At 39.8% G+C, this 144,179-nt stretch overlaps 1 protein-coding gene across 2 annotated transcripts; it reads right to left on the bottom strand.

Moving 5' to 3' along the window:
• Window positions 1-30,285: 30,285 nt before the first annotated feature.
• On the bottom strand, window positions 30,286-120,246 carry USP25 (ubiquitin specific peptidase 25). Of its 2 annotated transcripts, XM_082279257.1 has the most exons (26): window positions 120,074-120,246; window positions 99,666-99,743; window positions 98,444-98,588; window positions 89,260-89,383; window positions 83,101-83,263; window positions 70,291-70,377; window positions 65,564-65,701; window positions 64,637-64,713; window positions 63,846-63,919; window positions 62,233-62,381; window positions 59,884-60,011; window positions 59,022-59,117; window positions 58,553-58,714; window positions 55,928-56,136; window positions 55,638-55,708; window positions 51,926-52,154; window positions 50,483-50,680; window positions 48,877-49,016; window positions 46,020-46,133; window positions 44,067-44,162; window positions 40,575-40,753; window positions 39,741-39,819; window positions 38,099-38,178; window positions 32,211-32,334; window positions 31,329-31,524; window positions 30,286-30,882 (listed from the first exon to the last, which is right to left on the bottom strand). In XM_082279257.1, exons 1-26 carry the CDS (start codon window positions 120,116-120,118, stop codon window positions 30,710-30,712), a joined length of 3,354 nt encoding a protein of 1,117 aa, XP_082135383.1. In that variant the 5' UTR covers window positions 120,119-120,246; the 3' UTR covers window positions 30,286-30,709. The 2 variants fall into 2 exon arrangements, with proteins under 2 accessions (XP_082135383.1, XP_082135384.1); XM_082279258.1 differs by lacking the exons at window positions 65,564-65,701; window positions 70,291-70,377; window positions 83,101-83,263; ... (2 more) ...; window positions 99,666-99,743; window positions 120,074-120,246 and having other exon boundaries at window positions 62,233-62,379; window positions 63,843-63,919; window positions 64,637-64,689.
• Between the last annotated feature and the right edge of the window lie 23,933 nt (window positions 120,247-144,179).

Here is a 144,179-nt window from a genome sequence, read left to right as displayed (position 1 = left end):
TTATGTCTTAGAGTGGTCCTCTACCAGTAGGTGTCCCAAACTGAACAAATATTTTCCAACAATCCAGTGATCATGGCATAGATTTAAACTACATGGAAAACCAAGGGGACACAGAGAAGAGATGCTTTGAACTACACACTGAAACTCAGGTTTTTCCCACCTCTGCCAAAGATTTCTTATGTAACCTTTATTAGATCAACTACAAGCATATATCCCAATACCCAAAACTTAAAATCCTCAGCCGGCATCATCAAATTTGTCCATCAATTATTAGATGATTGAAATACAGAGAAGATACATATAGGTAGCCCACTGCCATGGGGACACTTAAGTATGACTGTTCAGAACCTGAAATTGTAAAATTTTAAACATCTAAACTCCTTGTGTTGAGGCAATGAAAATTTCCTCTCTGTGTGTTTGGTTTTTGTTTTTTTTTTCTGAGTTTCATTCTACTCTCTCTGCAAAACAAGCAATACTATTTTTTTCTAATCTCAGAGTCTTGTGTAACGAGACTTTAAGAAGATCAAGTTTTGCCTCTTTCCACACACAAAGTGAGAGAGCAGAACCATAATTGTGGGTGGAGTTTTCAAGCACAACTACAATAAAAATACCACTCTAGTCCTTTCTGTTCATTACTTTTTCTTAAGGGTCACTAGGCTTGAAGGAAATCATATAAGGCATGCAGTAAAACAGAATGTTTTGACAGTGGACACTGACAAATTGTTTCAGTCTCAGCACAAAAGATGAATAATTTGTAACTGGTTACAGAATATATGCTTTAGACAACATGTTGTCTGTACACTGAACTGCCTTGCAGAGGGGAACAAAAGGCTTTCTAAATACAGCTGAACTTGGGTGTAGGTCCCAGGACAGAGCCTGTGATAAGCTATAAGAACATTCAAGGCAAGCACAAAGTGGTCCTGAGAGCAAATCTGTGGGCAACACAACACTGACAGTGCTCGAATTGTTTCAAGTGGACAGTCTTGCCAATTATTTCTATGTAATGCTATTACACATAAAATAGTCATCCTTCCCTGATGTATTGTATTTAAACATGTGCTACTGTATTTACAGCATCTGTTCCCTCCTCGGGAGCAATTAGCATAGGCTGCTTCTAATGAAATTGACTAAAGGAAAATTATCCAAATGGTCTAATTTTTCCACAAAAATTTAAAAGAGAAGAAAATCATATGCAAAATCATAGTCATACCTTACACCAAGTTATGCAACTCTAGAAAAATGAAACAAACAAAAAACCCCAACAAAAAGACCCAAAATCAGGTGCACCATTACCAGATTTTTTTTCCTTTTTTTCCCCTTAAGCCAGCATCTCCTCCTCACAACTTCCTACATATATCTGTAGGATCATTTTTGCTTCATCATTATTCTTCTTCCTTTTGCTCTCCTACAATAACTTAACTCAAGGAAATATCAATCAAAATACCACCTTTCAAAATATATTTTCATGTCTGAATTTGCATGTTCTGTAATATTCAGAAGTAGAGACCTGCCAAAAATGAATCCTCAATATGTACACATAAATCCAAGCAGGGAAACCATAATCAAATCTGAAATTGCAAGCCAGCTCTGGAAAAAAACAATCTCTCCCAAGCCTTTCTGAACGCTCAGGTGCGTGATTTTTTTGCAGACCATTCTGATCATCTTCCAGAAGTTCAGCACACTTTGGCTCACGAGTGTTACCAAGTGGGACCTAAAGGCATTTTCAGTGGGGTTCAAAGTACATGGGAAGCAAACAGATCAGAGAGCACTGTACAGAGAATGTTAAGGGTAAATTGCATTCATGTCACAAAGCATTTTCACTTTTTCAAGGAATCCAAGCTTCAGGCATTTTGCTGCCACTAAAATAAAAGATTTTTTCCTGAGCTTCACATTTGAAGAACAGGATGTTAAAAAAGCACATTACAAAACAGCATCAGCAGCCACTACAATTTTTTTTCAAACATGAGAGGAAGGGGTAAGGCTATCTACTACAGATCACATAAACCATATTAAAAAAACCCCACATCACCAGATATGGAGTTTATTCAATAGAATCCACATGTCCATGCTACAATATGTCTTTAAATTGTGTGGACCTGCAGAAACAAGGGTAGGTTTGGTGAATAAAAATTGGGTCTTTGCAGGTTGTGCTGGTCCCTCCTTTCCCACTCGTCCCTTCAGTCCCTGGACAAGTCAGCGAACTCATTTTATTTACAGCCTAAATTGTCCTCCTACTGAGAAGGACAACATTGCACCTCTCAGCAGAGAAAGCTCAGTATATTATATACAGTCCAACTTTAACTATTTAATTTTTCATAACTCACTAAGAAAAAAACTAACCAAAAATAAAGTTAATTGTCCTGATTTTTCCTTCTGTACACTTGGGAGGGAAATTCCCTGGGGTTTACTGTCTCAGGTATAAAAAAGTTAATGTTACCCCCAAACAGAAGAGGCTATCTGAAGAGTATGAAGTTATATCACTATGATACACAGTGCTCTCTGAACTGTTCAGGAAAAACTAAAACTCACTTCACCCAGCACCTACTCACTTCACACATGCACCTACTTCTTAGACAGACAATAATTTTTTTTACAGAGGCAGAGTTATGCAATCAGCTCTCTTGTGGAGAGACACCTCTTATGTAACTAAATCGAATCCTCAATCAATTGTCCACAAAAATAAATTAAGATCCCTTTTCCAAACTCTAGAAGAATATTCATTTTCTTCTGTTTTGTTTTTATGAGAGGACACGGTGTCTTATTGTTTAGAGAAGAGGAGTAACACTAACTCTGTTTTACACGTAATACATAAGCTCCAAAAAAAAAAAATCTATTGAAGCTTCCACCAAAATGTTTGTCTCAATCTTTGTGAAACAGCAATTTTAAAAAATATGAACAAAATACTGCTGAACAATACTTAAGAGAGCAAGGAAGTGCTAGAGAAGCTTCCAGTATATAATGGAAGAATCAAACAACTGACCAGTTTTTTTACATTTAAACCAGAATAACCTTCCCTTTCTTCTATGTCTCTGCTTCAGTTTAGTTTTAAAACTAAATGGAGTATTTTAAAACGACACTAAAACGCAACTGATTTATGAAACACTTTATAAACGACATCATCTTGAACAGGCCAGCACTAAAACATTTCATGGTGACTGGTTCGTGTCATTTACATTTTCCCCTCTGAGGGGAACAAAGATTTACAGGGCTTCGTTTGAGTACTAACTTTGAATACAGAGACAAAGTGGCTTAAGTACCTTATCCTGAATGGATGAAAATTGAAACCCTTTCAACACAGCAAAGGCTTGCAGTACATACAACATTTACAATTACTAATGACCAATTATCTGCTAATTAAACACAAGTGGCTCTGCACCCTAACCAATGGCTGCATTGGGATACCACAACATTTGTTTTTTCTAAATGGTAATTACTACAAAGCTTAATGTAAGGCTGAGGAGGCAAAGTTTGAATATTGGCATGTAACTACTTACAGCTGAGTAACAAGAAGTGCTGAGACTGAAGAAAGAACCCCATCTCTCCAATCTTACATCTCAACTGGACATTAGATATTTTAATCAGAATTTCAAGAAAGTATCTATATGCACTGGGGATCCAAAGCTGAAAAAGAAAAATTATGTCTGGAATTTTTTCTTGTGGCTTGAGAATTTCTGTCTGATTGGTCCTTTTAATAACTCATCTCTTATCACTTGCTTTTTTCCTTCTGATAAACTTGGAAATTTCCATAAAATTCACACTAAAACCAAGTTGCACCAGAGAGGAAGCCATGTTCTATAGTAAGGAGAGAGGTGGATTTGAAAATGCAAGGAAAGTTGTCAGATGTCTTGGCACAGTTTTACTGTCAAATTGGACATATATCTCAAAATATTTTGTTTTATTACTTTTTGGGCATAAATTGAAATCTTTGTAAGAACTTAATATTTCTCTGTCCTAAAGAGGTACACTGATAGCAGGCACTAGGAAAAGGGTTCAGGCACCTGTGCAGCCTTCGTTCCATCCTACATCATAACACGGCACAGGAATGTTGTCTTCATGAAGGGAAGGAATGGCAGGAGGCACCACCCAAGCAGGAAGTCTGGACATGGGAGGCAAAAAAAAAAGCATAAGGAAGAACAGTGAATAAACTTGTTAAACTCTTGCATAAAAATGGGAGTCTTTGATTAGAGAACACCGAGTGAAATAATTATTCTAATAATTCTCTTTCTGAGTGGTTCACATTGTAGTGAAGAAATAAATAAACAAACATTTCTCTCATTTCAAATAAAACATTTTGGTTTTTTCCCATGGCATGAAATGCCAAACCTTGATATAATATCCTGATCTTTTTTCTCATAACAGGGAAGTTATTCTCAGAAGAAGAAAGTGCTTCCCAAAGTCCTGGAGCTATTCTGACTGAACTCCTCCTTTATCTAGTTTCCCTCATATGAATTGTGAAAAGATCTCTCACCCATATGCACAACTTCATACCTTGATGGAGTTTTAAAGTAATTCCTAATTTCTTCTACACAAGAACAAATCACTTTAAAAATAATCATTCTTTGGCCAAAATCACATTAAAGCACAACATACTCAACTGTTTCTCTCATAAGTGATGGAAAAATTTACAAGAAAAGGCAGAGGGATAGAGAAATGAAATAGAATGAGATAAAAGAAAGATGTAAAGAAAAGTTTAAAGAAGGGGAAACCACAGTTTCCAAGGGGCACAGGAACAGTAAATGTGTATGTGTGTTTGTGTAAATAGCAGCAGCTATACAGGGAAAGAGTAATGTAAAAGAATAAAAAGGAGTCAGTTTGTTTTGCTTGTAAAATAGACACTGATTTCTTTCCAGAAATGATACTTCAGGCTCACCAGTAACTCTTTCTGAGTTTTATATGTTGCTTGCTTTTTTTTTTTACGAAGACAAAACAGTTAAAATGCCAAAGAAGTTCTGATTCAAACTGATATCCCAAGACCTTGTTAGCAGTCAGTACAGAGAATTCCTCTGTAACATGGAAAAATAAATATTTCTGTCCTTTTGTACCAAATCTGTTTTATGTCATGATATAGTTTAACTATTAACAGGACTCTGAGACGATTAATGCAACAGCAAGTCTCCTAACTCAGAAAATATCCTATATTTTACACTGGGGTTGCACAAAAACCCTCTTCTAAAACAGACACTGACAGAGATTAATAGTAGATGCTGTAACTTAATCTCAGAACCCCAATGATGTCAAACCTCTTGAGCATCATATACAGTTTATGGTAGGGTATTATCACAATCCTTCAATGGAATTACAGTTTTGTAACTAATCTCTCCCTATCAGTTACACTACACAGAAACTGTGAAGTCCAAATACAAAGAGACCATAGGTGTGAATGATTGCACTTGAGTCTTTTTCCCCAACCATATTTCTAAGCCCTAGAGTGATAAATGGCACAGCAGTTATAAATGGGCCATAGGGTCGGTGGAACTAAAAGCTGAGAGTTCAAAGAAAAGTCACAATTCTTCAGAGTTCAGCAAAAGGCCAGAGACTGATGTCACAATGCTTAATGATAAATGGCCAGGGTTGTTATGCTCCAATTAGAGAAGATAGGAGATTGGCAAACAACCGTGGCAATGGGAACACTACAGCCTCAGACCATTCACATCACCTTGCAGGTTTCTAAGTGTTATGGTTTTCCTGTATTAGTCCAAAATTCTTCATTGACAGAAGCTTAGTAGTCACAAATAAACCAGCCACAAGAGGTTGTGGTAATACAGAAATTAATCACACAAATTTAACATAAATTGGTCACATCTACAAGTGTTAACGGAACAACTCCAAAGTGTGAGGAGAGGGACTTTGTCATGAACAAGAGTTATCACAGCAGACTGAAGGCCAAATCTGACAATTTAGCTACCTAAAGGGAAAAAAAAAACCCAAAAAAACAGGAACTATAATTTAGGCACACACAAGTTCAAAAGGATGGTTCAGGAATAATCCTGTACCAACACCTGACTCTCTATCTGTGCCACTCAGAGAAATGGAAGCCAACAGCATCTCTCTTTTGTGGAAAGGGAATCGTGTTTAGACCACTTTTTAGGCATTGAAACAATTGGATTCCAGGCACACACACATCTTACAATAAACTCTTACAATCCAAGTGAACACCCTTCCCACCAGGAGTGTTTTCCATCCCACACTAGTGTGCAGTCAGGAGATGAAAACTGGTGGATCTGAAAGGTTTGCTGGCAGGAGGACCTGGCCTTTTGCCATTCCTGTGCAGGAAGGAAAGATAATTTAAACTCATTTAAACTCCAATATTACTTCTACTTTTTAGACACCAGACTAATGTATAAATAGTCACCATTGAAGTGAGGCCTGGAACAAATCTTCCTGCTATATAAGATCCAGATTCCAGATAGGCTAAGTTGGAAAGATCACCAGGCATCTCTAAAAAAGATTTCCTGGACTAACTTTCCAAGTGTTTGTTCAGAGTTGAAAGCACCAGATTCCCAGACTATTCTTACTATGATCTTTTATGGTTGAATTTTAAGGAGCATGGTCTAAAACTGGATCACAAAAGTGATCACTCACTGCAATATACAGAAAGACTTGCATTAGGAATTAAATTCCATGTATTTTCTACATCCTGCTCTCAAAAAAATCCCAAACTTAATCTTATTATTTTTTATTGTAGCTCTGCAATAGCAGTAATAACAACAAAGAAATAGTTCTGTGTTGAATATTTTTTACATAAAAGCTTGAACAGTATTGAACAAAAAGTAGATATCTATTTGGCAGAAGATTCTCAGAGACAGCACGCGGGGAAATTTTGCATGAAACAGCCTGAAAATATTCTCCAGAGATGTGTATCAGTGCCTATAATGAAATTGCATAAATGAAATAATTAGTCATCCTCACTTCTGTATTATTGGCTTACATGATGGATTAAATGTCCTAGTAATGTTAAACCAATTCATCTGTGAATGAATGACCAGGCCCCAAGATTTAAAAGAATTTGCTCACCTTTAAACACTAGAGTTGCAACAGGAATAGGAAACACCGTTCACAATATCCAGAACATTTCTTAATGGTTTTTTTTAAATATCACTCTGATTTTCCCTATCAAATCACTCGTTACCATGGGACTTCACCCTTGTTTTCAGAACTTCACTAAAAATAGTATAAATGTTCTTAAATAAAACTTTCATAAAGCAGGAAATGGGGAAATTAATTCCCCATCTCATTCGTATGTACAGACTGAACAGGGTTTCTTTATGTGCATATATAACATTTGCTAAATGAGTGTTCACTCCCTCATTACAAATACTCAATGTGTAGCTATTCAATTTTTCACTGCAGAGTCACTATCCTTGATTCAGAAAGTTCCTGAACTACAAATTGTTGAAGGTTAGGAAAATTATCCTGGGATAACTCCTGGGAAGTTTTACTGTTTGCTGATATGTTACACTTTCTTCCTTCAGCAGCCAGTGCTGGCAACTGCCAGGGATGGAATGCTGGGCTCTGTGGTTCCAGTAACCTTGGACTGGTTACAGTCCTGCAATCACACACACACTGCACATGCAGCGAACACTGCTGCCTTTATTCTCATGTGTCAGAGAACGGCATTTACTGCATTGAGGTTTTTTTCAATATGTTCTGGAATACATGCTCATCTGAGTGCAAGAAATATGTTTTCATCTAGGTGTATACTTTCACATTTTAAAATATTTAGAGGTAATTTTCCAAATAGGCCTGCCTTAGCAAGACTGCAAGCCTGACTGATCTAGAAATTCTCTGCAACTTAAAATGAAACAATTTCATTTAATTTTGTTCCTATCACTGGCTCCCCTTCTGAGGCATACCTGAACACACACCTGGGCACAGCATGGGCAAATCATGTTTAGTCTGATCTCATAGTTTGGGCTGGAAAGGACCTTAAAGCTCATCTTGCTTCAAGCCCCTGGCCAGGGACAGGGACACCTTTCACTAAATCAGAACCCCAACCTCAGAGCCCCATCCAACCTGGCCTTGTACACTTCCAGAGATGGGGCATCCACAAAGTCCCCTGGACAATCTGTTCCAGTGCCTCACCACTTACACAGCAAATAATTATTTCCTACTATCTGATCTAAACCTACTCTCTGTCAGTTTGAAGCCATTCCCCCTTGTGCTGTCACTACATACTCTTGTAAATAGTCCCCCATCCTTTCTGTAGGCTCCCTTCAGGTACCAGAAGGCTGAATTAGATCACCTCAGAGCCTTCCCAGACTGAACAATCCCAATTCACTCAGCATTTCTTCATAAGAGAGGCGCTGCATCCCTTTGATCAGCTTGGTGGCCCTTGACAGCAGTAGCATAGGCAGGACAGACAAGGAGGCAAGGAGCAGGTGGCAGCAGTTTGATAGGAGGGCTGGAGTGGACAGTGAGGGAATAAAGCAAGGAGGAGGCAATGAAGAAGACAAGAAAACAAGGCTAAAGTCACATGGATGTCTTGCAACAGACTGATCTATGGGACAGTGGGTCCCTGTCACTGAAATACCAATCAGCTCACAAAAGCTCACTGTCATGCAGTCATCCTCTATTTAGCCAGCCAATTTGTAGCTCACTTAGTGGGGACCACACTCATTTTAGACAGGAATTTTTAATTCACTGTTATGTGGGATAATATTTAAATTATCTGTACTTCTTTGCCTTCTTTTGCACTTCCCTCCTTTTGCAGTTCCCTCATTACCTCCACACCTTTCAGGCCAAAGTTGAGATCTCACAGACAGTCTAACTTGCTCCACAGCCCTGATTCACTCTTTGCAGGTGAAGGCAGCAATGCCTGGCATTTAGCAAGCATTCTGCAAGAGCTAGCAGGGAGGTAAGAGAGGTTCATATGGTCACACACCCATTTCACCTGGCCAGCAATACCCATGTGGTGTTATTACAGACTGCCCTACAAACTAACAGAGAAATCCTGTGGAAGGTCAACACTTAAACAACAAGAGTCTCATCAGGAGAGAAACCAAGGAGTTTCAAATTTTATTCACAATTATGGGCCCAGGTTCAGAACATCCTGGTTCTCAGGGCTCATCTGGCCTTCTGAGACAGAGACTCACACATCTGATTTGCTCAGAGTAGGATTTTACATGACAGAGAAACATTGTGTTCAAGCTGTTCCAGAAGTTAATTCGTCTCAGTGATTCAGAAAGGGGTTTTGAACTCTGATCTCCAAGATCCCAAAGCTGTAACCTGATCACCAGTTATTTCGGAGAAAGTTCCTCTGGCTCTGCTGGAGCTATGCCCCTTTGTATAAACAGCACAAGGAGACGCTGCCTGGACAGCTGGTGGCTGGGGAGCCCCTCCACTCATGCAGGCAAGACAGAAACCTCAACATGAACCTCAGCTTCCTGGCAGGAGTTTTCACAGTGGTGTTACTTGCTACATGGCCGCCCAACCTTTCTCTCTTCTCCTCTTCCACTCACCCACAGGGTGGTCAGGAAGATTTCTTATGAATCAGATCAGGTTTCTTTAACTAGAAAATTTCCCATCAGCTCCACTCGTACAAGGCAGAGCTGTGCAGGCATCCTGACAATTCCTACCTGGAAGCAGTCTGCTGAAATGAAAGCTAGAATTCAGCTTTAGGGGGGTCTGGCTTCTCCCTGACAATTTCAACCTCTGAGACAAAGTGAGTAATTTTGAGAGCAAAGATCAACCTCACTTGAGAGCCTGGACATCAGAAACAGGCAATTGTTGCAAGGCAAACACTGAACTTTGAAGTCCTGCTCTTTCATTTCATACAGCGAAAGTCCTTATCACTCAAACTTAAACCACAGTGACTTTCTTCCAAAGTGCACGTTGCACTGAAGCTCTCTTGCGAAAGACTCTGAACTTTTATCTTCCATTTTGAGAATACTGCTTGAAAAAATACAATTTGGCACTTCAAAAGAGACATTTGACTTGTCCTTGTCTCAAATGATTGCCCCTTATAGCCGTTGAGCAACTGCAGCTTTGGGAGCATTTCAAAGAGAAATGCTCTAGCATTTGGTATCAGAGAAAGCAGTTTGAGCTACTGTAATTCCCCATTATCATCTTCTTTGAAAATGTACTATTCCTTAGCGAGACACACAGCTTAATTTTCTCAGTCCTATTTTTAAGCTGTGGTACCTAACAAGGCTGATACTGAAGATGAAGAAAAGGTGGTTTAATGTATTTCTTTTCATTAAATCTGAAGAAAATAATAGCTGCATCCATTTGGGGTAGGAATAGATAAAAAACATCATTAAGTTCTTAAAGCTTGTGTTAAAATGCAATCTGTTATCCTTAAGAAAACAATCATTATCTTCCATCTCAATGAAATATAATGTGTGTACACTCATACATATGTATGCCAATGCACAAAACCACAGGTTTTTCTTTTTTAAATTTAAGTGACAGCATATGAAAACAAACACACTTTGATGTACATACTTATGCTCTAAAATCATTTACCATACTTGAAAGGCCAAAAATCCCAACAACAAAAATAAAATCCCAACCCCAAACCGAGAGTTACCAATATTTCTCTGCATTTCATTTAAAACACTTCATTATCTGTCCTGCTTTCTATTAGATTCTCAGATATGCTCCATCTGACTTAAAACCTTATAGCAAGGTTACCAAGAGGAACAGAATCAGGTCAGCACATTAAACTAGATTTTTCTTTTACAACAGCTTCCAGGCAAATCTTCAGATTTTCCATGTTATTTACAAGGACATTAAGAAGGTCTTGTGCTTTCTACCTCAGTGATTTATTCTTCCCATATGCAGATGTGGTAATTCTTTAGAAGCTGGTTAATTAAATGTTCTAGCAATAACAGTAGGATCTTGACAGACTAACTTTGATTTACCAACCTTATAAAAAGTCTGTCCTTACCTTTCAGAATCTGACTTTAGTGTGGGATGTGCTAAATGAGAATAATAATTCTTAAAATAAATTAGCTAAAAAAGTTAGCGTCTTACACCCCAAGATATGGCTGCAAACACAGTAAATGCTTTTACATAAGGATTTGACAATTTGTTTCAAAATATTTATGAAAAGTATTTGTAATATCAGGAGTATCAAAAGTTAAGCTATTATTAGAAATGACTTAGTGATAACAGATGCTGTTAAACAGACACCTACTGCTTTTGTCAAATACAATTTGCATAGCAGCAGTACATTCCTACGCAGTTTTGTTAGGAGATAAGGGAAAAAAAGATCTTCATTCAGATAGATTTCTTTCTTTTTTTTTAACTAGCATCTACTTTGCATTCAAATAGGTTTAGGTGGTTTTTCTAGACACCACTATACTTAACCCCAACTATGAGGAATCAGTATTAAGGTCCAAATGCCAAATTTTCTTCTATTCTGTTTTCACTGTGTGGGCTGTCTTAATAACCTTGATTTGATACAAAGCACAGAATGTCTGGAACCACACGTGTTTTCCTGACTTTCTTCATGCTGGATTTAAATATTCTTATTTTAACTGGCACACAGTACATAATGTAATACATTATTACCAATAGAAAAATCGTCAGAAACCATCTCCTGTGCATCCTGCCTGCCCTTTCCAATCTCTTTCCCCACATCCCCTCTGCTGCAAAAGACTGATTCACCAGGACTATTAAATGATGTAGTGCTGTATGGTGTGAACCACATGATGCCCCTCTTGCAGAGAGTTGTACAGTGGTTGCAAGAAAGTTTTCAATAACTACTGGGAGGTTTGTATCATAAGTAACTGATAAATCTGGAGTTACCGATTCTCACTCAGTTTATTGATAGAGACAATAGTGTTACGGCTTTAGATAGTGAATTCACACAAGAATTAATTGCTTGCAAAAGCTTTTAGACAAGAAGAATCCCTGTAGAAAAATACATCTGGGTAGCATCAGATGTACATGAGATAAAGAGCAAGTGGCAAATACACCAATGTGTTCTGAAAGATATTTAGGTAAAACTAGAGGCATCTTCTTCAAGAGGCTATTTCCTAGCAGTGTGATATTTCTGTATTTACATATTCCATCAGGCCCAGCAAAAAATTCAAACCTTATCTACACCGTAACAGCATATGCAATCAAGGAAAACATTCTATAGCAAAGATGCTAATATTTGTGTCCTTAAATGCAAATTGGAAAGCTGCAATTTTTCTCAGAAGATAATGTCACACCATCAGTCAGTCATACATACAATCACATTTTATCTATCAGCTTTATCACCAGACTGGCAGTAACCAGAATACAAGTACTGGAGTCCTGCAAATAATGATGACAAATAAATCCAACCACTCCTGCTGCTACCTAAACATGTTCAGCAGCTTCCACAACTGGACACTAACCACAAGACCAAACTGGGACAAAGTCTTCCCTGGGCTGCTTTTGTTTACTTTTAGGAAAAATACTGTTCTTCAGTTACTTTAAGTTATACAGCTCAACAAAAAAACTTACAAATATTCTTCCTACAAAACTTAATAGTATATGTATATCAAAGTCACCATTAGCTTGCCTGGAAAATCCCTTAAGTCTTACCTTATGTGGAGGAAACAAATTAAACCCAAGTTTGCAGTTTGAGACTTTCTTTTTTCTTCTAAGATGAATTTATCTCTTTTCAGTTCAGTACCTCTGTGCTCTCTTCTGACCTAATTTTGTCTGTGATAAATGCCAGAGTTGCAGTGGAGTCACTTGAGCTCCTGTAAGAAAAGAACTGAAGTAAAAAATGAACGCACTCAACATTCCTGCTCTGACAGATTGCTTGACAGGACACTAAAAGCCTTGCAAGGCTATAGGTGAGGTAAAGCCCCAGAACCACCATTCTTTTAGACAAAATTTCATTTTGGTTGTCTGCTAATTATTCTGTACTAACATAACGAAGTTAAAGCTCATTCAGACTAAGCAGGTCTACATTTTGTTTTATAAGATTAATTCCCAGGGTACTGCACGACCAGAAGACATTCAAATTAAATTTCAGCCTTAGTTTAGACAGGAGAAAGACAAAAAAATGCTTTCTACTGAGAGGCACTGCAAAGCACAGCTGACACAGAAGTTTCTCAATTTAACTGTTTTCTGTTCCTCCCCTACCCAAGCTTCTTGCAGGGAATCACTTGTTGATGGAGGGTCAGCAAATTGGACAGAAGAGTGAGCACAGGTGCACCTGCTCTTGCAGAAATGGGCAGAGAACAGCCACAGAAGGTGCGGGGAGGCTTCCCATCCCAGCCCTTCTGGGGGGATCCCAAGGTGTGTCAGAGGCCCTGCCACAAAAGTCCACATTCTAGGGTAAGGCAGGCAGGACAGCTCAGACCCCTCAGGTAACAACATTAAAAGGGCTCTGTTGGCCTGGGTCAAAAGTTCTTCCAGCCCCATATCCTGTCCCAAATGCTGTCCTAGGGGTAACACAGCCAAGCACACCATGATTTTTTGCTCTACTCTTTGCTCCCAGCTTCCAACCTGCAGCCTTGGGGCTTATAGAGCCAACAGGCATTTCTTTGCAGGCCTATAGCAGGGCTGAAGCCCTCCTGGACTTACAGGATTCATTTCTCTCCACCTCAATAAGAGAAAAGTCCCTCACAGAGCAAAGACTTCAGCTGGAGGGGAAAACTGAAGAAGTTAGATCAGATAATCTCATCACCACTCAACACATTTAGGAAGAGGAGTCTTTCTCTGGAAACTGAAGCAAAGCATGTGACACCTTATGAAGCAGTTGGTGGGAGGCCAACAATTAAACAATTGTGGCTATATGTTATACAATATGAAGCCTTAAGATGATGTAATAAAAACATTATTAAATGTTTGCTTATAGCAGAAACTTAACAAAGTTGGGCTATTTTAATACCATGATCAGGTTCACTGATTCACTGCAAATGCTCCAAAGTAATTTTAACTTCCCAGAAATCATGCAGGTATATTCTGAGGTCTCAGTTTGTTGAACAGGCAAATGTTTTGTTATGTAGGATCAAGGAATGCCCAATTCCATCTTCTATTAGCAAAAAACCCCATAAGATATTTTACCTGAAGCATATGAGAACAAAAACTGTCTGTTTACACTGCTAATGAACACCTGTTTCATATTAGATGAGCAAGAAAATATATTCATCAGAAGAGCAAATTTTCCTCTATTAAAACTGCTCCATTTTTCCTAGTGTCTCCTCAGTCTTCTGTGAAAAACAAACAAAAAAACTCAACACCAAACCCTTTTTAAGGAATAGGATTACCAGATTTTTGGACTACTAGTAAAACACAATATTTTAGACATATCAAGGGTACAGTGTTTCCCAAACCTATGTAATAAAATTCCTCAATGTCTGTAAACGATTGACTGAGGCTCTGAAAAGTCAATGTTTAAAAGCACATTTCAAGCCTGACTTTCAGATGCCCAAGTGAACAGTTGAAAAAAAATAAATATTTTGAACAGTACAGCCACAGTTCCTCTGCACTCCGTTATTGTTAGAAGATGGGTACATTCACATCAACACCATAAACCAGCACACCCACATTGTTTAGGTATTATAAAAACTTGCAGATCTACATAAGAGGAACAAATTTATGAAAGCATTATAGATTGCATTCTTGTTTTTAAAGGAAGAGCAGATGGTTTTCATACATCCTGTTGCTTAAACACTTCTTAATCTCCTACAAAATATTTGGATTTTCAAAGGTTTAAGGAAATTTAGTGTTGCTCCCCAATGTCAATGACACTAAGGTCTTTACTGAAGTAGTGTCTCTTTTGGAAGCTCATCTTAAATTCAAAAGAAAATGTGAAAGGCATAGACATAGATGTAGCAATCATTAGTACTCATTCTTCACCATCCTTATCCATCTTTTTCACAGTACTTAAATGCCTAAACCAAACAAAAGTAACCTCATCATGTAAAAATTTATACTTAGGAGACAGCTGTAAAAACCAAAAACCAAAACAAAATAAAACAAACAAACAAAAACAAACAAACCCCAAAAACATACAGAAAAACCCCCACCCAAACAAAACAAAAAAAAAAGGTGGGGTATGACTTGGGCACCCAAAATTATTTTGCAGCAATCAGAGATAAAAACCTCAGTGCATCAGTCATTTCTGATAGCATAGTAATAGCATTTATTTTCTAATGATTTTTTTTACAGCAAGAAATATAATCTTGTATGAGTAATAGTAATCAGAGTGCCAGCTATAGAAAACACAGCAGCAATATATCCATAGTCTCATACTGCTGCTGTTACACAGTTTCCTAGTTTTGGCACCCCTTTTACGAACACTTTTTAGCTTGTGGTTGAATTGTTCAGGCACTTATAACTTTTCCTCAAGGTGCTGAAAGAATTTTAGAAAAAGCAGTTGGGACTGCACCAGAGAAAGGAAAACAAAGTCATGTTTTACACATGTGTCTAATGTTGCTCTCTGCCTTCCATGATTTTAAAAAAGAACAGGATTTCCAAAACTAGGATTCAAAAACTGCATGTTTCTTCCACTTCCAAACCAAGCAGGGCATTTAGCTGGAGGAGGGATTTAAAGGAGTACACTCAGCACTGGTTTGCAAAGCAAAATGGTTACAACTTTTATCAATATTACTACTATTAGTTTACAAGGAGCACATGGCACCAAAAACTATCAGGGCTAAAGACTGCTAAGACCCATCTTCCTTACTTGTCAGTCCCACAGGAGTCCTGGTGGGGCAACGGGCCTTACTATTAATTACTTAATAAATTGCAATTACTATTACTATGATTGCACTACTGCTACCAGCAATTGTGCAGCACAGTGCTGAAGATTTTTTGCAAGGAAGCATGCACTGTGTGAAAGCATCTCCCGTGAGCCTCTCTGGTTTCTGCAGTACCATGCCATCAACTCTCGATTCAATTCTCTGTCCTCTCAGCTTCCCAGGGATCATGGGATGGGAGTTGTCTATTGTGGACTTCTTTATTCCACCTGCTCCCAAGAGGAGCTTGCACAGTGGTTTGATTTACTATGAGACCCTGATAGTAGCTCAGCTGGGCAGAGCACGGTGTTAATAACACCAAGGTTGTGGTTTTGATCCCTGCCCAGGCCATACACATAAGAGCTGGAGTTGATGATTGATTGTCGTGGGTCCCTTCCAACTGACAATATTCTGTGCAATCTGAAACAGGACAGAGAGGACTGGAAAGCAGCTCATTCTGACACGAGTGATGACAGAAAACCTCTTCCCCTCTTCTTCCCTCAGGAGAAGTACAACTAAATAAGGACTAAAAGCTGGATCCTAGGACGAGTTGCCACTAAATGGTCATTTGAGCAAGGGTGTTTTGCATTGGTATCCAAGCGGCTGCTGCTGTTTGTGCAAACAGTGATCCATGGTAGCCATGCAAAAAGCCACACACAAAACACTCGTGACCTCTGGAATCTTACAGTTCACTTGGAACACAAAGGCTTTAACAGAGAGGAAAAAAGGTACAAATGAGAAGCTGAAAATGACAGCTTAAGTCCACTTTTATCTTTAGCACTTACCTCCCAGAAATAGCTTTTTTTGAAGTTCCATTTAGCACAGAACTGGCTAATAGGTGAATAATTCCCCACAGTGCACTCTCTCCAATAGTTTTAATATCGGCATAATAAAGCTGAATTTTAATTGACTTTGACGTTAAAGTTACCCTAAAATGAGTCTTATTCTGCTTTCAACTAAGTCATAAGTAACATTTTCTTTATAAAGTGACAATATTATTCAAGACTTGTGATGTGAACATATCAGATACCCTGGGTAACTAATATGTTCGGGAGAGTGTTGGCTCCACACAGCACTCTAAAACCTGGACAATCACATTTGACCTATGATCTCTATAGATTTTTTCAGTTTCTTTTATGCTCTTTATATGGTTCATTACTTTGAAAGCGATTTTTAGACGTATTAATTTTTCAGAAGTCAAAATAAACAAAAAAACTTTAAGGTTATTTTAAGGTTGCATGTTTGCAGAGGTCTGAGTAGCTTTGAACTGAAATATTGATTATCAGCTTTCAAGGTGGAACTACCAAGCCCTTGCAAACAAATCTGCTTGAGTGGCAGCCTACAGACATCCAGAACTTGTTAAAACATGAGTCTGAAGGGTTTTGCCTTTTTTCTGAACATACAGCATATTCCCTTTTCTCCTTTGTGGAGGAAGAATCGTAATAAACACACAAACACATGTATACATATATGTCTATCCATACACACACATTTGTGCCAATCCCAGATTACAGGCAGCAACTGTTCTGTCTCATCTATAGGAGGAGCAGATGAAGACTGACTTGATAGAACATAATCAAGACTTTTTTTAAACATATTTTCAGTTTTCCTGAGTGGGAAAGGAGCATTCAACCAGCTTCACTAGAAGCTTGTGGTTCTAGAAGGAAGACTCACCCCCCCAAACAGAAATACAGACCTCAAACACAGGGCCCAACCTTACCCTTCTTTTATTTCTGCTCAACTTCCTTTCCACACATTGGGGAGGACACATCTTTCTCCACTCTGTCTTTTAAAATTAAAAGATGTTCAAGATCATTATTCACTTTTACCATCTCTGATTTTAGTATGCTAACAGAAGAACTTTTCTCTCAGCTGGGGTTTCAAGAACATATTCTAACACAAACCAGAAGGTGATGGTGAGACTACACATCCCCAAGTCTTGTGTCCCTCCCTGCCTTAAGTGAGTGTCAGGTCCAATTGCTGCAGGGCTGGGTTTGCTCTGGGGTACCTGCTCATAAACCACGACTTGGCTTCCAAAATTGAAACCACATTTCCAAGAAGCGTATAATCAATCTTTCAGAGGAGGAATAGGGCAGCAATCTATTTTTCATGCTTTTATAACCCCTCATGACAACGTACCACATTAAGATTTTTTCCAAGTGTGCGTCATTTCAGACTGTACAGGTCACAACTACATATCCCCAGTGAACATTTCCATTACAGCATAACCTCTGCTGAATGAACCACACAGAAGACTTACAAGCCTTGATATGTGGGGGGGGGATACCACTGCACTATGTTAGTTTTAACACACAGGACAACTAATCAGTTCAGAAATCTCTCGGTGTAATCTAGAAAGAGTTTACCAGCTGCAAGAACAAGGACTATCATGGCAAAAAAACAATTTACCGCATGCTTTGGTTCTACAACAAGGCACCAATACAGATGGAAATAATGTAAGGGCAGGCAAAGTACTGGGGATTTTGAGTTTATATTAAGGAAATTGCCCTTTCTATTTTGCTACTTCCACCACTGTAGGTGGTACTCCATTAAGAAAAATTCCTTACCTCAGTCTGAAATTCCATAGCTACAGGTTTCTCACTCGAAGTGGAACCTGGAAAATTTGCATGAATAAGGCATGAGCCTTATCACTGAGTACAACTGCTGCACATATTAACTCCATCCTTGACTTTTGGCAAAGCTTCTCTCTGAATATTTCACAACGAGTACGATGTGCAGCTGAAGAAAGGTCCTGATGCTTCTCAGCAAAGCATTTGGAAGTGGAACCATGGAAAAAGCTCAGCACCAGAAGCATGACATACTTCCTTCTGTTCTGAGCTAGAGACCAGGCTGGCAGCTGGGGACTGCTGTCAGCCCTGGAGCTCTGAGCAGTGACAGAAGTCCATCGTCACCAGGCTGGCAGCCCTGTGACATGCTGCCAGCAAGGCACGGTGTGACACGGCTGGGACAGTCAGGCTGAGCTCTCTGGAGCAGGTAGAGCATCAGCTTTGCTCCAGACAGCAGGAAGGGGAGCAGCAAGCACGGAGCAGCTGCTGTGTTAATTAAATCCATCAAATGGCAGCTCTTTAGCATGAACACAAATGGCTCAGTGCTGGCCTCAGGTTTCCAGCTCTCACAAGCCATGGAAAAGTAATTTTGATGGCTAGAAAGAAAAATGCAATGGGTCGTGAGAGTGGGGGGCTTTAAACTCCTCATTATATGAAAACTGAGTATCAGAGAGCATTTCTGCTGTACGTTGGTTTCTGTTTCATAGGGCAACTTTGTGTAAACACACATCTATCTTCTTTCTTGCCCATATGACCTCATACATTGCACATTCGGAAAAAAAGAAAATTTTGTAAGTCCTAAAGCACATTGGGTAAGAAGAAATGCCTGCAGGAAAGATCTTGTAGATATGTTACAGCAACACAAATTCATCCATCTCTATAACTTTGACCACAAGTCACGGTATCTAAACATCTCAGGTTATCTCTGACATGTTCATGTAGTGCTATTTTGGTCTTGCACACGTGGCACTGAGTGGCACAGAAGCACAAACACTGTACACCACTTTAATTCATCAAGAATTAAAAAGTCACCAACAGACCTGGTCCAAATATTTTAAAAGACTAATCATACCTTCCAATATGCCCAGAAAATAACATCATTCTATTTTTTAGCTTTTCATATACACACACCCCCCTCCAGTTTGTCCAGTCATTCTCAGTACTCTGTAATGTGCATCTCAGGGGGAACCCCTTCCAGTCTGTGGGATGAAGAAATGTAATATATGCCACAGGAGGGACAAAAACAAAGGCAAGACAGCATCAAAGGAGAAAAAAAAGCGCTTTGTGAGAGTTTTATTTCTTCTTTCAGCCTCCTGATAAAATCCCAGTTGGTTCCATAAGCAGGAAGTGATGGAGAAGACAAGGCAGCAGCTACTTGGGCATCCTGAGAACCTGCACCACCTTCCTCTCCAGTACCCCTGACATGGCAAAGCAGGGACACAGAGTTTTCCCTGCCCTCCTTTCCCCAAGGAGCAACTCAACCCTGCCTGCCCTCTGCTTGTCAGCCCTGCAAGTGGAACCAATAGCTGGCTGCACATTAGCTCAGAACATGCTGACATGCCACTCTGGAGAACCTATTTAAAAGGTTAATAACTTTTTAAATCCAATTAGAGGGCCTAATTAGCTAAAGCAATCTTTGGTCTGCCTACTGAATCTCAAACTAGGTGAGTACAATAAAGATTAATCTGTTCTTCATTCTTTTGCAGGTAGCAAAGGGGATGCTGGAGCCCCTGAATGCCTCAGTTTTCAGGTGGGCACCAGAATGACCTGATCAAGCTCAGGTTTGAACTTGCTCTGAAGTTCAAATCCAGCAGAAAAGCTCAAGCCACAAACTTTGTGTTCCACTGTCATGATATCATGATGCTGATACTTCAGTCCTGACAAGCACTGCTACACTTGCTATTTTTGCCATTCTTGGGCACAGGACGTCAAAATTATCTGATTTGCTAGGAAGAGTAGCAGTAAAAAAAAAATTGGCAATTTTATTTCTCACTCAGGTATCTCTGTGGAACTTTTCCTTTGTGACCTCAACTAAACTATCCTGAATTCTCTTGTTCACAGGCACACCTGAGTCTCAAAAAGCCCCACTGATTTTCCTAGGAATGCGTCCTGGGAGCTGGTACATCTTGCCACAGCCATGGCACTGGTACCAATGACAAAGTGAATTTCAGAGGAAAGGGACCAGTTGCTAAGAACACCACCCCAGGCTGTTTTAAATTCAGAAAGCAGATTAGTATGAATCTGCCACAGGAACTGCAGCCATTACAACAAACTACTGAAAGAAGCTGCCTGTCCTAAAATAGTCTCTAATCACTTCAGGCTTCCCCTGGTAAAATCTACATCTCATTTCCAGCCGAAGGGAAGAAAGGAATTGCTCAGATTCACGCGAACACGCAACTAAAAGTGTAAAATTACTTTTCCCTTGCTGCAGGTCTTAAGTGCCCTGAGAGGAAAAAAGGCTTCCACGGGACCTCTCCAGAGCCCTTCTGCTCGGCAGAGCGTTCACTGCGGGAAACTCCAAGTGCCTACGTTTATTTACACAGCCCCGCCCCGGGTCCCGACGGGCTCGCAGGGCTCTGGTGCTCCCGCAGAACCATCCCGGAGCTCGGCCCCTCACGGACCGCGGGATCCCGGCCTGCAGTGGAGGCCGCGGCCCGGCAGGTGCCGCTGCGGCCCCGCGGGAGGCCCCGCCATGCCCGCGCTGCCCGGGAGCGGGAGCGGCCTGGGCTGGCAGGGACATGGAACAGCGCCCAGCTCCATCCCGGCCACGGACAGGGAACGGGAGCGGCCTGGGCTGGCAGGGACATGGAACAGCGCCCAGCTCCATCCCGGCCACGGACAGGGAACGGGAGCGGCCGGGGCTGGCAGGGACATGGAACAGCGCCCAGCTCCATCCCGGCCACGGACAGGGAACGGGAGCGGCCTGGGCTGGCAGGGACATGGAACAGCACCCAGTTCCAACCCCGGCCACGGACAGGGACGCCTCCCACCGCACCAGGGTGCCCAGAGCCGCATCCAGCCTGGCTCTGAACGCTGCCAGCAATGGGGAGTGCACAAGCTGCCTGGGCAGCCCACAGTTCTCATCACCCAAATCCACACTGAGGTACTCTCAGTAAATATACATAGACGGAACAAATTCAGAGTATTCCAGAATCCTTTTACCCTAGAGGTCCCCACAGCCCTCCCAGATGGCAGCTGTGTCCATGGCTGAGGGCAGCGTTCACGTTTTTCATGGAGCACGGCAGAGATACACTTTATCCCTTGGCAGACCCTGTTCCCCGGGTCAGTGCAGCATCAGAGGCTCTGAAGGGATCACTGCCAGCATTAGGCTCTTCAGAAAACATAGAAAGGTATAAAGCAAACCAACTCCAGCCCAGAAAAACCCCAGGCTCTGTAAAGTCAGCAACATAAAAGCATTGTCAATAGCACACGTTCCATATATTTACAGGAGAAAAGCTGTCCAAATTAATGCATTCATTTAAAATCATTTCCTGTGCAGGTCAGAGAAAAAGCTCAACAAATTTGGAAAAAATAGATTAAAAAGTATGTACACTGCCACTAAGCACTCCACTGAAACTTTCCAGACTCTTTAAGGAGATAGGCCATATAAGAAATAGAAACTTTTAAAATATTGTAATACAGTAAGAGCTTGATCAAAACTGAACTTCAAGTATTTTAGCTGCATTCCTCATCGCTAGGCTGTCACCATGTAAGATTTTCAGACAGCAAAAGTTTCAGTTTCATCACATCCGTGTTCATTTGCAGTGTGTCTGATGTCATTTTAACATTTTTATCTTTCTCCGGTGTAGGAGGCCTGAATTGGTAGGACTGATGCTGAAATTTTTAACTCTGGGGCTTAACATGTAAAAGTAGATTCCCACATGCAATCCTGCTGCACATGCTGTTGGAACATTTGCTATCACTGCAGAGCTGTGAAGGCTGTTCAGTGAGAGCTGGTGCTGGTATCAAAGAAAGCCTAGTGCCAAGTCCAACTCTGCCGGGTGCTGCATGGAGCACCATCATTCCCTTCAGGGAGACCACTGATTACCAAAGGAGCTTTCCCATTACAATCTCATGTCTTTTAATGCAGTCTGAGATGGCCACAAGACCAAAATTTATGATTTATCGCAGAATCACAGACTGGTAAGTTTGGAAGGAACCACACTGGGTCATCAGGTCCCACCTCCCTGCTCAAGCAGGGTCATCCCAGAGCACATGGTACAGGATTGCATCCAGACACTTCTGGAATATCTCCAGTGAGGGCCTCCACACCCTCTCTGGGTGATCTGTTCCAGTGCTCGCTCACTGCACAGTGAATTTCTTCCTCACGTTCAGGTGGAATTTCCTGGGCATCCGTTTCTCCCATTGTCTCTTGTGCCATTGTTGGGCACCACTGAGCAGAGCCTGGTCCATGCTCTGACCCCTCCCTGCAGACACTGACAGACATGGATGGGGTCCCCTCTCAGTCATCTCTTCTCAAGGCTGAACAGCCCCAGTTTCCTCAGCCTTTCCTCATGAGAAATGCTCCATCCCTTCATCATCTCTGTAACCTCCACTGGAGCTGCTCCAGGAGCTCCATGTCTCTCCTGTGCTGAGGAGCCCAAAACTGGACACAGCACCCCAAATGTGCCTCATCAGGGCTGCGCAGAGGGGCAGGATCACTCTCTGACCTGCTGGCAATGCTCTTCCTAATGCACCCCCAGGGCACCATTTGCCTTCTTGGCCACAGGGCACACAGCTTTTTTGTTTATTCCATGGACAGTTTTGTGATGTCATGACAGGAGAGGTTTCTTCTTACTGGAAACTTCTTTCCAGAGGAAGCACTACTAGTGAAGGGAAGGAGTCACACACATCCTGCAAAAAGCTCTTCATCAGAGAGCAGAAATATAAGCAATGACTACAGAAATACGAAAATGCTGTAAAACCTGAAGGATACACTTTGCCATGAGTCAGTCAGTCAATCACAATGTAGCTGAGTACTCAGTAAGCTGGATTCAGTTGAGTGCAGGTTTAAAATAGGATAGTCCTCTTCACTGTTAGAAAGTAAGGCCATCCTTCCCTTATCCAACAGGGCTTGTACCCTAGAAAGGAGAGGCTCAGAAAGGACTTGAAGTGAAAATGAGCTCGCAGGTGTGACACTACGCAGGAGTATGGCAAAGCTGGCACTCAGCCGAGGAAGGAGACAGCTGAGAGACTCAGCTGGTGACAAGGAGGGGAACAGCCAGAGTGCAGACAGACTCTGGTGGAAAAGATGGGGCTTTGCCCAACTGTTTTCAGCTGTCCCTATTCCAAAAAAAAGCATGCCGGTCCCCCTAAGGTTCCTGTCCAAAATACACCTGTTTCCCCTCTTCTACAGTAGGGAGCCCCACTCCATCATTTCTCATGGACTAATCCAGCTTTGCCTACATTATTGAGAAGCACTGAGTCTCCTCTGGGCAAAGAGTCTGTTCAAACCCAGGAACAGGGAACGAAGCCACCTGCAGAAATCCTGATGAAAGATCTCTGTCTGCTCACACCTCTGAGCGTCTCTGTAGCTGACAACACCTGTCATGTCTTTTCTGAAGTCTGCAGGGACCAAACTCCACAATACTCTCTCTCTGGAAAGAGGTGTTAGAAGTACAGTACTTAAAAGCCCTCAACATTTACTCATTGTCCAGCACTTCCCTGTAGACACTGTTTGCACAGCACCCTTTTATAGATGGCTTGCGAATAGCATGTGCAACCACTCCAAATCATTCAGTCTTAATAGCAGAAATAACTCAGGACAGATTAGTTTAAACCTGACTGTAGTACTTGTGTCTCTTCCCCTCTTAGCCAGAGCTTACCAGTATTTGGTATCTATCTTAAACCTCTTGTAGCTCTCTTTGCCACACAACTCATCTTTTCCTTGAAAAAAACAAACAAAGGAAAAAAAATAAACAACCAAGCAATCAAGAAAATGATAGTCTGCCCTGAGCCCACTACTTAGTTTCAGAAGTGCCTTGGCTGGGGACAGTAGGCAGTTAGCCAGGTAATAGCATAGACATTACTGAGGATAATTATTGCAAAGTTTCACAACTTTGCTGAACTGACAGAAAATTCTCATTGGAATGCACCGTTCTTTCTTGCTTAACACCAAGAACCAACATTAGACATTTACAAAACAAGCCTATCCAAAGAAAACATATAAAATTACTACAGAGCAGATAAAAATCCACCCTACATACTTTTAAATCAGTGTGCTTAGCTGTGTGCCTACTCCAGGAACAAAGACGAGAACAAACACACTATGCATGCAAGTGCCTTCCCGAAGGGATTATGACCAGTTTGAACACTTACCAGATCTTACCTAGAAACTTCTACTTTCTTAGAAAAGATACGCAGCTTTCCTAATCTTGTGAGGAACTGTGTTAAGGGAGAAATAATTTCATTTTACTTTGTTATTAAACAGAAAACAACATTATGGCTCTTCTCTGTCAGCTGCAACCAACAGGTAATTAACTCCATCACGTTCCATTTCAAACAAATTCACAGAGCACAAAGCACCATAAAATCTCGTAAGTCCAAGTAGCACAGGGATGTCACTGTCTCCAGTGGAGTAGAACAATGGTGAACAGAATCAGTGCAGTTTCACTTTCTCCCTACAAAGCATTTGAGTAACAGCCTTAAATTGAACCAAGATAAGGGGGGTGGGGAGTAAATTCCTAAAACACAGCAGTATAAACCTTTGTATGCAAAGAATGTTGAGGATTACATCCTACAGAAGGAAACTGAAGTGATAAATCATCTGTTCAAGCATCTTGCAACAACCACAAAACTAAAAATCACCATCAGCTGAGGGTGGAACAAGTGCCAGTGCCAAGTACAATGACAGGTTTTAATCTCACGTTGAAAAATAACGGAGATGACAAATTTTCCTTCAGAAATTCAAAGAGAAATTATATGCATTTCAAAACATAATGTACTTGTTCAAACAGACTGAGCAAGGGAGGGAGGAAATAAGTAGTTTTTTGGACATCCAAACTCAACTTGGACTTTGCAGAACAGTATTATCTTCCTGGAGGAATAGGGGGATTATTTGATTTTGTGGGGGCAGTTTGTTTTTTGTTGTTTTGGTTTTTTTTTTTTTTTTTTACTTTCCAGACAAAAGAGCTTCATAACCAGCTTACAAGAATGTACTTTACCTTGAACTATTAAAACTTACAAGTTTTTTGGTTTCACCAATCAAGGTTCCTTACCAAAGACAATCACTCCAACATCTTCCCTAAGAACACAGGAGGCTTTCTTCAAATTGCATTATATAACACTGACTTCTTTGCTTAAAACTTACTTCAACAAATGTATTTTTTTCCTAATCCACATAAAAGTTTACTATGTTTACATAGCAATTCCCTCCAGCTCATGATCCTGTATTATTGATAGTTTTTAAGCAACCCCTCCCCAGACTCCCACAGGCTTCCCAAGCCCTTAGTCCACATTCAGCTGAAAGTTTTACTGTTACAGATAAAAGGTCACAGACAAAATGAACACTTTGTTTCTTGAACAGTATCTAGAGCAATTACTGCCCTTCCCCTATTGCCTGTATATCCACGAAGTGCAAATGGGTCCAGGGAACTTTAACACAGATAAAAAAGCAGATATGGTCCTGAACAGTGATAGGAAACACCCAGACACAGAACACAAACATGGGTAAGGACTGCAGTTACCAACTGAAATCAGCACAGCAGGAAAAGCTGCTTTTTACCAGAAGTTATGTTTGACTGCAGTTTTAATAATTCAAGACAAAGTATAAAGGTCAGGGTAAACTGAAGATTATTGCACATGAGGAACAGCCTCTACAACCTTCACAAACCAGGACTGTGCTGATACAGTACACAAGACACCCCTCACACTCCTAAAGTGCTCAGTTAAGTCAGGCTCCAACAAATTATTTCCCTTTTTCTTTTTTTTTTTAATTGATGTGCCAAGACACGGTACAGAAGAACTCTGCAGTTTAGTTAACTCTGGCTAACTATCCATAACTTCCCTCTTTCAGGCTCTCAAATGCTAAGCTGCCAGACAGTATACATGTGGATGGTGTTATTCAGCCCACAGATCCTGAACAAGCATTTCCAGGAAAAGCAAGACAAAACCTGAAGCCCACACTGATCAGATGGAAGCAGAGGAATCCTGGTTCTGTATCCTGGTGGTGAAGGCACAGTGGTTAGTTCAAGGTGATGGTGAATCAAAGACTTAACCAACTACAAAGCCTGGAAAATTAATATTCAGGTGACTTCACTGGGGAACAACAGGGGAGGGGGAAATAAAAAGTGAAAGAATGAACCATGGAGCCCAAACTTTAAGAGGTACGTCAGTTTAGATATGAAGAGAGTGATGAAGAATGACCATATCCTAATACTCATGATAAATCTATCCTGTGACCATCATCCTGAAAACAAGCCTTTCCCACTGTGCATTTCCCAGCCTGCGAGAAGGGGATTTGGGTTGATCCCAATCACTAGAAAGCAAGTCAAGCTGTTCTTTCAAAGTGCTACCTCAAGAAAGAGTTTTTGAGAGGCAAGAGTCCTTTCCTGCTACTTACAGCAAAGATCTGAATTTCATAATTGAGAACATTCCACGGCCAAGTCCAAGATTTTAAGGGCATGACAATAAAGCTGGAGCACATGTGTGTACAGCAGCAACAGACATGTCTGCAAAAGTTCGGGGGCTTTGCTCCCATATGGATCAGAACGGAAACAGAAATGCTGAACCAAGCAGGAATGTTCTGCTGGTTCTTGCCCATAAAAAAAGATGCTCTTTAGCAGTTAAAAGTGTTTTCAGTGAATAACTTATCCACCAAGATCAGGACTTCAAAAGATCTTCAAGGACACAGTACGTAAAGAAACACTGGCTTAAAATAACATGAAAAATAGTTGTTTCACTTGAATCACTCACTGCCCTTTGGAATTCCATCTACTGCATTTTGCTAGAAGACCTCTTTAGATGAGAGCATTTTCATATCTGTATTAATCTCCTCTCCAGAAACAAGAAATGGAAAGATGCAAACCACTTTCCTCTCACTGCCAAGACTGATACTCACTTTTTTTCGCATTCTTCTAGATTCAAACCTAGAATATGTATTTTTTTTAAAAATGCGTTTATGTTGAAAAATGCTGCACAGATGAGTGACTCACGGCAGACTTGGTGTATTGTTCCATCAAAATTCTTTACCTTGTGCTTATATAAGGCCTCCCACAGACATTTGGACTCACTGGAGCTTGAAAGAAGGAAACGTGACAAATGAAGAATATGGGCAGCAACCATTGTCTCCCTTTATGAACCTTTACATTTGTTGGACAGTATCCAGCTGTCTCTTGTGTGTTGGTGTCCAGGTCCTTTCTGGAGCTGCAATCTTCAAAGGAGTAGCCTAAAAGTAACCTGAAAGATACTTAATACAGACATTACAAAATTTTGGTATGTTAATGCTTGAACACGAAGCATGTGCTTTTGGCTCTGCTCATACTTCAGGTTTTCTAGAGCAAAGCTGTTCCTGCAGTAAAGCACAGACTGTCCACAAAGCTGATTCAATAGCGAAGGTCAAGTCTTGGTGTCTGGTGTGATTCCAAATACCACCACATCTTAGAAGTACAAAGTGACTCCTGCCATCCTCTCCATTTGTTCAGCTCAATTCTGCTGTTGCTCATAGCCTTCTGCTAGGCTGAGGCCAACAGACCTGCTATGGCAGCTTGAACTAGAAACAACAGCATTCTTGATACTACCAAAATATCACTTCAAGTACAGCAATAGGATTGGGAAGCTAAAATGAAGACACATGCTTGGGCAGGATAAAAAAAACCCAATTAACTAAAAAAGGACAACCTCAGGGTCTTTCTCAGCATAAAGCAACATCTGGAAAAAACACCATCTTTCACCTGATGGTGCAGGTGATTTTGTAAATGAATTTTGGTTAAGTTTCCTTAATCTTTTTGTGTTCTATTAATTAAAAAAGAAACCCTGATAAGGACCTTCACAATACCAAAGAGACCATATCTTCTTACATAATTCAGTCCCAGAGTATCAGGTAGCCAAATGGACTGTGTGTTTTACTACCTTGCAGTTACTCGTAGATGCTTTGTGCTGGGCATTGTGAATCCAAGCTATCAACTGCCTTACTGCAGTGAGAAAAGCAAGGCTTTTAAGACAAAATTAACAACTTTGCTGAAAGTTTAAACTCATATATTTAAAATATATAGAAATTGCAAAATACATATATATTTATTTCTGCTCTACTGCCTTCTCAATTCAACTCAAAACTTTGTCTTTGCAAGGGAATACACATTTATCTTCAGTACAATGAACTTCAATGGATTATTTTCATACTTTCAGAAACTGAAAACAAAAAAACTGAAACAAAGAACAAACCTCATCCTTCCTTGCTTCAATTAAAATATCTTAGGTATTCTTCCCAAATGAAATAATTTCTCTTTTTACCTTAGAAAGAGTGCCTTTTCCCGTGTGTTTGTCATGAAAGATTAACTAGATGAGGGTAACTGGCTCTTTCAGGGTAAGAGGGGAGCTTTCCTTAAAAGCTTCCACAAACACGCAAACTCAAAACCTGTTAGCCATAACAAAACAAAGTTGCTCTTTCACAACTAACTCCTTTTACTATTATTGAAAAAGTGGGAAGCGATCTGTTCAAAACCTTGTTCAAAAATACAGCGCTAAGTAGGCATATTCTTGAGTTTCAAATCAAAGTGGAACAGGTGCAAAATGTGAAAGCTTTTAAAATGTATTCTCTCCCATTTCATGGTAAGCATACCTTTTTTTCTTAAGAGGGATATTTCACACATCAACAGTCTCAGACCTAAAATAAGGCTCCTGTGCAGTATTTCACTTGTAAAAGGTCAATATCAATATTCTTTTTTAAAAAAAGAATTTGATAAAATAAATGGGTAGTTTGAAAAAGCATGAAGCACTGCAATACTGAAGAGAGGAGTGGAGAACAGCCCTGAACAGAGTCTGAATTGAAGGCCACATTCTACTCCCAGTACACTGTGATCCAGTGTCTCTCCAGAGTGAAAAACTTCTCAGACTGATACATGCCGAGATTGAACTCTGCTGCTTCTTGCATATGAGATGCCCACATTTCTGCCCACTGCATTTCTAGGTGGTCTGAACTTCATCACTCCTTCCCCTCCCTCTGTGGCATTTATTAACAGATATTCACACCACTTGAAAGCCTGGAAGGAAAAGTTGTGTTGCTCCAATAAAAACACAAATAAATATTCACATATTTTACTGATCTAACACAAAACGTTTTCTAAAAAGAGAAGGAATCAAAATAGTGTCAGGTAACAGGATTACTTAGGGATGCATTAAATCTCTTTTTCCACAAAATAATTAAGTTTCTTCATTAAAACCAGACAGTGTTTCAGTTCTACAAAACAAGCCAAATAGATATGTTCTTTTACTTCCAAAAGAAATTTAATTAAGACAGATAAAAGATTTCTGAGATATTTTGTTGCAACAATAGCAACCCATTTCAAGTAAAGAATTAACGCTAAGATTTTATTTCTGGTCAATTACATGACTAAAATACCAATTAAAAATGGATTAATCCTTAAGCCTCACAAATTCCGTTTTTTAAAACCTTTATTTTCTCTACCTAAATCAATTTTTAGAAGTTTTGCTCAGAGGGTGCAATATATTTATACTGAAAATACTTTTAATTTTTTTTACTTCCATTTTTTTCTAAGAATAGAAGGAAGGTGCCGTTATTGTTTTGCTTCAGAAGCCAGTCCCTACCATTAGAAAAGACTTGGCATGGCCATTCACATGCACACTAAAGTGCTCAGGTGCAGTATCATACAGACCAGTGAAGAATATACAAAACACCATTGTGTATAATACTGTGACAGTTTTTCAATATATTCACATACAGTAACCTCCGACTACCTGAAAGGAAACTAGCCATAAATCCTGAAGAACCTTGTCTATAAAATTGAGTAACCCATCAATATACTGTATCTCTTCTAAAAATACCCGTATTTTACAATAATATACAAGGTATCTGCTTGCAAACACAGAAGTAGCCATAAATAAAACTTTATTCTTTCTTTTCATTTACAAGCTACCAAGTACCATGTATTTACACAGCACTGGACACTTAAAGTAGTTGCAGTCACAAAATGATCCAGACAGCTGTTGATAAAGTAAAGGATCTTAAGATAAAAGCAAAGTAATACTGTAACAGATAAATGGCAAAAAAGCAGTTTTGCCATAATGATCAGACTTGCATGTTGCATCAATTCTGGTTGAAACGACTGAGCGCCATGCGATTCTCAGCTTTAATTGTTTGCAGTCTGGCTAAAGTTTGTACAGTCATTTCTCTTTTGCAGTTATTAAAATAAAAAAGTTAAAAACTATAGCAGCAACAAGCAAACCCTGTGACAGGAAGGCAAGGTTTAAGAACTAAAAAAGTTTATACAATGTGCTTAGGAAGGTCTGCAGAATTTATCTTCCATCGGCTGGAGTTCGACTGAGTGACAACATGATTCGGGCGTATCTTTCACACAGTTCATGTGTGGAGTAGGAGGGTAACTTTGGCGGGTCATTGAAACCTTTGATCTCTGTAGAACAATCTAGCAGTTTTGGCAGGAAATCTGTTAGTTTTTCTTGCAAGTTGGCTGCAAATCAAACCAGAAAAAAAACCATAAGCATTTATGTCTGCATGTGGAATTGTCCTTTTTCTGCCCAATGCTGACTTTTTTTTTTTATTAGTGGGTGGAAGAGGAGGAGTTTCACTTGGAATAATTCAGATTCTTTAGACCTACCAGCAATAACTAGGACATGTCAATTCCTAGTAACATATTGATATAAATATCCCTTTGGATGGTCTAACAACACCAATGCTTTTCCATTCAAAAAGCATGTCTCTTTTACAGCCTGATAGCCCAGTGCAAGACATGGAAAAACTTTTTATTTAAATGTGTACAGGATTATTCAAAAGTCAGGGTAGCTCAAAAAGCATTACCACGGTACCAAAGATACAGGTTTAATTCCAGATGTTGACAACATCATACTTATAAAAGAGGTGCACAAGGGCATTTTGCCTTAAGAATAAATGACTTACGTTCCATTTCTTGTCCAAGATAGGAACACCAACGGTTTCTCATATCTTCCACAGCAACAATATCTTTCTCTTCCATTTCATCCACCAGTAGTAATGGCAAACACGGGACAATAAGCTCGTTCATAATGATCAGGCCATTATTTACCTCCTGATCATCTCCCGACTCAAACAGTGCCGCAGCATGTTCATTTAGTTTCTTCAGAAACCACCACAAAAAAAGGAAAGCCTTTAAGTATGCAGCATTTCACATTCTACCATGCATTGTTATCAGTTTATTTTAAAGCACAGTCTTCCTACAGAATTACGTGGCAATTTGTATTAACCACAGCTGTTTTAACATTTACAGCATGATGCATATGTTCTACTAATGCACTTGAACTTGTGCTGTTCCTCAAGCCACTTCATTTCATACCTGCCAACTCCAATTTTGCAGCTGTTTTGTTAAGACTGAGATTCCATCACCTGCTTTCACTTTTTCACTATTGTTTAAAGTGACATAACAAGGAAAAAATCCCTTCTTTCAGGCACGGCATCATTACTGATGCCTTTCCCAATATTTGTCTGCCCATCAAACCACAGCAGCAGGGTGAGTCTGCTCACCAACATTGTCAGCCACTGCTCCTACCTAGCCCAGACATGATGGCAGTGAGCACACTATTTATAATCATAAAGAAAATGATTGGCTATTAAAAAAAGAAAGAGCGGGGAATAATGTTTTCTTTTTTACTTTTGCTTTTTTTTACAAGCCTTGGTATTAAACTGCTAATGGAGGGAGGTTTGGGGTTTGTTGTACGTGATGGCAACACTCTTTTACTAATTAATTTTATTAAAGCTACGCAGCAAACTTAACTTTTTGAGACATATACTTCCCCCTTCACTTACTAGCAAACACTCTCGTCTGTAGTGAGATATCAGCTCTTCATCGTGCCCTCTGTACGGGCCTTTGGACAAGAGTTCTTTGTTATTCTGGTAAGCATAGATAAGATAGAGCAAGGCTTCCATGTAGCTGAAGTGAAGAAACAAAAGTATTAGATGCAACATCCACGTACCACCTGCATCAAGGTAACAACTGTGTTCCTCAAAGAACAGGTAATTCCACTTGCTGGACAGCAAGTCCACCCCTCCCCACCAATCTCTTCATAATGTTTTTTTAAACCATACAGTTTTGTCTTTTACAGAGATTAGAACAAATGACTTTATTATTAGGTTAGATCATTGTACCTGAACTCTGATCCAAAGCTCACTGAAACCAATGAGTATCATTACACTCACTTCAAAACTAGCTTTAGATTGGCCTTGAGCATCCATGAAAACTTAGTTTTTCCTGAGTGCATTTGTTACATTGGGTTTGAGCTTCTGTTGCCATAATTATCTTGATACCGTTCTACACCTCAGCAAGTAAGATTTAAAGCGGTCACCTTATTTCTAAAACAAAAACTGTGAATTTTTAAGCTTCATTAACTCTAAGTTCTTCCAAGTTGCTTGAAATCTCATGTGATAGAAGAAGCCATCACAGCATTTCACAAGCAGAAGTGCTGTTAGACTGTTGATATGTCTGTCTTTAGTCCGAATGCAGTAGATAAATGCAAGGTGAATTGGTAGAAAAGGAGTAAGAGGGGACCCAAGAACCTATCAGTTAATCATTGACAGAGATCCTTTCACGCACAGATGAACAGTCTCCCCTCGTAATGCTGCCCACCATCCCCTGCAAACACCTGAAATGGTCAATTCTCTGATTTACAGAGACCCAGTTATGACAGACAAACACTGAAAGCAGTTCAGGTAGCTACCCTAAAAACAGGCAGTTTGATATCTCATTTTTATTCAAATGAAAAAAAAATATAGGACGAGAAATTTCCTAAGGGAGTGGTTAAAGGAACGTGATATTGTGCATGCACTCACACCTGATGAGAGTATGAGCTCATGGGTCAAGTTGAAACTACCAAAACCAAATTACCAAGCTACTGAAAAAGGCTAAAAATTATGTACGCACACAGAGCGTACCTCAATACATGTCAAGAGTTTTCCAAAGTAAAAAACTCAAGACTTGAGGTAATACCTCCCAATGAGACAATATAAAAATAAGGGAAAATTGAAATCTCAATGGTTCCTTAAAGCTTAATCCTCTAATACCCCTGTTTAGAAGAACAAGATGAATCCCAACATTACAATTTCAGAATCTACTGGAAGTTATGTTTTCCACCATGAGATCTGCTCATAGTTCCTGCAATCAGAAATGAGATCTGCTCATAGTTCCTGCAATCAGAAATATTTATTGCTTAAGTAGTAGAAGTAGAGTTACAGTTCACCAACATTTTGTCCTAAAAATAAAAAACTATGCTTTCATTTAAAAAGTAGTCCTATTACCCCCTCCTCAAGTCCATTTTTCCTACCCATGAAAGTTCTTCATACCACTGGTCACCAATGAAACTGATCAAACAGTTGAAAATTTAATGTAGGAGGAGGAAAGGGGAAGAAAAGATGATTACAAGAACTGAAACTGCTGGTTATAAAGCCAGAGAAGGAGGACCTTTTCTTCCATTCTTAGTTCAGTTATTTGTGAAACTGCAGGATGAAGCTAGTGTCAACAGCTCTGTTGATGCAAATTAAAACTCAGTGGTGGCAGTGGCCTTATTTCCAGTCGCTCTCTTCTTGCTTCTCCCCTCACTTGTGTGTGACCCTTTCCTGAAACAACTGTGGTGCCATGTAACAGCAAGGCAAATTATTTTAGATTATCATGATTGTACATCCAAGCTCAGACTCCTTATATATCTTGGGTCTGAGGAATGGGACTACAGCGTAAATTAGCAAACAGATCCATAGAATCATAGCGTGGCCTGGGTTGGAAAGGGACCTCGAGGGTCATTTTTTTCCAACCCCTGTGCCATGGACAGGGACACCTTCCACTATACCAGGTTGCTCAGAGCCCCATCCAACCTGGCTGTGAACACTTCCAGGGATGGAGCCTCCACTGCTTCTCTGGGCAACCTGTGCCAGTGCCTCACTACCCTCGCTGTAAAGAATTTCTTCCTGATAACTAACCCAAACCTCCTCTCTGCCAGTTTGAAGCCATTCCCTCTTGCCCTGTCACTCCATGTTCTTGTAAAAAGTTTCTCTCCATCTTTCTTGTAGGCTCCTTTCAGATACTCAGTCAAAGGCTGCCTTCAAGTTTCCACACAACCTTCTCTTCCTTCAGTCTGAACAGCCCCAACCTTCTCATCCTGTCTTAATCAGGCAGGTGCTCCATCCCTCTGATCACCTTGGTGCCTCCTCTGGGCTGGCTCCAGCAGGTCCCTGTCCTTCCTGTGCTGGGACCCCAGAGCTGGATGCAGCACTGCAGGTGGGGTCTCAGCAGAGCGGGGCAGAGGGGCAGAATCCCCTCCCTGCCCTGCTGCCCACGGGGCTTTGGATGCAGCCCAGAACATGGCTGGCTTTCTGCCTTCTCACACCAGAACGGCACATAAGCTCAAGCCTGTGCAGCCTAAGCCTAAGATCACTGAAGCTGTTCACAAAATTCTGGAGCTCACTGGGTCAAGGCTTTGGAAAAAAGCAGAAAGCACAGAATGGAAAAATTTTAGCAATGCTTTGAAAAAGGCATTTTAGTCAAAACTGAAAAGCTGTATTGGCTTTCCAGGAATCTTAAAAGGCAACTGGTAAAACCTACAGTTTGTTCACTTTTAAGTTGCTGCCAGAAGAGTGACCTGCAGGCAAAACTCCTACCAAGGCTCATTATCTGGCTAGGTTCATCTCAGCCAGACTACATCTCACTCCAAACTACAGTCAGAGGAGATCTGCCTGAAAGACCCCTTAATCCTTCACCTGCAGTGAAAAGTGGCCCTTGTCACCCACCATCAGGGATCAGGAGTGACCACTGTAAGTAGGCATGAAAAAGGGGATAAACAGCTGTACTTAAGAAAGACAAAAACGGGGGTGGGGCGGGCCTGGCTACTTTTTTGTCTACACCTGGGTGTGGGGGCAGTTCGCTCTGAGCGTCCGGAGAGAGAAGCTGCAGAGAAAGGAGCTGCTGCTTCTTTCTTTTTGGCCGTTCTTCTCTTCCTGCTGGAAACAACGCCGGGACCCCAAAAGCCGCTTTCCCTGCCCTGCTGGAGGCCGAGCTGTGGCTGCCCTGCCCCGCTGCTGCTGCTTCGAGTTTTCGCTGCATTGTAGCCGTGCTCGCCCTGCCTGCCTGGGCATCCGTGGGGTTCTCCCATCTGGATACATCTCGCCTGCCACCCGGGATTTGCATTCGTCCCTGCCGCTCCAGCCTGCCGTTCCAGCCTGCTGTTCCTGAGAGTCCGGGATCGGCTGCCCAGCGGTTTGTGAAGCCTTTGTTCCATCCCTTCCCGGGATCCCAGGGCACGGGTGCCGCGTGTTTCCCGAGCTCGCTCCGGAGCGCCCCCTGCAGCCGCGGGGGAACCATCGCACCTGCCCTGCTCACCGGGAGCCGCCAGCGCCCCTGCCGGCTGCGAGCGGAACTGCACCCGAGGGGAAAGGGCCCGACAGCCGAGAAGGCTGGCACTGGGTTTGTGTGTGCTGTTACTGCCAGAGTTGTTTTGTTTTGTTTGACTGGTTATATATATATATATATATATATATATATATATATAGTAAAGAACTGTTATTCCTATTTCCCACATCTTTGCCTAAAGGCCCTTGATTTCAAAATACAATAACTTGGAGGGAAAAGGGGTTATATCTGCCACTTTCAAGGGGGGCTTCTGCCTTCCTTAGCAGACACCTGTCTTTCAAAACCGAGACAACCCACCATCAGGGATCACGAGTGACCACTGTAAGTAGGCATGAAAAAGATACACCAAACTACTTTAATGTTGATTTTTGTGTTTGTTCAACACAATACAATTAAAGAAATCAGAGACTACTTGAATGAAGGTCGACTTTTAGCTCCATCAAGACATTGAGCACTGCTAGGTTATCACTTAGTGTTATTGAAGCTAAAGAAAGTTGGTCAACAGAGACATGGGTTTGCAGGGAAAAAAAGCCTCAAAACAGTCCTACTAATGAAAATCATATTTCTACTATGAAAGTCTATCCTTTCATAAATATTTTTAAAGTAACGTTTTTATGATTTCAGTGTTAAAGGAACTGACAGGAATCAGCAATTTAGTCTCATTTCCAACATAAGGATGGTACCATTGCCCTCTCAAGTGTGCAAGGCAGGAACCTCAGTAAATCTCTGAGTCCTCTGGGAACCTGAAGCTGAAACACAGGAAAGGATTTGCACAAGATGCCTTTGGAGTGGGTCACTGGATACCCAGATCCTCACTCATCCACTAACTATACTCCAGTCCTACCATCTTTGTATCAAGCACTTCTTGAAGCACTTCTGAAATTGTACTTTTTTTTTCTGACCTATATTAGAGTGTAAGATTGGTGATCATAAGCTTGTTTTCTAAATTATGAGAATGTTTTGTAATGAACACCTCACCCTAATTCTGCAAGTTATTGTAAATAATGGAGAACTTTGTTTAGCACATAGCAGAAACCTGTGCTTCCCTCTCTCCTCCTATGGCATAATCAGAATATGTTACGGCAAGAAGAAATTTACTGAAAACATTGGTATTTTACAATTGAAGGTGCCACTCTGGAGTTCCAGTGCCAAGGAATTTGAAGATGTTTCACCCCTGCCTGCAAGCTTAGACTGCATGAAGCACAGGGGTTCCTATAAACCACACCAATGCCTGTGATATTTTTGCCTCTTTAAGGGATGAAGCAACACCAGAGTGTTTATTTTTCAAATAAGCCAGGCAATCTTCTGACTAGCCTTTGTACATGAACTGTTTAAGGCCAATAGTGTAGCATATTTCAATTTAGATTACTAATAAATGTACTGTTTATTACATGGTGGTAACTCCACGACAACCCAAGACTGGGCTCATTGTGTCGGCCAGTATAAAAACATGTGTCTTGTCACAAAGGCAAGGCTGTGTCTTTTGCAGTAAATTTTCCTGTATTGTTTGGGGCCTTTCTTTTTTGGGAGGATACAAGACAAGAAAGAGAAATATGAAGCAATTTACTACACAACAAAGAGACAAAAAATTAAATTTGATTCCCACTATAAATCTCCCTATTGTTTTATACATGAAAAATCAGTGATTGACTACATTTATACTGTAATCACCATTCTTGTTGCATGTGTAGATCAGAATAAATCTGAGCTGTTTTGAATTAAGTACATAAATGTCACCCATTTTATACAGCCACGATTTCTTACTTGGTTCAAAAAGAGAAGGGAATGAATCACCACGGAGTTAAGGACAATCAGCTACAATTATGACAGTTATGCATGATAGTTCTTCTCAAATATGTTCTGTTTTCCTGACCTTTGGAGCCCATCATAGGAGGAGTTTTGGCTCAGACTCATGCAGAAGGTAAAACTGCTTGACAGGGGCTTGACTAATTGTGTCTGCTGATAAAAGCAGATAAATGTATGTGTACAGGTGCTGCCAGAGAAGGAGGACTGAGGGATACCCAGAGCACTCAAGAGTAGAACAGAAGGAAGAACAGGGGTGCATGTGGAGGGTGCTCTGAAAAGAACACATGGCTTGATAATGGAAATTGGAAATGAGATTGGAAATGGAAATTATGAATAGGAAGATGCAAGACTGAAGACATCAGTAGACTGAACAAATGCTTAACTGAAATGAAGAATACATTAAACACTTCTAAATTTAAAAAATAGCTTTACTTATCAATATTACATTTTGCCTTTTCATCGTTCTACTGCATTTGAGTTCTGTACTACCACTTACCTCTTTTTTTGGAAAAACTCCAATCCTACCATGAGAAACATGGTTGTTTCCCTGAAATGTCTATAGTCTTGATGCCATCTCTGCATGTAAGAAAGGGTAAATAGAACTTCATCCAAAGAAATGAAATATAATTAATTTTTTTAAACATACACCCCCCCCACTTAAATTTTGTGTCCAATAGTCATAGTAAGTGCATATTAAGATATTAAGCTCAATTTTCAATACAAGAATGACATAGAAAAAACCTGAACACTTTACATGGGAAGTGCTAAAAAATCCCAAATGCAACTCAGATGAGATGTTGGCACTGGAGCAGAATATTTATCTTACTGAATCACCATTTATACAAAGTGACTCCTGGTTCACTTTACAGGTAAATGCTCCAGGAGAGAAAGGCACTTTCTCTACAGAGGGTTAATTGCTGACTTGCAATTGTGCATTAAAGATAAAATAGGGGACATCACACCGTAAGACACAGCCACTTGCAGATTCAACAGAAAGACCTTGAGAAAGCATCCATAAAATGCCAACTCACTATACCAGACTGACCCAACCTATGGAGAAATCCCCAACTACCTATTGCAGGAGCTATAAAAGGGGCACTTTTCTGCAGAAGAACAGAAGATAGCTCTAAGAGTGGGGAGTGGGGCTAAGTCCAAAATTGTTTGCTCTCTTTGTGCAGCATCATTTAGAAAACGGTAAAATGTTCAGCCCTGCACAGCCAAGAAAATGCAATCAGAATGCCACTCTGAGGGTCCTTCCCTATCAGGAACTAGGGAGGCACACTAATGTAGCAGCATCTACTGTAGGTCCTAAATCAGGCAATGAGAAGTGGCAATTAGAATATTTGTCACTGGATTTGTGAGGGAAAGATTACTGCCATTATCCTTCTGATCAAGTTGTTTGGACCTAACAGCACAACAAGGAGGTATAGGTGGTGCACTGGGACCTGCCCAGGACATAAATATCCACTGTTAGGAGGTCTTAGTGACCAGAATTACTCACACTTGAAACTGATACTGGAAAACCAGCTACAGGCTTAGTTTTAGATGTGAGATAATTATTTTAGCAATTATTAGTCACAATCATTTAATGTCCAAGATTCATTCTCACTTTCCCTCCAAGTTTTTCTAAACACAGGAGGAAAAATTAAATGCATAAGCTGGTTATGCATGGTCTTAGCAAAGAAAAGAATCTGCTGCTCCTAAGAAAATGGGAATGGCTGCAGAGACAACTGGAGGAAAAGCACAAACAGGACTGTGCCCGCTACGCAGCTCTCAAGAGGAGCAAGGCTGGGCACAGCCCACTCTCCTCCTTCCCTGCCAGCGGTGTCTGCATAGAGAAAGCCATGTGGCTCATGTGGTGATAAATTACAAAATGGTCTTAGTGACATCAAGACTCGTTAACAAAATAAGGACAGACTCCAACCTGACACTAATTTATGGTTCAAACACTGGAACTACAGATGTGGAAAAAACAGCTTTAGCTCAAGAGCAGCCTTTGGAGAAGTAAGGGGTGTTTAAATAAATAGCCAGTTTTAACTTTTTGGTCTGAGACAAGAGGAAATTTGTGTAGACAAAATTCAGCTTTACTGATAACTCTTTCACATTACAACTTAATTTAAAGCATAAGAAATACTGACCTCATATTCCTCCATGTTTACTTCATCTGGCTTTATCATTTCAAGTTTGGCTTGAGCAACTTTCATGATGTTACGGCACCTAACAAAAAGCAATAAAAAAGTCACTAAATATTACTGGAAATTCACAGAGGATATTATCCTTACAAAGACAGGAGCCTCAAACAGTATGAGCTACAGCCTTATGCAAACGAATATGAAAATGCTGTAGAAAATGTACATTTTATTATGCATGGTATAATCAGCAGGAGAAAGCATACTTCTGAAGTATGTGTGATGGAGGCCTGCGCTATTTAAAGGATTACTTCTTTTATTTTGCTAAATTGCCACATTGCTCAGTCTTTCTTTTAATTTTAAATTTCAGATAGCTTGAAACTCCCTGACACTTACTTTGCAGAAGTTTAGAAGATTATTCCCTACACAGAAATCAGACTAATGTTTTCTAACTTTTAATTTACCTATTTATGCAAGTAAGTAGATGGAATTTCAAGTGGAAGAGAGACATTGTCTTGCTCTGAAGTCAGTCACTCACCCAGCTGGAAGGGCTCTGCTGTCTACTGCTGGCTTTCAGCGCAGTGAGGAAACACACAGTGAAAGAAGTCTATGTGCAAAATTATGAACACTGAGCATTTCTACTTATTTTAGATGAGTATAAATGCAACTTCTCGATTACTCTTTTAACTGGGATTTTTATAAAGATGATTTGTTTTACAAAGTGAACTTGCAAGCTATTAACTAGGAGATAAAGCTAAACACACCAGCCAAATATGAAGGGGTGTTTCCACACATCAGAGAACATTCATGAACACAGGAAATGAGATGTGCAGATCTTATTACCTTTCATCAAAGCTGAGATTGTGATCTCCAAACTGCTCCAGTAATGTTCTCTCAATTATCTTCTTTGGTGCCTGGTTTTGGATGAAGTAAACAACTGCATGACGCAAACGATAATCACATTCAGGTGGTGGATCTTCTTGGGCTAATTTTAGCAGACGTGTGTATTCCAATTTAATTGCCTACATAATTTTAAAAAATAGACATTATTTCTTCTGGCTTCTAACTCAAACATCACAGACACAAGATAATTTACATCCCATCACATTTTGCCTACAAAATTTTTTAATGGTTCCACAGACCACCCTTCTAAGAAGTCTAAACTATTAAACTTTTTAAAAAAGCAAACGAACAGAAAACAAACAGATAAATTGTCAAGTTGGTCCTTTCTCTCCCCTGTCAAGCCTGACAAAATCCCAAGTAAACCCTCCCTTCAAAAGTAGTTTCTGTCCTGTGCTATGTCTCCCTGAAAGGAGATTTATCCAGTCCTCAGATGTTTCTTTAAGCTCAAGACAAGTATAAGATTTCAGATGCTTGACCTAAAGAAATTTTCTGAAGTCTCATAAGGTAAAAAAAGTACCTCTAATACATGGTTAAATGCAAAGACATGAATAAAAAATATCCTAGACAAATTTTAGTGAATATGTATGATTTGGAAAATAGTAAGTGGGAATGAAATATGTCTTTCAATGAAAAACAAATGATAGGATTTCTAAAGAAAACAGTAATTCAATATGAACAGTACTGCCCTATAGGGCAGGATGCAGCCCTCACTGAATATTTTAGATAAACTTTAGAGGTCATCAGAAGCATTTACTTTTCCAGCTTTGCCAGCACATTAGGTTTTAATGAACATCTTTTGATATGTTCATTATATTTTTTTCACTGAAAATATACAGTATAAACAACAGCAACAAGAAAAATAATTAGAAAAACGGTGACAAATGTTAACATACTTTCCAGGTGATCAGATGGTTTGCTAACACATTAGCGAATTTTCAGTACAATACAATGTATGCACAAAATAAAACACCAAAGCAGTTAGGAAAAAAACAAAACAACCTGTTCAGTATTTCAGATGCCTTTATGCTGTAATACCTGGCGTTTAACTATCAGAAATTTAGGCTCCCATCCTCTGCTAATAACACATTTTGTTTCAGGACTAAGCATGCAGGATAATAATCATACAGGTTTAAACATAGAGCATGTGGAGACCTTTACAACTTAGGAGAATAGAATATTCTGCATCAATATCTTTAAATACTCATTATATGCATTACCATTAAAAAGAATGTTTAGGACAACATCATAAATGCCAAAAGCCACCAAGTTTCTATTCTCTTACATCTTAAGTTCTACCATTAGAAAGTCCACATTGCTAACAATTAAACCCTGTTTATTGAGGAAACAAAAATAAACTGCTATTAGGCATTTAATTTTTCATATAATTACTTAGGAGGAGGAAAAATACAACACAAACCCTGTATTTTTGTATTAATTTTTAAAATACTGTGATATTCTACAGATTCAGAAATCTTATGCAAAATGAAGTAAGAACACTATTTCTCTACACAGAACACAGGAAAAGGGACAGCAGAGAAAAGTATTATATGCTTTCATTTTCTCACTCAGGATATTATATAAAGATCTTAATGGAAACATTCTGCAAGGAGTTGTCTATAAAGGTTAAAGAACAATGATTTGAAGAGACCACTGACCAAGAAATATCTGAATGTTAGTCATGTCTTAAACCTGAGATCTAGAGGGGGAGTGAAACTTTGGCAATGTAACAATGACCCACACAAAGGGGTTACAAAGGGGTTTCACCTGAGTTAAATTAAAATGAAGATATAGAAACTCCCACCCCAGTTTTCTGAAAACACTAATTTAATTTTAAAAAAACCACACGAAGGAACACAGTAACAGTATTAAAAGATATCACAGAAGCTTTTACAGTAAGTTATGGGAAAACGTGAGATTTAATCCGATGCATCCCAAAACAAAAATTTTGTTCCTAAAAAGGACCACTTCATCTGTATCCATTCCTATGAATGTATTCCTTCAAAATGAACCATGTGTCACCTCTTCTAAGTATTGCAAACACAATTCAGTAGAAAATGAGTAAGGAATGTTTTCTACTTTTTTATGTTTTCTCACTCAAAGACATTCTGGCCCCATAAAGCCTAAATGTTTAAGCATTCGAAATTAAAGAGTGAAAATAATTTCAACTGAGCATTGTTTTGATAACTCTGATGCATTAATTTTATTTTGAAGTAATTTTCTGTTTTAAAACTATCAAAACACCCTTCATATTAAAAAATATAATCAGATATAATTGAACTTTCTCATAAGGAGTGATTTGATCAAATGAGGATTTTTTTCAACTTAAAAAATAATTGTCATATTTTCATTAATAAATTTGAAAAAAAGAGCAACCAGGACTGAATCCCAAACAAACCCCATTTCACTCAACAGAGGCTGTGGCAGGTGCCTCTCCCCTCCCTGAGATCAGGCACAGTTAAAAGAGACAACCCTGCAAACATGTCATGGTTATAACCCTTCTGTAAGGATCCACTTCAAACACCCACACAAATAGACAAACCAACCAACCCATCAGGTTTCAATTTCCTTGCCAAGGGGTTGCAAACTTTTTGTTGGTGATGGTAGGGTTTTTTGTTTGTTAGCCTGTTGTTTGTTTGGGGGTTTTGTGGCTTTTACAATTTCTTCCAGTGGAAGTACACCATAACAATTAAGAAGAAAACAGACCACTACTCAATGACAAGCAAGAAACTTCTTTCCCCTCTCCAAATCACGTTTGAGAGGATTTTTCATTTTATACCATGTCAAAGCAATTCCCTTTCTAATATCCTGGAAATTCAAGAGGCCACGAGCTAAAAGTGCTCAGAAGTTTGTGTATTTAAGAAAATGAACATATTCTTAAGTCTGGTATCACAGTGAAGACTAATCACCGCAAAAAGCCTAACATCTAATTCCCAGTAATAAAAAACTGCCTAAATAAATATTATTGACACCCATGCAGTTACACAAAAGCAAGCAATTTAAAGTTATTAAAAATATTTTAAGGAGTACAAACCAAGAACATATTGTTGAAATAAACAACAAATGACTAAACACTAAAGTCCTGGGTAAAAAAAAAAAGTGATGTCCCACAGTCAAGCAAAGGCATGGGTTTTATTACTAACAGGAGAAAAAACCCACAGATTTTTACTGATTACACATCTAGGTTTTGTGTTACTAGTATGTTACTCGCTACCATTATTAAAAAGCTAAGATGCAGAAAGGTATATGAGCTACTGATATCAACGAGGGCAAATATCTGTATATTTTTCAAGGGAGAAATATCTAAGTGAAGGACTGATATAAATAAGCATGCATAAATTCTGGAAAAGACTTTATGCACAGAAAGGGGTTGAGAGAGTAGCATATCTAACAGGAAAAGTCAAGAGGAGAAAAAGTTGAAAATGTTAGTTATACCTTAAAGAACCCTGCTTCTGGCCCACACCTGTCATAAACATTCCTGGCTTTACCTATAGCCATGATAATACCTTGCATGTTCGGGGTCAGCATGACCTGCCACAAGGGATTGAAGGTAAAAGTTTTGAATAATTAATATTTTAATGATTAAATTCAATATGCTTTTAGTCTCATGCAAGATGAAAAAGCAACTTAATGCATGCATACATCAAAATGGCACATTTCAATACAGACCTGGTGAGCATATTCTGCAAATCAAATCATGGCATGTGTATATATAGTTTCAGTGTAACAACATTAAAGGAATCTTACAAAAAATAAGATTAAAAAAAAGAAGTAAGAAAACTGTGTCAAAAAAGTTACATGGACCAAACTTCCCAGGAAAGAAACACGCACAGTTCAGCATTAGTACCAAGCAGAAACTGCACACTGAATGAGCGCTACCCATGGCCATCTAAGGATTTAAAAAAAAAAAATTCAACTAGAAAAATCACCCAGTCACACTTCAGATATACTGCACTAAACCTATGGTAAACTATAAAACCTGTATTTTATGCATATTTCAAGGTCAAAATAAGAGACTCACTGCTGCAAATGCAATCAATCCCTGAAGCATCTGCAGAAAATTCCTTAAACAGCAAACCCAAAACAATTAATAAACACCAAGCCAAACACAAGCCATCTCTCACTGTTATTCACATCAGTTACACACAGTTTGATACATCCAAGCTATTCAGAAAAGCCTTTCTCCTTTTTTATCTGTAAGCAAAGAAAAACACTCCCTCTCTCCCTGCCCAAGGTACTGCTGGCACAGCAACAAAAGATGAAAGATCTTAAACTCCCTGCAAGTCTCCCACACATAACAACATCTTAAAAAAGTGAATACACTTAAAAAATGAACAGGGAAATAGGCAAGAAAGTTACCCTCTAGGAAGACAATGTAATGGGGACAGAAGTAAAAAGAAATAAACTAACAAGCAAGTCATTATACGAGCTTAAATCCTCATTCCTTTCAAACTGGAGACTACACGTCTGTGAGAAGCTAAACTCAGTGTGATGATGTCAATTAAACCATTTTATTCCCCACCCCAAACTCCCAGTTCTAACTGATCACACTTCCAGGGCAGAATGACCTGAAATATCCATTTCCCTAGGGAAGCTAATGCCCTCCAAGAACCCACATTCAGACCCCTGAGAATATGGCTGCACCAACCCTGTTCCCAACCACAACAAACACGGAGTAAGCAGTGACAAGGGAGGGCAGTTTGATGACCTGCAATGTTGCTTTCTACTGCTGAAACTGGGCAGCAAAAAAAATAATGCCTCTAAGAGTAACAACGAGCCTCTCAATTATTCCTCAAGTTGTACCAGGTACATGTCTCACCCTGAGTCTGATTTTTTTTTTTTTTTAATTTTTTTTTTTTAATTTTTTTTTTTTTTTTTTTAAGATTTGCAAGGGTAAGTTCTACCAGCCATAGCACTTTCACGTAACTTTCATGGCTAATTTAATCCCCAAAGCCTGAAAAGCTTAACCTTGGCAAATAAGAGATCAGACTTGAACATTAGCTTTACTAGACTGACAAGAAAGCACAAACATTAAGAACATCCCTCAGTGTCCTGTCACTTTTTAAATAATGCAGCAGTGTGCAGTCTATCATCAGCATTTTGAAAGCTACCTGGCCTAATAAAAACATTCAACCTCCACAGCTGAAGAGACAAATACACCTTCAGTGTAAATGGTACCATGCAAAGCGTGCCAAATTAGAGTTTGTAGTGCTTTCCTTTCATATTTCATGACAAACTATGACATTGGTAAAGATTACAAATCGCTAAGCATTTAGTTTTGCAGAAGTCTGTTAGGTGTCACAGTGTGCAAACATGCCAAAAATTCTCATCAGGCAGCACAAGAAAGCACCGAGGAGGAGCGGTGCACACGACTGCAATCACAGGTACCTCATCGTCATAACCCCCCTCCTCTGACTCAATCACAAAAGTCCCTACATCAGGGATCGCCACCTCTACCACTCGCTGGGTAGGAGCTGCTTGAGCTGGGGCATTAGCAGAGCTCTGCAGAAGAAAACCATTATCAGTATGTGTTTGGGGAAAAAAGGACAATCATCATCATCATCAGAAAAGACAGTAAAATTATGGAGAGATGCAAACTGACAGGCTGATCTAGTACAATGATGTGCGCTGCTGAAATTCTGAAAAAATTCAGAAACTGTATCTATTTAGAGAATACAAGTGATATTTATAATTTTTTAAGCAATACATTTTAAAATTAAGCCATAGTTACTAAAATTATTTCATTTGTTCTTTATTCACTAATGCTATCTTTACAGGTTAGTATACCAGTATTGAAACTCTAATATCCATTACAAATTTAAGGCACTTGGTAAAGGATGAGTCTGTGAACCACCATTTTTTGTACATTTCACCCCAAAATTACTAAGTATATCATAAAATAACAGAAAAGTTTAGGAAGGGGCCTCAAAGATCATCTAGTCCTAAAGATGCTACCCACTAGATCAGGCTGCTCTAGGCCCCATCCAGTCTGGCCTTGAAGAGGGCCAGGTCAGATACTTCTTATCTGAAATACCTGATGAAGTCACACTAAAGGATAGAAACAAGCTAAAAGCTAACATTTCCTGATGCTCTGAGAGGAAAAAAAAAAACAAACCAAAAAAAGCTTCTAACAATCAAGATATTTTAAAGAATATTTAAAGGAGCATTACATTCAACTGGTTTGGTTTTTAGGAGAGCAATTAAACAGAAAACCGGGAGAAGATTATCCTAGTCACTAAAATTCTTGCTACGTTAAAGTAAGTTTTAAACAATGGAGACAAATCTTGGCTCCTATGGTCTATCACAGAATAATAGGCAGTTTACAACATTTGCAGAACTTAAACCTTGGCTCTAATCCAAGCAATCACAAAATGCCACGCTACTTGTTCTGCAATTATAACAACAGTCTCACTTTTTAACAAAGATTCCAAAAATACTCAGTATCTATTTACACCCAACACTGTACAAATACAAAGGAAGACTGTGCAATCAGAGGGCAGAAAAAAAAAGGACAAAAGGCAGAAAATGGACAAAATGAAAATGTGGTGAATAACCTACAATCCTGTTACATGCGCTAATGTTGGCTTTCCTTTTAAAAATGGACAAACAAAAAGTGAATGAATGGAATATATGCCTGCATGTCTGAATGCATATGGAAGTAGAATAATTAGAAAGCATGCTGATTCAGTGAGAAGGAAGAACGGTTCTGCCTAAATGAAATTTGGGGATATAGAGAGCAGCTTTTAAACATTAACAGAGTACCTTCAGATTAACTAGAAATTTACTTTACATTTTAACAGCTGAAGTACATTTGTTTCTAAATTATGCTTGCATGATTTGTTTTTTTTTCTTTTGTCTCATTAAACAGATCGCGGTGTTTCCCAACCACAGTCTTGTGAAGTCCTAAGGCTGACCAGAGTGTCAAGTGTCATTATCCTGAACTACAACACTTGATCCATGGAAAAAAGTCTAAGATTCTTTCACATCCCACTGGGATGGTGCCCATAAACCCTGGAAAGAGGACAGCATTATGAAAGACATTTCATAATGTGTTTTGGTATCTTCATAGCCACCTCTTCAGCTGGAGTAACACGTATTAAACAGCCTCCCACTAAGCTTTTCTGAGAACTCAAAAAAGGCCAATATGCAGCAGCCTAAGCCTTTAGGGGCAGAGCATTTTTTCATCCAGGATTAGGTGAGTTTCCCTGTTAGCTTTGATTTCAGTTTAGCAGAGGAAGCATGCTTCCCTGCTTTCCTGACACTACAGGAGGGATGTAAAACACAGCAGGTCATCAGGGTGTCAACAAGCAGTCACATAATTTTCAAAGATTTTAAGATATCTGGGGCCAGACTGCTTCTGTTTAATGAGGGCTCACACCTGATCTTAGGAAGCATTCTGCAGAGATCTAAATTGTTTAGAGGTCTAGTGGTTTCTAGGGATGCCTAAGGAAGCCATACTGTACATTTATGGATATAGTTTCAAGACATGTGCGTATGTTGTTTTAATGGTCCTTGGTTTTGTGGCAAACACATTTGTCATTTATCTACATACTTATAGGGAAGGAAAAAAATATTTGCTGAAAAAAAAAGTCAAATATGAGTTTCATTAATAACCCATAAAATAGTTGATGTCCCATTCCTCTTAGTACATTTTGTACAAGGTGAAAACGGAAACAACCAACAGTGATGATTAGAAACATTTTAAGTTGATATAGGCATCCTATGAAACACAAAAAATGATTTTCATCAAGCTGTGGATCTGCATTAAAGCTACAGAACACTGCTGAAAACCCCCTTATTTTTCAAATCTACATTAACTTTCACAGGTCTGTCAAAGGAACTCAATTATATTCTTATATTTCTCAGATAAAAACCTAAATGTCTAAAGCAGTATTTTTCAAGTCTTTTACATGGTCTGTCAAAGTTTACTCCTCAAAAATACATGGGATCATCTAACATTTTTAAAAGATGGTGGGCACAAACAGCTGATTGTAATTTGAACAATATGCTTACTCCTGACAAGCATTTTAATCCCATAGAGAATACCTATTTTAGTATTTTTTTTGCACTACGCCCATTATGTTATACACACTTTCTGAAGGGACTTTAGTGTTGGACAATCCCTGAAGATAAAGCAATTTGCAGTTCCAAGTTTCCAGACTCACACCCTTTTATCAGTGTTTGTATCATTTTCACTTGTAAAATAAAAGCAAAAGAAGTATTTCAAGCTTCAAAATGTCCTCACCGTATCCATTATAGCTTCTGGACCTCTATCTTCTTGTTCAGCTAAAGCTTTATTGATTGCTTGTACAGAATCTTCTTTTAAGTGCTTTGAAATATCAGTTCTTGATGGCTGCTCTAAATACTCTGGTTCTCCTGCTTGAACTTAGTGACAGAAATAAGATAACAATTTTGTGTGTTAACATAAGGATGAATTTTAAATTGATTAGTTTTATTTGGATCACTGTCTCATAGACAAGGTAACCACACAGAAAATGCAGGGTAGGTCACACAGTTCACAAATACAACTTTACACCAGTCTGTGTCTCGTGTCATCTTCAACACTTCCCTGTGAATGTATCTCTGATTTTATATCGGGAACAATAGACCTGTCCTGTCTATAGACCCATTAAAGCTCTTGAGTGAGGGGTGTTCATCGATCAATCATCAGGGATGATTGAGAACAAAGATGAGATTCTAGCTGGAGTTTCTGTGGGATACAGAATCAACATATGGAATGACCTCCAGCCACTTGAGTGCAAGATTTATTTTTACTTTGTAAAATAATAAACACATTATATTTTTCTGCCTTAAGGGAAATCTCAGTCTCCTCCACTTGAGAGCAATAAATTGATTAGTACAAATAGTGTCTTATATTCCTTACATGATGAAACCAAATTTTGGCAGACAAAACATTCATTTTGTACTTTCCATTACTAACAAAAGAAACAGCATGAGTCTCAAAGTGTTTGTGAACTCAAAACTTAGAAAATGATGAAGTAACTCTCTGCAGAGTTTGCAAAACAAGCAATGCCATTAAATCACTGCACTTCTTACACTCATTTTGCAGTCACACATAGTTATGAGAAATATATGCTCAATCTTTAGGACTCAAATACAGCAATGAGAACATCTGGACAGCAAATCCATCATGTCATCTTTCATGTAATATATACAGCCCACTGCAATGGAGCAAAAGGTGGATGTTACCAAAAACCTGGCAGGTTTTTAAGTGTCAAAGCAGCTCTCGTTTATAATCAGATTGCCAGTGGTTCTTATTAGCTGGGTTCCTACAAGCATTGGCCTCACAGCTGCTGCTCAGAATCTTTTCCACAGTTTTAACGCCCTCATTTCCACACAGTAATTTCTTAATCACGCCCTACTATTGTTATATCTATTCACTGTACAACACCAAATAAATTATTCTGCTCTTCAGCTCTAAATGCTGTTCTAATTTAAAATGTGAATGAAGGTCTCACACTAAATCATCCTGAATAGAAGAAATATATCATTTACGGACTAACAGACCCTCAAAACAGACTGGTGAGACCTATCTTAAAAAGCTTCCGTTTCTACAGGGGGAAAAAAAAAAAAAACCAAAAAAACCTCAGGAACTGGGAGGGAAAAGGCAAAAGAACTAATGAATAATTATTTTCTTTAAATAAAAAATGAAATGCAAAAAGCCACCCCAACAAGGCTAAACTTCAAGTACAGTTACCTCAGCCAAGTAAATGGCTGTAATTCAAGATTACACAAATTAACTTCTTCCTTTGTTAACTTGCAAAATGAGATGTACAATCCCCAGTGATTTTTGGTCCTACTCCCTTTACAAATAGGTAGAAGCAGCTAACCTGGAGCAGGAGAGGGTGCTGGTGCCCTGGGTATCTGAGATAACAATTTCTCCTGCTGTGCCTTCTGAGCAAGTTCTGCATCCCACTCTTCAAGCTCTTTTTCAAAACGTTTATTGTCTTCCTTGACATAATCCCTTAGATCAGAAGGCAGCGTGTCCATTCCAACAAGGATCTGTCCTGTTTCTTTGTTAAATTCCTCTGTGGTAACATGAAATGTAAGTTTCAGAAAAAGAAAGAATAGGACAGAAGAAAGTATGTTCAACAGATTTCCTCAAGTGAATTATCAGAAATGTACGGTGTAACACCAAACCCCCAAAACTATGTTAGTTTTAACTGGTTTTACTATCTGTTGAGCACTCTATGTGAACATTCAGAGAATAGTAACAAACCCCCCCACCACTGCTTTACAGTATTACTGCCACAGAGAGCTGGACACAGCTAAACTTCCCAAGAGAAAAGGGGAAGGAGAGCAGGCCTACAGGAATTCAGAAAGTCAGCTGATAAGAACACCAGCTAAACTGAGTAATCTTCCTTTTGTTTTGAGAATGGTCTGTGCAGGGGTATGCCAGATCCCAGGGCATCCATCAGTTGTAATTGTCCCACAGTGAACAAGCCTCAGACTAAACTGGAATGGCACAGGCAGCCTACAGGGCCCAAACACCCTATGGCTGCAAGTGCGTGACCAACCTTGGCATCTAAGAATGCCAAGGGTAATATTGGTTCTCATTTAAAAACTGAACAAATGAGCACTTGAGCCTTCTGCCCTATGTGAAAACAGGAACCTGAATATTTTCCCTGACCTACTACTGAATCTCTGGACACTTTCACAGACAACTCTCTGTCTGCCATTATCAAAACCTTCATGCTAAGGGCTCTCTGTCCTCTCTTCAAACACTTCCATACAAAGCCTTATAGCTGCATATTACTACATGACCTGAAAAAAATTTCCCAATCCATGTATTAGTTAGATTTGATGTGTGGTTGGTAGGGCTAAGTTATTCACATTTCAATTTACTGCATAAGCTTTCAAGTTTCCACGCTCCAGTAGAGTGCATCAGAGCTCTGAAGCTTAGGGAAAAAAAGCAGCTACATAAGAATTTTAATGTCAAAAGGCTCACTTCTCTGTTTCTGTATTTCTCCTCTAATCTTGACATAAACCCTCCAAAATTCTGCAATCACTTGTCTAAAATATTCACAAATTAGCAAACAGTTTATTTTTTTTTATCTTAATACTGCTGAAACACTGGCATTGCCTTTATTGATCTAAAAGTTGAACAGCAATTGTTCCACCCACAAAAACAATCTAACAGTTAGGGGCAGGAATAAAACTTTCAATAACTATTAAAAACATTTCGAAAATCTGGAAATCCATGTGAAAGAAGTTTGCTTTACCAATGCATTTAGCTATTCTATATCATGCAGAATCCATGTCAATAACATTACCTTGTATCAAGTATTGCTCCTTGTCATTGATATACATTAGACAATATGCACTGGCATTCCTGTAACCACCAAAAGAATCTCGTTCCAACTCTTCCCAAGTTGACTTTGTCACAGAAATATCATTATATTTCATCCATCTGTTCTGGTGGTGGTCATAAATATATGCCCAGTAGTGTCCTGCATTCGCCTGACCCTCATGAACTAGCACAGCATGCAACCTATAAGGAACCTTAAAAAAACAAAACAGAAAATACAACAAATGTCAACAAACCCTCCTTGACAGCATTTAGTTCCTACTGTATGCCAGCAATAATTGCTACGTGAAATAAAAGTAACTGACCTGAAGTTAATCAGGATCAAAACACAACATAGAAGAAAAACAAACAAGTAAAACTACCAACTCCCTAAGCGTAAGGGCTTGAAACTATGTTACTTACCACTAATAGTTACATGAGATCTTAAAAATATTAGTCAGTGTAGAACATAAATTCTACTCTGCTGTCTTTACTGCCAGGCATCATTTTTTCTTAATTGCTTAATATTCCTACCTTCATTGTATCTACCAAAAAACCCCTCAAATAAGTCAGCCTCGACTGCCTGTGATTTACTTCAGTTCCAACCTGGAAAACCTGTCAAGAAGTCTGGAAAGGCACATGCAAATTCAAGGTAATAAACTCAGTGTTTTCTGTGTGACAGTAAGAGAATTTATTGAAATTGATATCTGTGAGTTAAATACTTCAGTTACCCAAAACCAAAATTCCTACAGTAGAATAGGAACACAACTGTTTTCCAGTATTTTAAATGTATCAGGAAAAGCATTGCTAAGTAAAGCATGGAAGACCTGAAGAGGTCCTCTCCTCCTCCGGAGGCAAAGGATGATAGCAGTTTCCAGGATCAGTGTAAAAAGAATTCCAGGCTACATTTGTAAACCAACAAGTAAGAAGATTGGGAAACTTAGTTTCTGTCTAAGTAGCTGGAAATCTGAAGGAGAGAGAGAAGCAGAATGAATGAGTTCTTCCTTCCTTACAAGTCTTTTGAATGCATCTTACAGATTGCCTCATTTTAACCTGCTGGAATAGCACATGAAACATAGAAGGGAAAACTGAGCTTCCCTGCTATGCACAGTGTGCCTGAATGACAACAGCTCAGCTGGGATGAAAAATCCAAAACCAGCTTGTACTGGTGTCACAATCTGGACTGAAGATAAACAGTCTCTAACTCAAGGTGTACTCAGTACCTTTTGCAAATACCATTTAAGTACTGCAACAATCATAAATACACACATAACTGTGACTTGAGAAACTCCCTGAAGTTATTTTTAACTTTATCATTCTCTTCCAGGCTATATGCAAGTGCTGGAGATTTTGCAACTCCCCTTGAACTGTAAAGCTGAGTGACTGCACAGCAGCTGGAATCAAACAGCCTGTCATTCCAGAGACCAAACTGTACTCTGAACCTCCCAAACACAAGAAGTATATACAGAAGAAATCCTGGAAAGTCCTTAAATCTGAATGCTCTGGGGTTTTTAACACTAGTTATTAAATCAGTGTGAAAGTCTCCTTAAAATGGTTGCAAGCCTGTGTATATGCACAAAAAATGCATGGAGATCCTGATTTCAAAAAAAGGTGTCTCTTTAGACTTTGACAGAATAAAATTTTCTCACCCTAAAATCAGGCACTAAAAATCCCCATTGAATTTAAATTGTTTAACTTAAAACCATGTTAACTGGGTCAGCTTGAGGGTCCCCACCCTCTCCACCAAGTCAGGAGAAGCAGCTGCCAGTCATCCTCGCCAAGCTTTCAGGAAGGTTCCCCACAGAGCTCTGTGACCAGGGGACAGGCGAGTTCAGTGCCAACAGGCATCTCCTGTGATAAACCATTACATCGACCGTAATCAACAGTACAAGGCAACACAAACACAGGTGGCATTAAACTTTGTAGTTTACACTCACACTCACTTTAACCAGGAATGGAGCTTCACCAACTCCATCACATGTAGCTACAGAACAGGTATGTTGAAGCTGCTATATTCAAGATGAACTCCCACAGAAAAAACAGTTGTGTCTCTTTCCCAGCAGGAAGTTCACAGAAGGAAGGAAATAAATAAGCAGCTGATGTTTCATTCAAGAGAATGAAACAATAAAGATTTCGGGAATGTATTTCATATGACCACTTCACAAAGGTTTTATGGACTATTGTAGTCTCCTTAGAATCAAAAAGAACAAAAGGAGAAGACAAAGAGCTTCTCAAACAGTTCATAAATATACTAGGAAGCATCCTGCAAATATTATAGGTTCATCTTAAAAATGCGTCTAATTTTATGCACCTAGAACTTGACTTGCAAGAGAAAAGCTTTCAATCCTGCAATTGTATTGTCCAGAAAGGAACATCAATACTGTGAAACTGCTCCCAGGGGATGCAGCAATACCTGGCCATCAAATCACCCAGAGACAGAGACAGGCAGGGAAAAGCAGACAGCTGTGCGTACCTGCCTCCTTCCTATTGTGCCAAAAACAGCCACAGGGACAAACCAGCTGAGCTGCAGAAGGGCAGCTTCCCTTCCAGCCTGTGATTTCAGATGGGTTCAGCACCTGCTTAGTGTTTTACGAAGTAATCTCCTTCTTCTTTTGTAATGACAGCTGACTAGTATGTTTGCTATCCAGAGGTATTTCCTCCTGCAACACCTAAGCCAACACAGGTAGACTACTGGGATGCAAGTTACCAAATTAATTAATTTTGCTGTTAGATGACATGTCGCCTGTGGCCTTCTTGTTATAACACAAGTATTAAGGAAAAAAAACTGCCTGCCAGTAGCAAGCTTAAAGAAAGTCATCTAGGCAAATCTGCCTGAAATCCTTAACATCAGAGATCAGCTGCCAGGAACTATTACAAGCCATGTACAAAATGAAAACATACCTCAAGGAAAACTGTAAGCTGAACAGATCTTACTTGGAATGAAAATAGTTCTTACTATTAACAGAAAGTAACAGAGGAAGTAATCCTTAACCTTAAAACCTGTCAGAGTGAGAGAACATGAGTATATGAACGTAAGAAACAGCAGAGGAGCCACAACTCCACAGTAAAACATTCTAAAAGCACTGTTCAGATTACACAGAAGGAGAATTTGATAAAAGACATCTTAGACTAATAATTAGGATTGTGACTGATACCAAACCCAGACAGTTAAAAAAAAAAAAAACCCAGCAACAAAAAACCAAGCCAATAACAACAAAACCACTCACTGGAATTAACTACAAATCAAAATCAGGAGCCTTGAATTTCCACATATTAGCATGGAAGTTGCAATACACAGTGGCAGTATGCAGCAAAGTAAGTAGTACTTTCCTGTGTCTAATGCTTCAACACCTTAAAGCCATAAGGTTACTGAGCAATATGGACAAACCACGGCAAGAAAATTTTGTTGTGCAAAACTTCATTCAGGTGGAAAACGGGGATCAGAGATAGAACATATTTGGGCTTTTCATCACAGTTGCTTGAATTTAAGCTTGTCACCTGCAAAATATTGTAATGCTGTCTTTCATCTGACTGCGCACAACTACAGGGCTTGCAAAACCCATTATGACTTTCCAATGAAATTTCCCAAAACACTAGATAATTGTTGTACACTTGCTCTGTTTTCAAGCATCTAAGAACTTCTAAAAAGTGGCAAAAAGGATCTATTTTCAATTATCTCACATCAAAACTGTACTTACTTGGACCATTGTTTTGTCAGAGTACATCAATTCAATTGTCCGATGTATTCTAGATATACTTTCTTGTAAATCTGAAAGACAAAGAGAAGAAAGAACCTCTCTTCCACAAGGCTGTATAATTGCACATGGCTGCATCTCTATTTTCTCTCACAAAAAGCCAAACAGGGGTGCGTTTCACATGTGCTACGTCTGTCTACATGCCAAAGGCTAAACTTTCCTGGATGAAAGATTTCCCTGCCTTGCACCAATCCTTTCCTGCAGCAAATGCATTCCCCAGTGTGTGGCATTACCTCTTGTGTCATTCTCTACTTCAGTCCTCCAGCGATGCAAGCAGCCCTCCAGGACAGACAGCTCCTCCTCCGTGATGTGCCTTGGCGCCGGATGCATCGGCAGGTCAGGTGGAATCCGTGATTGTGTGAATGGTTTATGTATTACTGATCTTTGTACAGGAGATGTGCTTGGGACATCTGAAGATGAGGGCCCCTGCTGTTCTATTGTGCTGCATTCATTCAAAACATGAAATACAAAAATTGAATCATCGCATAGACAGACCAAAAGTTATACCATAAAAACAAGCTTTTCATCTGAAAATGGGCATTTTAAAGGTAACAATTTCCTACAGCGCAGTTCAGAACAGCTAACTACAATAGCAATATGGAATTAGTATGTAAATTCTGAAAGCTTTGTGGTATATTACATATTAGCACAACAACAGAGTTTGCTTTATTTGAAACACTACTGAACAATTTCAAATCACGTCATACACGTAAGTAACTGGTTTGAAACATTAACAGCTAAATGGCAGAGAGAGAAGTCACAGCAGTTTGTCTTATGGCCAACTGACCATAAAATCCAATAAGCACAAATTCTCAGTTTAATAACTTCTTAATGTGTCTTATGCCTAGCAGACATACTTTTTCTAATGTCCTACCTACAACTTAAGTTAGCTGAACAGCAATAATGAAGGGACCTCTGATATTTATGGCACACTGGAAATGAGCTACCAACCAATCTAAATTCGTTCCAAACCACTCTAAGTCAAGCTGCAAAGCAGCCATCTTAGGAGAATTCTGCAAGAGCAGCAGGGTAATAAAAATGAGGACTTGTAACAAATTTTTTTCTTTCCATCAGCAAGATCACCTATATATAATTACACTGCAGAACAGGAATGTGAAGATCTTCCTTGCAAGCTACTGAACTTTTGTGTACAGCATCATAATACAGCCTGAGGAACCTGGATTCTTCAGGAGTTTAGAAAGTTCTGAGAACTTTCAGAGCTGAAAATGTCACTCCATATACCATGTGTTTCTATGGATGTACAAAAAAGCCACAATACTTACATTTCTACAGAACAAACTTGCTATTTGAAGAAGTCTCAACAGTGTCTTACTTTTGATACTGCATTTCATGCAAGCAATGGTAACTTTTAAAAGTTTGTCTTCTCTTATCAATCATCATTATTTCTGCTGGCATTATATCAGTCAGACATTTGATATCTTTTTAAAGTCTTTTTAGATTCATGTACTTCACTTCTCTGAACAAAAAATTTAAACTTGACTGAGCCAGAAGACAGAACCCCACTGTCCAAATACACTATACAAAGCTATGCTATAAACTGTTATAAATTCCACTTATCCAAAGTTATACTCTATTACCATAGAATTATTTAGGTTGGAGAAAACTTCTAAGATGATCAAGTCCAACCATTAACCCAGCACTGCCAAGTCCACCACTAAACCATGTCCCTCAGTGCCACATCTACATGTATTTTAAATCCCTACAGGGATGACTCCACCACTGCCCTGGGCAGCTTGTTCCAACCTTTGACAACCCTTCCTGTGAAAAAATGTTTCTTAGTATCCAATCTAAACCTCCTCTAGCACAACTTGAGGCCGTTTCCTTGTGTCCTGTCACTTGTTACCTGGGAGAAGAGGCCAGCTCCCATCTGGCTATGACCTCCTATCACGGAGTTGTAGAGAGTGATAAGGTCCCCCCTGAGCTTCCTTTTCCCCAGGCTGAGCCCCCCCAGCTTCCTCGGCTGCTCCTCCTCAGATTTGTGCTCCAGACCCTTCCCCAGCTCTGTTGCTCTTCTCTGGACACACTCCAGCCCTTCAATGTCCTTCTTGTAGTGAGGGGCCCAGAGTGGGACACAGGATTTGAGGTGTGACCTCAGCAGTGCCCAGCACAGGGGACAGTCACTGCCCTGGTCCTGCTGCCACACTATTGCTGGTACAGACCAGGTGCCATTGGCCCTCCTGGCCACCTGGGCACTGCTGGCTCATGTTCAGCTACTGCTGACCAGCACCCCCAGGTCCTTTTCTGCTGGGCATCATTTGCAAACTGACTAAGCATACACTGAATCCCCTATACTGAGTTACTAGCTTAAAGAGAGAGAAAAACAACATTATTGGACATTTATGTTTCTGGTACTTTAGCTACTCGGCTTTTAAGAAGTCAGATTATTAGGTTCCTGACAAACTTGGTAGAATACGTAAACTGCATGGCAGAAAAGGAGCTTAGCTCCCAGGCAAGAAGTAAAGAGATGAACTGCACACCAGAAACTGTGACGCTATGCAGCACACACATTCTACCCAATTCAGATTCTTAAACAATACACATTGGAATCAGTGACCTCACCAGATCTTCTGTCTATCTAGAATTGTAGATTGGGCTGTGCTTGAAAATGGTAATCTCCTTGTGAAGACATTTTTGTAAGTGCATGAGACAAACTCAGGTCATTAACATTTTTGTTTATTCAAGCCTGCTGTGCTGAAAGAAAAGAGCAGAAACTTTACCCCCCTTAGGAGACGCCTGGTTTTATTGATCTGGTGAACAAAGCAGCTGAACGTGCTCCCTCTCTCCCAGAGGCTGGTTTGCTCTGGCCTCTGCCCCAGGGAGCAGAAGGCAGCCCTTACCTGGGGGGGATCTGTGGCGGCAGTGTGCCGCTGGCGGGGGCACTGGCACCCAGGTCATCCACGGGGGACGTGCACACCGGCTTGCTGGAGGCGAACTCCAGGGCATACTGCAGGACATCTACCAAGGGGAATCGTTTAGGACCAGAACCATAGCTTAAATATCTGTTAACCACAAAACGTATTAATGCCATGACTCACAGATATTAAAAAAAAAAGAGTAAAAAGAAAAAAAATTCTTTGGTTTTTTTTTTTTTTGGTTGACTGCAATTAATTAAAGCAAGCCTCTCCTAGCATGTTTCATGAATCAGAATTACAACACTTATACACATCTTCCAAAGAAAGGAGAAAAGAAAAGAGATATAGAAAGGAAATCTCCAGTAAATAACTATACACAAGGTGTATATAATTGCAAAGAGTTATTTTATGTAGCCCATAATACTATTTGCATTTACACAGTTATCTATAGTACCGTTCTAATCTCTGCTGTAAAACTGTGAGGTACTCTTTGAGTCTCTTGATTTCATCTCGTTTAATTCTTGTTATTTCTCTGTTTTTGTGCATATACCTGTAAAACATGAAATTTAGAAAGTAGTATCAGCCCACAGTATCCCAACAGTGAAACTGAGGTCTGTCCCCATCAACCACACTGCATAGTGCTAATAAAAGCCCACACCCTCTAGAACCTACAACATACCTCAGCACTAAAACAGAACTGAGAAGAAAATAAGCCTTCCCTTCCACAACTTTCAGAAGATGCTTTTTCCCCAGTGTCAAAAGCTCTGTTCATATCATGGATGACAAACATGTAATAGAAAGCTACTATTAGAGAAAGTCTAAATTAAGTGGTTTAAGTAGCAACCACAGAGCAACACTCTTGTTTCATTGTTTAGGTTCACAAACAACATTCAGCAGGTAACTGAAAGCCATCCTGATATTTCTGCTCTACAGAGAAACTGCATCCACTCATGCTGAAAATTGACTGCATGTTTGAAGAGTATCTGGAACACCACGAAATACCCAACTTGTCACCCTCTTTCCCAAATGGACCCATAAACAGTGTGATTTTTCAAAGTATTTTGCCTGTGTACACAAGTAGCTAGCAATAAATCAAAGCGGAAGCAGGTTTTTGACACAAAGGAGCAGTATGTCTTAAATTGTTATCTATGTGTATTTTCTGAAACAGATGAAACCCATGAAAACTCTAACTTGTATAAATAGAACATAAATTTACTGTGATTTAAGTGAGCATGAAAAACATAATCAACTTTAACAAACTCACAAGACTTATTTCATGTTCATACTAAGATTTCATTGATAATATTATACCATACCTGTCTAGATACAAAATTGGAGGAAATTCTAATTTGTTGTGTATCTTCTCTGGTCTCCCCAAAGCCTGATTAAACTCAAATCTTGATAGCTCAAAAGTTAAGACAGGAGGAAGCTCTGTGAACCAATGCTGGATAAAAAAAAAACAAAAAAAAACAAACCAAAAAAAAAAAAAACCAAAAAAACAAAAAACAGAAACCCCTAACATTAATGCCTTCCAATAGCAGAAATTCAGTAATAATGGTACAATACCTGCACTCTGACACAGCTGTGAGAGAAACTGGTTTTAGAGGGTGGGTCAACATAAAATTTCTGAAGTTCCCATCTTCTCCCTTAACTGTAAACACAGACCATTTGTTGCCCATGGTGCATTAAAGCTTTGCTGTGTTCCAGCAGAGGAGGCAGAAAGGCTTGTTCCACTCACATTTATCTCACTCGTACAAAAGTCAGCTCATGCATGAACCTACCTGCCTTGCCAACTGTTCTGCTCTCTTCACTCCTCAGTGACATGAAAGGGTTGTTTTCACTGCTAGCAAGTGCTCTTCCTGCTACAGTTCTCCCAGACTCAACTTCCTGATCCTTTCATTCACCTGGTATCATTTAAAGTTTCTAATGACCCCCTCTGAAACAGGATCAGCAAGTGTTTGACATTTCCTCCATATTAACAGCTTGAAGTTTCTACTCATGTCCCTAATCACTGCCATCATCATCTCATCCCATTTGACTCTGACTACTCAGTAGACGTCTATCCACATGAGACTTCATTTCTTTTTTTATGTACATTGCTTCTCAACTACAATACAAATCCAGTTCCAGTACTGGAGATCTTTTTTTTTCCTCTCCATTGTCAAATGTAACAACCACAGTCTACCCATTTAATAACTTATGGGTATCCGACCATCACCTGAAGTTTCTCTGATTGCTGCAGACACCACTGGCACATATTTGTCATCAATGCCATAGTCCAGATGTGGCATTTGACTCAGGGCTCACTTCAAGTTCTCCTATCCAGCCAAATATCTTGAATAGTCTTTTCATACAATACCTGGCAAACAGCCTTTTCTTCATGTGCTCATGGCTAAAATCGTCTTGAAGCATGATTTAAATTCCTCAGGACAGGGAATGTCTCCTTTTTCTGTTTCTCCATTAGCTCACTTACTGACACCCTGCTCTGTGACTGAGGCTTTTAGGCATCATGATAACAGTAACAACAACAACAATAATAATAATAATAAAAGTGAACAAGCTAAATAACCCATTAGAGGCAATGGTGGGAATAAGGAGAAGAAATGCAACACTATTTTGAAGATCAGTTAAGAGAGACCCTGTTAAAGCTACAATAAATTCAGAGTTCTTTAGTACTTCCAAACCTTCCAATGCATTGTAACATCTTTCAGACACTGTATTTAAATGTAACGACTAAAAGAAGCAATATTATTATGGATTATTTCAGGGAAACATTACCAATTTACTTTTCCATGGTAATAATGCAGCAATGTTCTTCTAGAATAGGACTTAATACATTACTGTTCCTGGTTTTCCACCACTGCCAGTCTGTTGTATGACTTCTATTTCCACATGCTAAGAAGCCAAGCCAACAATTTTACAGAACTCAAAGCTTAATAGTATAAGACCTGTACATCACTATCCTGCTGTTTCCCACTTTCCCAGCATTACAAGTTAAAAAAGCCTCAAAACCAAACCAAAAACACCAAAACACCCAAGTCTGACATTTCTAGTCAAGCATTTATAACATAACTGACATTTTATGCATGAATACACACAGGTTTTAACTGTAACTTCGTAAGATGAACAACTGGGCTCTTGTAGCAGGTACATACAAGGTTTCACCTAGCATGAAGAAACTAAACTTGGGATTGCACCAAGAAATTTATGAGATTTTGTTTTCTTCAAATTATATTTCAGGAAATATGCTCATTGTAAAAGGGATGGTATAAAACATTTGTTGTAAAACACAAAATTGGCACCAGAACTTCAGACTGGAGGATGATTTCAGTGTGCGTCACTAGGCTTCACAGTTAAACCCTGTGTGTACTATGATACGATTAAAGGAAGCAAAACTTCATTACTGCAAGAGATTGACATCAAGGAAGAAATTATACCTGAACTTTTTATGCAAGTAGGAAAAAACCTCCTACGATTTCCAATCTTTAAAATAACTGTGATGAAACATGAACAGCTGGGTAAAGAGAAACAGCTCAGCCTTTACAGGCAGTAACGATTCCCACACAGACAGCAGGTGCCACGAACCATAAAAACCAGACAAGAAACCCAAAGAAAAACAAAGGGCACTACAACAAGATACTAAGAGAAGTCCACACTTAACTCACCTCCTGGCCAGACTTTGCAGAGTTTTCTGAATGGAGAGATTCAATTTCCCCTTCAATCATTGCAGCTTCTAGGCACTCATGCAGATCTTTAAAGCCATTAACCTGCAGTGGATACTGGCCAAACATTTCTGTGTTTTCAAATTTTTTACCTTCACATGAAAAATTAAACAGATAATGTTTTAGAAACAAACATTTACTTGAAAGAAACCCTGTCTAACCTCAGTCAATTGACCTAGTCTACTGAACAATACACACACACTTTCTTATCGAACAATTTAATTATATGGCCGAAGACAATTTATGCAAAAATGTTGCTCAAACAATATTGAAAATTACTGTATTTTCCTCTTCAGCCCATTTTTTGTATTGTTTTAGCATCTTCCGGTAATAAGCAAACTCAAAATTACTTCGCAGCACAGACATATGGGAAGTTTCACACATATAAATCAAAGTTCTCCTCCTGCAGATAGGAGCTTAATAATACAAACGTATGTTGTATCAGCAAAGTCAGTAGAATTGCTGGTATGAAAGAGACCTTTGTATAAGCACATTTCACAGAAATAAACCACAAAAGAAAACATTCATGATTTCTGTCCTGAAAACAAGATTATAATTTGGTAACACTGTATAAAGATGTAAGAGCAAACATGAGGAGAAATATGGGGGACAAGTGATTTCAACCTAGGATTTCAACCCAAAGTCAGTAACAAGTCTTGCATCTCCTAGTTTTTCATTTACTTGATTTTTATAGATCTCCTCTGTTAAAATGAGAAAGTAAGGGATGAAAGTAGCTAAACGTAAAGGAGCGAGAATGCTAGCTCCTAGCAAGAAATCTGTCAAATGGTTCTGAAATTTGACAACAGCTCATTAGAAACATGTTCAAGGTCACAGAACAACCTGGAAGTCACTGCTTCATTCAAATGTAAAAGTCATTCACTTGGATGGAGGGCAGAATCACCAACATTAAAATGACTCAAAAGTATTTTCATAGCCTCTTGGAAATAGAGAACAGTACAGTTCTGCAGATCTACTAACTACATACAGATAAGATAAAGGCAAGCTTGTTGTACAGTCTCTTCCTCCTTAGTGCTCTCTCTGACACTGCCCTTGAGCAGGTTTCCACTGACTGGTTTTCCAAAAAACTGTACTTTTAGGAAGGTGAGTTTTCCATACGAGAAATTGTGCAGAAGGAAATACAACAATGACATTTTAAATTGCACTAAATGAATCAGAGAGAGCATGAGAGAACAGCTCAGTGAAATATAGAATCTTGTCTTCTGTACACCATTAGTAAGCGGCAACAGTGCCTTCATAATTTCTTCCAAGCATTTTCCCCTCAGCATTTCACCCCAACTTCCGTTTTCATAACCTTCAGGAGCTGAGTGTATGTTCTCAGTGCAGCAGTCTTTGTGGATCCCTGCAGCTCTCTGCATTTCTCTTCAGTCTCGTACTTGACAAACCATATTTGTCACAGACAGATGTATGCCTGTGTGTTCTCCACATCTGCTTCTGCGGAAGTAGCTAAAATCCTACAACTGCATCAGTCACCTGTGTGCTTGGACAAGCACTGAACAGACATGACCAGAGAAGTCCAAGTAAATTCTGATGCATACCTTCAAGTACACCTACGGCTAGAAATCGTCCATAAAACAACTCCACCATTGGATTCTTTGGTTTCTCTCCATCCCTAAAAAACAGGAACTATGTTAGTGCACAAAAAAAAAAAAATCAAAGTCAAAGCTACAACCTTTGATTTATAAAACTATGAGCAGACTATTCTGAACTCATTATAGAAATGTTGCCCATTTCAGTGTTAATTTATTTTTGTACTTTCCTCTAATAACAATGATTCAGTTATTTGCAGGGAGAAGTATATTCTGAAAACTAATATTCAGAAGTGTTTCATTCTAGGACAATCTGTGCAAATCAGATTCAATTTGTGAGTGGTTAAACTGTACAAAACCCTTGTAAAAACTATTTCTTGCAACATCCTAGAAAAAATTATGTATTCAAAAGAGTTTCCAGATGATCATTAATACAAACAATGAGTATTTACTCCTGAGATGAGAAAGAGGAGGGAAGTTTTGAAGTATTTCAACAACAGGATCAAAAAGCAAAAAGGCATTAAAATTAAAAAAAGCCTAATTGATTATCTACACAACATTTCTACTCTTTATATACTCTAGACTTCATTGAGCTAGATTGCTAACATGAAATAAGAGGGTTAAAAAAGACAACTGATGGAAAAAACCCGGAAGTATTGACATGTATGGAAAAAACACACTTGAACTAAAGCTACAGAGTCAAAATTTTTTCAGCCATACAGAGAAGTGCATTTTTGGTCATATGGTTTGCTTTTCCCTCATCCAAATGTTCAACATACAGAGCTAGAAAAAAATCTTACCTCTCTTCTTCAGCTTTAATTTGGAAGGCATCTTCTAGCCAATCTAATAATTTGTGTGTGAATTCACTAACGTCTTGCTGTTAAACATAAAGTGATCAGTTCACATATGTAACAGAACACAATCAAGTGTCACCTTACAAGACCTATTTAGCAGAAATCCCTTCCCCTCCAACAGCGTTCCAAAATCACACTATGTCTAAGACTATGCCATGATAGGTTTTTTATGAGTGGCTCTGGTGTTCCTCAGCAGTGACACTGTCCTGTGATCCTTGTTACTTAGGCTCAGCTTTCACACCATGCAAGTCCAAAGGCATCTTGTGAATCCCATTGTTCAAACCCTTTGGTATCTAACAAGTGGTGACTAATATTACTTCCATCGAGCACTAAATTCAGTGTGCTGTTGTAATTGAACACCTCAGCCACATAACCTTATGTGGGAAAACAAAGTATCTGAAGAAACAAAATGTTTCTCAAAAAAAAAGCAGAATACGCACATTATGATTTGGGTAATAATCTTGAATATGAATATTTAAATCCTCCAAAACAACATCTAGACAAGCAATATAATAGGATTGTACTAGCCCTGGATGTACTGTTATATCAGAAGAGTATTTTTCTTTCAAAAACCCCCAGAGTTAGAAGCTAAGCTACATCCTAAAGGCAAGAATGTTGAACTATTAGTTAATTTCTATGATAATAGGAAGAAAGTGCATTGAATAAAATAGCTCTGCTGTCTGGAATTTTTTTTTTAATCTTTCTAATAAAAGTAACTATAAATCACATAGTATTGCAGGAAAAGCACAAAGACTACGATAATTAGAAGGTGCTTTTCTGTGGGCATTTTGAAATTCTGTTGTAAGTATTTCCTAATACAATATGACCATATGAAAACATGCATAAACTTGATTAAAAATACATGGAAATTACCTGTTGGGAATCATTTGATTTAAAAGCATCTTTAAGGATTTCAACCGCTCTTGATGGATCAACATATTTTCGCTTTGAACCAACTAGAAGTGCAAACAGGTACCTCAATTCCCGCATGAAAGGCAGATTCCTATGTTCCTGTAGGTGAAGAATGAAAATATTGAACAAAGTGATAGCAGAAATCTACTGTACAGAAGCATTACCCAATAAACTGAGTGTATAATGCCATAATAATATGCAAGGTTACTTGTAGTACTACCAAGGTAGTGCAAGGTATGCCTTTTACTTGTCAGTTTTACAAAATAATGCAGTTCTCTGACAAGAAAATTACATTTCAGAAACTAAAAGCTCCCTGAAATCATATCTAGGTGATGCTGTTTTTCCTGAAATGGGCCTGAACTGACAACTGGACAAGAGGAGTTGCATTTAGGACAGAAATGTTTCTCTCAAGACTTACAAAGCCTTAAGTAATACATCACAGCAATATATATTATTTTACTGAAATTAGTATTCCTCTATACCTCTAGCAGAATTTCTTGTGAGCCTACACACTATTCAGCACCTTTTTTAAGCTTAATTTTTACTGAAGACTAGATTTCTAAGGTCTACATTAACCTTTATTTTTCTCTTGACGCAAATAAAATAGCTTGCTCTCCTTTCTACCTAATTTGAAGTACAGTTCATGTGACTATGGCATTCTTTTTCTGGTTTCCAGAAGAGAAGAAATACTTTCTGCCTGTATAATGAAAAACAAACAAACTGAAACACAAATGCCATAGATTTAATCACAGGTTACCAATGCTGCGGAGATCAGATATCTACTCCTGAGTAGATAGTTGGCAAATGCTTGTGAAATTAAACCCCATGCAATATCCACTTGTGTTTAGAACAAAGTATCATTCAAAGGCAGCACAGATGTCTGATGCTGGTCAAACTGGAATTGCTTGATGACAAACTATTTCACATGCTCATTGAACAGCAGACTTGTTTAGTCGCTCCTGTGTCAATCCAGTAGGCATAAAGCTTTTTGTACGTAAAATTGGGTTTATTTCAGCTTTAAAAACTGCACAGTGAGTCAATGTGTTCCACATAATACCTAGAAAATACCTCTAGTCATGTAAATCTCTGAATTTAACTTGCTCTGCTAGTCCACCTTGCCGTTATAAACACCTGCCAGCTACAAACACTGTTCACAGAAAAGGCTGAAGACTTCACATGCCACCCTAATTCAGCATTAAATCATCCTAATTTCAGAACAAAATCAGTCTCCCATTTAGATACTTAAAGCACTATGAAACAACAAAAGAAGGAAACGAATTGCAAAAGTTGTATTTTTCTTGCTGCTTTCATAAAGTAATCTAATAAAATGAACAGAATTTCAAATTTTAGGTAACATTTTATCAAGATGCTTCAATACTGGTGATAATACAATAATAATGTAAATTATTAGTCACAGAATACTCTAGATCTTACCTTATTTTTGTTAAATCTGCAGTACATAGGCATTATTATAATGTGCATAGTACATTACTGCATTACCCAAACTTACACCACTAATTTGGCTGAATTTTAGCCATACTTGTAGCCTTAGCTTGAACAACTGGCTACTAATGTCAGTAGGATTATTTGGAACAAGTATCTACAAAGGCTACCAAAGTTCTCTAAAACTAGGGAAATTCTTGCTGCTTTTTGAAAAAGCTCCATTTAATGCATTAGACATGATCCTTGACGAGAACAAACCCTAAAATCCTCAATGTAAGGTGGGCCAGTCCCCAAGAAAAGGTATTGAGTTCCACAAAAAGACTTGCACATTAAAACAAAGAACTGATGAAGTGATCACAGCACAGCATACAGCTCTCACCTCTAAAGCATCCTGTACACCAACACAAAGGACCCCTAAAATCAGTTTTTAACTAAACACTGCATGGAAATCTCATAATCTAAGACCATTCTCTATTTTATCACCTATCCTGCCTACATAAATAATTTCTTAATACATGTTGGAACAACTTACTATTATAAATGCTTGTAAAGCAGTCCACATATTTAATACATAGCAAACATTCATTGCAGCCAATCAGTTCACCAGAAGAGTGAGATAATAAGATTATAGCAATACCAGAACAGGCAGAAGGATGTGCAAACCTGTAGGGCAGTAGCCCCCTTCCTCTGGTTAAAAAATGTTTCCTGAAGATATCACTGAGGCCAAATATTTAGCTGGTCTCACTGTGTACAGCAAAAACGTGCGTACACACTGTTCATATTCAAGAGCTAAGAGAACTGGGACAGCAAAGAAGCTGCAGTAACTACAGAGAACTGCATTTGTTATACAGAAAGAAACCAAGGGAGAAAAATTATTTTCAAACTAAAAAGAGCAAGATCAAATTGGAGATTTTAAGTGTATGCCCAAATCCAGAAAAATCAAAGACCAATTATCTGAGACAAATAGGGTGGGGCTGTTGTTTGTTTGAGGGTTTTTTGAAGTAAAAATTTATACCAATGACTTCTGGATTAAAAAGTTTACATGCCAAATTATTCACAGCATTTGGATTCAACATATTGATGGGAAAGAACAAACACCCTGCTCTGCAATATTCCCTGAAGTACAACCACATGCTTTAATGCTAAATCAAGAGATAGTCATGACCCCAGCATTAAACTCTAATTCCCACCAACTGGAAGAACAACAGGATGTAAACCCAAGTATTCAAAATCTGGGATTATTAAAACATGTCCTTTATTAGCAAGGAAATTTGATCCTGGAGAATGTCAGTCACATATGGTAGTTAATATTAGAACAAAAATAAAAACAAAACCAAAACTAAGGCAAAATGGTTTTAAAATAAGTAAGCAGTCAGAAGTAAATTCCAGGGCTTTACTGTTTTTTTTTTTATTGTCAACAGGTAATTTATATTACAACTTTTAATCAATCTGCCTCTAATTGCCTTCACTTATAAAGATATAAAGGCACCATATCTGGGGGCATGCATGGTTATGTCTTCTATCTAAATTCCAACTAGTGAAGTGATCCCTTATCCTAATTGTTTTTCAGCTGTAGATAAGACAGCTGAGTACACCAAGTAATAACGTTACTTCATTCTGGAATGAAAGGAGAGGACACAAACTAGTGCCAGAGATTCTTTCCAGAAAGCCTGCAGAAAGCAAGGTTTCTGCACAAATCCACGCACTTGCCTGGAGTCACACCATTTCACACAAACTTATTATTATCATTGTCTGTCATGGTCAGAATTTCTAATATATGGCACTTTGGAACTGCTAAAGGCATTTGGCTGCAAGTGTCAATGCTTGGGCTGGATGTTTTTGTAAACAACAGCTTCTTATTAGCTATTTCACACCACCTTTTAGATGCCAATTGCTTTTTACATGCTGAAAAATGAATGCAATTTCTGACTACTGAAGGATATTACTAAAAAATTATATGATGAAAAATTAAATAGTGGGCAGCAAGTCAATCTAAAAATAAAAATATTTTAGTACAGCTCTTTGGTAAAGCATGACTTTCTTATTGTAATACACTGCCCCATCCCCACCTTGTGTTGGGAACACTACCCATGTTTTATTTTCACACCAATCTCATGACCTATTGCAACTATTCTTTCCTCCAAAATAAGTGACTTCTTGCACTTTGAATGTGGTGGAGAAAGAAGGGGGCAGGGTAGGGGAGAAATTATCCAGTCCTGACTGAACATTCAACTTGCCTTTTATGGTACATGCCCTGAGGTTTAGAAAATGGACACTGTCTTCCCTTTGTCTGTTTTCTTTTGCTTCTCTAATTACAGCTCTTACTTTTGCTAGTGAACATTCCAGACAAGCCTGAAGGGACAAGCAACTAAGAACAGGCTAACAACACACTCCCTTCTTTAAATCTGACAAGAAAGGGGAAACAAAAGTCTAATTTACTGTGAGGGTGGTGAGGCACTGGAACAGGTTGCCCAAAGAAGCTGTGGATGTCCCATCCCTGGGAGTGCTCAAGGCCAGTTTGGATGGAGCTCTGAGCAACCTGGTCTAGTGGAAGGTGCCCCTGTCCAGGGCACAAGGGTTGGAACTAATTCATCTTTAAGTTTCCTTTCAACCTAAACCATTCCATGATTCTAATTCCTTGATATGCAAAAATTCATTGCTCCATAAGTTCTTGCTAAAAATCAGGCTACCAAGTGTCTTCACATTTCATACAGCCACTTCCTTTTCCCATTTCTACCTTTCCATTTCTTAGCATAGAAGCCAAGGGGCCCCATTATATCTCTCGTCAAAGGATGCCCATGAAGGCAGAAATACTGGTCTGTTTCGTCCCTCACTCCATGACCATTCCCCCTTGCCAGTCTGAAGTCACAAGAATCCTAAGCCAAGGCCATCCCCTCCCCAATCCTATATGAGCACCAGGATAAAGATCAGAAAATTTAGGCTTATAATCACCTCCTGAAAAAGCCAGAAGAGACAAGCTAATAACCAAAAGCTCAATCTCAGATCATGAGAATAAAATAAATTTGCTAAGACAAGCTATACACATGAGAAATGTTCTACCTCTCTCAGCACCCTGCCCCATACTCTGCTGCGAGGCTGATGCCATTTATCTAAGGAAGCTCAGAGAACTGTTAAATGGCACCTCTAAAACCCACGATGACTTGAGCTAGAGAACAGTGAAAAATTCAAGTACAAGACAGAAATGCCCTCATAAGCCACAAGGGGAAGTTGGCTTCTTGTTTTACCTTTTGGTTTCGGGGCAAATCTTGAGCATTTGCAGGAGGATTGAAATTCAAAACTAGTCTTCGAAACTCCAGTAGGTTAAATAATGACTGAAAAGAAAAAATTAAGAAAATCTTTAAGCACTTCTACAAACAATAAAAAACTCATCCAAATAAGCCTTAGCAAAACAAATGGAGTGTTAAACATATGCAATATTAAGTTTTATTTCAGAAGGAAGATTATTGCTAAACATATTTTCACCAGAAGACAATTATTTTTGCCAAGAAAACAGTGTAATAAAATATCTCTGCACTTAATCACATAAAAGGAACAATACTTTACATGATAGGCAAATTACGTTTTACAACAAGAATTTTATTAATTGTGTAACTGTCAGTTTTCAAATTGACATGAAACACTGTTTAGCCATCTAAAATTCACCTTGTAGGCCCTCTATCATCTACTCCTCAGTGCACAGAGAGTACATCTCTGCATATGCAACTTAATTCCACTTGCAATTAGCTGGACATTTTGCATTCCGTTCTCCCCTCCCATTCCGATATAATCTGAGGGATGCACATTAGAGTAAGGAAATTGGGTTATATAGCTTTGCAGGTAAGGCACTGATAACATTCCCATTTTATGGACACATGAAAAGACAGGTGTCTGTCTGTCTAGGACATGAAAACAGGTGTCTGCAGGCACACCCACAAAGAACTCCACAGTGTAACACAGAGCCTGGAGCCAAGAATAAAAGAGCAAGATGACTCTGGGTTGCAAAAAATAGAAGTCCAAAGCATTGGCTGAGAACTGGAGGCCTCAGCACCTATGGAACTGCATCACTGCTTTTCTATACAGGCAAAAAGCATCTTAACTAAAATCACTTCATTACAGGAGAGCATTTTGATGAAGACAGGGTAGCAGGAAAGGTTGGAAGTAACTTAAACACGCTCATCAGAGAAGCACACGAAAGATTTGCCTTCCTATTTGTACCTTCTTGGGTTTACAATCTATGATTAACTCTCCTCCCGCTGCATCACATATCTTAGCTATTTGTTTTGGAAAGGCAGAGTTTGCTTACCCCAGCAATAGACTTTGATCCCAGAACTTGTCCTACCCATGTAAAGACTTAAGTCACAGATCACAACAGGTTTAATAGGTTTTCAACACCATACTGCCAAGTGAGTGAAATCCAAATTGTGAAGAGGCTCTGCACTTAGGCCAGTAATTTAGAACATACTGATAGGAAAAAAAAAAGGTTATGAAAAATTGTCATGTTCCTGACTCTCTTTGTGAAAGATCCTGTACGGAGCCTAACCTTTTCCCATACCCCACAGTATACGGCACCCCCAACAAAACGAAGAGGCTACTGTTGTCACACTTCTTTTTAGATTTAAAAAGTATCAAAAACATCAGTTGAAAAAAGACCTTTCTGATGTTGCTGAATCAAGGCAGACAACTGAGTAGTCCAACCTTTTTCCTGTTTTGCTGTTCAAAATACATGTTCCCCTTTTATCCATCCTTGCAGAGAAGGAAGATTAAAACAGAGTTCTTTGTTTACTTACTCAAAGCATAGAAAATGTTAATATTTAATTCAAGTGTCAGTCTAGAAGCTGATACTAATTGAAGTTATGTCTCATGATGTAACAGCATTCCACTGGTGGGCTCTTCATCAAACAAAACATAGCAATGTTTTATGTACAAAATAAACCAGCTGCTGAAATATAATGTCCAAAGGCTGAATTCTCTCCATAACTAATCCAAGTGCCATCAAAGTGCCAAGCAGCTGAGCAGGCCAATTTCATAATACAAACACACAAATTATGTACAGAAAACTGTATTCAAGTTTAGCATTTTTGCCTGGCATTCAAACCAACAAGTTTTCTCACAAAAATTCTGTTTCTTTAATTCAGAACTCTACTGATCATAACTCCATGCTTTCCGACTGACCTGCACAAACCTATCCGTGTAATCTGCTGAGTGTAATTAAGAGGATTGTCCAATTTTGTCTTTTCTTCTTCAGCCTTGTACTATTCAAAATTTCTTATGCAAGATGTTTAGTTATTAAACTTCTCTCCAGAGCAGGTTACACTGTGCATGGCTGTTTTGAGTTGCAGCAGAACCCTCACAGTTCATCTGCTGCCAGCACCACTAATGCACACAGGACAGTGTCATGTCGTAGCTCTCCTATACCGAGCTAAATCAACTCAAGGAAGCTTCTACCTTCACTAAAAAAAGATGAATTTCCCAGTGTAAGTGTAAACAAGTGCCTGAAATCAGCTATTTTTGTGCCTGAAGTACCTCAGTGAGGAACCTGTAGTTCTTCCTAAGGTAAGGAGACAAAAATGAGCTCACTTAAGCCCAGCAGAGACCTCCAAGGCCAACCACTCCAAAGCCCAGAAAGGGGTGAGGCAAAACAATTTCCAGTTTGCTGAACCAACTTCTGTCCAGGCTCCCTGCACCCAGAGTAAGTGGCCCATGAGGCAGAAGCTGCTCTTCTGCAGCCACCAAGAGACACAGCAGAGACTGTCTCTGGCCCAAGTGCCACTCACTGGCCCCAGCCTAAAGCTCCAAACACATTTGCTTTCCAAACACACTGCATTAAGTGGCACCTCACCTCTTACCCACTTGGCTTCAGCTGCACAAAGGTGTCAGGAGTCCCAGTGCAAGAAAACGGGCAGGATCCAAAAGGCAGATACTTCACATCTACCATACTTGATCAAGTACCTTTACAATTTACTAAAGTATGCAAAACTTATACATGAAACAAAAACTCTCTACAAGGTAGGTTTGTGGGGTTTTTTTCCCCAGTGTATTTAAACCATTGAAAAGTTGTCATCTGGAAACTTGACCAAGTCAAGCTAAGTTATACCAATTCAAATCACTGTGAAAATCAACAGATTTTTGGAATACTGCCTTGTACTCTGTCAGTTTTGGGGGGTGAACAAGACAGTAAAAGTAAATGAGAATAAACAAGAACAGAAATCTAGTGTCAGTTTAAGGCATTCACAACAACAACGCTGAATGGCAACAGACACATTGTGCCCTTCCCCTGCTGTCGGTGGTTACGATGTATTTTCAGTCATGCCAGAGAGAAGTAGGTAGAGTTGTAGCTCCCATACTTCTATACTAAAACATTCACTTTTCCGAGTAATGCTTACTTACATTGAGTCCAAACACAATTTCTGAATTTAAGTCACCTTGGCTTCCCTTAAAACACTCTGCTTATCCCTTTCTCCCCCTAGGATTATCAAACATAAGGACCTTGGCAAAATTTAGGTTGACTGCGTGAAGGGTTAATTCTTAACATTCAAGAACTGTGATGCTGCATTAATGCTGCAAGAATAGAAATTAGTCAGCATATTACATTATAAATGCCTGGCATGCAACACAGGTCACTAAAAGCCACCAGCAGAGTCCTAAATTAATAAAGTTACTGACATCAATAACACTTAGAGAGTAGGAAAACACTACTTCTGAGTCTAGATAAAAGATGACCCAACAAGCTGCTGCAGAAAGCTTCAGACAGGCTCTCTGATGGATTCTTGCAAGTTTGTAAGCATCAGGCACTAAAACCAGCTGTTTCACTAACAGATTGTTGAAAACATTTGGTTCTCTTTGGCTACAAATTTGTATTCGTTTCCAGCACTGAGAACAAAAAACAAGAAAAAGGCAAAAAATTGTCCACAAGAACTGTGCATTATTAAAATGCATCACCTCTATACAAGTTTGTGTGAAATACGAAGTTCAGAATACCATGAACACAGACAGCTTCCCACTGAATTTGCAAAGGTTAAGCTTGTAAGGACAGAAGGGAGACAGAAGGAAAAAACCCAAAAAGCCTGAAAGAGCAACCCAAAGAACTTGAAAAGCAACTCTTGGTAAGGAAGGAGAAAAGCATGCATTCCTACAGATCTCCTAAACAAATTCCTTTAGGTACTGGCATTTAGCTAAAACATGATCTTGTATAAGTTGAAAACTTAGATGTATTAGCACATCACAACACCCATCTTCCTCATTTAGTCATCTAGGGCCTTTCATGCATTTCCAATTTGACATTTATTTATTTCATTTTTTATTTAAAGCCACAAAGCCAAGACCATATCTACCTTCATTTTGTGTAACAAGCAGAGAGCAATCTTAAATAGTGAATACATTATTACTGTTCTAAAAATAAAATGCAAAAATAGAGCCCTATGTCATAAAGTATATTAATTGGAATAGTTTGCCTCTGCCAACGTGACAAATTAGATTTATGTTTTTACTTCATTTTATAAACAATTTTGGTGGTTTAAGGTATATAGAGACAGTTTTAGTAGGGCAGATTGGCTATTATTAGAGTTAACATTTTATTCATGTTAATAACTCAAATCAAAGAAAAACACAAAGCTATGGAATATATGGTCCTATCTGCGTGCATTGCCATGTTTCCTCCAATAGAATAAAGCACTTGAAATTTACTAGTTATCAATATTTGAAGTGCTAAGGTTCAAAGTAAAAGTACTCCTAAGTACTGCACAAATTAGTGATTTAATACTCCTGCATGCCTCCAATTGAATATTAGTGTCCAAAGCTCCATATTGCAAAAACATGAGCAACTTCACTGACAGCTGAGTCCAGTTCTCACCAATGTGCAAGCCTTTTGGACTCTATATCACTGTATCTTGAGAGAATTGGGACTGTTCAGCCTGAAGAAGGTTTCAGGGTGACCAACTGTGGCCTTCCAATACCCTTAAGGAAGCCTACAGGAAAGATGGACAGAGACTATCCTGGAGTGACAGGAAAAGAGAGAATGGATTCACACTCACAGAGTAGGTTTAGATCAGATATTAGGAAGAAACTCTTTACTGTGAAGAGGACAAGGCACTGGCACAGTGGAACACTGGAAGTGTTCAAGGCCAGGCTGGATGGGGCTCAGAGCAACCCGGTCTAGTGGAAGGTGTCCCTTCCCATGGCAGGTGGTAGGAAGCAGATAATCTTTAAGATCCCCTCTATCACCCAGGCCATTCTATGGTTCTAACTTGGGAGAATCACTTTTCTCTCCTCTTTAAGGCTTTCCACTTATTCTAATTATTGATTTTTTTTTCTCCTTTTTGGTTCATATTCTTGAACCTACTTTCTCACAACAAAGTCCATAAAGTGGCTGCACCAGTTGCTCTGCTTGGCCCAATGTTCCCTTCTATCCTGCTCCTCCTTATAACTTACTCTAAATTACTCTGGGGTTGTCTCCCACTCCACATGTTTGTGTCTTATCCCTGTTAAGTCATAAATCCTGCTTCCAGAATAGAGACTAATGACAGGCATTAAGAAAATTAGGAAGTCACCCAAAACATAGTTTTGTGCTTCTTTATATACACTGAGGATTTGGCACAGACCAAAGCTTCTCTCACATTCTTTAGAAAACTTCATGTAAGAAAGACAGAAACGAAGTGAGGAAAGCAGCTTCAGCCTAGGACTTGAGCAGGTTCCTGTTCAAACTTCACTGTGGAAGTATAGGAAGAGGAGTTTTCTTTTTCTCTTTCCCGCTGAAACCAAAAGTCATACAGACAGATATGACACTGCCCGACGGCTGAACTTCAGCACAACCACCCCACGTGTACAGTGGCAGTGACCAGGAAAACATTTAGCAATTTCAGAATCACAGAGCAATTCAATCCCAGGTCTCAAAAGTTTTGGAAAATACCTCTAAAAGGACATTTTTACTTACAACCAACGAACCAATGAGCTTTCCAAACTGCTGAAAACCTAGGTATGAAATGCAGTTTTAAGCCATCATGTCTTACATCTCTAAAAGGCTGAGGTGCAACATGGAACAAGATGGAAAACAGCTTGCATACTGTTGGAGATAGCAAGTCAAACTAAGACCTCTAGAAGGCTTGGGTTAAGTCAACATTTTAAACAGCTCACTATGGCATTACCAGCCTGCATTTAGAGAACATTTACTTGTTTATAGCAACAAACTCAGAACACTACTGCAATTTAGAAGACAGCTAAGTATGATATGTGTCCAGAAGAATTCGCTTTATGCTTGTGTCTTGGCACATACTAAAAAATGCCGTTCAACCACTCCTCTATTACATGGTCAAAGCAAGAAAAAAAAATCTGTTAGGACATAAAACAACAGCCAACTTTTCCTTACATGGTTACAGTTTTCAACTTCTTGCCTAAATGAAGTGACATAATTTTAAATAACACACCTAAACTATGCATCCTGTATCCTTTATTCTAACTAAATGGGCAACTATTTACGAGTCAAAGTGAAAGCCATGATTCATTAAAGCTTTCCATACCTTTGCAACAAATTTTGCAGCATTACACATCAGTAAATATATGGTAATAGTTTGAAATATCACACAACCTGAGGGAACCAGAGACTACAGAAGCACAAAAAGCAGGAAAAGGAATACCCTGTCAGCAAATATCATAGGATGACTGAATTTGGAAGGGACAGGTTCACTTTACATGGCAACAGAGGGAATGACAGAGGAATGGAAAGCAAGAAACTAGATTTCCAACATCATCATTCCTCTGCCCATGAAACTCTACAGAACGGTTTGTATCTATACCCCCCACCAACCCCTGCTCCAGGCTGTTCCACAGTGAAAAGAGTGGAAAGAAAATATTCCATCAATGACCATTTTAACTCATATGGGGATTGAGCACTGAATGTTCTTTAGCCTACAGCCTTGCACTGCATGCCGAGGGAAGCAAGGGGCTCATGTACAATGTATATATGTGCACATTTAATTACATAATCCTAGCCTTTTTGGTATTAATGCACTACCACATCATCCATCACAATCCTTCCCATTCATCGTGACAAATGAGAAACATAAAACAATGTACAAGTTAGATACTTGTGGTAGGCTGCTTTAAAGAAGAACAATATTGGTAAGAACAGAGGACATCCTAACCTCATATATATTGACATCAGGAAAACAAGAAGGCTGCTCCCAAACATAAAACTACAGAGTAAAATGCCAGAAGTGGTGTTAGGGACGCTGAAAATAAAAGTTAAAGAGCACCCTTGGAGATTTATGCTTGTTAACTTCATTCAGCAAGCTATGCACTTTTGGGGAAGAAAAAAATCTCATCGGACTCTGACAGACTCACAGAGAAAAGAGTGTGGAGATGCCAAGCCCCAGCTGTCCTGTTGGGATACCTCATTTGGTAAAAGGAGGGGCTGCAATCTGGCCCTCTGGAAGTCATGAGATGGGGAGGGGAGTGTACATGGTACGCAAGGAATGGGACTGGAGAAAGGGGAAACAGCAGCATTTACACTACACTTTTTACTGATTCCCCACACACTTTCCTCCTCCCACAGAAATCTGCCTCGGCACACCGAGTCTGTGACATTCTCTAAACAACCTGGGCATCATCTCCCATGGCACCCTTTCCACAGGGCAGGTCCTGCCAGGACACTACTTCTTGCACATGACCAGAACCCTACCTGGGACTCCAAAAGATAAAGTTAGTCTAGTGCAATGTCTTAAACCAAAACATCTAGGGGAGAACTTGCACAGCCAGCAAGCTTAAGACATGATTCCAACAACTCATCCATGTCCTGTGTTACTTGCCTTCTACATCCCACATCCTGCAAACTCTTAACTTGTGCTCAGCGTGACACAAAGGAACTCCTTTGTTGAGCTCCACAGGCTCCATAAATCTATTATTTCTAAGTCATTTTCAAGCTATAAACTCTTACAGCCAAGAAAACTGTGACGTTACCTTTTCACAAGGGAGCCACTAAAATCTACTGCAGAAAAGTAAAAGCATACAGTGGTATGTTTGTGTTTTGTTTCTTTAAAGAACTTGATGTCTTAAGTTCTGTTTCAAGAGCAGACGTATGTAGTTACAATAATGAGAATTTAAAAAAAATTAATAAATGAACAACACACAGCCAACACAGAAATACTCTAAAGCCTCTAGATTTATGGGTCCTTCATCTAACTAAACAGTAGCAAAAGCATGCATGGGTGAACTCCTGTCCCACATGTAAGCTTATTACAAGTTCAAGAAGAGGTAGAAAAATCATTAAGGAACTTGATTCATTTCTTGGCAGGTGAGGAAGAAATTAACGTGATTTAATACAGTTTTGTTTCGACATACTGTCTTGGGGACTCAGTTTTAAATTGTTATTATCAAGTCAGAAGTCCTCAACAGCAGGGCAGATTTTTAGAAGCTACACCGCGGGAGAAATATTACTGCTCATTCTAATGCTGCTGATTGTAACTGTTGAAAGCAAAACTTTGTTTTGGAGCTCTCTGAAGAGAGACTCCCCTCTTCACCTGCAGAAGAGGATGACTTCCACCTGTGCCTACTTCTCCAAGGCAAAATAAATATAGGTTAAAGGCAACATTTCCAGCGATATTTGAATCTTGTTAGAGCTTGCTGTCACTCACTACAAATGTCTCTGGAGGAATTTCATGCTCTTAATGCAAATACACAAACCATTTATGACTGCATTTCACTAAGTCAGTTAATTGGTACATACATTGCAAAAGGAAAGCATAGAAATGTCAAAATCTTTTTTTTTTTCCTTAACAAGCACCCCTTAAATAGAAGGAAGATTTTTCTTTCTTTGCAATTTAGTTTTAGATTATATTACACAATATATCATTGTGACTGACAGTAGTTAACATTTAGATATTGTTGACCTAAGCAACGTGTCAGGTTACGAAAGCGTCCCAAAGAAAGCAAGAAAATATTTCTACATAGTCAATGCAACCCAAGTAGTCAATCTGCCCTGGGAATAAATAAATATGGTATTAGCTCATGTTCTAAATTAACATGCATTAAATTTCCTGGGATGGTTGCTTGAAACATAAATCTTCCTGGCTGACAGGTAATATTAATAACCTAAATTTTCAACCAACTGAAGTTATAAATCTTTCAATGGTTTGATTGAAGTACATTCCATAGACCTAACTCCAGAAGTTTCACTATCTTTTAGGATCAAGCCATTATAATTCCAGACACCACAGACTTTTCATATAGTATGGCTGGTGACCATAAGAACTAGCTAGGTCTCTTTCAAATCTGTTTTCAAGGTATAAAGTTGCACACTGGGTATAAATAACATGAGATCATAGGTCTAGCAGAGGTTTTTATATTCTCTGCCCTCTGCTCTTACCTCTGTGGTTAATGAATTAAAAATTCAAGTTTCCATGAAAACATTTATTTAAATATTTGCAGTTTCCTATATATAAAAGTCATTTACAGAAATGCGCACACACAAAATCAGTCATCTATAAATTTGGGACTACTAGAAATGTAAAATCTGATTACACAATAGAGAAGATAAAACACCAAGTCACATTATCTCCATAAAGATCTTAATGAAAATAAAATGTTTGCTTCTGCTAGGACAATGTTTCTGCTATTGCAAAAAGAGCTATGCATGCGAAGGAATAAGGAAAGGAAGAGAGATGAACAAGGGAAACATGAAAAGATCTCTAGGAACACAGAAATTTTTAACACCTGTTAGTTTACTAAATGTCTAAAGAGGCCTAAGAACATAAAAACTTCAATATGAAGGAGGGGTCATAGAACAATTAAATCTTTCCATTTCATTATCCACAGTGTTACCTACACGCAACCTGCAGGTAAGTAAATCCTTCCTGTTAAAAAACAAAACCAAAGCAACAAACAAAACGACCCACCACAAACAAAACCAAAAACCTCCAAGTCAGGCAGAACATGGGTAACAGTAATCCAATGTATGCAGTCTACTGGGATTTCAGGGCAATTTCTGAAGAAGTCATTCAATGAAAGCTTTTAACTAAGCGCCAATGAGGTGAGATGGAAGGTCCAGGCATAAACAAATAGGCAATCAAAAATTAAGAGAGGAGCAAGAGCCAAACATCTGTTCCATCCTGAAGGGAGGTCACTGCAAATTCACAAACCCTGCGCTGGTAAGTAAAATCCAGAAGAGATCTAAAAAGGACAGCAAGTTTTGACCAGGTTTACTCAGTAAAGAGATATGCAGTGTAGTAAAAGCAAGAGTTGGCAAACATGAACTGACAGAAACATCATATGAGACTGAGTATCTATGTAAGAAGAAAGCTAAATTCAAAACTGCTATGTGTACGGTGAGGTCCATGGTGGAAAGCAACTCTGGATTTTATAGATAATGATGAGCACCAAACTAACTAGCATTATTCAAAACTTTGAATTTATGCCAGATGGTTCCATGAAAGTATCAGATCAATACATGAAGCAGAATCATAGTTAAAAGCAGAGTAAAACAATTAGGAAGGGAAGACAGAATGAAACAGAAAACATTAGTATAGAGTAACAGGGTAATTCAGCTCAGAAGATACTGATGGAAGTCTCTTGTCAAGCCTCCCACTTGACCTCACAAGAGGTCACCTGTGAGATCACACCAGGATACTCAGGGCTTTTTTTCAGACATCTTAAAACTTTCCAAGGCTTGACAGACCCTGCACAGCCTCTCTGGGCAACCTCCACTGCCTGCCTGTCTTCATGGGAAAAAATGCTTCTTATATCCAGGCTTAATCTTCCTTATCTCAATGACTCCTATTACCTCTCACCCTCCCAATATGCCCTGCTCTAAAAAGCCTGGCTCCAGTAAATCAGAAACCTCTTTTATTCTCCATGACTTTTCAAAAATGAGAGAGCTGCCTTGCTAAGACTTTTTCTCACTGTCTCTAATCACCACTGGACATAGCTCAGTGGGTCCTGTGGACTTTTATGGGTCAAATTAGCATCTTGAACTCTACTATTTCACAGTTGCTGCACTCAAGAGTACCCACATTACTCTACCTCTAGTTCCCCCATTTTTGGGGAAGAGCAGATTCAGCTGTGCATCACCCCTAGTTGGCCCATCAGTGCTCATACCAAGAAGTGATTCCTCAAACCCTCCAGAAATCTGGTTTGCTTGTGTCCTGCTGTGTTGGAACCAGCAAGTCAGGATGTTTATTAAAGTTTCCCATGGGAACCACAGACTGTAATCCAGAGACTTCCCTGACTTTCAAGAAGGCTGTGTGCACATCCTCATCCTGAGGTGGGTAGTCTGTAGCAGATTAATCATAATGGCACACTTTTACCAGCCTCTCCTCTGATCCTGATCCACAGACTCTCATCTTAAACTGTCACCTTGTCCCACACAAGTACCACACACATTTGAGCTACTCCTTCAGGAGGAAGGCAGTGCCTCTCCTTGTCATCCCTACTTGTCTTTCCTGAGGAGCCTGTATCTCTCCCTCATACCACCTCCAACTGACAGCACACTCACATCTTAAGAGCTTTCCTCATCCCCCAACTAAAATGCTACTAGAGCTAGAAAAGATCTGGGGAACAGCAACAAAGCAGATCAGGGCTTAGAATAGATTCTACAGGTGGCAGTTCAGCACCCAGCCTGGAAAAAAAAAAAAAGACCACTGAGGTGTTGAGAGTAGGAGAGCAGCCCACAGAACCATAATGGCAATCAACTTCTGTTTGGTCCACCAGGAGACATGGAGGCTACTGGACAAAGATAGTGGGAGCCAGGTTCAAAAAAAACTACATGAAACTGAGGCAGTTCTTCATGCAATAGGAAGCACAACTGTGGAATTTCTCCCCAAAGGACCCTATGGGTGCAAAATTTTGCAAGGTTCAAGGAAGACAAGTCCATACAACGGAGGTCCCCTGGGGCTTACCAACTAAATAAACTGCAAGGATTAAAAAAAACCTTCCAAGATAAAAGTAGTGGGAGGCTCAGGAGTGTTTTACTAGCAATATCCTGAGTACTGTTTACACTCTTCTGTAAGCACCCGTCTGTGGAAATTGCTGGGCAGAACATTGATCTAAATGGACTCAGCCTGAAGTACAACAGTCATCTTTCAACAGCCAGTATGAAAGTAACAGTATTAGTTTGTCTGAAGTGCTTCAGCCTGATACCAATTTGTTAAAAAGGGGTATTAAATATTTTATTTTCTTCCTCTCAAAACCTCAGACTATGAAAAGTTACAATACTCTGCATTTGTTTCTTGTAGACTAAAAAAAAATTTCCCACTATTGTATTCCAGTTTCATACTCAGCTTTCTGTAGGTTAAAATGCTTTTCAGTAGACCTACAGATTATTTACAAAAACATACATCTCCTAAAAGATGAATTCATAAAGTTTATGTACATCAATTATTGATATTAGAAAGTTAGCTTTCAGTATGCAAGTTGCAGTATCTGTACTCATTTCCCTACTCACCCTATCTTTTTATAAAAAAAGCATACATATTGATTGTATTACATAAAACAATCAAAACCAGTTGCAATTGCATCCATCAGACCTTCCCCTTCATTCTTCTGAAGTTTCCTTCTTTATCAGTTATTCCTTTTAACTTACCCAGCTATGTGTATCCCCTTGTAGCCATTCGAGTAAGCATTCCATGACTGAGTATCTCCACTCTTCTACCTACCTCCATTGTCAGCCATCCCCTTTCAGTCATTTGCATGTGCTCCTTTCAATACAAAAAGTCAGCTCTGTAACCCCATTTTCCCATGTTCTTTGGCATCCACAATTGCCACTGATGTCAGCATCAGCTGCACACGCCCAGGATCTTCAGAGAGCCAACTCCTTGTCTTCAACAACTTCTTAATAAGAAACATTTTGAAGCTTCACTTAGATATGCTACTAGTACTTTCTACACTTCAATCTGACTTATGGGCCGACACATTAAGAGATTCAATAAATAAGTAATGCTCATAAACGTCTCATGCAGTGGCCTGAACTTCCCAGGAAAAGAGATGATTTTAAGTTATTCACTTAAAATGAGCTAACTCACCTCCCAATAGATACAATGAAGAGTGCACATAGCTAATTGAAGAGTGCTTACCTGAATGACAGCACTAAACCAGCACGTGTTGCCAACATTCTTTAATCCTACTGGGCAGTTGTCTTGCCGCTTTCGATCATAAGGGTTTGGAGAGTCACTCCATACCTCTGGATGCGTCCTCTTTAAACTTGCTTTATTTTCTGCAATACTGGCTTCTAGAACTCTTCAGGAACAGAAGGGAGGGGAAAAATGTGAGAAAAAAACAAAAACCCCAGAAAAACAAACAAACCCCCTCCCCACCAAGTAGTAAAGTACATTCAGGTAGTAATATAGACATGATGATGACATCATTCACGTACTGGTGCTGAGCAATATATGCAATATATTATATGCAATAACATGTCTTCAAAATGCTATTTTAATTTTAGCTATGCTACAGCAATTCCATTACCTTTTGGAAAATGGTATCAGTGAGTGCATTAATCTCCTGTGAGATCTCCAGATTACAAGAACCATGTCTACAAGTCATCAGTTATTTAAGAACCAGATTCAAACAGGATGGATAAATTTTAGGCAGCGCTAATAGTACAGTGCTTTCATCTACAAATGCTTTTATTGCTGTGCAAAGCACAAAGTCGCCAATCTTCCATTTACTGACAGGAAGCCAAAGCTAGCTAGGCAACTTTCAAAAATGACCGCAGTTTTCTTAGTTTCCACTTTTGCAAATCATGCAACTGTGGCTAATCCCTTCACATGGCAAGTAATTACTTTATGAGCCATGGAGAGACATCTCCCTGCAATTTTTCAAATGCCACCCAACACTCTAATTTGTATGCTTCAATGTCCACTTTCTTTGCTGGAAACTGTTCCTATGCGATTTATGCTGAATATCCGTATTTCACATGACAGTAAAACCTGATGAGTGTGAAGCTCTCCAACTCAAGCTTCACTCAACACATTATTTCTGTATCAGCACGTATGCTCAGCCTGGCAACAAAGTACACTTTTGTGGCCAGGTATATTCTAAATAGCAAGATGGAGGTGGATGCACTGAGGTCATGTAACAGTGGCTCTAACTCATATGACAAGAGCCTGGCATGTGCACTACTGACACAGTAGTCACTGTCCCCAGCCATCCAGTCCAACTCTGAAACAAAAAAAAATGCTGAGCTGCTCTCCAACACCAAGCACAGGATTTCACAAGCTGCATCACAAGCGTCTAAGCAGTCTGAGCAGCATGAAGAGTTGCCCCCTTTCAGTTCTAGACTCACTAAACACAAAAGAAAGGCCAGGCTTAGGTTGGTCTGTAAAGGGAGCTCCTAAAGGATAAAGTTTGAACATCTTAGAAAAAACATAGAAGTGGACAACCCCCCACCCCATAATCCCTCAGTTTCCTAACTACACCTTTATTTCAAGCTGTGTTCCTGTTAAAGAAAGAAAAGCTATCTTACCAAGACCTGTGAAGCATCAGATTAATTTACTGCAGATAACTGCACTGGGGAACATACTAATTTGTCATTGATACTTATTTTGGAAAAAATACAGTAAAAGAGAGGCATTCTAAATTTGAGAGACCATTTGATACAAATACCATTTTTGCATGCATCTGTCTCAGAAAGAACATAAAACTGGTAATTTCCTAAGGATTAACCAATTTAGTTTTTTACACCACCTTGTAAACAGCATTGAAAGGACAGGCACATAATCCACTAAGACTTTCTGTTCTGACGTCTCTTCAAACAGTGCACAGGGGTGGAACCTGACTCTGATTGTTCTAAGAGTCTTTTCTGATAGTGTTTTCTATTAAGAAGACCCCAAAATGTAAAGAAACCGTCAAATTCATTTCCCTTTTCACCAATACAGTCCTTCAAAAGTGTTAGATGACCAGTGTATCTTTGCTTTGAGAGCAGAAGTTGTCATTGAGGACATTAAAAATCAATTTAAAAATATCATACATAGTTCAAATAATTTCTCATGCATGTAGAATTGCTTAAAATCTTGTTTAAATTGAAGGGACCTTTAAAACTGACAGGAAGATTGACAGACTGGAATAAATTTAAATGATTTTGTAACAGGACTACAATACCTACTTCACACCATTGGGTTTCATGGTAACAGTCAAACTTCCCTTTTTTTGTTCCCCCCACAACCTCAAGAATATTTCAAGGTATTTCAAGATTCAAGTTCAGAAAAATAAACATTCTCAAACTGAAACAGTTCCTTAACTCCATGAGTATTACCATTCATCAGCTTAATTACCTACTAAAATTTTTCTTGTATTTGAATCTGTGTTTCTTTAGCAGGTAAGAGATTTACTTATCTCTAGCTCGACCTGAAATGTGTTTCCATGTGTTAATAAAGTATTTGATTCCGAAGGCGTCATAGTATTTTTTCCTTAATTCTACTCATAATATTATCTGTCCTCAGAGAGCACAAGCAATAACTGCACATTCTATGTGCTGAATTAATTTTCAGATATAATGATAGCTGTGATGCAGTTAAATCAAAAATGAAAAGTGAAACAAAGTGTAGTGAGCACAGTAAATAGGAACCTAATGATCGGCTCAAAAGCTACATAAATAAATGTATTTACTAGCACAGTGAGAGATCTCATATAAAATGCTCACTGTCTTACATTCATAGAGCCACAACTTGGGACATCACCTGGATCAAGAATCTTACATTGCTTGACGAAATGAGCATCCTTCCAGAGAATTATTACAAGGATTTAGCAATTCTGATGACAGAGCTGAAGCCCCACTTGGTGACCCTTGGGGACAGTCTCCAGCACACAGTCATCAGCTACGTGCAGGGTTTGGCATCCACCCGGACTCATGGGACCTATGGCTCCCCCACCTCTGAGGCTGGAATCTTGTTTGGAGCGAAATGCTGTAGCAAGGGTTAGTTAGTGCCAGGCTTGGCATGAGACTTGAAAGCAGTTTTTTATTTCTCTGTAACAAGATGGGCACAGCCAAGCAGCTTTGCAGAACAGCACAGGGCTCACCAAAGCAAAAACCCCAGGGCAAGGCGAGTCCACAGCACAAAGATTCAGTCAAACCACTCTGAGGAAGCCCACTCAACATGCTGCAGAAAAGCCCACTCTGTCAGGTTACTCAGCTAAAAGAGCATGGGAAGCTATTTGTACTGCGACTGTCTTACAGCTGGACATCCAGGAATATACCCCTGACTCTACAACATTCCACAATCCCACCTTGGATCTACACACACAATGCTTAACCACAGTGCTGAGTTCCTAGCAGTTTCAGTGACTGTGATTTAAAAAAAAGCCCAGGGATTGTGCATCCTTTATGCCCTGACAGCCTGGACTCATTTTTACATGGGCAGTACTGCAGGCACAACACAGGCCAGCTGACTTCTCCTTCCAGTAATATCTCACTGCCTTCCTTAGTGAAGCCCTATTTGGGCAGTTTCAGACTCCTTCAATCCAGGAAAAGTAATATAAACAGAAGACACTTTCTCACAACAGGAAGTACATTGATCATGCACATTTCTCTGGGAGATGTAAAGAGGAAACAGGAAAAGACTTTAAGCATGCCATGTACGAGATGTTCAGCTCGGACACTTGAACATTTCAGATGCACTCCTCTCAACACCTACACAGTAATCAGATCTCTCCTCATTATGCAGCCTAAAGCAATTACATTCAGGAACACAAATTCTACATGCATTACAACATTAATTACACAAGTCGAGAAATTCCATTAATTCTCACTTGGAAACCCTAACAAAATCTGTGCAAATTAGGTTCCAAACCACTATGAATACCTTTGAAAAAATATTCTCCACACCAAAAACTATTTAAATATGCACATGGCCAGAACTTTTAAAAATGAAACATTTCCACAGTTAGAATTTGCTTATTATTGACCTCCTATTTGATTTCTGCTTCTTGTTTTATCTAGAAAATCAAAAGCATCTAGCTGTAGCTTGACTTGTTTACAAACACAGTGTTCTACTTTTTGTTTTGAGAAGTTCTGCACAGATCCTGCACTTTCTATTGGAATGCCAACGTTCTTCTGCGGTGTATTAACTACAAAGTGGGTTTTTTTTTGTTTTGTGGGGGGTTTTGGGGGGGGGGGGGGGGGGTTGTAATAAAACCGGTCTGAAATTCTGTCCTTTACGAAACTGATTGAAAAGTTCGGATCAAGAATTCTGAACTTTCTATATTTGTTCAACACTGACATAATTTGCCATCAGCTCAGAGTGCTTCCACGTTACTGAGTTGATCTAATGTCTCAATACTGCCAAAACCTTCAAGATCCTCATTCATCTCTCCATCCATTCACAAAGTCCCACTCCATTCCTTGTGTCATGAAATACTAAGGATCCTTCAGTGAATATTTTTGTATGGCTTTGTGAAATGTATTTGTGCAACAAATGGTCCAAAGAACGCTCCAGGAAGCATAGAAAATGTGGTGCAGTGCACCAAGGGGATTATGACCTGCAATAAGCTCTTCATTTGACATTGCACATATTACTGTGTGCAATTTTGCCATTAGATGCAAGTCTCTATTTCACAAGACCAACATTTTCTTTGCAAATAAGCAAACAGATTGTCTACATGCCTTTGTACATATAGAAAAAAAGGCATACTTTGTTATTTCCTGCAGCCAGAAAAATATACACTGTAATTTAAGTAGAAAGCATTTATGGGCTAAGTTATGGGCTAAGCAGATAAGACCAAAGAGAAGTTTTTAGTTTCAAAATTGAAAAACAAAGTCTTCAGCAAATATCCTAAATCTTCAAGGCTCCCAAGAATTGAGCACAGCACAAGCAGTCAAGGCTTGGGAAAGGAAGAAGAGGGAAAAAATTTTCCATCCCCAGAAATAGGTCCATCTTTCTGAGTGCCTGCCTAAATCACAATTCTGTAATTATGACAATTCTGACCTTCAAAAAAGAACAAGTGAGAGCTGACCTTCTGAAAAAAAGACTGGAGAGAACTTCCACCATCCTCCTGCACAGATACACAGACCAAGGTCTTAGAAAAAAGCAACCCCTTACACACTTCTTACACTTATTAATGAGAATATAAATCCCTCTCATCCTACCTTTTCCTCCTAAAATATGTTATCTTAAATTCATATAACAAGATGGCTTTTATCATAGATGGGGGAGTGGAAGGGTATGTTTATTCTTACAATTAGCACATTTATTTTTCAAAAGGAAAAAGAAAATTACTGTTGATAAAGTAATACAAATAAAGCAATAAAATATCCATATTCTCAGAGACGGAATTTTCTAATTAGTCATTTAGCCTGTCAAACACAATGAACTGAGAAAAAGAATAATTGTGGTTAATCTCCACCATCTAAATTATTTTTCTATAAAATTGGTCTTTTACAAGGAGGCAGTACTTTGCATCCTATCAAGGATCAAATCATTGCCTGTTTCCCTTAGAACAAGGCCAGCCACAAATGAAAAACTCAACATTCCTCCCAAGGCCAGTTACAGATGGAAAAAAGAAACAACATCCCTCCCACACAACCCTACGCCCAGGCTTAGTTCAAGTCCCAAACATTTCATAATTGTATCAACATTACCAAAAAACATAAACTGTACAAAAAAGTTATCATAAAATCTGATCAAAAGTTAACTCAAAGACTCTTATCACACCCAAATTGAGAGAATTAAGTTTATAAAACTTTAAATCCAGAACTTCACTCAAAGCTTATAAATCTTATTTGTTAAATAGGTTAATAACATTCGTCATCTGCTAAAATAGAGCAGCTGCTCTTAGTATACTCAAGTCATAATATTAATACCCAGTCCCTCAATCTCAGCCTTTGCAAAGAGGGAAGAAAACGTTATTGTAAAAAGAACACTGCAAAAAACAGGATAAAGTATTTATTAGCTTCTTAATTATATTTTGGTTTTGTTGCTTTTTACCTGGTACACAAGAGAAGCTTTGGGGTTTAGGTCCTATTTAAATATGACCACATATTCTCTATCTCCATCCACTTCCTCCATATTTAAACAAATATATCAATATGAAACATACTATTAAATCCTAGTCCACACATAATAGACTATTTTCCAGTGTAGAACATACAATACATTAAAGCAACATCCTGAAGCCAGGCATATCAGTAGCACAAGTAAAAGTAAACAAGTTATTCTTTGTTAAAAGTTTAAAAAGCAATACAGGCCAATCTCCAGCTCTTTAATTTAATTTCTGCTTTATATAAGTTGGTTGTTTACCTGCTAATGGCTTGTTCCTCATCTGTTATTCCAGTCTCCCTGAATGCCCTGTTTGATTCCTCCAAACTCAAGGCAATTGCCCTCTGAAGATCATCTTTATCATCTCCAGTGAGATCAATCACATCTGAAAAGCAAAACTATCTTTCTCAAAATTAAAAGTGAAACAGAATGAAAGGTAAGTCTTACTGTAGAGGAGAGAGCCCACGTGGATTGCTGAGCACCATTCCAGTCCATCCCTCCTGTGCACTACACTCTTCCAACCACTAACCCTGCTAACAGCTCCCTTCTGCCTCCAAGCCAGATAAAAACCTCAGCAGCTTGCTCTTGATATGATGGGCTGTAGTTCTCCCTGCTCCTAATATTCTTAAGTTTCACAAAGCTATGGGACAAATTTAGGAATCCATGTTTTCTGAAAGCCTTCTTAAAGCAATACACTTAAATGCATTACTTCAGCTACTGAGATCAGTTGCTTCAGGGAACACATAATGAAGAGGACCTTACTTAAAAAGGACACCTTAATCGAGCATAGTTAATTTTTCTCCTCATGAAGAAACAATGTAACGGAGTTTTCCCAACACAGCCCCAAATTCTACAAGTATTTCTGTACCCTGGTGAGCCAAATATTTCACACAGCTTCATAACAAGCGGGAGAGTTCCTTACTCAACCTAATTATTTTCTATCCTGTCTGTGCATTCCTTTTCTGAACATATTTAAATCCAATTTCGTGTACTGGAAGTATCGCATCTCAACATGAAAACAAATACTGGAGACAAATTGAGAATCCATACTTGGATACATGGGGAATGCTGGATGGACTGTATTTACTGACTGAAAACAGCCCTACTTCTGCTTTCTTTACCACCTCTTCTTATCTAAAGGATCAAATAGTGACATCCCGCATAAACTTATTTCCTGAGGGCAGCAACAACACCCCTGCTCCTGATTCAGGTGGGATCCTACTACACACCACAACACAAATTATATCCCTATCAGGTACAGCCAAGCTTTTAGAGCAGCTAGAGCCTACAGGAATGTCCATCATCTGCACATGACCTTCAGAAAAGTCAAGGTTACTGTCACCATTTCTAGGGTCAAAAGTCTCATTTTCCAAGTCAGACAGACAGAGAGGAAAAGTGCAAAAGAGACTTTTGCGTGCAATACCAGACAGACACGCACAGGGAGCATGGGCTGGTTTGAGTCTCCCTCTTCCAATGCAAAGTTTACCCAAAGAGTTACGAAAGGCACTTGTCTCCAGCCTGGGGTTTGGCCATCAGAAGCTGAAAGGCTCTAGGAGAAAGAGATACAGATTTGAAACTGGCAATTGCTCACAAAGAGAGACAAGAGGTTTGTCAGCATTTCTCCTTCCACAGGCCAACCCAATTACCCCAAAGAGCTTGTCTGTCTAGGTGCGGACTTTTCTCCTGCATGGGCTGGCTCACTGTAGAGACTGTAGCATCCCCTGTTTCCCTGGGCTTTCTTTTTTTGGGACGTTTCTCACTGGATCAGAACAAAATACTGAACTCAGTATACAAGAATCATTGCCACAGCCATGCATGAACAGAAAATGGGATGACTTGTCCTGGCAGAAAGCTGAAACCAGAAAGAAGTTGTAAAGAAACTTTTCTGTTAACACCAGCATCTTCAAAACCTAGTTTTAAACTCAGCCCTGCTTCCTCCAAATAATGGTTGAATTTCTATTTTATTTAGTGGGCCTTTAAAGGAAGCACTCTTACCTGCAGAGTGCACTGGGAAATCTGTCATGATCTAGAAGTATGGAAAAACACTATTACTATAAAAGCAGCACTTCCTAATTTTATTCTTAGGCCTTCTACAGTCAGCTCAGATCTTCCAGCATAACAGAAGGGTGCTTTAACTCAGATGCCTGAAATTCTCCTTCAGAAGTACTGAAGCAATTACAACCACCACCAGCAGAAGTCTCCCCGAGAGAAGTTTTGATAAATAAGCTGCCATGCTGAGAACAACATAATTTGGGCAAAAATACCACCTCAGCCTGGGTCACATGCAAACCTGGCTCTGTCCTACAGCCTCAGAGAAGGAGGAGACTAGAAAGGTTGACAGAGATATGAGGATCCCCTCACCACACACACACACACTACCTATTATGCTCTAAAATGTGGTGCTTGTGTTGTATTTTCTGCACATTTACAAGGAGCCACACACAGCACCTCATCTCCCCTGGAACCAAGCTGCATTTCTCAAAGTAGCAATAGTGGTCACAACCCAGCAGCCACACATGTTGATGGACAAGTACAGGATTACTCCGGTCACTTCCTTATGGAGAGGAATGTTCCCTGAGCTATTCTCTAGTCAGGTAAGAGTGATGAAATTTTTATATGACAATAAAGGAAATTAGATTAAGAAGTCAGTTTCCCTATATGGACAATATTTTCTAGAAAAGAACTCTTAATGTAGGTGAAAATTATATATTTAACAAAACCTCCCCCATTATATAAAAATCTATCTGGATCAACTCCAACTCACACTTCCATTAAAATATTCAACTTCTTTGCACCTCCCTAGGTCTCTAATTTTTATTAATCTATACCACCACCCTACGTGTTTAGAAGTTTATTACCATTCATATTACCAGTGATTACATAATTTTAATATTAAAACCCAAAATCTTTTATTACTGTTTGCTTTCCAAAAGCAGATGAGCCAAAAGAGTTTGTTTTGGCATGCTAGGGTTTTGGAGTAGACCCTATAGGATTCTCTTCAGAAATATTCTCTTAATACATCGCTCCTGCTCTGCATGAAAAAAAGACAATAGAGTGAAGACCTGCTGCCAGATACTACCACTACATGGGAGTGGTGCAATCAATTCATGTCACAGAGGGTTTACCTAGCATAATTTATGCCAAAAACTACATTTATAAATATCATCTAATCCATGGTAATCTACTTCACACAAGCTTTTAGTTCACAGGAAATGTAAAATAAAAATGGTTTTGAGATTTAAAATAATGTATTTTAGCTCATGCTTGCTGTACTTGGAGCAGGTTCAAGGTCTTTTTCAGCATCTCAGCTGACACAGTAACTCATTAAGCTGCAACACCTCACATACGACTTGAATCCTAAATCATAAGACGCTAAAGAAGCCTTCAATAGAAGTCATAAAAGAAGGGTAACAGTCTGAGACTAAACCCTTCTATCTATAAAGCCAAGAATAAATATATATATTTATATATATGCTACCTTGTCTGCACAGTTTGTATTCCTGTCAGATGGTTACAGATTATACAAGAGTACATACAATACATGAAGTTCAAGAAGGTTCTTTTTCTCGTTTTTGTTTTAAAATATCTTCATGTTTTATAAATTCTTGCATGGGGATGTTAATGTTACAGCTATTAACAGTAGAACTCATTCATGAAACTGAGCTACTGAAGTTTCCTATCTGACCAACAGACTTCTCTGAGTGTGAGTTTGAAGAAAAAGATTACTTTTACTCAAAGTTTCTCAGACACACAAGTTTTTTCTGTGATAGGCTGAAGGATGCATTTCAGAAAGGTGTAAGAATAATGCCACTTGTCCAAATTTAGTTACCTGACTTTAATTTACATTTGGCAGTTTTGTAACACTCCTCTCATTTAGCCCACAGAACACTTCAGTTCTCACTGGCTCATTCTCATAAAGGTACTTACTACTGTAATGTCAAATAGCCTTAGAAAATGTAAACATTCTTAACCAGGCCATGACTAGTAAATAAAGTTTGCTTATGAAAAAGTTCTATATGAGTGAAGAAACTGCTCATCAACACAGTCTGGCTTAGTGCATTCGTGTTTATTCAAACAAAATTAGCATTCATAATTAATCACTTGTTTTACAAAGAAATGTATTCTTGGTTTACAATATTATTATAAAATTATGTGTCCTGATACATTAGATTCAGAGAGTTTGACATCGTTTGTAATTCTGCAAAGCAATTTTAAATTTTATATTGAAATTTGTGGCAAATATAATAGTGTATGTATAATAAATGCACTCACTATATCTATCCCCACAGATCTTCCTTTTTTTCTAAGCACTTATTAATCTGTTTACTTAGGAAGTTTCTATCATTATCTAAATAAATGGTTCTTACTTGGTTATTGCCTAGGTCATTAAAGTAATTACTGTGTTGTTGACTCGGTACTTATATGAGGAGGAGGCAGAGAGTAGAAACTTCAGACTTAAGTAGGCTGGGAAACTCAGCATGAGGGACAGATCAGAAGTAGCAATTGAACTCAGGGACAGGCAGTAGAACATCCACAGTGATGCAACAACTGGAACAGGAAGAGAAAAAATGAAGGGGCAGCCTTAATGGGTTCAACGGAGTGGTGCCAAGTATTAAAATCCAGCAGCAAGATTCCAATTTCAACACATCAAGAATATAAAGATGTAAAAAAGAAAGTTGAGACTACATCTGGTTTATTTAATACAAGCAGGGCTATGCAAGATCCTATATACTGCCACCTGTTCTGTGATGTTAAATTCACAGTGGTCTCAGGCTCCCAACGTGAAGATTTAAAAGAATTTAGGGGGCTGTATATGCCAATTTTGGTTTAAACTGGATGGGGGGAGAGCACCCAGCACCCCTCCAGCTATTCAGCCAGGTCAAACTGCTGTACTGGTGCAGGAGCTTGTAAATATTAGCCACCACTATCCCACAGCTTCCCCATCTCGTCTGTATTTACAACATCCTACGATTATAACACCTTAAACTGACAACTCCCACACAGATGGGGAGAGGTAATCATGACACAAAGCAACAAGTGAATCTGTAAGATGAGAAGAAGACCTCAAGGTACAACACTCCTGACATTTTGAAGCAGGGACCTTGACATACCAAGCTGGCCAAACTCCCAGGAACCTGGATGGAGATGACACAAGTAATCCCTGAAATAGAAGGAAATGTAATGAAGAATCATAGCGATGGCTGAGTCAGGTAAGGTGACAGAAGAAGCCACTGTCAAATTCTCCTCACAGAAACAATAAATGAACAGCTAGAGAATGAGGACTGACTAGGACTTGTGCCAAGAAGGCTCCAGGAGCTACAGCCGACTCATGTTCAATCTGCAATTCACATCATCACAGCACTGAAGAAAATAGGAAGTGTTACACTTCTGTCAGAGTACTACATGGATATTTATAGAGATTCACCTATTTTTCTTTAGAACTAAGGTGATGTCTTCATTACTGTTTCAAGTGCCAGAGCTCAGAAAAAAAGCAGACTAAAGAAGGTCTAGAGGAGAAGAAAAAAAAAATGACAGTAGGCATAGGAAATGCATCCAAACACTTGGAAGGAATTTAGGCTGTTTCATTTAGATCTGAGAGAAGTCTTATAATACACTGTCTTCGAGCACACAACACTTTGAGATAAAAGGAATGAAGTTTACTATAATTTCCACAGGGGACATACAAGGAGTAAAGGACTTAACCTGAAGCAAAAGCAATTTAGGCAAGACACTAGGAGTCTAAAAAGTAGGGACAGTGAAGCTCCAAAAAAAATTACCCCATAAACTTTTCAGAGTCTCTAGAATGGAACAGTAAGAAATGTTTTATAAACACCACTTCAAAAGGATTTAGGTACAGCTGAATCTAAACTCTACCTTACTGGAAAGGGCTGACTGAATGACTTTTGAAACATATGCAAAGGCTCAAACTAAGAACAGGAAGATATAAAAAGCCAGAAGCCATGAAGTCTACAATCCTCAAATTATGAAATGCCACAAAACAGTTACACTGTACTATGCCCTTATAAGAGGGCTTGAAATCTTTTGTTTTGGCTACGGAATGTGCAATTGCAAAGACTAATAATTCAGTTTTAATGAAAAATAACTGAGTTTTCAAAAGAAGGGAGGGAGAGAATTTGTCCTGACAGCTGTTTCATTGGAACACAACACAACTTCCAAAATACATCTCTACATTCAGCTGCTTCCTTCAACCCTGGGTTCTTCAAGTTCCTTCAACAATAACAAGAAAATGGATACATTCTTAGCAATCCAACAGTTCTGCTGTGCAGCCCTAAGATGGAAATACACAAAATTACTTCAAATGGAAATAAAAAGGTTTCTGGAGAAATCAATAAAGTGAAAATATTTGAAAATACTACTCAACTTCTTTCGTTTTTCTTTAAGCACAATGCCTAGGATTTACTCTAGCAAGTGGAACATTAAAATTACCTTAGATTAAAAAGCGTGCATCTGTACATTGCAAGCCTATTGTTTAAGCACTTTCTCTTCACAGATTGCAGGAAGGAAAAGAAAGTCAAAATATTAAAACCACCTTTGCAAATGGATCAGATTAAGCCTGCATCACTGTTGATGTGAAAATACTACATTTGCAGGTGCTTGCACATGCCATTTTGAACAGACAAAAAGGCAAGCATTGTGAGTAACACTGATTGTGCAAGTCAGTCTTTATTTTAAAGATGAAGTAGATTTTATGCAAATCCATTAATATTTTTGCAGCTGTCAAAATGTTGCATTTTGTAATAATACAAACCAGGTTTCCTTATACCTCCTACCATCTAGGATGCAACTCTCACCCCACTTATGACCACTGTCACTTTTGGAAGAGCCAGCTAACAATTCATGCTAATCACTGGCTGTTATGGTACACATTAGCATTTTCATTTTACCCCTTAACTAAGTAACCACGTCAAACAAATGCAGTCAGTCAAGCTCACAGAACACATCTGATATATCTTTACGCAAGGAATACGTTCAACAGCCTTTGTAAATGGCTGCAGGTTTTTCTGTGGCATAAAAAACAGCCCTGGTATTTATCTGTGACTCTCTCATTCCCAGTTTGGATGCTTTAACTTGGCGGGACTGCAAAGTTGGGTGACTCATAATATCCCAAGTTCCAAACACACAGGTAGTTAAGCAGTAAGGAACAGTAAGGGTGAGTTATAATTAATTCATGTAATTATACCTATGTGGGATAATAAAGGGAGTCCAATTTGAGAGACAAGATCCTGTCAGCAACTCAGCGTAGCCACTGAGAACTGCTAATAAGAGTTCTTTTGCAGAAGGGAGCGGTGATGGTCAAAGCCATCACTGAGGAAGGTGTTCCATCCTGTGCCCACCCTTCCATTCTCTCCTCACAAGTCTTGCTCTTTCATACTCCCTTGCACGACAGTGTTTACTAACACAGGGCCCTGAGACTTGGCCTTTTAGGTGCACTAGGCTTTTAAGTCTAGAATCCAAATAATTACAGGAAAGCACATTACAAGGAAAGTGTGGGTTTCTTCCAGAAGCTTTCACTAGATCTCTGGGGGCCTGGAGAGGGCTCCATGATCACATTGCTTTAGGCTTTTGTTCTGCTGTAGGTGTTCAGTTCTTGCCTTGTAAGTCCTCCAATATGATGAAAAGTTGACAAAGATGCCTTTATCTCATAATGTGTTTTCAGTCTAACTAAAACAACAAAGGGTGGCTAAGGGCTCTCAACTGTGTTGCCAGTGAGGACCTGACCAGACACCAATGATGTTAAAAAAAATTTTAAAAATCTATTTTTCCCACAGCAGTTGGTGCTTCTTGATTACTGACTTAGTCATGCTGTGTAACTCTAAGGAACCTGGGTCTGCACTTCAGCCCTCCAGAAAAGAGAAGACAATCCTGAAATTCACCTTGGAATGTAAAACTCAAGACCTACTCTTCTCAGTTTGACCATCAGCCATGGGCAATGTATGCTCTTGCAGGTTTGATTCATATCCCTTTCCATTGTCCCTCATTTCTTCAGTAAGGTTGTACAGCACAGTGAGTGACAGCAAAACTAAATACTTCTATTAATGGGATTACTCTTAAATCTAATTAAACACAGACTCAAAGAGAATCCAGCTTGCTATTCCACTGCCATAGTAGGTTGTCAGTACCAGAAACTATAACACAGTGGTGAGTTTGTTCTTAAAAGCCTTCATTTCCTCAGTGGCAATTTCCTGACATTGAAAATTAAACACATGGGGAAGCTTGTGTGTGTTTTCTTTCCAAAGCAGCGAAAAGAAAAAACACGCAATAAACCCCAAGCCACCCACCACAACTTAGTGCAGGGATAACACAACTGCCTATAATGCACTCGGGACATTTTAGACAGGGTTGCTAGTAATACCAAGGATTTAAATGCCATTTTCAGATCTGACATGCTGAGAATAAATTCATCACTAATTTAAAAAAAAAAAAAAAGTTTAAAAAGTTCGTGTCAACCTTCTACAGACAAAAGATAATTGTACAATTGATAAGGAAATCTAACTAAACTTCTTTACATTGAAGCCACCATGAGCAAAATAAAGGGGGGAAAATCCTACTGCAGGAGACACTAAATAATTCTACTTGTTTAATAAAATCTACACAGATGTACTACATATATGGCCAAAGAACTGATATATAATTATTCTCCACTGCACCATGAATAAAGTAACTATAGCATCAAGAAACTCAGATTTTACAGATATCAATCCCACTACAAAACTTCCTTTGACTTTTATTTCTACGTTATTTCCTATATTTATTTGCAGAACACATTTAATTTTTTCTCCCATAAAAAAAAACTACACTAAAGCAGAGGACTAGAACCTGCACAACTTAGCAAAATGCAGGTTGTGGGACCTCCATATCAACTAAATTAAACTGTTTAACATCAGGTATATTTAATGCTAATTTCATATATGAAATACCTACTCTTTTATTACAAAGTTCACACTTAACCTCCCACTTCTCCCTTTGGGAAAGTCATTCCTGTCAGGGAGAAACTACTCTTAAGGTTATTAAGCTTTAGCATATCAAGGCAGACAATGACAGACTCTTCTCCAATTATGTTTTGATGGAGGAGTACCCAGCTTTTGCCTTAAATCTTTACTGCATGACCCCAAAATAAATCCTGTAATATGGTGGGGGGGGGGGAAGGAAAAAAATATGGAAGGCCCAGTCATTCACCCTTTTATCAGTACCATACATACATGTAAAGGTAATGCTTAAAGATAGCTCAAATTAAAAAAAAAAAAACCACAAACGAAAAACCAACAACTAAACAAAACACCCCCCACTGAAATAAGAAAGGAAAGAACAGATATTAATCAAAGAATTGATAAGTAAGAATTATCTGCAGATTAACAGTTTTGTCACAGGCAAGTTTTATTTCCCATGCCTTTACACTAAACTTAGGAAAAGAAAAAATACCTACTGGTGTCTGCCTGGCTGCCCACGCTGATATATCTGTCATTCCCAGGAAGGGCTGTTTGGTAGTAAGTTGCCTCCTCTAGTTGGGGAACTTTGGCATTCTTCGCGGTGAGAAAAGCCACAGCCAACTCCAGATTACCATTGCTGTCCTTTAAGCATAAAAAAACCACGAGAAGTGAGAGTCCCCTCACTCTTTTTATAATTTTTCTTAAAAGCAAACTACATGATTAGCAACTTCAGGTCAATAGCCATTGTACTGTCAGGTAAAAATACTGACTAGAAAATAAAGTTTCCAAACTTTTCATATTCTGCATATTTCACTATTTTTAACCAAAATAAAGATAAAAGATCTTATAAAAACTTGTTTTGGTGAAGTTTCACTTATTTCAGGAAAAAAAAACCCCAAACCAAAACACCGTCTTGTAGTGTAGGTCAACCTCTCAACAACACAACCAGCACATTCACAGGCTTCTCAACAGCAGTCAGATGAATTTTTCTGAAAATCTACAGTTTCATTTTTAAAGCCAGAGATCCTGGTTTTTGAAAAGCAGTTGTGCACATGACTTATGCTAAAAACAACTATTTTTTGTGTGTGTATATATATATATATATATTTGATTTAAATTACTAAATTCTCACCTACCATGTATAAATGGCTAAATAGTTCTGCTTGACGGAAACAAAGCATTTTTAAAGTTTTTATATCAATTTAAGTATATGGAAATAGAATACAGAGAGACCTGCCATTCTTTACTTGCATCAAAGAACTCTTCTGTGCTGTAGAATAAATTACTGTGGTTGAAAAAACAGTGAAACAATACCAAGTAAGCAAAGGCTGGCAAGTTTAAGCAGAGTTCTTCATTCGGCACAATGAGCAAGGCGTGTGCATGATAGAAAACAACCACACCTTGACAAGAAAACACCACTTGATTCCTCAGCAGCTGACCAGCTGTAGCAGCACCAATGTATCCCAGAACAATTCACACAAAGGTTAAAGCCAAGTCGTAACATTCCTGTCTTTTCATGTTTGAACACTGGATTAATTTTTATGTCAGTACCAAAAGAGAACAAGATTCCTTGTAAAGTGAACAAGCCATCATTTCCCCTGAAATAAATTCAAGCTGGGAAGGAAGGGAGGGACAAGAGTAAGAAAGGGTGGGATTTATGGCTTTCACAGGCAGTTAAGATACATTCAGGCGCATTCAGCTACAAGCCAGTTATCTTACCTTCAGTGCCTGTTGTAGTACTTGGATGTCATTGATACCAGTGATCTCCCTCAGCTGATTTAAAAATGTTTGCTGGTGCTAAAACAAAAAAAATCATCAAAATAAGATTAGAGCCAAATAACAGCAAAACCAATTACTTACAAAAGCACACTCCTCCACATATATTAAAGGCATCTCCATTTGAAGTTTATGCACCAAAAAGGGGTAGAACCTTCATTACTCGAGTTTGTCTCAGTTTCTGCAATTCAGGCACTTCCAATTCCCAAATGTTATGATTTTGCATTTTCATGGGCTTGCTTGGTTTTGGATTTTTTTAAACAAAAAAATGGGTAACCTTAGGCCTATATAAAGCCACAATTGGCCCTTCTAAACAAATAAAACTCCACAGCTTTGGTCTCCAAAGGCAGTAAGGGAAATAACTAACTGAACTCCCATCAAAACCAACTTCTTTAACTCCCAGTTACTCTCAACCCCATTATTTCCTTAACATAAATAATTCCTAGTCATTCCAACCACAAAACCAGGAATTCAACTTTACTGATCACTGAGGTGTTTGAAGAGAAATTCTATTTAAAACTCCAAACAAAACAGTTTCTTGATACTGAAACAGAACTTCAGGAATCCATCCAAACTGCCTTCCTAGACCAGTTGAATCCAACTCTCCCAAATCACATTAGTCAGCACCCATGACTGAGTTTAAAGTAACATTTGGAACTAGAAAAAGAACAAGAGGTCCTGGGTCTCTTAAATACTCATTCCGTAAGAACTTTGTGTCTTGGTTTTGTTTTATTTAAATAAAAACCTCGTCCCACCCCTGTTTAGAGCCAACAGATGATTCACTCTGTTCATGCTCAGCTATCACATCACAGAAGCAAAAAGCAGGCACTAAGCTGGAACAATCCTTGAATTCCTGTTAACCATTAAAAGCATCTTAACCATTAAAACCATGAAAACACAGAGCACTGACCATTGTTCCATACTAACAAATTTAATTGTTCCTTTGGCAGATGGGAAATGGAGAAAAGATATTTTCAAGTGGTTTTTCTTTTTAATTCTTTGCCCACCACATCCTGAACTCCAAACAGTAATTTAATCTATGAAAGAGAAGATTTTTGTAAAGTACAGGGTTTTGTTTGCAAGACAAAAAACATATTTCCTATCAGGAATAAATAAACATTCTCCTGCTACTCTCCAAACTCAATTTAAAATAGCAACTATAATTGTCTTGTGGCTACTTCTAAAATACTTATCTTTAAAGTGAATTATTTGGAATCAAATACTCAAATACCCTTATTCTCTCCTTATCACTGCTTTGTATAGAGGAGGAAATTAAGAGCTGCATGAATGCTGAATTCCCCAGTGTGAAATTAACCTGGCAGGCACTACTTCATGCCCTAATAAGTTGAAATAGAAGGCGTATAGTTCAGGATGCTTATGAATTACATACACAATCTTCCCTTCATTTATGATCCTAAGAGACACTGCTAACAATCCAATTTGCCTCTTTCTTTTTTCTTTTCCTTTTAAAAACCCTTCTGTTGGCACAAGAGAAGTGAAGTGATGCAGGAAAACAAACTCCCACTCTATCCCCATCCCTCACCCCCTCGTTTGTTTACTCTGTGCATTTCATAGCACTGTACAAAGCCACGACTTGTTTCCCCTATAAAGTTGCTTTCCTGCCCCTATGTCTGGAAAGAATCAAAGAAAAGAAACAAAGTATTTGGGAAAAATAATTACAACAGCATTAAAATTGGCAGCAGCAATCCAAGGGCAGGACGGTAAAGTGGATTTGTTTTCTTATTTGCCACCAACATGATGGTGAACAAAACAGAAAATAGTTTCACTGTAAATTATTACAACAACAAGTTATAACAGATTTCTGTATCTTCCACAATATATACAACACTTGGAAAGGCTGACTGGAGGATCTTCATTGTTCACAGAGACTGGGAAAAGGCAGAAGAGACAGTTTACCAACAAACAATCTCTTAGCAGTTCAAAATATTGGCTGTTAATTTATGAGCACAGCTGTGACTTATAAACTTAGACATCTGTAGTTTATATCCACATTTCAGTATTCCAGTGTAAAAGCTGTGCTTCAAGGTCCCCTTACATTTAACAGATCAGAACCAGGCACAGAGATGCTCCTTTCTCATCAGGAGATGATTTAAGTATTTAAGTATACTTCTTTTTAAGGCCAAAAGTTTAAGGCACTCAGCTTCAGAATTTCTAACTGGTTAATTAAAAGAACAACATGGAGAATTCATAATCACCCTAGTTAGAAGTGACAGGAACTACGAGGAAAATTAACAGCTCTCCTGAATACCTTAAATGGAGCTTTGGGGCATTTGTCTGGGTTAGACATCGCTGGTTTTTTCAGCTACGTGTGGACAAGTTGCCATTAATTTCTAATTGACTTATTTCAAATCATGCAGAATTTAAAGAATGGATACATTCCCTTTCTAGAAGAAATAAAATTGAAATTGTTTCCACCTGATCAACGTGTTCTTTTAATACCTGCTAACAGACTAACAGATCTTCAGAAACAATTGTAAAACTGCATAAAGGAGCTAAAACCTCCAACTGATGGCCTTCTTTTCCACAAATTCACCATCTGCCCTCATCCTCTCAAATCTGATGTAATTGCATCTTTACTGTGTACTGACCTTTCTTGCAACTGGATGTTTAACTTGTCACTATTCTCCTTCACTGTTTTAATGACAGTTTCTTATCACCCATGAAACTATATTAACACAGGTAATTCTATTTCTTTTCATTTTAAGTGACTGAGCAGGCAGCTACTACCAAACTCTTTCCTCACTGACTATCAGGGGCTGAAATTCAAATTTCTTTCTGCTTTTTTTTTCACTTAATATGCTTATGAAACAACTGCAACCATGTTCAGAGAGCTAATATTACTTAATTCCTGATGTGACTTCATTTAGTGCATCTGTATTACTCCACAAAAGTCAAAATGAGTAAATTTCTTTTTTTTTTTAATAATATTCCTTTAGCTCTGGTTATTGTGGCATACAGGAAACTTATTTTACTATTACCCATGACTGAAGCTTGGAGATCAATTTCTAATGCAACTGCTAAACAGTTAAGTCTCTTCTGTATGATAAGAAATACTTAATAAAACACTAAAGACAGACTTCTACATATGAAGCAAGCCACCCTCCTCATGCCTATTAATGCTCATTCTGATTACATTTACCCTAAAAGCTTTAATTTTCGTGAAGCTTGGGCTAACTAGAGCTGAAGTGACTAGCATATAGAACCTCAAATGTCTAAAAACACATAGATATATTAAACAATTATAATCATAATTCATTCAAGGGCTATACCCAATAATACCCAAAAGAACTCATCCTACACTAAAACGAAGATAAAAAATTAAGAAGGCAGCAGCCAAGTATTTACAAGTGTCTGAAGTACCTACACCAATGTATGCTCATGAAATCAGGTCAGTGAGGGAAGATTCAGATCACAACTACCAGTTCTAACGTAAAAAAGCTGCCGCATTTTTTCAAAGCGGCTCTTTCCTGATTCCCTAGTTTTTCCAAACTTGCCTCAGCAGAGGTTCAAATTCTGAATTATAACTAACTGTACTTTAATTCAGTTTAATAAGCAGCCTTTCTTTTCAAATGGAGACACAAACCAGACCATGCCAACAGAACCAGGTGCACTTACAGGTGCTAAGAAATTCACCCCCATTCTTTCAAATTTGCCTGTACCCACTTCTGTTTGCCATCCTATCTTTAAATTTACATGACTGATTCCATATCTTTTCACTAGCAGAGATCCTCCAGTTTAGTGAGTCAAGACTCCAGGAATGTCTGCAGTGCTGGGACATATGTGCACACAGGCCATACGCACACCCATTCTCCATGGAGCCTCAACAGCACTTGACTCAACTCTAAAAAGCCCCCAGGACCTGAACTACACCACCAGACTGTGCTGCTACAGCTGTTGCAGGGTACCCCAAATCCTTGGCCACACAAAGGAATGGTTCACTGATGCTATGGCTGCCCTTGGATCCAGCTGCTCACACCACTCACTCCCACCATATCACACAGCAGTCTGTTCCCTTGGGGCTTTCATGCATGAGCTATTCCCAGCCTTTCCCTTTCCTCTGGATCCCTGAGGTATGCACTATGTATCTTCAGGCTTTCAGCTCTTGGATGATTTTAACTAACAGGAAATTCTCCCGTTTTCCCGGACAGAAGCCAAATTTGTGTATTAGGAATGCATGCCCTTATTTCCAATTCCCTCCTTTTTCAGCCATCCCTCCCTTGCTGTCAGGAAATGCCCAATTAAGATTATCTGGTTTATAACCTCACACAATAGCATATTCAGTAGCTGTGCCAGCACCAGTGAAGCAGAAAAAATCTACACTACAATCAGCTTAGGGAGATACTGTGCCCAAATTAGTTCCACGACAGTACTGTAAACTCTGATAACTTCCTACAATCAGAGCAAAAAGCTAAATTACACAAATTCTTTTTTTGGACAAGGCAAATCTCATAAACTGACTAATACTGAATTATAGTGAAGATAAATTTGGGGAGAAAATTAGCCACCTTTTGATCTGTTTATTTCCTCCTCTCTGTAGCTTCTGAAGAAGCACACGTAAACTTTGGCTTTATTCATGGCAACATCCAAATGTTTGCATTTGCAACACAAGCATTTACAAACTCAGAAGATAAAACAACTCTCTTCCATTTCCAAGCACAGATAAAGTTGTATGTTCAGGAATGAATGAGATGATCCAACCATTAGCAGGAGAAAACAGGATCCATGGCCTCACTACAAAGTTCACATTTCAATAGTACATAATGAAAATATACTAGGGGCACCAAGCTGATTAGAAGTATGGAGCACCTCTCCTATGGGGAAAGGCTGAGAGAATTGGGACTGTTCAGCCTGGAACAGAGATGGCTTAGGGGTGACTTGCAGCCTTCTACCATGTAACAGGAGCCTACAAGAAAAACTGAGATTATTTACAAGGCCCTGCAGCGACAGGACAAGGCGGAACAGCTTCCAACTAACATAGAGTAGGTTTAGATTGTATATCAGGAAAAATTCTTTACTTTGAGGGTGGTGAGGCACTGGAACAGGTTGCCCTGGGAGGTTGTGGTTGTGGATTACACATTCCTGGAAGTGTCCAAGGCCAGGCTGGATGGGGCTCTGCTACTCTGGGGTAGTGGAAGGTGTCCCGCCCACAGCAGGGGGGGTGGAACCATACATATGATCTTTCAGGTACCTTCCAACCCAGGCCATGATTCTGATACCTGAGGGATGAATACTTTTATTAGAGGCAAAAAGAAAGAAAGAAAGAAAGAATACAAATGCTGAGAATGGCATCTTGACTTAGGCCCTCCACACAAGTCATACTTTCTTTACTTTCAAGTGCAACGCTCATTTATAAGACCTATTTGTTGGAGGAAAACTCAAATGACATCGCAAATATATTTTATATTAAAGACAATTCTAATGAAGCCTGAGCCGCAGAGGACCTGCTAATGGCACTGCTTGCAGACAAGTAGCTAATAAGCTGGTTTCCTCATATGATGCTGCTGTAATGAGAAGAACACTGAGAGCTTAGAGGAATATAATCCTCTATAAACAGGCTTTAAGTTTCTGCTACAAACAAACAAATAGTTTAACATACAAAGGACAAGCATACTAAAGACCCTCAATTACTACTGTGAATATCATTTTCTGCCACATTAATCATATCTCCCAGGAATAGTTAAAAGGCCCACAGACACTGCTGTACATTATAGCTTCCAGCAACACAGATACATTAAGCATTTTCTAAATATACTGTTGGTCAAGTTCCAAATAGGCAAATAAAAACTAACTCCTTCCATGAAAATACTGAGTTGAAGCACAGGGAAAACATGCAGTCAGCTCCAGAAGGCTTTGTCGAACGTCTTTGCTCTTCCCAGCTCTCATGGTTTTTCTCCATGTTTATGCAGAATAAATGTATTTATAAAAATATATAAATTAGAAAGTGGTTATATGTATATATATATTTTTAAAAGCACTATTTTGCTAGTGCAAAGACAAAGTTAAATCTCTGCACCAGCTGTAAGGTGCTCCTTAAAGCATAACAGAAATAGGTTCCCTTGCCCAGCATCTGCTAACTGAGCTTCCTTTTGTTCAGGTATGAAAAGAGAAACCTCTTACATGACATTGTATCCTCTAAGAAAGTAGGTAAAGATATATTTTTATACACACACAGATGCAAAATGCACCTCAGCTTGGCTCAGACAAAAATCACCTGTGGAGAACAAAGGACATGCACAAAGACAGCAGATTTTCAGTCCAGGACTGCTCTGCACAAAGCTGCCAAAATCTGACAATTACAGCAGCAGCTTGTACAAAGTGCAACTGGACTGAGAGCAAAAACTTACTTCAAGGAGGCAAAAGGACACAGTGTATGGTAGGAACTTCCAGCCAACCACAGCCTAGCCCAAATAAAACTTTAAGGGGGAAAAGGATTGAGTGCACTACTTAGGTACATACACTCATCTCTCAAAAATTAAATGAAGGATTCTATATAATCATAGCTTTATGTAACACATATCAATCCTAGACAACACACAAAATACTCTCACCATACTTCTATGCTTTCCATGCTTCAAGTGACATTTCAATGAATTTTACAGTTTGATATTAAGGTTTCTACACAACATGAGACCATGCATTCATATAAACACTCACTATTTTGAGCCTCATATGTGGCCAAAAAAAACCAATCTTTTTCACTCTCAGCATATGCATTTGTCTTTATTCAAGCTACAGTTAAACATTTTGAAATGAGATTTTAAGGAGAGGCTTGAGGAGTTTGGTTTGTATTCTGACACTAAATATAAGGCAAACCCACCTCTGACAGTTATTTACAAAAAAGCATCCAGAAATTATGAGCCAAATCATCACCTGCATGGGAAATATTCTTGCAATGAGCAGGAAAACCACCTGCTCAGTTCAAAGGGGGGAATTTTAAAATTAGTCTAAGAACTGATTTATGAACACTTGCTTGAGTTTCTAGTTGTTACTGATAGCTACTCTGAAATGAGCCTCAGTGACAGGATGATAATCAAGAAAGGAGCCTTAGTACTTACTGAAAACAAAAAGGTGCCAGAAATGTAAAATTACTGTGAATTTTGAGATCTGTGTGTTTTAAACCATCATGATTTCTCCATACCCTGCTCAGCATAACAGTGAGCTTCCCAATAGTAATGACAGCAGCTCTAAAATTAATTAACTACAGTAAAACCAATGAGATCTCCAGTTTCACTTAACTAGACACAAGTTAAACTTCAGGTTGTATTCGCTGGAACCACCATAGGAAAACCTGCTTCACAAAAATCACTTGATTCTTACATACTCCAGTAACTGTGACAGTAATTAGCAAAAATCTCTGCTCCAATTCAAGTCTGTTGGGTGATTAGTTACTGGTGGCAGCGGGGCAGGTCATTCAAAGCACCAGCACTGTTACCTGTAAACTACATATAAAGTTCAGGAGGATTCCTCCAAGAGCCCACCCACGGACAACAGCTGGGCACTGCCACAGTACCAGTGGTTCACAGCCCTAGTCCCACCTCAGCACCAAGACACCTGCCAAAAGCATGCACAAGCCACGGCAAACTGAAGCCAGCGGGCTCAGTCAGACGCAACGTTATACAAATAGAAAGGAGAAGGAGGCTGGAGGATGACAGATACCCAGCAAACTGTGTGTACATAAATCCACACATACAGAACCACAGGGGTAGGGGGTTGGAAGAGGCTTCTGGAGATCATCTAATCCAACACCCTGCTAAAGCAAGATATACACATGAGGAAAGGCTGAGAGAAATGGGGCTATTCAGGCTGAAAAAGAGAAGGCTTTGGGATGACCTAATTGTGGCCTTTCAGCACCTGGAGGGAGCCTACAGGAAAGATGGAGAGAGACTATTTACAAGGGCCTGGAGTGACAGGACAAGGGGGAATGGCTTCACACTGAGAGTAGGTGTAGATTAATATGAGGAAGAAATTCTCTCCTGTCAGGGCAGTGAGGCCCTGGCACAGGTTGCCCAGAGAAGCTCCGGATGCCTCATCCCTAGGAGTGTTCAAGGCCAGGCAGGATGGAGCTCTGAGCAACCTGGGATAGTGGAAGGTGTCCCTGCCCATGGCAGGGGGTTGGAATAAAATGAGCTTTAAGGTCCCTTCCAACCCAGATCATTCTACGATTCTACGATATTTTTCCAATCACTCCTGGATACTTACTGTTCTAAAAGTTTACTACTTAATTTTATTCCTGTGTTCACAGATATTTACCATCATGCATAAGCATCACCCTGCTCTGCACAACACAGAAAAGCTCCCAAGGAAACACCAAGCTAGCCCTATTCCTCCTCACACTGCCGTTATGATAACAAGGGCAACTATTCTAGGAGCAAACAAACCAGCTCTGGAAATTCCAAGTGTCCTCAGATCAATGGGATCCCGGGCTCCATAATACTTACAAACAGTAACACTCACACGGGCTGTCAGACCACAAGCTGCTTCTAAGGAGCCAGCTGCTCTTCCCAGGCTGTAGCTCCTGCCAGCGCCGGGCAGCCCAGGCTGGTGTTGCCAGATGCCACTCCTCCCTTGGATCAAGCACCACCACTCACCCACCCAAACCTCTGGCAAGCCAGGCCAGGCTCTCAATAAACCATCAGAGTTGCTCTCCACATTCAGTAATTTCCTGCCAACTTAGTGAGAGCCAGGGGTGGGAGAAGGGACGGGAAAAGACAAAGACTGCACCGATTTCCACTGGATTCAACTGTTGTGGAGCAGCAACATTTTAAGAATGAGTTGTTTCTCTGCCATTATTTTAATCCTTCTTTTATTCAGTGAGACAAACTGACAGGGGAAAAAGCCTCCCGCATTCCCCATCCTACTTAGGCAGCATTGCAGAAAACTTACACCAACAGGAGGTGAATTAAAATTCTTACAGCGACAGATGTGGTGCTCCTGATGTACACTTCTCACAAGTGAACATGCACAATCAGACCCACTCCTGCACCAGCTGAAATGCCATACACTGTTCTCCACTCCCTGCTTTAGGTGTGCACATCCAGAAGGATTTCACTTACTGCAGCTGTTGATGGCACAAAGATCTAAGCTTCCACTTCACCTCAAACAACTCTGCTATGTGCCCTAGGTAAGTGATACCAGGAAGATTTCACAGTTTTTCCACACAAAATTCAGCATAGTACAGCAGAGAAATTGTAAATAAAATTTAAATTGAACTTTTTTACAGACAGGTCTGTATTACAGAGTCCACTGTATTCAATAGAAGGGACACATTTGGGGAAAAAGCTCAGCTGCCTGTTTTGAATAGGAAGGAAAAAAGAAAAAAACAAAAACCAACCAAACTTAACAGAAAGCCTTTCAATAAAGGCTCTTCCCTTTAGTCCTATTAAAAAAAAAAAAAAATTAGTAACAATTTCCTACAGAAACAGGCCTTGTAATCACAGAGTGGGCACGTACCCAGGCATGTCTGCCCTCCTGTCTCTCAAAAGCAACACCCCTGACAGCTCAAAGCCACCTCCAGCAGCTTGGCCTGACCCCAGGGATCCCCAAAAGCCTCCACAGCACCCCCAGGCTCCTTGGCATGTTGGCCAGCCAGAGTGTAGCTCCTCATCACACTTGCCTGCTCTTGCCCACAATAAGTAAGAGACAACACAGCGGGCTTGGAAGAAGAACAGAGGGGGAACACCTCCACTCCACTGCAGTGAGGTCTGCCAGAGGTGAACTCATCCCACAGCCTCAACTGGTCGCCCCCTCCCCAACTGTTGGTGCATTGGAAGACAAAATTACATCAGAAAAGCCACATAACCCTATTTTCAGCATTCAGTAAAATGATTTGAGAGCTTATCCTGCCCCCACTAATCATTTAAAAAGAAATCGTATGAAGAGACACATGTTCTTAGCCTGGGGAGGGGAGTGGGAGCAGGGACAGACACAAGGCACAACTCCGCAGAAGAACAGCCTACAGATAACATTAAGCCACGTGAAATCTGGGGCAGTGTTTAACAGGTCACCTGGAAGGTGACAGGCTTCTGACAGCAGTTTCAGCTTCTGAGGGAAGACAGCTTTTCCTGGGTCAAGCACCAGGAATGCGCTGGCGTGTGCTGTGTCCCTGTGGAAAGGCCACTGCCACACCACGGACTGTGAAGGGCAGCCAGCAGCTTTCACTTGCATTGGGTAATAACCTCCATGGATGCAGGTGATATTAGAATTGAAACAAACCTCAAACACAACAGAGACACTACGGTATTCAAAGACATGGTAAGATTTGTACCAGGGATCAGCACGTAATTTTACTACCTCACAATTAAAGAAACAGTAAATTCAGCACTGCACTCCACAGAGGGCAACTGAAATTTTCTAGGCCATTTTCTTTCAAGGAGAAAGAACAAAAAGATAATGCTTAAAGTATTGGGAGTTTTTTTTAATGGACTTTGAATTACATTATATTGAAACACACACTTGCCTCACCTCCCACAGAAAGGTGGGTATTCTAATACATTCGGACACAGTCTCAAGAAATTTACAACTTTGGTTCATAAGCACAGTTTGCTGTAATTTAGCCCTGCCAGTTTTCCCCATCTCACTAGTGTCATAATAGTATCACCAAGAATGACTTTCTGCCATCACCACATACCTACCTGAAGCTTCACAAGCTGACTTGAATAAAAGGGGTACGAAATACTCCTCTAATGAGTTCACATTTTTGGAAAATCATTTGAAACAAAACCTTAAATTCTGTGCTGCCTTCCTAGCAGCAGCATTATGCCAGGACATTTTCCATTAAATGACAGATGATAAACTCTGATACTAAAATCTTCAATCCTTTTCTACTCAGTTGGGTCATAAAGCATTCAGTACCTTCCCTGGCCTCTAAGAACTCAGCAGAGCCTGTGCACTGCACACACCCTCCACTCAGCACTAGCAGTAGGTGGCACATTCACCAGCCACCTCACAATCAGCCCCAGAAAAAGCTTCAAGGCAACACAGCAACTTAGCAAGAGCTGGAACTGGTTATGATGTGGAAATCTGGCTGTCTTCACCATTGATAAATCCAGAGGTTATCCTCTAGACCAGCAGACTGTACTCAAAAAGGCAGCCCAAGCAGCTTCAGGAGGGGGGACAACAGTGGTCCAGACAGGGCTGTCACAAGACACATTCTGTGGCTTTCAGCACTATGTCCTGTAAAACACGTGCAAGACCAGGGGGAACTTTTAGAAGTTGCTGGTAAGCTGTTGGTTATTTTTTAATTTCCAAACAAGTAATGGAATACAGACAGAGAAGACTTAATTCTAGTACCCCATTAAAAAAAAAGTTATAAGCTTAGATGCCAGAATTAAATAAAACTTACTAATTACTACCACCAAATAATTAAAAGGTTCTAATGTAAGAAAACTACACAGTAGTGGGAAAGTCTCTAAACAAAAAAACATGGTCCTCAAACAGGTGGAGATAGAAGCAGATTTTGAAGTAAAGAAGCTGACAGATGGGAAAATAGGTAATACCAAGAAGGGAAACCCCTGTGTAAACCATCTACAAAGCCATTTAGCTTTAAAACAAATTCATATTTATAAGCTTAAAAACATTCTCATATATTCTCCCATGGTTCTATATCAAAACAAAGCAAAAGTTAAAATCTGCGAAGTATAAGAATGCTTTCTCAGTCATAACCTAAGATTTCTGGGATACAGCATGGTATTCAGTCCTCTAACCAGGCCATTTATACCTACATATTGGAAAACGTAGGGGAAAAAGAGAAAAGTACTCTTACAACAGCTGTAGTCCCAGAAGAAATTTCTTTTCCAAAGTAACTAACTTTCAGGAGAATAAAATGAAACCAAAACCAAAAGGAAAGTGAAGTAGGAGTCTGTTCCCGTCACCTCCTCTTCTGAAAAGAATGAGGAACGTCGAGTGCCAAGGCATACCCAGCCTTTTCCAGATGCTTACTTTAAAGCACTCTCAAAGCACACACCTGAACGTAAATGAATACTATTTTCAACTTCCATGTGACACTCTCCTTTTTTTTTTTCTGGCTTAATCCCAGTAAAAACACAGCTAAATTCAACTTCTCAAAATGGCTTTATGTTTTAATTGAAATTTGATGGAAAATCAGCATAATTTTTGGTATGAGAATAGGCATAGAAATGTCAAGCACAGGTATCTGATTTTCCTTAGTCACACAGCTTTGAGACAGACAGTTATCATACAAACCATGTGTGACTTCAAGCCTACCACTTACTATTCAACAAAGTTGGCATGAAATACAGCTACATAATTCACAATCCAAAAATTTTACACCTCAGATCCTAATGTCAAGTGAACATCCTCTTCTAAAGGGAGCCCTCTGGATTTTGGGGTACAACACCAGTGAAATGATTACAATTGGCAGGAAGAAGCCACGGGGAGATGGAATGCCATTATATCACATGCATTCATTTCCACAAATTCTGTGTATAGTAAGACACAAGGGTCAATTAGATTTAAATAGTTCCAGATCATGCCTTGAAAACACTATTGTCTCTCTGACAAGCTTTTATTAAATACATTGTTCTGTCTACCTCTGCTTACCGTAAAGCTGAAAATATGCTTTCACCTGATGGCTAAAAAAGCTTTAGTCAAGGATATTTTAAGCACAATCTGCATTTTCCTGGCACCTAAACTTTGATAAGCTTGACTGTTGCCAATTAGCGTATAACAGAAATATTTTTAAAGAAATGCTGTTCAGAGTATAATTTTTTTCAGCAAGAATCCACCAGGTAAAATAATTCAGAAACCAGCTATAAACAAAAGCATCAAGTCAAAACTGTGGATCTCAGAATAAAACCTGCTAGGATTTGCATACCAATATTTCTGATGCCCTTAAAAAAAGTGGTTTACATACACAAATCTGTGTCAGGCGATGTTTTCAAAGTTAACCTAGTTGCACTCCAGCCTTCAAGCTGTTCCACATCACATGTCCTTTCGATTCCACCTCTCCAACACCCTTAGAAGGAGAGATACCTTAAGACTGGACACTCAGTGGTGCTACTGCTCAAAACAGGGCTGTTCCTGTTAAAGTCCCATCACCAAGTAACACCAGATTTCAGGGGAACTCTCATGCTGATGGCTTCCAACGCGCTCCTGAATTTCATCCTTTGTGGCAAAGAAAAGCTAATGACATTTACAAAACAATGAAAACTACGAAACCCAACTGAAAAAAAAAAAAAAATCAGTGCCTTCTTAAATTGCAAGAGTCTAGTCTGAATAGATTGATATGTTCATTGTGATTTTCAAATGCTTGGAATGAATGATGTTACTGAACTAAATACATGGGGAAACCACTCTATAATTAAACAGACAAGAACTCAGAAAGCCTCCCACCAATGACCGAAGTCATCAGTGTCCAACTCATGACATTTTGTGTCAATCTGCCCTTTACACCATCTTAGGACCAAGCTTCACAGCATTTCACAGCAACCTCAACATTTTGAGTCAATGTTGCTTAACATTTCATTCATGCTAAAGCCTAAACCCACAGATTCTGCACCACACTCACCAGGAAAATTACTGTGTAGTTCAGTATGAGAAAACCACCTCTCTCCCAGAAGATAGAGCCCTGTGAGCATCAGCAGGAGTCAGCACACCCCCACAGCCACTCCAGAACACAGGCTGGTGTACTCGCCTCAAATACTGAGGCAGGCGAGGTGTAACCCTCTGCAGCCAAGAGACACTTTATCCACTTCTGAAAAATGGGGTGGTAACAGAGCACAAAGGTGGTATGGACAGGACCATTCAAAAAAGTTTCATGAAAATTTTCCACTAAGGGTCTGTAGAGCTCTTAGTCAATTCCAGGTTTTGAAGTCCTACAGAAATCTAGCAATAAAGAAATTAAACCCTGCAATACAGTATGAGAGAGCAAATTGCAGTGCTGGAAGAAAGTAACATTTCAGATGGTCACCACAGCACACACTGCTCCCCATTTTACCTGAAAGTTTGGCTGAGGTGTGCAGGCACAATACAGCTTATGATAACATCTATATTCAGCACAGTATTAAAGTAAGGTAACAGGGAAAAATCTGACATGTGCTGTCCAGAACACACTGTGTTGCCAAATTAAGAGATACAAGTGTTCACCAAGTACAGCAAGAAATGGCATCTGCCTACCTGAGGAAACAGGAAAAACTATTTCCTTTTGCTTGGCACAAAGCCTGAGTTTGTACTGTCATGCAAGGAATGCTCTGCAGGAAGACATACCACCACCTCACCTCACCACCTCAACACTAAAGCCTCACAGCTTTAGTATGTCTCCCTTTTTTAAATAATAAAAAAGATGAGCTTATAGAAAACTTTCAACTTGCATAGTTTTGCATGCAACCAACTCCTGTGATTCACAGTATCAGCTTTTCCCTATTAATTATGCTTGACCACTCATGGACCAGAACATTGGACATATAGTCCCAAAGGGAACGGAGGGAGCTTTCATCCCATGTGTCACACACTCAGCTCCCTGGCAGAAGTCACACGTGAGTGACATTACTTTCACTCCACCACTGAAACTGAACCCATGCTCAGTCCAGTCTGATATTTTCCACTCTTGGCAGATGCTGACTTCTTTAACAGCACCCCAACTGATAAAGTGTAATCATTAGCCAACAGAAGCCACCTCTATTTCATGATGTGAATAAAAGACTGAACTCTTCCCTGAATTCATAAAATCCTTCTGAAATACACTGTCACAACAGCCTCTCCTACATTACTCACCTAACACTCTTAACTTGTGATTTGAATCGTGATACTACACTGCTACCCCAGGCAGGAGTCAACAGGCCCCTGCTGAGAACCTGAATTCCCTCAATTTAAAGGTGTCTATCCACTGACTCAAGACCATCCCATTGGTAACTTAGTCACCCGGGTGTGATGGGGAAGTTTAACAAAGCCAGCTAAAAAAAACCCAAGCAAACAAAGAAACAAAAAACAACTATACAAAATAAAAACAACACACACACAACCCTTCACTGTGATTCAAGGCAACCTTTACCCACTTTAAAATAATTGCAGTGGTTATCACAAGAGAACTAGAAAGTGAAAGCACTCAGGATACTTTCATTTCCAAGAAAATCTGCTCCCACACCTGCGGCTTTTCTAGTCAGAGGAAGTAGAAAAGACTTTTCTCTCTCAGTCAGGTCCCAGCAACTCCCACACACCCACCCCCCTCAGATTTTTAAGAGCTCTGTTCCATAACAAGTACACAAAATCAATTTAAAAAAAAACCAAAAACACAACCAACTAAACAAAACCAAAAATTCAGCCCTTTAAAGGAATTTTTTCCTACACAAAAACATGTAGCTCTTAAGCTTTTTGTTTACTTTTTATGCTAAGGAATACCAGGAATGTCACATTTGACTCCTAGCTTTTGCCAGATGATCAGCTGGGAATTGCAAATCAGTATCTTCACTACAGAAAGTGAAAAGCAATATTAATATATCTTTAGGCACCTCTGGGCACCTCAATAATCCCCCCATCACTGGCACTGCCAGCAATGGCTGTGAGGGGGTCACTGGTGCAGCTCCCCAGACAACTCCTGGCACAGGTGAGGGTCAGAGACCTCCCTGCTGGTTCTGCAAAAATCTCAGCCCATCCTGAAAAGGCATCTCTCAAGTCTACTGGGGCCTCAGGTTGATTCACTAACCTGGCCACTTGGCCCCCAGCACCTGGGACATCCCTCAACCTCACCATTCACATCACTGGAGCTGTGGAGCCAGCTTCTCAGGGACTGAAAAACTGGGCCAGGTTCTTCGGCAAGGAAGAAAAGAAGATTTAGCCAGAAACAGAACAGAAATCCCATCTTTTATTCTACTTTTCCTTCCCCTTCAGTTACCCAAGTCCACAAACACCAGCTGATCTCACAGAATTAAGGAGATGCCAGCCACAATGTATCTTCTCAGGCACAGGAGTGTAAGAAAAGCAACTGTTCACTTATCCTTCCACTTATCTTTATGAAGCACTTTAAGAAATGGAAATACTTTTCTATTTTAAGATATGGGTAATTTGTTTTTTTGACCTTTTCATAGAAGCTGATGGGTTTTATCATCTTTTATTGCTGCTGCTCATAGTAGCTGTGAATACAGTTATCCTAAAAATACTGGGGGCAGGGTGTGGGGGGAATGTGTGTTAATTATTTACTAAAGATATTTTAAAATAATATTACAAAATGTTACCAGGAATATCTATAAAGTTTACACTTTCATATTCTGAAGCAATATTTTTCTTTCGAGGTGTGGACTGAACATACTTAAAGACATTATTTCAGATAAATTCTAATGATAGTACTATACTTGTAAACTCCTGCAACCACAACCGAAACCATTACTGAATTTCTGTGAAGGGTTTTCTGAAAGCAAAAAGTTTTAAACTGCTGTTAAAGGTTTCATAAGGTTGCTGATTCATATAATGTTGTACCAATAAACACAACCCTCCAAGATTCAGCAGGCTTGCATAGACACCAAACAACAACAAAAAAAAAGACAAAAAGACAAAAGAAACAAAACTAACCATGCACACCTCCACCCACTCCCACCAAAAATCCATCAGAACAGTCACAAAACCAGGAAGCATTCAGCAGACCAGTTTGATGAGGACTTTCAAAATTACTCTGAGTAACTGGCCCTTGCACCTTGCTCTAACTTTCAGAAATACCAACAGGAATCTGCATCAAAGGTGTAACTATAAGTATTATAAAGTTTTTTGATAAGAACTCTTTTCTTAAATACAGAACAAGGTGTGTTTGCAAATTACTTGGTAGTTGGTGTAAACACCTTCAGTGTTGTTATTCTCCTCATCCTGGCCAAAGATGAAGTAAAGCTCTGGGTACCAGCACTGGCAGCTGTAACTCCCCATATTCGAGCCCTCCATTCACGGAGCCCGGCTGCCACACAGTGCAAACACAGACAGCTTCCCATTCATGGGGAGATGCATAACCCATCCTCATTCCATGACCCAGGGGCTATTTCTAAGGTGCAGAAGGACACCTGCACGTTGGTCACAGGAAAGAGTGGCTCTGGCCTTGTGATGAGAGAGCGAGTCTTCAGCCCCTTGGATCCACCAGGCAACAATACAGAGATTTTAAAGGTTTGAATTTTAAATCCTTGGAAGGTTGCCACCTATTAAGATGGGGAAAAAAGAGTACACAGCTCCCAAGATACCTTCCTTGCGTACCAAGTGCTCAGTAGATACTTTGCAATCACTTCCTGCCATTCAGGGCTGCATCATGTCAATTGGTGGAGACAGGCGACTCTATCATCCTCTGCATGAAGTGGTTGTTGCTTTCAGCAAAGAAAAACACTCAGTGCCATGTTATTAGATAAATTTTTAAATAATAAGTACATCAAAATCATGGGACGAGCAGAGTAGAAACACACATGAGCTAGCACAATTTTCACTTTTTTACCCCAAAAAAAGAGCAAGAGAGATGAATTTAGTATCAGACCTTGCTTTAAGCCAGGCATTATTTCAAGTGGTAAATATCCTTAAAAGTTTGTGCTTCTTTCAGAAAAAGAAAAATGAGCTGAGTTGACACACCTAACTTTACTATTCCTGAGTTTACACTGCCAATGCACTGCTGAATTACAGGTCTGAAATAACAGTGGGTGTGGGAAACCAAAGAACAGATATAACAGCCTTTAAATTCATGTATCAACCAAATGTCAGGCTCTCCCCGAAAGCTGTAGAACTTGATAACACACATTGCTGAGAGGCCAGCTAAGTGCCAGCAATTAAAACCCAGCTTCTTCAATCTGCTGGTCCGAGATGACCATCACAGTAATTATCAGAGCTGAGACAATGCTGAAACACGTTTGACCTCCCCACATCGTAACTTCCAGTTACCAGAAAAATCACCATTCACCCAGCCCCTGAACCCACTGTGTAGGGGACACTGGCCGAGGGAAGGGTCTGCACACCATGAGAACTGTTAACTGATTACTGTGAACATTACCTATAACTTCCAGACACCAAATGATGTCAGAGAAGCACACAAGGGCCATGAGCAACAAGAATATTATGATTCATTATCTGCTTCAGGACATAAATGACAAGTTTTAACTAAGGGTCAAGATGACCAGTAGAGATGAAAGAAAACCTTCTTTTAACCTGATGAAGCTGCTTTAACTATACAATAAACTAAAGATAGCTTCAGTGGGAAATGGGCTGTTTGTAGTTGGAGCATTCATTAATACAAACCTAGATCTCCAAGTGCTGGTGAAGTTTGACACACACTTCCTGTATGACAGTAAGAAAACATCTAATGAACAATGTTGGGAACCACAGTTCTGAATAAGGTATGCTGATGACTCAGGCATCTCTTGTAAACCTAATATATTTCTGCTTGTATGTGGTTTCTTCACACTAACAGAAAACAATTGCAACAAACTTTGAGGTCTCCAGAACAAACTCCCTTATTTGTGGAGATTGGAATTCTCCTCTTTCAAGAGGAGACAATGAGTTAGTGCTATGGTAGCCTCTCCACCTTTCATCCATGCATCAGCCCACTGCACCTTCACGATTTGCCTTCTTACAGGCAAATACCTGATCAATGTCAAAGTTTGTCATCCAATTAGCTAGTCATTAGTCTCGCTAAGCAATGAGATACTCACTTTGGAGTCAAAAAAAGCTTTTTTGCAAGGTACTCTCAAGATCTGCCTTTCCCTCATTCCCTAAATGCATGCAATTAGGGATAAAACAGGTAACAAACAATTTCAGATAATAATCAACAGAAATTAAAAAAAAAAAAATCCTGCCATGAAAAAACCTTGATATTTTATCCAGTTTCTCTAGACACTTGGAGAAGTGACCATCACCCGCATGCTGATTACAACTTCACAACTACTGCTAGCTTTATTTTTTACTGCAGCATGGATTACCTGGCATATAACTTAATCAATCTTCAACTTCCTTTTGGGCTTGTCCTTGATTTGAGTTCAAGTAATCCTCGCTCAAGTAATCCTGAACTACTGACCCACAACCAGTAGATTAGCTGAAAATTAAGGATTCTCCTAGTTTAGCTGAAAACTAACATTTCTCCTTCAGGATTATTGTCAGAAAGCACAAAAAGGCAGCACTGATCAGGGTCCACAATGCATCATGTAACAAAGTATCTGATGTGATTATTACGATTTATTAAGTGAACCACTGACAAGAGGTTTTGTAAAAGATAATCTTGCTCATGAAAGTTCAGATGCACAGCAGCAACATCAGTTTTCAAACACAGCAGACACATGTAGCAGCAAATCTGCTATATTAACCTGCGAGCACACCCCAGCTGAAAACACTGACAGAGGAACAAAATCAGTCTGTTCAGCCCTTACCTTCCTGCTGAAGCAGCCAAAATTGCTTCTAACTACTTCCAACTAGAAGAGCAGTCCTCGGCCAGACACGCCCTCCCTCCAAAAAAGCTTCTTAAATACGAATTGTACCACTTTAACCAATTATCCCTTAATCAGCACATTTCCACTGCCCACTCTTAGGGCTGCAGCCATTTAACTTCCACACCGACTATACCAAAGCATTATACACCTTTACCCCATAGCACTAAAACATTAATAAAAATCAGGGATGAGGCAACAGTCATACCACTAACCACAAGAGTTGCATTAACCTACAAGTTAGCTTTAAACCTTATTATTTTAAAAGCACTGCAATTTAATTTCAGACATTTCTCTTGACAGTTCAGTTCAAGCGAAGGACAGCTTTAGAAGGTATCTTTTTTTTTTTCCTTCTTTTGACAGAGAAACACTCTCCGTGCGTCCAGGCGCACAGTAAAAGCTTGGTAAGCGCCGTCATTCCCTTAACCCCGTTCCACGATGCACGTTAACACGAGTCCCTAAACCCGGCACTTTTTCACTCCAGCAGGAGCGCGTCACTCGCTGGAAATAGCGTTCACCTTTGGCAGGCGCGGATGCCGGCGCTGCAGGGTCACGCCGGGCATGTGCAGCATCTCCCCCCGGGCCCACGGGGGGCTCGGCCGGGACCCCGCGCTTCTCCTGCCCAGCCCCGATACCCCCGCTCTCCCCGGCAGTCTGCAAGCGCAACAGGCCCGCCCGGGGCCGCGGGGAGCGCGCCGGGGCTCTCCCGAGGGCAGTGCCAAGCCCGGGGCCGAGACGACCCGGGGCCGGGCCGGCGGAGGCCCCCGCTGCGGCTCCGCGGTCGCCGGAGCGGCGGGGCCCGGGCGAGGCCGCGGCGCGGGGAAGGCCCGGGAGAAGCTCGGCACGGGCACGAGCAGCGGCGGCGGTCGGAGCGGGCGCGGCCAGGCCCGGGCGCGGCGGGGACGCGGAGCCGCTCCAGGCCGGGCCCCGCCGGAGACTCACCTTGGCGGCGCCGCCGGGCTGCAGCACGTTCTGCTCCACCGTCATGGCCCCCGCGCGGCTCCCGGCGGCGCCCCGGGCTCGGCGGGTGTCGGCGGCGCCGTGCGGCGGCGGCTGGGCCGGGCCCGGGCTGGGCGAGCGGGGCGGGAGGCGGGGCGGGAGGGGGAGCCCGAGTCACCGCCCGGCGGGGGGGGCAGCGCAGCCCCGCTCCGGCCCCGCTGCCACTCCCGGAGCGCCGAGCGCCGCCCTCGGCCCGGCTGCGGCTCCCGGCGGCGCCGCCCCGCGCACCTGCCCCGGGCGCAACCCCCGTCCGGCCCCTTCCCCGCCCCGTCACACCGCCCGCCTCCATCTTGAGAGCTCCCGGCGGGAGCGGGGCGGCTCCGTCGGGTCCCCGCGGCCGCCCCGCTCCTCCCCCGGGAAGGGCTCCGCGTCCTTCGCCGGATGCAGGGGCGGCCCCGCCGCGTCCCCGCGGAAGGCGAAGTTTGCCCCGCTGTGGGCGAACCGAGAGCAGCTCAGACCGGCGCCGCTCTCCAGGGGATCGCCAGCGATTTCTGAGCGGTTCCAGCGCTGTCGCTGCTCGTAGCGACAACAAACCATATCACCAAATAAATCAGAGAATCAAAGGATGGTTCGGGTTGGAAGGGACCTCTAGAGATCACCCGCCCCAACCTCTTGTCAAGGCGAGGTCACCATGAGCAGGTGACACAGGAACGTGTCCAAGTGGGTTTGCAGTGTCTCCAGAGAGGGAGACTCCACGCCCTCCCTGGGCGGCTGTTCCAGTGCTCTGCCACCCTCAACGGAAAAAAGTTCTTCCTCGTCTTGAGATGTTTTAGTTTATGGCCACTGCTCCTTGCCCTGTCACTGGGCACCACTGAAAAGAGTCTGGCACCATCCTCTTGGCACCCACCTTTGAGATACTTGTATGCATTAATGAGATCCCCTCTCAGCCTTCTCCAGACTAACCAGGCCCAGCTCTTCTCATAAGAGAGATGCTCCAGACCCTTATCACCTTTGTGGCCTCTGCTGGACCCTCGCCAGGAGCTCCTTGATGAGCCCATAACTAGACACAGTAATGGTGCAACCTAAAGTTTTAGGTCTTCCCCTTCCCTGAGGTTTGGCTGGGTTTGACTGGGTGGGCTGTGAGGTGATGGTGTTCAGCATTCACGTCATTAATGTATGTGGAGGGTAGCAGGTCTTGGCAGCCCACAGTGAATTTTGGCACCACAGATAAACAGTATTAGGGAAGAGATTGTCTCTCTGTCACCCTGCTCTGGGGTGTCAAGGAAAGGATGAGAAAGGACTCTGCTTTGGGCATCAGCATAGGCAGGGCAGAGAGACTCGGCTGGCCAAAACACATTTGACCAGAAGCAGGTGAAAGGCAGCAGAGAAGCCCACCTAACATTTTGAATGCCTGCCCAATGCATGGTACCTGTGTCCCAGCTACATTTCCAAGGCTGGCGAAGCTGTCTGTAGGAAAAGCTGAGGAGAGCAGCACGGTTCTGAGAGCCCCGAGTACCTAAAAAACATGAGCTGGGAGCCTAATGCAACAAAATGAATTGTGGCTGCTGCTTGTCTGTCACGCACAGCCTTTATGACTCTGTAATTCAAGGCCCTCCTCTCCCCACAGTAGAGTATGGATCTTTTTAAAACGGAGGTTATCAGGTAATAACATCACTGGCAGATCCTGGACTTTAGGTAAAACACGAGCACAGCTCATGACAACCTGCAACCACTGCTTTATTTCACTGTAGCTTCTGTGCAGCAGGTGTTGCAATGTGATCAATATTTGCACTCCTCAGGTTTGTTGCTCACAGATTGTATCAGTTCTAATGTTTTTTGCCTTTTATGCTGCAATATGTGAGGCGATTTTTAAAATTAATGTTCCCAAAGAATTTATTGTGCAAAAGACAAGAGAGTATGCAGATAATATAATGAGATCAGAAATGGCTTTAAATTGCTTTTCTGGAGATAGGAGCGGAAATTCTCTCTGCTCAGACTGATGGCTACATGTAAGAAAGACAACAGTAGCAGCTTGGGGCTTTTTTAAAAAAAGTTTTCTGTAGCAGTTGTGCAGGAGCGCTAGCCCAATTCCTCTGTCCTCTTCCAATATATAACCATGCTTTTCCTTATACATTTTTACAGCTTCTTCACTGTGTTTTTGACATGTTCTACGTTCAGATAATTTTCATCAAAACTATTCATTATTTACATTATTTGAAAATATTATAAACAAATTAGCATTTAAATGAAATACATTTGTCTTGCAATATTTTTTCAAGTGTTTTCACTGTTTCATTTAATAGCTTTCCTATGTCCAAAAATAAAATGTGTCCGAAAAGAAAGAATAAATCGTATGTTTTGTTCAATTCTCTTAACATCAGGATAGGATGACAAAGTATCACCTTCCATTAAATTCCCCTCCCCCAATAAAATTATCACTTTTAAGGGCTCCCACTTCCTAACTTTCTTTAAAATAAAAAAAGGCTGAGCAATCCAATCCTGAGACAGTGATTTGCCATTGAAATACATAATCTGAACCACAGCCATGCAAATTAGGATTCTGTCGTACTTATGGTGCTGCTGGGAACCACAGGGAGCAGATTTCCCTGTTCTGTTTGCAGCACAAGCTCTGTATGAAGTAGATTGAGCACAAGACTGGAATTTGTACCTCATCAGAAAACACTAATGCTTTTCTCAGGGCCACAGTTTAGGAAGAGCTCTTGACTTGATGCTACTAATACTCCTTACCATCCCTTAATATCTTAATTATATATATATATACATATATATATGCATATTTCTGCAGAAGTTTGTCAGGTTTCCCCTTAGTTGCACCTCAGCTTTTAACAATACTACAGGGTTTGGCTGTTACCAGACATGATTTTATTGTTAAACAATTGGTGACACGTTGCACAACCACTGCCTCCAGCTGCTTGGTCCCCTGAGCAAGGCTCCCCCTGTCTGCACGTCCTCCTCACCAGCAGTGCTGGAGAAGTGATTCACCTGAAATACAAGCACAGGCTCCCCTCCCCCCTAAACTGGTTGTTTTCTTCTGCTAGATCAGTTCCCCAAAATGGTTCACTGACTGGCTGCAGGAACAGCTGTGCTGGCCCAGAAGAGAGGGTGACAAAGGCTCAGCGATGGTATCCATCAAGTTTCATTTCACCAATCTCTCAAATCAGTAAGTGATCGTGCCTTCCTGATATGCACACTGCCACTTGGAGGGAAAGCCTGTGCCTGCTCACAGGAATCCTTGTTTTCCCATTTTTGAAAAGAGCAGCCAAAACATCAGCCAACCACAAAACACTTCAGCACATGTTTTATTGTATACAAAGACCATGTACAACAAGAAATAGCTCATTATTTCCCTCCATTTTCAATAGACTTGGGTTTGTCTTTAATTAAGTGCAACATTTATTTAGCGCTTTAATTAGACTATGGCTGCATAAGTTACAGCTGGGGAAGTACAAGTCAGGGCTTCTTGGTTTTCTTTTCCCAAATGTGTAACCTGCTATACTGGGGATGAGAAAGCACTGCTTCAAAAAGCGCAGTGAATGCTACAAACGCACATTCTGTAATTAAGCCTGGACAAGAGCTGCCCTGGATTCACATTTATAAACCCCATCTCGGCTCACTTTCACTTAGGCCTTTTGGCTCTGCAGTAAATAGTTCAGCCAACTGACAAAACCACGGCCATTCCAGCAGCTTTTATAGCACAACACTTTTGAAATCATCATTTGGCAATTACTCTCTGTGTCACTGGTAACCATTCAAACGTTGCTTTGGCACTGCAAAACCTCCTGGTGGTTATTACCCAAGGGAGCCAAAACAAAAACTAACGAAAGCTGTAACACAGGAAAGAGAGCTATTGTCATCTGAAAGCCTTTTGAAAAGTAAAACTAAAATGACGTGAATGTAGGTTTTGTTGCTCTACAAAACACAACTTCATATTCCATTGTTAATCGATCTTAAATTGAAGGTCCCTGACCTTCCAATTGCTTTCTGACGGCAGATGTCTATTCACGTGCCTTCTTAAAGTCAGGTACTACATTCAAAATAAAAATTCCCAGATTTAAAACCTTGACTTCATGTAACTGCAGCTGAATTTCACTGAATTTATGGATTTTGAAAGAACCTTTAAAGTGCCCTTTTTACCCTAGCCATCTTCACATTTTATTTACTTTCTTGACCACCCTTGCACATTGATCATATTATTTCACACAGTTTTCCTGAGAGGCCATAACAGTATGAGGCTGAAAGCAATTTAGAGCTCAGCAATGACTACTAGTCCTTCCAGTAGGCATTAGCCACTGTTTGTCAAGGAGTAGAAAGTTACAGAGCTGTTTCCAAAATACTTCTTTCTGTCATTTAAATAAGCATGTTTCACAACAAATCACTATTTCCACTGAATTCATTTTAAGCAAAATAATAATTAACATTCCCCCTGGTTTGGACTTTACCTAGTGATTACTTCTGATGTTTATTTTCAAACTATTTGAGCTCAAACATTTATAACTTTTAGCACCATAAATGTGTAACTGTCGTATTCAAGGTCTAAACAATTTATTTTGGATTACAAAGCAATCAAGTCAGTTCTATGTATTTTTTTTCCCCTATTCTTACTTTGCATGTATTTTTTCAAGTGGCAAACTTCCTGTTCTTCTCTTCCATTCAATTTCTCAGTCATTTCTTGCTTTTTGTTGAAGCAAATGCTCGCTGACCGTGATGACAACCTATCACAACTCCCGGATGAGATTCCCATACATGCAGTCATGTAAATGCATGCTGCACTCTTCCTTAAATAAATAATGACACATGATTGCTTTCTTAGCCAATGACCATACATTTGATGGTCTATGTGGATAAACAGGGTTGTTCTCCATCAGGATCCTGTAGTCCACACATAAAACTAGGAGTCAAAACTGACAGGACTAGTACAAAATTCCCATATTTTGCTTCTGTCATTTTGTATGCCCTTCTTTCTAGTTACCCATAATCTGCTACTCAAAGAAATGAAAGGCCCCAGACCACTGTAGTGCATAATTTCACATAGGTTTCAGGTACTGAGTTCTCAGGGTGATATTAAAATACCTCAGCTAGTTACCCAAGTTCCCTGTCCTAGGTATGGAATGGCCTTGGATGCTTCAAGCTGGGATCCACAACAACCAGCAACCTACGACCTGCTAAATTGCTGAGGGAGACACGTGCCTAATATCCTACCCCTGCTACGGACAGGGAAGATACTTCTGAATGGGTGGAAAGATGCTTTACATAGGGATTCATGTTTCACAACTAAAGCTTAATGATCCTTGCTCAGGTCCAACCACCCCATGTCCTTATCACAGCCTGGTCTCCAGCCTCCTTGTCTGGCCACTCCTCTGGAATGAGGGGAATGTGGACACCAAACCCCTGCTAGTGTAGGAGGGAGCAGAACTCAAGGGACAGTAAATACGAGGAGCTTAAGTAAGGAACAAACATCATTACTGCCTTCCTCAGTGGCTGTATTTTTAAATGAAGAACCCAAGGCTCTGCATGCCATGTTGATTCACCCCATCAGCATGCTCGGAGCTCAGCTATCAAGTGCTCTCTGGGAAGATGAACTGGGGAATACCACTGCTTCCCTTTTAGGGAATGTTCCTAGGTATTCAGCCCTGGCAGGGTTGAAGCACACACACAGAAAGAGCTTCCTCAGCACTTAGGAAACTTTTCTGATGACAATTTGTTTGTTTAAAAATTTAGATGGGAGTTTGCCTTTTTTTGTGGGGAGGGATTTTTTCCCTTATAAATCTTAATTTTCAGTTGACCTGGCTGTAGACAGGCAGTTTTCTATAGACCATGGTGAGCAAGTTGCATTGTATTCATACCAAAAAAAAGTTAAGGAAAGATCAGGCAGTCCCTCACAAATGACTATGACTTCCATAGCAGGATTTAATTACAGCTTTTTCTTTTTTTTTTTCCCCAAGAAAGGATTTTAATAGGATCTTATAGGATTTTTATAGCCTAAAATTTTCATGCCCTCAGCCTATTTAAATATATTTTTTTTAACTTAATAGCTCTCAGTCTGGATCACACGAAGCTACTGAGTAAACGGTATAGAAATTTCCTCAAAAGGAACTGAGTGTTTACATTTTTGCATTCCCTGAGTGGTTTTCTCTCTTTTATATCCAGTCATGGGACAAAATGTCCTTCATTTTCTTGATTAAGTGCCAGTTTGGTTTGTATCTTATTACTGACTGTACCATATTATATGTAAAAAATCAAGTAATACAAAATGTTACTGAGGTTTGCATGGTCAGGCTCACACCATCGTGTATTTTTTACCTGCATGTAGAAACTAAATGCTTTCTAAAATATATTTTGGCAGAAATGAATGTGTTCTGCATGTTACTTCAACGACCCATGGTGTCTCACCACATTTACTGTCTTCAACAATAGCAGTTTTATAAGGCAGAAGGCATAAGAGAAAACAAAAAAGGGTTTTGTTTTCTTCTCATGGTTTTAACCAGCAAGCCTACTTCACCTAAATGGTACAGAAGAATGCTGACAGTTGCAGACCATTTCAGCTGACATACTTGACTTGGTTTATTTGAATGTAGTGTTCACCTGAGTGATTAAAAAGTTATTGTTCTAATAATTAATTCTGGGGAGGTTACCTACCAGAAAGAAAGCAAAAGGAAGTTTTTAATCAATATATAATAGCACTTTAAGATCCCTTTATTGCCGTTAACCCTCTTAGAGATGCATTGAGGGTGGTTGTGGCTGTTGTCAGTGGCTGCTCTAGAAACAGCTGTCAGACAACCTCCAAATGAATGTGCAACTTTACTCTTTGTGTATTCACATGGGGAACAGTATTGGGCTCCAAGAGTACACTTGGCACCACAAAATCTGTCACTTTATATATTCTAATGAGATTTCCAGTCCCCCTTGTCCTGAGAAGAGCAACTGAAAGCAAAGTCATTTAATATGTTCAACATTTAAAGCTGATCTTGTCTACAGATTTCACTGTGACTCTTCCTCATCACGTTTGGTATATAAAAATGAAACCCACCTAATAGTAAAGTCAGCTTAGTGACCTTTACTACTACAGTATCAGGCACAGCACATGCAAAGCCTTTAAATGTAAAAACACGGACAGCTGGGGTGAAACATAAGATTGAAAGGATGACACATTAGCTAAACAGGAGCCTGAGGAGATGAGACAGGGTCATAAATTGCATTAGTCATACTGTTTGAGAAATGATCTCCAGTGGCACTTGCTTCTCAGTGGTGACTTTCATTGATGATCTTTAGTATTCACTGGTAAAACTCTATTCAGCTTCTTACACTATTACACATTTGGTACACGTTTCCAAGGAAAACCATCCTCGGGGTAAGCTTTGCTGCCATGGAACTGAATGTGCAGAAGGCGGGGAGTGCTACACTAGCTAGGACTCCGTGCTGAACAGCTAAAGCAAGGGTTATCTCTGGAGAGGGAGAATCCATGGCTTTAAAAGGAGACAGGAACTGAGGTGGTGACATCAGGCAGTGCTTTTGGGGAACCTGGGAGCAGCAGCCTCCTCAGAAACACTGCGTACAGATTGACAGCAGGAGCTGCTCGGAACAGCAGTTCATGCATGTTTCATTGAGGCACACTACACATGGGCACACTTTGCAATTTAAAATAAGCTCAATATAGTATTGAAGAGAGTCAATGAAAAAAGAAAAACTCCAAAGGCAAAAACCTAAGGGAAGTGTTTGTTATAAAAATAGACAAAATTGAGACAATAAAATTGTTCATCACGTAAAAAGGATGGGGACTGATTATCTAAGCATGAAGGCAGAGACAGAGAAGGCTTATTATTAGTAGCTGGTCAGCATTACAGGGAGGTAAAGCTTCATACACTTAGTTTAGTTGTCCATGTAGAAATGTGGGCAAAGATGTTCATTCTGAGGGCTCTACTTTTATTAACCAAGGCTGGGACATGGAATGCCTAAACAGAGCTCAGGGATGGCAAAGCATTAACTGCAGGAGGACACAATCACAAGGAGGGACTGTGGGGAAAACCACACACTATGAGGGCAAGCAGCTCTCTACACCAGGTTAGGCAGGTGACTGGTGTGGAAGCTGTGCAGAGTGCAGCATGGGAAGTGGCCAGGACACAGTGTCCCACCACACTGGGAGCCTTTGCAAATACACCTCCATGGCCTGTCAAAAAGTCACAATGCTGCACTGGAAATACGAGTTTCACACACATGGTGACAGAGCAAGGGAAACAGGACAAGAGACTCAGGACTCCCCATCCCACAAACTGTGCATCTATAGTAAGGTGAGAAGTTCAGGTAAACACATCTTTATGATATGGGAGTTTTGTTGCTGTTGTTGTTGTTTGTTTTCTTCAGCTACATGATAAAAAAAATTCAAATTGTTCTTTATTCTAGTGGACTCTGGTCACCACAGAGGAGAGATGTGGATCAATGTAATAGACAAATTCAACATCTTTGTGTAAGGTTCTTTGATTCAAAGGGTGTATTTACTAATTCACACAATGACATGAGTTTGGATCTTCACTAGGTGAATTCAGTGGAAGGAAAACTTTGGCTCCAGGATCTTTACTTTAAGACCAGGTTTTATGGACTGTAGAGCCAATTTTGACTCAAGTGGTCATGGATTTGAGGACTCATCTAGAAAGCCCCTAGATGAAGGCATCTATTTCCTCAGAATCAGTGTTGAAAGGCCCTAGATTAAGGTATTTTCTCAGGACCAGTGTCACTTCTTCTGATATATTCAATTTTGATCCATTCTTCATGCTTGCTATACTTTTTAAAGTGATCTAAACTTAGGTTCATGAATGCTATGTCTTTACTGACAGTCACATCCCTAAGACTTTCACAGATGACCAGGAGAACTTACAAAGGCCAATAGAGACTCAACTTTCAAAACCACTACTACCCCTTCTGTGTAGTGGAGCTTGGACCCCAGCTTGTCGCTCAGACTGCAGGGTAGCACTCTGCCTATGTCAAGAGTTAGTAGTCATTTCCTTCTTGTCTGCTTACAATTGCAAATATTTCAAAACAGAAGAGTCTTCCGCTTTTTAGCCCTTCTAGACAGACACCCTTATGACAGACCAGGAAAAGACAAACTAGGGAAGTAGATGGCATCAACCCATCTATTATTACTACTTAGAAAGTTGCAACACCTTCTGGTTCTGACACAGCTATCACTGCACCTGCGCCAACACGTCTAAAACCCTTTCCATGGACTGTTCTGGAACCTTTCAAAACCCAGGCAGTACAAAGCCAGCTAGGTCGTTGCACCAGCTAGATAATGGACATCTGGGTTCACAACCTATATAACCTTGTCTCCTGCTCTTCAAGGCAGTTTCACTCTGAACCACAAGCTGTATCTTTAGTCCAGCTCTCTGAGGAGGCTGCGTGAAGAAAATGCACCATGGTACAAGAGCAGGCAGCACATATGAACTGACACGGCTGAAACAGTCCTGCTCTTTCTGGGTCTGCAGCAAAGCTGCAACCCGATGCCACAAGACCAATTCTACTTGCCAGGAAACACAGAAAAGAGGGTAATTTGGAGAAAACCATAACTATCAGGGTTGTTGCTAGTACAAAAGTTACTGCTTGTGCCTGAGTTTAAGGTGAGAAATTAATGCCTGCTTTGGTAACATCTGAGACATCTAATGCTGGATTTTTTACCTTGCCAAGTGGAAAGCTGCAGCAAAACTACTGTCATATTGCCACACATGGAGGTACTTCTACCTTCTCCTGTAATTCCTCTTTACTGTTTCAACTTGGAAGAGTAGAAACTCTTAGTAGTGAAAAACAAAACAAAACAAAAAATCACCACATTAAAGAATTCATTTTACTAGGATAGATTAACTTGTAATTGAAGACTCCAGCTATTGCATGACTGTGGCAATAGTTTGTTTGAAAAGACTGTCTTTTTTGAACGTGTGCATATGTTATGTTGCCATTTAGGTGGCGCCGCTTTTTGCATAAAATTTACTTTGCATAATTACAGGCAGTTTTGCAAAATATATATTTGAAATCTTTGGTGCTTGCTTACCACGTATTTTTTCATTTGCTTGAGAATGTTTGTCATAAATATCTGTTGTCTGTTATATGGGGCAAAGAATTGACCTCTGAAATACCATGGAAAAAAGTCTGGAAGTCTTTGCAAACTCATGAATTATTTCCTTCTTCTGTTTCTAGGCCCTCCACAGTTTGCTATCACATGTTTGCCAGGGAAAACCATCCCCGCAGAAAAGCAGCTGCTGGCGCTGTGTGTACATGACTCAGATGCAAAGTCCAGCAATTTTCTTTAAAGTGCTGACAAAAGCTGGTTTGGGCCAAGAAAGAAGACTTTGTACTGAGACACGTGCAGGTGCTCCACCCCTCCAGGCCAGCTGTGGCAGGGACAGGACAGACGAAACAGCTGGAGGGGTTCTGCCTCTTAACAACCTCAGCGTGATTTGCAAGGCTGTCCCTGTGCTCGTCCCCTGGGCTACAGGAGTGGCTAAACTGCTTTGTTCAAGGAATAAACACAAGTGTTATGAATAACAGGGTACCTGTGTGACAGGTGAAGTAAACTGGGGATTTCTCTCATTTCTAAGTAGAGTAATTCAGTGGGAAAATTCCAGTCAATTGAGTTCAGAGCATTCAGTTCACAAAACCTCCAGGTGTGGTGGCATTCTGTTGAATCCAGGGTAGAAGTGAAACCTTTCCATGGTTACTGCGGACAACTGAAAGCAAAAACTGGCCCTCATGTTCTGCATTTCTGAGTCAGAGCCACCAGCTGTAGCCTGGGTGATGGAAACCCTCTGCAGACAGCTCACGGCACAAAACATGGGATGTGCCCGCTTTGTGGGCTTCAAGGGGAGCCAGGGTAAGTTTGCTGGCTTGTATGGGGCACAAGGAAGGGAGGTAAGCACAAAGGCCATCAGATGTGGGATATGTGGGGTATTAACAGAGAGACATAACAGAGAAGGAAAATTATGATCTAACATACTGCAAGTCATTCTTAGGATCCAGCAAGACTTTCATGTTCAGATTTCTATTTCACAGACGTTTCTCTCCTTCCCATTTCTTTAGATGCCAAAAATGTCTATTATTTCCTCCATGTTTTGTTCTCCATTTCCCCTTTCCCTGTGCATTGTTTCTTCCTGTTTTCTGAGTATTTGCAAAACTCAATTCAAAACCAGTCTTTTTTCCTAAGTACCAGGTTGTAAAATACAGGAGCCAATTGTTGCTCACTCTCACTGGTGTAAAGATAGATCTAAAATTGAACTAAAAATGTTGAATGGCTGAGCTTTTTTCATGTACAGACAAATCTCATTATAAAACTGTAAAGAAGAATTATCCTGCTGTCCTTCCGAGATACATAGTTTAATTAATACTGGATATATTTAGTTTCCAGAGTGCCTCTCCCACACACAAAAGCCATGGTAAAACAGGAATATTCAGTTGCTGCATAATGGGAGGACATTTATAAAAACAAAGCTGCATTAAGCAAAGCATTGTTCATTTAGATGGATGAGTTGCGAGATGTAATTAACTTTAATGTGAACTTGCACACATTACATGTATGACTAAGAACCCATACAAATACCTAAATTAGATTTTTAACTTGACTGTGCAGAGTTTGCAACCTGATTGTTTTGGTAGACATTCCAGGCCTGGTTTTACTAGTCTGTTAGGTGTACAACTCCTTGGCTTACAACAGCTCTGCATGGTGTACAAGGGAGGTGTTATCTGCATTCCTTCATATGACTAAGTTACACTGCCATGAATCTGCTGTATGCAAATTAAGATGAAGGACAAGATTCTTGATTCCACCTACAAGAAGGAGTAACTCATTTGAACAGAGAAGTAATTCAGACATAGCTTGAAGGGCATTTTGAACTAGCACAGACATGCTCATTTGGTGACAAATACTCCTCTAAGGTCTACACACTCCTCCTACATGGTCTCCTACATAGGACTCTAGCTAATTAATTTGTCAGACTATATTTCTACTTCAATTTACAGAGTAATGAGAAATACATGGATGTGACACAAGAAAAATCTGTTTCAACAGGAAATTGGTCAAAATCCCCAGAGGAAAAAAAAATCTGGCCAGTAGATGGTTATTACACTTGGTGGGTGTTGTAGTCAAAGCCTGGTGCAATGCTCATTGCACAGCAACTAGTTGCAAAGTACTAGTCCTTTTTATTCCATGTTTGAATTTCCACATAGCAGGAAGAGCTAGTGAATGGGCTCTGCTTGGTTCACACTAAAAGCTTCTGCCTCTGCCAACACTTCTCCCAGTTATGAAGGTGGTCTTTTCTTTATAACAAGTTTCCCAGCTTTCTGCTGCCAGCCCTGGCCAGCTCCCAGTGAGACCTACCTTGCAGCACTCCATGGTGACATGTGAGATGTGGTAACAGCCTATCTGACATGTTCTTTAGGCTCCAAAGGTAATACCCAGTTTTAAATATACAGAAGTTTAACCCCAGCCAGCACCTAAGCACTGCACAGCCACGTGCTCCCTCCCCCTCAGTGGGATGGGGGAGAGAATCAGAAGGGTAAAAGTGAGAACACTTGTGGTTTGAGATAAAGACAGTTTAATGGGGAAAGCAAAAGCCATGTGCACAAGCAAAGCAAAACAAGAAATTCAGTCACCACTGCCCATGGGCAGGTGTCCAGCCATCCCCAGGAACACTGGGCTCCATCACATGAAACTTGGCAAGACAAAACACCATCACTCCAAACATTTCCCCTTCCTCCTGCACAACAGCAACCTACACTTCAGGTAACTGAGAGCCTTATGCTTTGCAAAAGTGTAATTAGTCTGAGACCATTGATATTTACACCTTAGGAAAATCTCTTCACCCAGTTTTCAGAGAAGGGCACAACTAAGCTTCAGTGCTGAGGCACCATTTTGAGGAACATGTGGAACAGGGCTTCCACACAACGTTCAAGCCGTCCCCACTAAAACAAGCAGGTGGCTCAGGAGATCTTAATCCACTTGCAATTGTGAGTTGACATTTAAGAATCTTCTCTCTCTTTAAAACCATCAATCAAAAGTATTTACAGAATCATGACTCATGATTCTATGAATCCAAAGTATTTGCAGATTTAGGAAATTGTCACTAAACAGACCTGGCCGGGAACTGAATTTTCTGTTTCACAGAAATTTTTTTCTCCCAATTTCAATTTTTTCCCATTTAAACCCAATATATTTTGTTGTTCTGATGTTGCAAGACATTTCCTAGAGTTTAGATTTCTTTTATTATTTTAAATAACAAATTTCACATAAAAAAAATTTACATGGTCAAAATATTCTTTGCTGGACTTTTTAATGCTTTATCAGTTCTCCTTTGAACAGACTTATATCAACTTAGCATATTTTTCAAAGCATTTCAATTTTGACAGAAATAATGCTGCGTTAAGAAAAAGAGTCTCTGAAAAAGATACACTAAATATCCCATCTGCTGTACTCATCATACACTTTTCTATTTCTTTCCCTAAATTTACAGTTCCTAGATAGATTCGTGAGCACTCAGAACAGAGACACGAAAATGATAGCAGTCATTCTGGAAAGCTTTAGTTCAAGATTATTTTATGGCTTCATCAGTTATTTCTTTAAAGATATTCTTGGTAATATTGCTCTAGTAGCTATTTATATCTGAATGAGAAATGCCAGGGGAAAAAAAAATAGCCCAGCTGTGCTTGAGAAAATGTTTTAATCCATAGCAGCTTAGAGAGCCACTGCAGAGCAGTGACCCACTGAAAGGAATCACTAAGAAGCTTCTTCCCCTCCCTTCAACTCTTTTCCTTATGAGAGTAGGTTTTTAAAGCCCTCATTACAAGACAGAAATATTGGAGGTCTTTTACATGTGTGTCTTGGGGTGACTTATGATATGTATCTCCTATCACCAATTGTACCATAAGAGCTACTCTTGGATACAGGCACACCTCTGCTTAGCTCTGTAAACCTCACACCCTTTCCATTCAGCCTGTACATCAGAACATTAGGTTCCATCTCTGTGGGGAGGGTGGCAGTGAAGCTCCTGATGCAGCATTTCTTAATCAATAAACTAAATTCGTGAGATGACTTGAATCAAGGAGCTCTAAAACCATCACCATTTTGCACATATTCACTGCTCCTTTAAAGGACTAATGGTTTGACTTGTGACTTGCATTTTAGCTTGAGGAGTGGCAGATCATTTTTTGACTTGGTCCAGGGATTAGACATTCAGAATATACTGGAAATCTCTCAACTTACCCAACTCAATTAAAAAAGATGCAGGTACAGCATTTATGTAGTGTTTTGACAGGTTTTATTTTCTGCTTAAGTGATTCAGTTTCCCCTGGATACATATGGCCCTCTCTTTGTTATGCAGAATTGGAACTGCACAGAAAGAAGATGAGGTTATTGGTTATTGGCTAAGTTGCAATACATTCATTAAACCAGTAATTTCAAATAGCCTTCAATAAATGAAATGTTCCTTAAGTAAAACCTGATTCTCAACTACTTTAAACATTAGGCTACCAGGCTAAATGAGAAGAAAAAGACCCGTAGTATCTATTAATAAAAATAAACACTGGTGACAGCAAAAGCAACTGCACAGCCATTACAGTCAGAAGAGAGAGTAACCTTCTGATTTCTGTAACCACCAAAGTTTCAGAATCAAGGAAGTTTTATATGTCTCAATTGCTGTAGACGAGCTGAGCAATTTTATCAGGTGAGAATGATGAATACTAAACAATCCAGCAATGAATTTCAAGATCCAGATGCTTAAAACATTCTGAGTAAAAGTTTAATAAAAAGTAAGAAAATGGAGCAGCGCAGTGCAAAAGAACATCAAATTGCAGGACTTTCATCACAGAGATGCAAGAGGTCAATGCCCACCTAGAGAATTGTCTAAATCAGTCAATGCACCTTGAAGTCTCCTGGTGACTCCCCTGAAGCCCAGTTTTTGGTTCATCCAAAACTGTGAAGTTTTGAATATCTGAATCCAGGCTATGGGTGAATATGCACCCACAACTTCAAACAACTGAGCAACTCCATTCTCATAAATCCAGGTGACCAGGCTCCTCATGGGCAGCCTGAGACAGCTGTGGGGACAGCACGTGGCACAGCAGAGGAGCTGCAGTGCTGGAGCATGTTTCTGAGACCACTGTTCATGTGCAAAGGCACAGTAAGTGCTTTCCAAATGCAGGCATTATCACCCACAGCTGACAACCACAATTGGAACAAAGCATTAGTCAGAACTTAATGCCACGTAATTTGCTTGCTGTAGCAAGAAGACCTTGCCCCAAAATGTCAGATACTTCATCTACAATATTTTTGAAAAACAAAGGACAGGTGTAACAAGAAACTGTAAAGAGAAGAGAAAGGATGGACTGATATTCCAAACAAAAGGTGGCTGAACTGGTGGCCCAAAATTCAGGTACTGGGCTCACAAGATGTTCCAGCTCACCATCCTTTTTTCTGCAGCAGCTCTGGAGGAGACAGGGCACAACAGCGGGTGAAATTGGCACCTCCCTCTGCATCTGTGCATGGCAGCCTGTCAGGAAAGCCCCCCAGCAAGCCTCCAGCACTGAAAATCTGGGACCACCAAGGCACATCCACCCCTTACATACTGCAGAGGATGTCTGAGACAGTTTTCCCTCTCCACTTCCTCTCCTCTCTCCCACAAGCCCCCCGTGAAGGGTGGCACAGAATATCTGAGATACACTTCTGATCAGGAATTCCCTGTGAGATCCACTTCCTCTCTGTGAACTGTAGAGGGTGTCCTTGGAAATTAAAATCTGAATTTTGTTGACCAAAATTAGTGACTGTAGAGGGATTCTATGTGGAACAGGGGCATATGATACCCCAGGAAAGATTGGACAACCCAGGGCTGCTGAGGAAAAACCCCTGAACTGGCCCCTGGCTGCAGGCAAGCCTGGATAACACCTGGCTGCAGACAGCCTTGAAAGTCCTTGGCAGAGTTATACACTGGTCCGCTCTCCCATGGATTCGGGGCTGTCTAGAGGGACGAGGGCGTGAATCTTTGCAAAGTAGATAAAAGCTTGTATAGGTAAACGATAAAGGGGAGAACGATGCTCAAATCGTATTGGTGTCTGTGTCATTTATCTGGCCAGCTCTCCACACTCGGGACCACCCCCCTCCCCCCACTAAAAGTGACCTACAGCGAGGGAAAGTGAAGTCCTTATCCTTTCCTCAAAGCATTTCCCTTGGGCAAAGTAGACAATTTTTTAAGTTTTTTTTTAAAAAAAGTGTTTCTTATAAATCAGTATTTGATATTCAGCCAAATACATTTACATAATTTCCAAAAACATTGAAGAAACAATACCTTCTATTAATAGGAATGAAAGGCAGAAGCAAGCCCGAATCTCCAAGTTAAACTACAAGTTCTGATCACTTCTGGAGTTTTGTGGTGACACTGTACCTCTTCAGTGAACAATTATCTCTGCCAATGCTAATAAAATGGTTTAAAAATTATTTAAGCTATTCTTTAATATTTGATCTGTAGATGTTCCATTGTGTATCATCTCTGTTTAGGAGAGGTTATAAATCAAATGAAATTTACTAAAAAATCCAAACTATGATGGTAAGCCAGTTTTTAAATACTATCATGGCTCTAGTGTATTACTCTCCACAGAGGACAGAGGCTATAGTGAGACGGCTGTTAAAAGCATCTTTGTTTATTGTTAACCAGTGAACTTAGCAGGGGGAGGGATTCCTGTCACAAGGCAGGATATAAGAAAGGAAAAATAACAGTGTATTTCTGTTGTTGTCTTTACTCTGTAATATTCTGGATAATCCAAGTAGTCGATGATGCTATTTTCTTGGCAGCAGAACAAGGAGCTATTGTAATTAGGAGAGGGCCAGGCCATATTCACGTGAAGCAGCTTTCTGAAACACTACAGCAACATTCAAGGTTGGGATAGAAGACTGCGGAGAAAGCCCGAACAAGGAAGAACAGAACTGGACATGCTGATATCTCCAGGTTTCTCATGGGCAAAGTCTGGCAATGACACTCACTACTCCCACATATTGTGTGCTCTGAAGCTGTGACGATGTTACAACTCAGAGCAGGACAAGATGCGAGACCAGCCACGTCTAATCCTGCCCTCTGCATAAACCCCATGAGACAATGTGGTGGCAAGGCTGGGCCTTCACTGCCTCTACAACAACTCTTTAATTAACACGCAGGGAAAAAGGCAGTCACCTTGCTGAAATATGGTATAAGGAGGAATCAATGGGATATATTTATTTCCCAGCAGTCAGACACTGCAGATACATCTCTCTTTTCTCATTATTGCCTCTGTCCCCTCCCTCTCCTAAAATGACGGCATTTGTGAAACATCAGTTGCCAGGTTTCTCTGTAACTACAATGTTAAAATTGAGATAGTGTTTACCTCTGTAACCTTTTTGTTTAAAGATACAGCTTAGTGTAGAATAAAATATATCAAATGCAGTACTTTTGACATTATTTATAAATGCATTCTCCTTGGGGTTTTTTTGCTTGTGGAGTTATTTCAAGGTTTACAAGATAGTTGTACCTCATTTGTGATCAATAAATGGTATCTAGTCAGCTAGATCCTGCTACAGAGTGACAAGAGAGAGACTCCTGCAGGAGCTCTAATCTTTTTAGTCCAGAACACTGAGCTCTTCATTAGCCAATGTGAGAGATTACCTGTCTAGTTTTCAGCACTGACATGAGGTGTCTAGAACTGTCTGGAGTAAGTACCTGACTTCAGGATAAAAACTGATATTACAGGTTCTGGCTTCACATACTTCCGTCTGGTCAATTCTTCCCTAGATTGTTAAGGCTAGAAAAGACCTTTAAGATTTTTGAGTCCAACCATTAACCCAGCACTGCTGAGGCTGCCATTAAACCACGTCCCTCAGTGCCACATCTGCACATCTTTTAAATACCTCCAGGGATGGTGACTCCACCCCTTCCCTGGGCAGCCTATTCCAATGCTTGACAACCCTTTCTGTGAAGAAATGTTTCCTCATACCTGATCTAAACCTTCCCTGGTGCAATTTGAGGCCATTTCTTCTTTTCCTATTGCTTAATCATTGGGAGAATAGGCCAGCTCCCACCTGGCTCCACACCCTCCTGTCAGGGAGTTGTAGAGAGTGATAAGGTCCCCCCTGAATCTCCTTTTCCCCAGGCTGAGCCCCCCCAGCTCCCTCGGCTGCTCCTCACAGGACTTGTGCTCCAGACCCTTCCCCAGCTCCACTGCCCTTCTCTGGACACTCTCCAGCCCTTCAATGTCCTTCTTGTAGTGAGGGGCCCAAAACTGAATGAGCACAGGATTGGTTGTGTGACCTCAGCAGTGCCCAGCACAGGGGACAGTCGCTGCCCTGGTCCTGCTGCCACACTATTGCTGGTACAGGCCAGGTGCCATTGGCCCTCCTGGCCACCTGGGCACTGCTGGCTCATGTTCAGCTACTGCTGACCAGCACCCCTAGGTCCTTTTCTGCTGGGCAGCTTTCCAGCCACTCTGCCAGCAGTTTGTAGCTCACTGTACACTCTCTACACTCTTTAAGGCAGTGTACAGACAGTAATTTATGGCCCAAATACTCTGAGCATATTCAGCAACATAGCACCATAGCCATTATGAATTTATGGAAAAAATAATATTGAAACCCCTTGAAACCTATGATTCTACTTGTTACATATCCTCTTTGTGTAATTAGCATTATCATTAACAAGCTAGAAATCCAAATTCCAAACTCTGAGTGCAAAAGACCCACAACCAAGCAAGATTATTCTCCAGGTTGTTAAACAACATCAGGTAGTTCCTGTGGGAGAATCTTCTCTCACTGTGCTGGGCTCTGTCCTACCCCTGGTTACAAAGCATTGATCTTCTTAAAGCATTCCTTTTTAAAAAGAAATTTCTCCACTACCCCACCTGTAGAAAAAGCATTGCAGAGACTATGGCAAACATTTCAAACTTCCACAAGAATTTCTAAAACTCTACTTAACTTTTGTTACTTATTTAAGTAGAAATGAAAGAGAAAGATAAATGAAATTAATAGGTATAATTAAGGGTTACACAACCCCTTTTTTCTACTTTGCTGAAACTAAAAGCAATGATGATATCATCATAACTTTGAGACCTAGCCATCCCTTCCCAAGCCCATACAACAATATTTTGGATCTTTCTAAATAACTGCAATTCTGTATCTGCAAATTTTTTTCTGAATTTAAAGAAAGTTACAAATATATCATGGCATCCTTCTTACAGAAAGGATCATGGCAAGGAAAAGAACTTTTCCAATAACTGGATTCATACTTTGGAAGCCTTTTCTGCAAAAGTGGATGACTAAATCTCATCTCATACCAGTGAAATTTCTCACTAAAATCTCATTTCTTTAATTAAGATTTCCACTAAGCTGTTCTAGACACACACACCATATACATACATACAGTTTTTTCCTCAGTCTCACAGGGGAGAAAAGGAAAATGACATTTGAAGAACTTAAAATCAGCAGGGACAGGCTCTGAGGGAATATGATGGGTACCACAATACCTGAACAGCACAGCTCAGATTGGTCCATTCACTTCTCAGCCACATCTGTGGTCTGTTCTTCCATACAAACCATTGCTCAAAATGTTAACTGTCCTTGAGACAAATGTTCAAATACCATCTGACAAATCCACAGACTTCAGCTATTGCAGGAATTATTTTGAATAACCTGTGCTTATTTCCCTGCTCTTTGTCATCAGTTTTCATGACACCATTAATGTAAACCAGAAACTAGAGAATTATCCAGCACAGATGGCACAGCAATAAAAATCTGGACATTTTTCATGAGAATGTCTGTCTTTGGACCTATTTTCTAGGCATATGGAATAGAAACCACTACATACTGCAGTGTGGTAAACACTCTTGATAGAAGTAATTGACTATTACTTTAGTATAATGCTAGGGGTCATTTGACATAAAATACATGTCTTAAAACAGGTTATCTACCTTGGCACCATACATAACTCATTCTGCTTCTTCTGGCACAGTAAGAAATCCATCTGCTGTTTCTAGATATCTCCAGTGTTGAGTCTCGAGATGGTGATCTCAAGGATGGAAGATCTGAATCCCTCCAGTCAGCTGAAAGAAAGGCAAGGTTTTAATCTATGGCAATTGAACTTCTATACAAGATAGGCTTGGACTACAGAAACTAAATACCATGCTCCTAAAAGAAAAATATGTCTTGCTGTGTTAATGAGCATGTATTACTGTTATTTTGGAATGAAGGAGAAAGAAAAAAAAGAGGATTTAGAAACCATTTTAGGCTAGAAACTTACAGCAGTTATCACACAAAGAGAACTTAGCTAGGGCAGCACTGTAGAGATAGCCAAGTTAATTTGAAACTGGTCAAGTGTGAGAAGTTTATATTAAAGGCCATCCATGGCAAGAAGGAACAGTTTTAGCCAGCTTACCTGCTGAGAGCCAATTACTCCTATCAAATTCTTGTATTGCCACTTCCAATACTTCAATGGCTAAATTAAAGCTAGTTCAAGTATTGATAACTCCAGTTTATTATTTCTAAATAATGTCTTAACAGTAGCTTTTAAGATGGTAATGCATCTTCACAGCAACAACTCCTACACATTCTCTCTGGTTTTAAAAAGGAAATGGGGATTAGTCCAGACTTGAAAAGGTCTCTCAAATTAGGAGGTATCAGTTTCTCCAAATCAAGAAGCATTTGAAATACACTTCTAAGAAAATCAGATTATTTAGTCTTTCAAGTTGCAAATTACAATTTTGAAAGGGTTGTTACGAAATATCTTGTAAGATATTTGCATATATACAGTCTCCTTGTATCTTGAAATGATTTCTGATTGACTCCTGGTGTTATAATAATTTACTTTATTGTGCAGCTATCAGATGAATTAAAAAAAAAAAAAAACCAGGAAAACCCAGAAATGTTTTGCAAATCATACAGTATCTAAATTTTTTCCAGCTATTCAGCCCAAATAAAGCTGAACTTTCTCTGAAAGAGTAATTGTCACATGGTTGTGTTTCTATAGTATTAAACACAACTGTGCTTTAGGAATCTCTGACAGTGAGGGAATTGAGGCAATGTTATTGAACAGAAATTATGTTATAAACAATTACAACCTTCCAAAACAGATATCATCAATAACTGGAAAGGAAAATTTTAAGAAACTTAAAACTTTATAGGAATTGTCTTCTCAGACTCCTTCTGTGTACCTGTATGATCACACCTTTTCTTGTACAGCTAAAACTGAGCACACAATTACTGTTGGTTTTCTGCTCTAAAACAGGTCATTTAACATAATTCACAGAAGGTCACGAAGTTTTTGGAGCTGATTTTTCCAAGTGCCATTCCTCTGAAACATAAATGTCTGCTATTCGAGATTTCTAAGGAGTGAGCCTGTGACATCTGATACAAATATTGCTACAGATACAGTAGTGGTATAAACAATGTAGAACTTTTTTTTCCTAAAACACTAAACCCCAAAAAAGAGTAAGCGCAGGAGACACCCTGGTGAGTCAGGGTGCCTGGAAGTGCTCTCAGAGCACTACAGAACAGGCATGAATACTTGTAGCATCCAACAGGACTCATGTGCTCCCTGAAATAAAAGCTGCTCAGTCCCACAGCTCCTCTAGAAGGCCATCTTCCCCCACAAGGTTCTCACTGTCAAACTAGCTGCCCCTTATTGAATAAAATTATGTGCCTCATAATCAATGTTAAACCCCTTGCTGCTACATAATCAGGCTATTAACACCATCCACTCACACATTCTTTGAGATTTGGGATGATCCACAATTACTCCACTCTGGCTGCTGTTAGGTTTTGAAGTCACTTCTCTGTATTAATTACATCATGTGAAAGAAGAATATGAGTAACCTCTTAGTAACATTACCCTCAGTGCGTAACACATGCACAGGGCTTCAGAGACAGATTAGGGATTCATGCCACAGTCTGACTGACACCTAATAGTGCTACAGTTTAGGGATTTCTAAGCTAGGGAAGGAAGCAACACCTCGTTTACAGTTAGTGTTCACTTCAGCTTTAAGAAGTACTCAAGATAAAGAGCATTATATAAAATCTCATTATTACTCTGCCTCCTCCTCCACTTGAATTTCATCCCTTTTATGATTTATTCCCCTCTGCCTGTGCTGTATGTGTCCTCTCTTCTGCAGGTGACAACAAGAACATGAAGAGGGACTAGTGATGACATGTAAATAGTATCTAAAGAGGTGAGCTTGAAAGCACCAGGCATAAAATTGCTCTTTACTGGTGTTTTACACATCTTTGCTTCTTGCCATATTTCAAGCAGCAAATGCAAGCACTTAATAATGTTCCTCAGCTCCTGACCAGTAAATTTAATAAGAATGCTAAAGTCCTTTAATTTGATTTGCAGAGATGGTATGAACTGGAAACAACTAAAAAAATAGAAAAGTGTAATGAATTTTTCCTCTCTGTGCCACTTGCATATCAACATGTGCTTATCTGTAACAGGTTGCAATATTCAGGTCATATTTTAATAACCAAAGGAACTCTTTACACCATCAATGATTTCTTATTAAGATGCAAATCAAGAACAATCTCTGATCTTCTAGCAGAGCCTGAAAGCAGTTTCTTAATTAGTCAGGCTCCATCTAACATCTGACAAGACTTCCTTCCTCATGGGAAACTGACTTTAAAATTATCTTAGGAATTCAGATTTGTGGTCAGCAATAAAGGGCTAGAACCATATATAAGCCATCAAAATAATATGGCAATTTTTAATAGTCACTATAAATCAGCATATATTCTCCTTAGCAACAGAAAGTGTGAATGAAGTTTAGTTGTTTAATCTCTTTTTTGTAGACTCATTCTGACACCTGAATTCCTTTATATGCTAAAATGGAATGTCCAATGCTACACAAGCAGAATGGTATTTCACTGACTCAAGAGTCACTTCTAACTGCTCACTCGGTGAGTTTTTCTTCATGCTTTCTCTCTCACCACTTCCTAGCTTTTGCAGCATCTCCCTTCATCTTTTAAATATAGACCTTTGGAAACGTAAGTCTCTAAAGCATCTGTGGTGATGACATGATTACCACATCTCACCTGTTGCTGCCATCATATGGTCCATAATTAACCTTCAAAGTGCTTTGTTGCTATCTCAGCTTGAGTCATAAAATCTTTTAGACAAACACCATGGCTTGCCTTGATTTTTAGACAGCTTGCTTTTCTTGCCATTGATAACAGATTTATAATAAATTATTAATACCTCTATCCCTTTCAGATCTTCATTTGTATTGAGCAGAACTTTGCTAAAGCCAACAAATGTCTAAGGTCACACTGAGGCAGAACCACATCTCATGGCAGCATCTTTACTTTTCTTCACACATTTTGGCAAGCTGACGAGTTGTGCTGTGGGTACAGGCACACTGGGAAAATCCAAAGGTAAAACAGGTATAGGCGTTTTCCACCCACATTTCAAAGAGAAGATGTTCCAGAGGCTGAATATATAGGCTAGTCCTGATTCAATAAATTTCCATACCAAATTGTCTATTTCCCCAACTTTAGCAGGGCTGCTTGCTACCTTAATTTAAAACTGAAGCCTAAGGAGATTTGTTTAAAGGAACTAATCCAGCTAAATACACTACCATGAGGAATTTACACAAGCTAGCTCTCTACATTTGCATCTCCCCGAGGCAGTATTCTAATGGCACCATAGTAAAAGAGTATTATTGCCTCAAAAATCTGACATCTTCAATCCTCTAAATAGTTTACAAAAAAATAATTATAGGTCAGCAACTATCTGACTAAATCTGATGATGGGTCTGAAGCATCTCTCTTATGAGGACAACATTCAGTCTAGAGAAGGTTGAGAGAGGACCTCATTTAATGCATGTAAGTTTCTCCAAGGTGGGTGCCAAGAGGATGGTGCCAGACTCATTTCAGTGGTGCCCAGTGACAGGACAAGGAGCAATGGCTGTAACTAAAACACAAGAAACTCCATCATGAGGAAGAACTTTGCACTGAGGGTGGCAGAGCACTGGAACAGCTACTCAGGGAGGGCGCAGAGTCTCCCTCTCTGGAGACACTCCAAACCCACTTGGACACCTTCCTGTATCACCTGCTCATGGT

This window comes from Coloeus monedula (assembly GCF_965178545.1).
Source record: "Coloeus monedula genome assembly, chromosome: 3".
NCBI classification, from domain to species: Eukaryota; Metazoa; Chordata; class Aves; order Passeriformes; family Corvidae; genus Coloeus; species Coloeus monedula.
Note: the sequence above shows the minus strand (reverse complement) of the source record. Positions and strands in the feature narration are given on the sequence as shown.

Bases quoted from the DNA above. Each gene is read 5' to 3' on its own strand.
- USP25 (XM_082279257.1), bottom strand. From the start codon at position 120,118: ATGACGGTGGAGCAGAACGTGCTGCAGCCCGGCGGCGCCGCCAAG. The intron at 63,920-64,636 runs GTAAGATTTTTT...CCTGTTTTTTAG, and splicing joins ATTAAAGCTGAAGAAGAGAG to GGATGGAGAGAAACCAAAGA. The intron at 49,017-50,482 runs GTTAGCTGCTTC...TCTGTCACTAAG, and splicing joins AGCACCCTCTCCTGCTCCAG to TTCAAGCAGGAGAACCAGAG.